Genomic DNA, 144,179 nt, shown 5'->3' with positions numbered 1-144,179 from the left:
AAATTTCAGTAGTAGAAATTTAAATCACAACCCTGGCTTCCCCTTGCTGCAAAGTATCAGCATCTGTCAGAATTCTGAAAATGTTTGTGTTAATATTTTCTTGCTCCTCTCTCAGCATATCTTAAACAAGTATAGCACCAATAGTGAGAAAGGAAAAGAAGGCATATTTTGAAAAACACCAAAGGAGTGATTGTGAGAGAGAAGCAGTTCTTACATTGCATTATGTAAGGCAGTAAGTACCACATTGCTACAGCCTACCATATTACACAAGAAAATTTACAGTAGAGACACAGACTTACTGTTTCTGAAGATTATATAAGTCCTCAGACTCTTTTTTATGTATCGTGATAATACTCAAAACAAGCTCAAGAAAATAGGAATGGCAGAGGTTTTCATGTTCTAAGGCCACATCCATCAAACTCCATCAGACTCCAATGTAACAATTCTGTCTTTAGTGGCTTTTCGTTTGCTCATTCATTTATGTTGTAAATAATTCTTGATTGCAGAATATGTATTAGGACTACACTACATGTGAGAAATTTGATCCAGAGTTCCTACTGTTAAAGAGCTTATAGAGAGATAGAGGAGATATTTTTTTTCGTCAAATAGTCATATGTACAAGCACAACCTGAACAAATGCTAATCTAGACTTAAAGAAATGGGATAATAACATGAGGAAGAGTTCCTTGAAGAAATAAGAGTGGAGGTATAATCTAAAGATGGTAAGAGTTAAGGAGGAATGGGACAGTGACTAGCTGTCCAGAAAGAAGAAATAATGTGTGCAATGGCCCTTTGGTAAAGAGGAAGCATGCCACATGCAACATAAGGAAGCTGGGACATATAGAGGAAGAGATGGTCCAAATGAAGCCTGAGAGTTAAACAAGAACCGTGCATATCAGTGAAATCACTGTGGTGTGTAGGATGACTAGAGAAGGGCAAGACTAGAGTGGAACTAGGAGAGGGACAGTAGAGGTTGAGCAGAGGTAAGGGGTACGTAAGAGGCAAAACTGCCTGTATTTGGTGGATGGGGAAAAGGGACGAACCATGGTTCTAGGTATAAGTATTTAGATGCTCGGAAGATGCTGAAGTATAGCGTAGTGTAAACATCCAATTTAGGAAGTTGCAATGATGACTTCCATTCTGGAAATGTGTGAGAAATGGTTAACAGGCTTTATAATGACTCTAAACATCTGGAGAGACCATACTATAAATATACATTGGAGAATTTTAACATGTAAGTGGTGTTTGAAAGATGGAAGAATGAGTGAGATTTTCTAGTGAGAGTATGTCCAATACTAATAGTAGTGGGCCAAGGGCATAATCCTGATGAATACCAACATTTAAAGAGCAGGAAGAGAAACAAGAACACACAAGGAGACATGAACAGTCTGATTTATAAGAGAAGAACGGGTGAAGGAGGGTGGTGATGAAAGTCATGGAGGTGAGGTAACAACACTGTTAAATGCAGCAGAGCTGTACTTTAAGATTAGTGAATTAGGGAATTGGCATTTAGGAGATCAGTAATATCTGGATTGAAAGAAGTTGGGTGATGAAGGCACAAGAAGTCAGATCACACTAGACTGGGAAGCGAATGGAAGCTGAGAGGTAGAAAAGACTGGAGATGTGAAAGATCAGAGGGTGTGTGATGCAGGATCAAGGGAGGATTTGATAATGATGTATTTACACGTTGAGAAGGGGCCAGTGGAAATAAAAAGTATGAAGTTATAGGAAGGAGGGGTGATAACAGGACCTAGAGGAACCCCATCAGACTGATTTCAAGCAGGATTGGGGACATCTATTCTTTGGGGGTTGAGGAAAGTAGTTAGACACACAGATTATAGATAGTTTACTTATCCCTTTTCACTACGGGTTTCTTCCATTCTGCAGGGTTTTCTGCAAGGGAGGACATGTAGATTTAATAATATACTATAATAAAACTATAATACAAGACTAGAGGGAAGAATGAATGGCAACGTGGTATCATTGAAAGAATGTAGTTGTGGTATACATAGTTCACATCTAGGATTCACTATTTTTTATCATTGTAACCATAAAAACACACATGCACACACACATATTTTTAACATTGTAGAGCCTTTACATCCTGTGTTGTTATCCCATGGGATAATGATGCCGTCCTCACAATTTTGTATCTTGGGTTAATCAAGATAGCATATATGTTCATTATCTCAGACAATATCCAATCAGGAAACCAGAAGCCATTCTGAATACTTCAAACACAAATACTTTAAAACAGGAAATGGGTTACACAGGTGATAGGATAATTGAGAAGCCCAAAGGGATAATGAGGCAACATAGAGATTAGACATAGGTGCTAGGCATCACCACCCTTATTCCTGGAAGCGCGAAAGGAGTAAGTGGCTTTACTGAAGCTTTCATTCAAGGGCAACATGAAAAAAAGGTGGAACCAGGGAAGATCTGCTCAGCAGTAGCTGGGTCTCTGACAGAGAATGGCTCATGAAACCAGGAGTCACAGAGGAGACTCAGATGCTGCCAGGAATGCCAAGGAAAGGAGACTAGTCTCCCCACAATGCCTCCCATTGGTCAAACCTACAGGAAAGTAAGAGGAAAATGTCTTGGAAATGTAGTCCCACATGAAACAACACAGCAGAATAAAGGCAGAGAAAGGATCAGAGCCAGGCAAATGGCAAATCACAGGCATGTGAATTGATCTAACAACATATCTGCCACAGAGTAAACACTTAATAAATGTGACATTCCTCAGTTACGTCAATCTGTTTTAATGAATGCAGATGGCACCAGTTAGTTGAAAAGCAAGATAAAATGAAAAGTCAAAGATTTATGTTAGAGTGGCTGCTCATAAAGATTGAGCTGACCCTTGGTCCTACTTATACAACATAGCTAAGTTAGCCTCTGGTTATTGAAATATTTTCAAGACTTACTCCATCATAGAGTGGTAAATATATTGTGGTGAAACTTTTTGAGGACTTGAGAAATATTTTAATCAGCTTCTAAATTTCACAAAAACCACTGGCACTGCCCAACTACTCATGTTTTGTAGCTAGGAAATGGACGCCTTGTATTGCACTCTTTAGCTCCAGTACCTCATAGCTACTAATATTATATCATCACTACCAGCGCAACAGGATGTACTGCTCAGAGGATCTTGTCTTTGAAGTAAAATGAAACCCTAAAGCTTTCATTTGGCTAATGAAAACCTCAGCCAGAAACTTTCCTCATTTCTGATCACATATGGAGTCTTCTAAGCTCATTTTGGCTTGGGACACCAGATGCTGGCCCTGCACGTGGCATTCTCATCCAAATTTGGAGCAGGTGCTAATTATCAGAAGAGGAAACAGATACTCAATCCCAGTAAAATTCCTCCCTTGGTTATATAAGGAGGGCAGTTCAGTGCTAAATTATAAAGGATCCCTATTAGCTTACTGCCCAAATTTTCAATGCATACACATTTTTGTTTTCTTCTTGGCCTATGACTTCTTGGGAACTTGGGTATAAACATTCAGATCTCACATAAAAAGGCTTTATATAAATATGAATATGATTTTCCCTAAATCTAAAGGTGGTTTTCGTTAAAAAGCAACATTAGACCCACCTTAATAGCCAGTATAGTATGGAAAAAGAATACTCCAAATAGATCTGAGAAAATGGGCACCAACACAGATGTTTCTGTGTGGGAGCCTCTGCCCTTCCTCCCTTTTCCAAATATACAGCACTGAGTGGTGGCTGTCAGGGTCAGGAGAGGAGGAAGTTCTCAGATGCCAGTGCAAAGCAATAATCTTCAAGTGGATGCCATGCCAACAGGGATATGGTGTTAGTTACAAGGAAGTCAGGAGGCCGACACTGAGTGTCAAGGAAAGTTAAAACTAAAATCAGTAAGAGGGGAAGGGTCACAGAAGGAAGCAAAGATGAGAGTCAGAAGGAAAACATTTGTAGACATTGCAAGAGCTAACAGGGGAAGGGGAGGGGAATTGGGAAGAACACATTTTTTTCTTCCCTTTCTCTTACACATGGCACGGTTTTGATATCCTCCCATTTTTCTCAAATATTCACAACTCCAGACTACTAATATGTGGAGATGAGTTACACTTTCTAAATTGAAGGTCACTAAGCAGATGTTACCACTCGCCTACTCCTTCAGTGCTGTGCCCTTGCTTCTGTCTAAAAGTTCAGCTGGTGTTTGGACCTCATGTGCCTGGAATGTTAGGGAACACACTCTGGCCACATCTTGCTGCATTACCCTGATATGATGCTATTTTTGATTATTTCATTTAATAGGATTTGTGTTTCCTTGCTTCTGATGGTATTTGGAGAGTGAATCCAAGAAATGTTCTGTTGTTTATTAAAAATCCTTTTTGTTGTCCTTACAAGCAGAGAAATGACTTACTTATACTCTTCATTTCATAGCACATTGTCAACATAAGCCCTCTCTCTTTTTTTATTATCTATTAGTTATTCTATTTTTTCCTCCATCACCTATTTCCACTTTTATCCAACTCCCTTCCCACAGGTACCCACACTAATGTGTTTGATTTGGGTCTTTCAACTTGAATGCATCTTTACAAAATAGTGTCATTTGGCCATTCAAAAATATAAATGGGCTGGGTGCAGTGGCTCATGCCTGTAATCCCAGAACTTTGGGAGGCCAAGGTGAGTGGATCACTTGAGGTCAGGAGTTCAAGACCAGCCTGTCCAACATGGTGAAACCCCATCTATACTAAACATACAAAAATTAGCTGGGTGTGGTGGCATGCGCTAGTAATCCCAGCTACTCGGAAGGCTGAGGCAGGAGAGTTGCTTGAACCTGGGAGGCAGAGGTTGCAGTGAGCTGAGATTATGTATACACACACACACATACATACATATATATATATATATATATAAAAATATAAATATACACAGATATATATCTATATATTATATATACATATATCTAATATGTATATCTAATATCATATATAATATATAGATGTCTATCTATATCTATATCTATCTATATAATATATACATATGGTATTGCTTTATAAACTTTATTCTGCTTCTTTTTTTTTCTATACTACATTTGTAAGTTCCATGCATTTTGCTATATGTATCTTTATGTATCTACAAAATTCATCTACCACATTTCATTTACCCCTTTAACCATTCTTGTATTGATAGATTTCAAGGCTGCATCAAACCTTCTTCTTCTGTAAAAACAGGCATGATGAACAATCTCACACATGTTCCCTTAGGGATCAATGTGAGAAATCCTCTGAGATACATCCCCAGGAGAAGGATGGATGAGATGCTGGCTATACTCACACATTATTCCTCTCAATATGGTAAAGCAAATATTTTACAATTATTTTAGCCATCTGGTTTCTATTTGACCTTCTAACTACACAAAAATCTCACATCAATTCTCCTTAGCTTCATCTCTTACTGTTCCAAAATTTCCTGTGTCAATTTGCTTCTTCCCACTTGTCATCTTTCGTAGAACCACATTATGACCTGCAGACATTTTGCTGCATCAAAAATAAGACTGGGTTTACTTTTAAAATAGTTGGGCTACCTTTATTAGAATTGATACAGATTGAGATACTGCAATATGATTTTTTAAAGTCATTACTTGATCATTAAACACTTGAATTTGCTTCATTTCAAATCATACTATCTGTTCCAGGTTAGATGTAGTTCATGCTGAGAAATGTGGGTAAAGAATTCAAGTCCATTTTAAAATTATCCAATTCTGCATGAAATCCTGCAATGATTCTTGTATCATGAACAGTTATAACCTCTTAGGCAGATCAGACAAAAGCTATGAAATTGATTCTTTCACAGAAGATTTTGGTAAGACACTTTATAAAACTTCCACAACTCTTTCCCTTTAATAGTCAAAATGTTGCCAAGTTTAATGGCAAGTATAAATCCTGATTTATGAATCCTGAGTAGAAAGACCCTGAACCATAGGCTAATCTTATTTTTTCTTCTCACCTCACTGATTGCTCCTTCTAAGTCACCTTTGCTTGCTTCACCTACTGGCCTCCTGGGACCTTCTCTTTTTTTACACCCTCATCTCCAGCTTAATGTGTCCTTCTTAGATAGAATTTCTCTACCCAACCAATATAAAGTAGTCATATAGCCTATCTCTCTTTCTTTCTCCCCCTTCTTCCCTACTCCCAGCCATATAGAACATATCATGACACCCAGTCCATAGAACACATGTTCCCAAAATCAAGGCCTTCATCTACCTTGTTGACCTCTGTGCCTCCTGTGTCTAAATCAAAATACTTACTGAGGGAATGACTAATGGTAAGGGATGTTTACTGTTATGTGCTCCAGGCAGGGTTTTCATAACTGGACCACAGAAAACATGGCACCTGAATCCCACCATCGACCATAACCCCATATTCTCACAATACTCTCAAAAGAAGAATTCTTGAAAATGTCAATGGCACAGGAATCATACAACCACTTTGTTGTCATCTGGACTTGTGTCCAAATCTGAATGCAAAGTTCTATCTTCAAGTCCAGAAGAGACTCTATTAAATCTTACCCTAAATCTTAGAGAGTTTTCATATTCTGGCTGGCTTTATAGAATCTTGGGACACTAAAATGAGACAGAATCAGTATTTAAGATGTAGGAGATAAAGAGGTAAAATGACCATGACTACCTCCTGTAATGCTGTAGCCTTACAAAGCAGTGAGAGAGAACAAGTCACATCCATGTGTGGTATTTCAGTGCACTTGGAACCCTCTCATGAATAACTATGGCCATACAGTCCTGGAATAAGACCAATCCACTTATTTTTTTATTCTTGTTGAAGAAGTATACATTAGCTCGTTTTCACACTTGCTATAAAGAACTACCTGTGACTGGGTAATTTATGAAGAAAAGAGGTTTAATTGACTCACAGTTCTTCAGGCCGTACAGTAAGCATGGTGGGGGAGGCCTCAGGAAACTTACAATCATGGTGAAAAGGTGAAAGGAAAGCAAGTCTCTTTTTCACATGGCAGAGTGGGAGAGAAAGAGAGCAAAGGGAGAAGTGCCACAGACTTTTAAACCATCAGACCTCAAGAAAACTCACTCACTAACACAAGAATAGCAAGAGGGGAACAACACACTCAAGAAAACTCACTCACTAACACAAGAATAGCAAGAGGGGAACATCACACACAGGGGCCTATCATGGGGAGGGGGGAGGGGGGAGGGATTGCATTGGGAGTTATACCTGATGTAAATGATGAGTTGATGGATGCAGCACACCAACATGGCACAAGTATACATATGTAACAAACCTGCATGTTATGCACATGTACCCTACAACTTAAAGTATAATAATAATAAATAAATTAAAAAAAAAAAAAAAAAAAAAAAAGAATAGCAAGGGCCAAATCTGCCCCATGATCCAATCGTCTCCCACCAAATCCCTCCCCCAACATTGGGAATTGCAATTCAAAATCAGATTTGGGTGGGGACACAGAGTCAAACCATATAATTCCCCCCGGCCACTCCCAAATCTTATTTCCTTCTTACATTTCAAAACACAATCATGCCTTCCCAACAGTCCCCCTCAGTCTTATCTTCCAGCATTAACTCAAAAGTGCAAGTCTAAAGTCTCATCTGATACAAGACAAGTCCCTTCCACTTATGAGCATGTAAAGTCAAAGACAATTTAGTTATTTCCAAGATACAATGGGGGTACAGGCATTGGGTAAATGCTGCCATTCCAAAAGGGAGAAATTGGCCAATACAAAGGAGCTACAGGCCCCATGCAAGTCTGAAACTCAGCAGGGTAGTCATTAAATTTCAAAGCTTCTGAATAATCTCCTTTGACTCCATGTCTCACATCCAGGGCACACTCCAAAGGCCTTGAACAGCTCCACCCCTGTGGATCTGAAGGGCACAGCACCCCCCCCACACACCAACCCACAGCTGCTTTCACAAGCTGGTGTTGAATGCCTGTGGCTTTTCCAAGTGCACAGTGCAAGCTTTCAGTGGGTCTACCATTCTGTGGTCTGGAAGATGGTGGCCATCTTCTCACAGATCCACTAGGCAGTGCCTTCATGGGGACACTGTGAGGTTTCTCCATCCCCACAATTCTCCTCTGTACTGCCCTAGTGGAGATTCTCCATGAGTGCTTCACTCCTGCAGTAGACTTCTGCCTGGACATCCAGGCATTTTCATACATCCTCTGAAATCTAGGCAGAGGCTTTCAAGCCTCAACTTTTGCCTTCTGGGCACACACATGCCCAACACCACATGGAAGTTGCCAGAGTTTGGGGCTTGCACCCTCTGAAGTAATGGCCCGAGCTATACCTTTCCCCCTTTTAGCTTTGCTGGAGCTGGAGTAACTGTTATGCAGGACTTCATATCCTGAGGCAGGATAGAGCAGCAGGACCCTGGATCTGGCCCATGAAATCATTTTTTCTTCTTTGGCTTCATGTCATAAAAGGGGCTGCCACACAAGTCTCTGAAATACCTTTGAGGCGTTTTTTCCCATTTCTTTGCTATTATCATTCAGCTCCTCTTTACTTATGCAAATATCTGCAGCCAGTTTGAATTTCTGCCCAGAAAATGGGTGTTTCTTTTCTACCAAATGGTAAGCGTGCAAATTTTCCAAACTTTTATGCTCTGCTTCCCTTTTAAAGTTCTAGATTCAGGTTATTTCTTTGTTTATGCAAATGAACATAGGCTTTTAGAAGCAGACAGGCCACATCTTGAATTCTTTGCTGCTTAGAGATTTCTTCTGCCAGATACCCTAAATCACCTCTCTGGAGTTAAAAGTTCCACAGATATCTAGAGCAGGGGCACAATGCTGCCAGTCTCTTTGCTAAAACATAGCAAGAGTAGCCTTTACTCTAGTTCCCAATAAGTTCTTCATCTCCATCTGAGACTACCACAGTGGCAACTTCATTGTCCACATCACTATCAGCATTTTGGTCACAGCCACTCAACAAGTCTCTAGGAAGTTCCAAACTTTCCCTCATCTTGCTGTCTTTTTCTGAGTCCTCCAAACTGTTCCAACGTCTGCCCATTACCAAAGCTGCTTCCACAATTTCAGGCATCTTTATAACAATACCCCATTTCTTTGGTACCAGTTTTCTATATTAGTTCATTCTCACATTGCTAGAAAGAACTATATAAGACTGGTTAATTTATGAAGAAAAGAGGTTTAATTGACTCACAGTTCCACAGGCTGTACAGGAAACATGGTTGGGGAGGCCTCAAGAAATTTACAATTGTGATGGAAGAGCAAAGGAGAAGTAAGCACCTTCTTCACATGGCGGGGCAGGAGAAAAAGAGAATGAAGGTGGAAGTGCTGCATACTTTTAAACCATCAGTTCTTGTGAGAACCCCCTCACTGTCATAAGAACAGCAAAGGGAACCTCCACCTCCGTGATCCAGTCACCTCTCGCCAGGCCCTACTGCAACATTGGGAAATACAATATGAAATTTATGTGGGGACACAGAGCCAAATCATATCAATGTACAAGCATGGAAGTGTAGAGCAGGTGACCGTATGGGCCTCCTTCCCATACTCTTCCACTTAATCCCCCCTACCTTTTACTGAATTCTGGTCACTGCCTGGACTCCAGCTGTCACTTTGAACTTTTGAGGAGGAAAGGGAGAGACATTTTTTTAAAAGCACTCTGCAGTACTCAAAGCACTTTGGTCATAAAATTATCTCTTTTGTGTTTTACTGGAGTTTTATCTCATGAGATAGACAAGGTAAATACTTATTCCCATCTTAAGAGTTAGGAAACTCTTGGTCCCAAACTCAGAAAGTTTTGCTACAGCCATTGGACAAATGCAGTAAAGTTCTGTGTCCTCTTCTTTTTTCCTAATCATACCTCACATAGAGCAAGTAGCTAGGTCTGGGCTTTGTATAAGTAAGGGTTTTATATTTGATGTATCAGTTTCTATGGTTGATTTTAGTAATTAGTTAGGGTTTAGTTATTTTGACTGTCAACAGACAGTTCTAAAAAGTGCAAAGGCACATTTGGTATCATTTCTATCACCTTTCTGCTTTATCACTGATGAGAGATAACTTAGAAGTTCCAGAAAAAAAAAGAAAAAAGAAAATTATACATTTCAGCTGGAGAATAGAGGAGAATGTGTACAATCTATATATGTTTACAATCTATATATGCATGGTTGACAATTTTAGACTTTCCATTTTCCTATATTCATGAAGAAAAGATGAAAGGTCATTCAGAAAACTAGTCTGCAATTTGCTCAGAAAAATCGCAGCTTCCTTAAAGTAACCAAAGCAACTCTCAATCTTCTAAGAGAAGGAATTCGGTGAGTACAGTTCTGCAGATGGAGGTTCTTAAAACAAAGAAATGTCTCCTTAGCATGTATCCTAAATAGCTTTTACTTAGATGTGCATTAAGTTGCTCACTTTTAATTGTAGTTTGCATTTATACTGGTCTATGCCACATTTCTCGGCTCAAGTTGAGGCTAAGGTAACAGGGAATGTGTTTTATTCCCAAAGGATATTACTGTGTGAGACACCCTATAAAAGTTGAATGTATTTAATACTTGCAGCAAGTCAACACTTTAATGATTAATATGGCTATTGACCACAGCCTTTTTATATACTATTTCTAGTCTGTGTTTGAAGATCTCAATAAATCATCTAGTTTCAGTGAATTTGGGGCCCTGCCTAAGAAATTTTGATCCAGTTTATTGAGCCACACACAACAGATTTGCCATAAATAATAATGTTTTATTCATGGCTTTCCCCATTCAACTTAATAAAACATAAAAACAAATGATGGAATAAACATGGAAGAGTAATAGTAAAAACTGAGTAAATTCTTCCTATCCTAGCTAAAACAGTAATACAGAGTTGCTATATTTCAAATGGGCTTATTGGTGTGAATGTGTGTGTATGCATGTGTGTGTACGTGTGTGTGTGGCATATAGTGTTTGTTTTCTCTGACACTCAACAGTTCAATCTTATTACGTATAGATAGATCTCATATATTGCTGTTTATATATCTTTAAGTCTTCTTTTACTGATCAATCTGCTTAATTTGTGATTTTATTGAAAGCAGTTAGCAAGTAAATACTTGATGGGGGCACTCACTTAATGGTTCTATAATATTGTAAACTACAGTTACTGTTCTACCTTCAACCAAGGATGCTTTTCGTTGTGTAGTTAGCATCCTTTTGGCTATACACAAAAATTAGAGAAAGACACAAATAAAATAGTTCATGGAGAGAAGCAGATGCATGAAATTAACCTTATTTCCACTGTTCTATTTACTATTACAATGTGAGAAAACTGCATATCAGAAAGAAGTGTCTTGGAAATAAAATCAAATATGATGTCTCTATTCTAAAGAAAGGGGGTGAAAGTTCTTTTCACCTGATTGTTTGCATTGGTGCAAAAGCTAAGCCCTGTAGACTAGCTGAGAAGGGAAACTCAATGTCTAATATTTTTTTCTTAATTTCAAGCTGTATTTCCTAAAATAAACGCATATCATATTTTATGGTACTTAGGAGAAGGCTAATATATGGAAAGATTCAACAATGTTTACTAAGTGTGGATGTGTGGCTTTATTATTATTTATTACTATTATTTATTATCAACTTGTGACTATCAGATTTCCTAAAAACAGCTTATCACCCACACTGTTTACCTGAAAAAGTATGATTGATCTTTGGTATTAGTTACAAAAGGAAGGGTCCTAGGATTGTTTAAATCGCTATTACTCAGTGAGAGGTCTCCAGTCTGGCTGGGTGTCTCTTCCATGTAGACCTCCCTTCCCTCTGCAAGTTCTCTATACATGCACACAGTGGGCACACAGTATACAATGCGTACTGCTCTAAGAGTTGTACTTGGCTTTTGGCCACCATAGGACTCAGGGAAACTGATCCACAGGAGAATCTCTCTCATCTGAAGCAAGGGTAGGACTTACATTTGCACACAATATCTCCTGGTCACTTCCTACAAGTAAAAATATTTGGGAAGGAAAATAAAAACCAACATCAACCCATTAAATCCTCCCACAGGTCTATGAAGTAGAAAGGATAGATTGCTATTACATTTCACAGATAAAACAAAACAAAACAAAACAAAACAAACAAACAAAAAACAAAAACAAAAAACAAACTGAGATTAAAAAAAGTTAAGTAATTATTCAAAGTCACCACATAATCAATTTATTAGTTAGGTTTCCTGCAGGATAGAGGTCGCACACACACAAACTGGGTAACTGGGGAGAGTTTGATAAAGGAGCTATTTAAAAAGTTGTGGGAAACGTTTAGGAAAAATAACAAGGAAGTGCACTATATATTGAGGCTCAGAACCATTTCTATCTCTCAACCTGAAAGGGTGAGAGTGAGAGAACAGTTCTTAAACCCCATGAGTGGGTCATCTAATAGGCCACATGGCCTTCAGTAAAAGGCCACAGCTAATTTATAGTTATCTGAACAGGAAGAAGGTAAAGGAACAAACACCCTGGCCCCACTTTCCTCATGCTCTTCAGTATCTGCTGCCTTCTATTGGCTAAAGTCTGAGGAAAATAAATGAGTCTAAAGATGCAGCCCATCTACATCAGTTTCCTGAGACACAGAGCACCTATTAGGGAGCAGAGCTGGAATTCAGCTCTTTCCATTATATGTTACTGTCTCAACACAAGTTCTAGTCTCTGTGGACCAGTTACAATTTTATAGTTCCCTTAAGGTGAGAAGACGTATCTATCACATTTAGTTCCCTCCTTAAACAAAGGATTATCAGTTGATTTTCAGGCTACAAATGAAAATAGCAATGATCACGATTAATATCTCTGAAGATAATAAAAATAGCTTTGCTTCTAGATGGACAAAAATAATTGTTTCTTCTTTCTGATAGGAAGTATATGGCAGAGACTGATTGCTCAGTGATTTATTTGGAAATTACTTACTAGGAACTTATTTTAGAACCAATGCTGCATTAGATCTTTCAGGGAATGCAATGTATAAACCCAGCCCTTGAGAAGCTTAAAGTTAAAATGATACATATTATTGTCATGAAAGCTAAAAAAGCAAATCTGATTTCTATTTGATTTGTATCTACAATAGTTGTATCAGGGTATGTTAAGTCTTGTGCTAAAAACAATTGTTCTGTGGCCTTGTAAACTTGGGGAAAATGGAAATTAAACAGTTTATATGCTGCAAGCCTTTTCAGGGCCTTAATTATGCTAATATACTTTGAAAGTCTTCAAAAGTATGTAGTATTTTAAAAATTTATTTCTCAGAACACTTTCTCTCCATATGTGATGTCTATGAAGACTAGATTCTCCTCGCCAAAAAAGTTTTTAATTTCTATGACCTCATGACAACTATTATTTTAAATTTTTGGTAGATCTTCTAGTCACAGAAACTTCTGATTTTAGCTTTAGGTTATGTGTCCTCTAGGTTCTCTATCAGGTCATTTTGAACAAAACATGAAAGCTTAAATACAACAGAAGAAGTGCCATTTAAAGCGAGAATTTTAACTTCGAAATGTACATAATCATCCTTTGACTTATGGCCTATAACCCTAAAGTTTTATTTCTCAAATTTCTTAAAGTAGAAAATATCTGTATATAATTTTAAGAGTTCAAGGAATCATGTTACTTTTATTATGTTCAACTTTATAAAAGCTAAGTGATTAGTAGTAAATGACTACAATCATTCTATAGTCATAAACATACAACTGCACAGACATGAATACACACACACACACATAATTTTTAGGATGTAGCCTGTTAATACTTTTCACTAGAATATGGATTTTTTTTTTCTTTTCCTCTTTTCTTGACTTTCCTCTGGTTTTGCTCTGCAGCTCCATGAGGCTGACGTAGCTCTAGGCTAAGCAGCCCTGAGTACAGGGCTCTAACAGCACATACATTGCCCCAAAGGTACAAACCCACATGGACAGCTTTACTAAAAGCTAATGGAAAGAGTCAAAATCTGTTACTGTGAGGCCTTAGCCATTCATTAACTGAAAGCAACATTGTTAAGGTCTTTTTAAAAATCAATGGATGTGAGATGGTGTGAGGTGCTGAAATAAGACTGGACTTGAGGAGAAAGACAGAGTGTAGTCTCAAATCTGCCCCAGATTAGTTGCACAGCTTTTGGGAAGTCACTTTACAAGGCTGGGCAGAGACAAGAGGGCATGCTGGGCAGCCCTTTCCAATTAATCCTCTAGAAATCTCTGGTTCCATTTATTTACAGGAGCAACTAAGTTCTGCTCAGGGGTAACTGAAGAGAGGGAGAATCACTGTTGTGACTGCCCAGTGTGCAGATCTGCCAGTCTTCTTTGAAATAAGGAGACTAGTCTCCGTAATGGAAAGTTTAGACGTCCTGAGTAGTTACTAACACCACTTGGTGGTCTTCATCTTTTCCTTTCCCCACTCCTAAGCATTACAGGCAATTTAGTGCTAATTTTTTTTATATCCCTACTACAACCCAAAGAAAAGTTTTCATAGAATTTTTTTCATTTGTTAAGATTTTCAATAATATTTTAGCGCCCACATAACTTCTTAGCATCTTTTATGGATTAATGCTTCCAGATAATTGGTTAGTTGGTGAGAATTTACTCAGTTTTTTCAAATTAAAGCCAATTTTCTTATTTTCCAGATACAAGAGTTAGATGAGATCAATAGTTACTAAATCTGAAAATCAGAATAATCTAAGGAGACATTTTTAAAAACGTAGGTGCTCTGTTTTCATTCTAGACAAACCAAATTAGATTTCAGAAGTATATCTATTCACATATATATATATATACACATAAATATATATATATATAAATATATAAAATTCATCCTTTAAATGACACTTCTGTTGTATTTAAGCTTTTATATTTTGTTCCAAAGGACCTTATAAAGACCCTGGAAAACACATAACCAAGTAATTTGTGATGGCTTCTTAGGTTAAAGACTGAGACCCGGAAGTGAATGACATCAAATTGACTAGATAGTGAATAAATGCATTATTATGTTGCACAAGGAGATTTTATTTCTCAACAGAAACTTCATTACTGCTTTAAGGAATTCAAAGCAGTCATCATTACCCTTCTTTTACATAGGAGGACTCAGAAAGCTAGAGAAGGTAAGGGACTTGTGAAAGGCCATTAGCATTGGATGAGGATACAGAGCTCCTGATTTCTAGTGCAATGATCTTTAAATTATAACAGTTCTTATCAGTGAAACAATGCGGAAGAAGGGGGCTTTAAATGTCAGTATCAACTCATTAATGCTTTTCCCTTCCCTCAATTCTAGGCCAAGAGAAAAAATGACTTCTTCTGGGTATGCTGTGGTTTTCTTCTTTAAATGAGCCCATTAAAATTGTCCTCTCCTCTATCTGCCTAACTAGTCTCTCTCTTGGTTCTCAGTTGATGAAATAACATGCACTACTTAAGATTGATATTTCCTTTCTAACTATGCCTTGAAGGAGCGGATTAACTTTCTCAGCTTTTTCCCTAGCAGTAAACTCTAATTGGCTGACAGCTTGCTCAGACAAACACACAGCCCCTGAGGGCTTTTATGGTAAAAGAAAAGAAAACATGGTCACAGATCCGCCCTTTCTCAATACATTTCTCCCACAAACTATAAAAATAGGACTGCCTCAAGAAACTGAAACAAAGATGTTTGCTACTGGCCAATAAAAGTTGAAAATGACCCAATATCATTTCTTTTTCTTGGAATGTTCTTTCTATTGTCTCATATAAGAATATATTTTCAACTTTGTAAATTCCAATGTATGACCATATATATAATGCCCTGATGAATTACCCCAGCCAGAAACCTACAACTGTCTCAAAACTAACTTCTCATATCCTTCTTACGGGTTTGCCTTTATCTTGCCAGTGTCTGCTGGAGACATTGCTAATCCTTTCTCAACTTCCACTATATTCCACTTATACCATGTAGGAACAATGGATTTTGACAAGAATTGACCCAATCCACTAATGCAGTCTCATGTGCATGGATGTTGATTGGTTCAGATAACTCAAGCCTGAACAGCTGTGGCATGACTTTCCCTAGTATAGAAGAATAGGATAGGGTGGTTCAATCAGCCTAAAGTCCAATACTTTGTCCAGGAATTTGGCACTGGGAAATGCTATCTTTCTGAATAGTGTGGATTTCAGAAGCCTAAACTGCTGTAGCCATTTTACTATCACAAGTAAAGCCATCCTGCAGATTAAGCAAGCAGAATGGAAAGGGCAGAAACAAAAAATTACATGGACATAGTGCCAGAGTTATTTCTTACTACAGTTTTTACTATGATAAAATGTATCGAAAATACCATTCAGATCTGGGATTTGTCATTTCTATTCTCTATTAAGCCAAGTCTCAAAAAGGATTTTAAGACTGATTACTAAGGAGATAGATGAAGAGGATGTTATAGGTTTCAGCAAGGTTTTTAGCAAAGTCTCTCATAAAACCTATACATCCTGTGGAAAAAGATAGTTTGAGGGAATATCATTGAAATGCAGAGATCTCCAGTCCTGTGTCACAGGACTCTGGGATATCCAAAATTATTGTGACTGGTTGGAGTCAAAAAAGAGAAAACATGATTAGCAAATTTGCAGATTTAGTAGACTACATATTATGTTTGGTGATTAAATCATAATTTATAAATATCTCTATAGTCTAGAATGAATAAAAAAGGTAAATTTGAACCCACATATAGTAAAGTTTTGCATTTTAATGGTGTTTAAATAAGGATGGATGGGCATAGTAAACAATAATTCAATGAAAAATTCCTGTGGGTTCAGTTGACTACAAACTTCATACGAACCCATAGCATGACATATCTATTTAAAAAGCTAAGACAATTTTAAAGCTGTATTTAACAGTAGTATAATGTCTACTCCAAGAAAATAAAGGCCAATTGTGCTTTTCTAGGGCTTAGTTAATATTTGGAGTTGCATATTCCATTTTGACATTTTATCAGTTAGGTCACTTAAGAAATAGTTACACATTGGAATTGCCAGAATTGTGAAGTGTCACATTAAAACTATTTAAAGTGACCAGCAGTTTTTAGTCTGGAAAAGTGAAGATTGGTGGATGCCAAAACAGCAATCTTCACACATTTATTCATTAATTCAATAAACAAATAGGTTTTCAACAGTTACAAAATGACTAAAAATGTGAGAGGTACTGGAGATACAAACATGGACAAAAACTGAAGATACAGTTTAGTGAAGGACAAAGACACAAGAATGAGAAATTATAATACAGTGAGATGTCTACACTACCATAAAAGCATCAGTAATGGAGCCACTAAACTAGGGGCACTGGCCCCTAATTTGAGTCTGGAAGAAGGAATAAGAGGTTCCCTAGGCAGAGAGAAAAGTATTTTAAGAGGATAAATAGCAAGTTTAAGGCAAAAAGATAAAAACCCCACATAGCCCTTTATGACCGGACCATTGAGAAAACTTGAGAGAAGAAGAAGAGGGAACTTGAAAGAGAAGTAGAGACCACATTATTTAATTGAGATAATTTGATTGGGATGTATAAAATGGATCAGAATCCTAGGAGGATTTATTAGAGAGAATAAATGATTAAGAAGAAACAATTCAACTTTGAAAATAAGAAAAATGAGGAAGATATAACTCCATTAATAAAAATGTCATGATATTTTGGAAAGAATAGCCACACTAACAGAACAAAAAGAAGTCCCAGAAACATATTCAAGCATATATAAAAAGATGGTATATGAAAAAAGAAAAATTCCAAGTGTGGGATAAAACAGTAATTCAATAAATGAACAAAAGTTTCTGAGATAATTGGTTAAATGTTTGGGAAAAATTAAGTTAGGACTCAATGTTACATGTCCAAATAAATTCCAAATAATTCGACAATTTGAATATAAAAACATGAAATCTTAAAATAACTAAAAATATATATAAATAACTACTTCAGAGTAAGAAAGGTTTTTCTGAGCATAAACCCAAAAGAACAAAAAAAAAACAGAGCGTAAAGGTTTATTTATTTGTGTATGTTTGGTTTATTACAAAGAAGGAGGAGGAGAAGTAGTAGAAGAATAAGAGGAAAATAAAAATAATCAGTAAGTGATATATGTTCTGCTTTCCATGCCACTACATTCATCTGCACTCAAATCCCTTTTTTTTCATTTCTTAATAAAGTAAATTGCATCTTCATCCACCTAGTTACTCAAATCAAATACATACAAATTATCCTTGACTCTCCCCTTTTCCGTTTTTCCGTATACAAACTGTCAACAAATATTGTCCACTTTACCAGTGAAAATAGATTCCAAGTCCATTTCCATTCCTTCATTGGCCTCCATATCTCTATTTCTTCCCATTTATCTTGCCATCACCCTGATGCAAATGACCATCTCTCAGATTCCTGTATTGCTTCCTGAATAATTTTCCTGTTATCAATAGTTGGTGCTTTAAGATCCATTCTCCAGTAGCAACCAGAGTGGTTAAAATGCTACAGTCATGTTCATCATTCACTTACCTAATATTTATTGAGAACCTGTTATGTGCCAGGATTACACTGGGAGTTGCCGAAGAAGTCAATAAAACAACTAAAATTTATGCCTTCGTGGAACTGACGTTCTAGTAGGAGCAGAAGGTGAAGTAAGGCAATGAAAACATTAGTCAAGTCATATTTTGGAAGCTAAGAACTATGGAACAATATAAAACAGGAAAGGAGTGTAGGGACTATCTGGCTAGTCGTCTTCTGCAGATGTATGCTTGGTGCACTGCATAGAAGCATGGCAGAAGTGATGAAAGGGGTTGAAATCCCACGAAGGTAATTTTTCTGATTCTTCTGTCCAGATGGGGCTCCTTTTTCAAACACATCTGCCCATAGTGAATATCTTTTTCTGATTTACTGAAAAGTACAGTTCATGGGCCATATAGATGTGTTTTTTGTTTGTTTGTTTGTTTTGTTTTGTTTTTGCGACGGAGTCTCACTCTGTCACCCAGGCTGGTGTGCAGTGGTGAGATCTCGGCTCACTGCAACCTCCGACTCCCGGGTCCAAGTGATTCTCCTGCCTCAACCTCCTGAGTAACTGGGACTACAGGTGCATGCCACAACACCTGGCTAATTTTTGGTATTTTTAGTAGAGATGGGGTTTCACCATGTTAGTCAGAATGGTCTCAATCTCCTGACCTCATGATCCACCCACCTTGGCCTCCCAAAGTGCTGGGATTACAGGTGTGAGCCACCACACCCGGCCAATGGTTTTGTTTTAAGAGGATCACTGGATGATATGTTAAGAACAGAGTGCAAGGATGGAAGAAGGGGTGTAATTTATGAGATTATTATAAAATTTCAGATGAAAAGCTATGATTACTTGAACAGGACTACAGTGGTAGAATCTACAAGAAGTGGTCAGATTCTGGATATATTTTGAAGACGGAGGAAATAGAAAATTTGCTGTTGGATTGCATATGGAAAATTCCAAATCTAATCACCTTCTTTTTGCCAGTAGAGTCATATTGAATTTGAGCTTTCCAACTCTTTAGACATAATCTCCATTCATTCTTCAAGATGCTCACAAAACTTCAAATACATAGCCTTTCTTTTTTGTCCTTATAGCATCCAAGCCCATTCTCAATCCAAGGCCTTGGAACTGGCTCATTTGCTGTTCTCTACAACAAACCCCTCTTCTCCCAGATCTTTCTATGGCTTACTCATTCTCATTAGTCAAGGAGTCCAAATGTCACCTTGCACAGGGATGCCATCTCTGACCATTCTGTGTAAAATATCACTTGCAGACATTTACCACACATTTTACTGATTCATTATGTATACATAATTTATCACTGTAACTAATAAGTAATTACTTATTTATGTATTCTCAATTTTATTACAATGTGAGACCCATAGAATTAGAAACATTATCTTGACCTAAAATAGTGTCCAAGTAACAGTGGATGTTCAATAAACATTTGTTGCTTTAATTGGATTACCCCAGAGCATTCAGACATTTACTTTAGAACTCCCATTGTCTTTAATATGTTCGATTACTACTCCCAAATCAAAATTCTCCCCTTTTTGAAAGAACTTTAATGCTAGTAAAGGGGGTTTACATTGCACAAAGTTATAGAGAAGATGAAAGTTTCTTAGCTTCCCATACCCCATTCCCTCTAGAGGTGCCTAGGGTATATAAGTGGGGATAATGGTAGCTATTCATTTTCAGTTTTCAAATGCTGCACTCTTTACAATTAGTGTGGAAATTATCTTATATTGATAATGCTCAGTAATGTCAGAGATTATAAAAAATTAGGAAGATGAAGATAAAACAAACTTACATTAATCAGAGGTGATCATTCAGAATGAAGTATGTTAGTTCTAAATCAATAATATAATATTTTGCTATCACATACGGAACATCAATTATGTACATGAAGTGTACATAATTGTCTATTTATAAGTCCTGCCTAGGGGTAGTTTAATTCTATTGCCAAGCTGCTAGAAATTCAATTGATGCAGTGCAAATTAATGGTCAATGCTAGTAATACAAAGTTTATGAGATTTAGATCCAAAACAGAGGCTGTTACAAATAACATTTCAATTATTAGTTCTCCTGGTGGTCTTTAATAAAATAGATAAAATAGTTGTCATTCTAAAGCCCTGGTTAGGTTCAAATTCTCTTAATTTGCCTGTATCAAAGATGTTGCAGAAATTTATAGTATACTTCTTTATGTGAATATCTCAGTTATTTCAAATTCTTTTGTGTGCTAATTGATACGTAGGAAAGCAATTTCAAATAATAAGCCATTCTTCAGATAACCACAGTAAAGTAAAATCACAGTTTGAGTTTATTTCTTTCTACTCTGTTCCCAAAGCAACATAGTCACATCGAGATTCCTAAAATCTTTACCTTAGAAAACGACGCCTGAGCCAACAGTGGCTAGAAATACAGGGTCAAACTGTTTTTTAGTAAACTCAGAAAAAAAAGCCACTCAAAATACAGAGTCAAGGTGAACTTTGAAAGATTTCATTTGAATTCCTACAAATACTTAGCAAAGTCTGTATGAGTGAGCAAGGAGATAATGACATATAATCAACTGTGAAAGCTGAGAAAGATGGGAAACTGTGACAGAGAGAAACGGACTCATTCTGCAATCATCTAAATGTGGCCTTCCTTTCTGGGTGTTTCCATCCCACTATCCCAGTCTCTAACCCATATGTTACTGCAAGCGTCTTCTACCTTCTCTCTGCTACTCTTACCTTCTTAAAATCCATTCTCCTTCCTTAGGCCAAAAAAATCTGTTACGTTGAATCACATGAAATTGCCATCTAGACACCATCTTCTAAAAGAAACTTGTCTTAAAACCAAGGTTTGACTATCCTGGGCTTCCTTCTATATTAGCAGTCACCATATTCTGTTGGAATGACGTATTCACATCCCTCTTTCTCTCTCTCTCACCAAACTCAAGGGCAGGAGCTAGTTCAAGGGCAGGAGCTGTCCTATTCACGTAGTATCCCAATGCCTAGCAGAATGCCTGGACTAGAATGAGTACTCAAAAACATCAGGTATGTTGAATTGATGTAGAATAAGTTTTAATTTTTAGAATTTATTATTTTTGTTTTGTTTTTCAAAATTTCCCAACAATGAGCATAGACATGGAGCTTGGGATTAGAATGCCCTCCAAATTTATATACACTTCTGGGAGAACGTTTTAAATATGACAGTCTTTTTAGCATAGAGTGGTCTAGTTCTACAAACTTTATTAAATATGTGTATTTTAGTATTTTTAAAATACATTGGGCCAGGCGCAGTGGCTCATGCCTATAAGCCCAGCACTTTGGGAAGCCAAGGCAGGCAGATGGTTTGAGCCCAGGAATTTGAGACCAGCCTCAACAAGATGGGGAAACCCCAACTCTACAAAAAAATAGAAAAATAGTCAGGCATGGTGGCATCTGCCTGTGGTCCCAGCTACTTGGGAGGCTGAGGTGGGAGGATCACCTGAGTGTGATCCCGGAAAGTAGAGGCTGCAGTGAGCTGTTTTCATGCCGCTACACTCCAGCCTGGGCGACAGAATGAGGCACTGTCTTAAAAAAAAATGAGTTCAAAACTTTGTAAGATCTCACAACTGTCACTGCTTGTTCTTATTCATTTCCAAAGTAGCTTCAGTATAGGATGTTTGCGTTTCATTTTCATTTTTATCATTACCCGAAGAGAATAGGGACTTTGTTAAAACTTATGACAATGAAAATACATATTATGAAAGGTCTTTTATTCTTAAAATCTAAAGACAGATAGAAGACTTAAAAGATAGGCTTTTGTGTTTACTTACACTGTGATAATTGTGTGATTAAGACTGGGGCTCGAGCAGGATAAGAACGTCTTGAAAAGGAGGATCTTATTTTTCATAGACTACCATCCAACTCTAGTCTGGGTGACTTCTCTTCTATTGCACACCTTCAGTTTCCCATTGAGTGTGGTATAATATCAGCTCCACTTTTCATAGAGGACTACATGATTTTTGTGAGTCCCTAGAGCCAGCTATTGACTTGTAAGTCTCCATAAAGGTCTACAAAGCATCAGCTACTCTTGAACAAAAAGCATTGTACATCCAGTGTCCCTGGAGAATGACTGCATAAACAAACCTCTCCTGGAGATCAGCATGCAATTGAAATACAATTTGCACCTGGTGGCAAAAGTTGCGAAAAGTCAGTACTTGATGAGGGAGAACTTTTTAAAATCCTTGAAACAGCAGAGTGGCTCAAGGCTATTTGTTGTATTTGCAATAAAAGTGTAATCCAGTGTAATATGCAGGTAGTTACCAACTAGAGAAAACCAGCTGTGATGCTATTGAACAACATCCCTCTCTCCCACCAAATGAGCTGTTAAGAGAATACATAGAAGTGGTAAAGGACTAATAAGAATTTTGGGAAAAAAATACTTCAGGAAAGGTTACACATTAGAGTTATACTAGAAGCTGTAACGATTACAGAAATCTTGGTGGTTCTACAGTGTACATTTCAGATACTTAATTCTAGGTTTGGGAGATGCCTGAAGAGGAAAAGCTGTGTGCTGAAACAAACTTTGGTGGAGAAACACTAAGCCATACAAAACTTATTTATTTAAAAAAATTGGAAGCAAGCATGTTTGTTAAAAATACTGCATTTTGTGTTTTTATAAACCTTATGTTACTACCATCTGTAACACACTTTTCTGGAATCTAGCTGGTTTAATTTGGAGCTGATGTTAGTTCACTACATGAATTTTCACAGAGAACACTCTCTTATTTGTAGTTATGGTTTCTGGCTAATATATTATTATTCCATACAGAATAATAGAAAATATATATTGTTCCTTAAAATCTCCAGCACTTTCAGAAGTAGGGTTTGTTCAATGGGAGTCTAAAAGGATTGGAAACGATTAGATAGCTGAAAGAATAAAGAAAACCTACAGTCTTAAATTCATGTTAAATTTTTAACATTTATTTAAGAGACAGTGATTCAAAATGTTTTTAAAAATTTTTCTGCTTCCTCTGATGCTTATAATTTCTGTTTCTGAAATCTCAAGGCAATGAAGACACTTTTATTTTATCATTGAGAATACACAGCAGAGTCCTTTTAACCAGTTAAATTGGAAATTGTTTTTCTCTTAGCTAATTGATTACCGGCTAATATCTTCTTTAAATTTGACTTCTTTTTAAAAATTGTGTAAGATTTATTAAAATAAAAATTCAATATAGAACTTCTGGAATTGGGACATTATCTGATCCAGAAAATAACCAAAGAAGGTTCAAGATGTAGAACTCTAATAATTTAAGTATGGTTTCTCTGACAAAGGTAGAACAGTAGGGAAGTAGAGTTGATTTGGATATATAGATAATAAGTTCAACGTGGACATATTGAGTTTGAGATTTGGGTGGGATTTTCAAGTGTAAATATCTCAAAGGTATTTGAAACATGAACCTAGAAATGAGCCTAGAAAGCAGAAGTGACAATCTTAGTTCTACTTATTAGTATAAACATAAAAGTCAGAACCCTGAGGAGAAAAGAGCTCTCCTCTTTTCTGGATAGAGAAGGTATGTGACATACACCTCTGTGTTGGGTAGAGATGTATGTGAAGGAAAGAAAAGCAAGATATTATGGCTGAATCTTACAGAATGTGCACAATCAAAAGATACTAAGAGGAAATAAAAGTATAAGAAATTTTAGAGAGAGTAAAACTGGTGGCTGCTCTGAAAACCATTGATAAAAATATTTCAAGGAAAGGACAGCCATTACCAGCATCTAAAGGAGAAATCAGTGGAATGAAGGGAGAAAACAATTAGAGTAAATTAGAAGTTGTTAATAATAATCAAGAATCTTTCAGTAAAATAGTGGGCGTTTTCCTTTCTTTCAAACAAAAACGACTGAGTAGATATTATGAATTTGTTAACAGCAGATGTCTTCTGTAGAAAATACAGAGAGGAAAAAAATGTCACTTGCTATAATTTCTGCCTTTTCTTGTTAGAAAAAATGTATTTTTTGATATTTATTGGTAAATCACTTGTAACATAAGTCTCATCTTGACTGGTTTTACTTTAAAAGACAAGCATAACTATCTGGTTCAAATGTTATTTGAAACTAAGATACAACTTTTAAAACATTTTTAATTCAAACAAATGAAAGTAAGTGATAAAATTGGCAACACTAGTACATAGACATAACTTTATGAGCTGAATTTGTCCAGTCTTTGAGAGGAGTAATTTAATTTAATATTTTGTGTGAAAAAGTAATGAACACGTTGTTGAATTTATATTTTTAAAAAAGTAAAGAATTCATGGCTTCAGATAATATGACTAAACTTTTTAAAATGAGACCAAGTGATGACATTGGATAGAAGAAATATATTTTCTTCTAAAAATGTCAATTTTCCATTAGCTTCTTTTCATGTCATATTGGCTTTTATATCATTGTTAATCATTTTTAACTCATGAAAAGTACCTGGTGCTAACGTTTTAAAAACTCTAGCTTTAAAAAGAAATAAGACATCTTAACATTAGTTCTGATTTCTTGAGACTAAAAGATGCAGTAGAAATGATTTTTTTCACATCTCCCTTGCATACATTTTTCCAAAGAAACTGTAAGTAATCCATATTTCAGTTAGTGCTTTATAATGTAGTTTAGTATGTATGTCTTATTCTAATATTTTAACTTTTGAAAGCCCTGAGCTTGTTCTTCCTGTATAATGTTCTGCAAAAGTATCAATAATTTTCAAAGAACTACTCAGAAATTGGATTTTATGTTAATTGATGCATACTTCAATCATTCCACTTGACTACAGGCCCCTTGAGAAATGCTGTATCTTTCATTTATATATGCTCAAAGGCATACCCAATGCTTGGGTGGAATATAATAAGGGATCAATTAATAGTTGCTGAGCAAATCAATGGATCACACACACACACACATATATGGGAAGTGTTTGTGAGTGTGTATATATAGATATCCTATGAATATTTCTATGGCTATAACTCAGTGTTACATGAGGATTTTTATTAAATGTTAATTCAATTTAATTAAACAATCTAATTAAAAAGTATCACATAACACCACTTTCCCTTCTTAACTCTCAAACCAAATCCCCCTACTTTTACCCCACAACACAATATACTTTCTTCATTTAATTTTCAATCCTTATTGTGCTTATTCGATATTCCAGTTAGTTTATTTAATTCAACATATCTGGAGTAATTTGTAAATATTGACTATAATCTTTATTGAACTCTGAAGATATTCCAACACCCAAATACAGTGAAGCATGAATAAGGGATTAGCCAGAGAAACTTAGGTTGGGATCGCTGATCTGCTAGAAAGTAGGTTTTACCCCCTTGATCCTCAGTCTCTTCAACTGCATACATGAGATTATATGTGTTCTTCTCAAACTCCATTATTATATCAAGATTGAAGATAATAAGGGTAAAATTATCAGTAGAGACTTTGCTATAAGCTTAAGAAAAACTGAATTTAACTACACCCTATCTCTCTATATTTTACAAGCCCGACTTTTACTTTGTTCTTTAAGTGGAAAAGTTTTGGATGCAATATCTTCTGAAATATTCTTAATAATTTAGCCAGCATGTATTTGATAAATGACTTATGTTTCTAATACTAATTATGGCCAGAGGCAATGTTATGGATGATTGTTTCAGATTTGAAAACAAATCATATAATATGTAACCTCCAAATAGGTTTATCTTTTCAAAAAGAATAAATGACTTTTAAAGTTCTATTGGTTTGCTTGTCTTGGAATGCATAGATTTATATTTGTTCTTGTCTTTCTAAATAGAGGTCTTATAATACAAGTTAGCATCATGTTCAGAAAGAATTGTAAGTATCATATGGCTGTCTAGCGCTTTCAACTTTCTTAAATACGCTTTCACGCTTATTAACTCATTTCATTTTCCCAAAAAGGAGCGAGAAGTAAATAGAACAAATATTACTTTTGTTGTTTGTGTGATGGGGAGAAGTAAACATACTGCATATGAATAATTGCTCAGAGCAAAGCAGGAAGTGGGGCATCTTTTGATCTGCAGACCTTCAGTCTTGGATCCTCAGCACTACTTCCAGCTGAAATTAGCCTGGGTTTTAGAATCAGTTTTCTTACAGAAGTGGTGCAGTTGAAGTTTACAGAGAAAATAACGTAAGAGTTGAAGAACATGAGACCTTGGGGGAATTTCCACAAACAAGGGAAGTCCAATAGTTATCAAGGAGGCACCAAAGGTTATTATGCCAGGAACCATGATATATGAAGCTACTCATTTTTATACATACACAAGAAAAGTCTGGGAATTTTCTTGGTGACAATATTGGTGGACTAGATATTTGTATGTGACTAATCTGTCTTCAAATAGTGGTTTCACCATAAGAGATGTACTTTCTCTTTTGAATAGCTATAAATATACTATTATCCTTATATTAAAGGATACATTATTGTGCACTTCAAAATATGTTAAAAGGATAGATCTTATGTTAAGTGTTCTTATTGCCTCTGTCCCCAACACAAAATACAAACAAAAAACAAGAGGACAGTTTTGGATGTGGTGAATATATTTAGTACCTTCATTGTGGTACATGGCTCTAAGCTCATCAAAATATTGCATTAAATATGTGCAATTTGTCGTGTATAAATGATGCTTTACTAAAACTTTAAAAAGAACATTACTGTCGTAAAATTTTTCAGAAGAAAATATCAAGCATGTTTATCCAGAGTATTCTCTGCTTTGCTCTACTAAAAGAATACAACCAGCTTAACCAAAGTTGACAGCAGCACAGTGGGTCTTGGCTATCCAAAGGTTTAGAGCTGGCTATTGAATCAGTTTCTGGAGGTTGCTTATGTAAAGCTCATTGCAACAGCAGCCCATGAACTTTACACCTCATTGTGCAAAAGTCTATTTGGAAATGTTAAGCCTTTGGCAAGGACATAGGATCTATAAATCATCCTTGCATGGCTTAGAAATTCTTGTACATGAACAGAACCAATAACAACACTGTGTGCCATAGTTTCAGCATCAAGACTGCATTCCATTAAAGGGAATTGCCATGTCCAGATCCTGCAGGGACCAATATTTAAGTCTCTATCAAATAAAATAGAATGTTGACAGTTTCAGCAATTTTACTATGAAAATATCTGGGATGAAGAATGAGCAATTAACATCATCAAAATTAGAAAAGAGATTTTGACCTAGTAATATTTTCCTTTTTCATCACTGTGATCAACGGAATTGGCTTTTCAATGTTTATAAATGTCTATGTTACATGTTGTGACAAATATCTACCTTTCATATATCACCATCTGGAGGGGTGAAAAAAAACCATGGACTTTGGCACATATACTGGCGTTTTGATCGTGGCTTTATGTCACCATTTATTCAGGACAGACTTGCTGAGCACTTACTATTAGTCAGGCACTGTTCCAGCTATCAAAATTACAAGGATGAGCACTGAGACACTGTTTAGTGAGGAAGATATACATTAAACAAAATAATTCCACAAATAATTTATAATTTAAATATGAGTAATGATTTCAAGGACGAGCAACTATAAAGAGACCTAAGATAGACACAATTCTGGGGGATGGAGGCAAGGGTTGCCTGACAAATTTCAGAATGTCCAGTAACACCTGAAATCACAATTGTTAACAAATGATTTTTAGTGTAAATATGTTCAGAATACTGCATGGGAAATGCTTTTACTAAATAAAATATATATACACACACACATATATACACGCACACATATATATATGCACACACATACACATTTATACATATAAGTGAAAATATATTTATTCTTTTTCCCTAAATGTACCAGTGCCAGGTAGGGAGTGCTGATCTTTAGTCCCAAGGGGTGTCAGGAAAGGCCTCCCTGAGGAAGAAACATTTAAACCGACACGCCCTAAGGCATGAATGGCAAGTAGAACATAAAGAAGGAAGAGAAAATAATATTCCAAATATATGAAGTTTTGGATTGAAAAATTGTAAATATACAGAATGACTCATTGTTTTTCAGAGGCAGAGAGAAGACTGGGCATGGACGCTTAGTGTGTTAAAGGGCAAAGCCAGTAGAAAGTGGACTGCTAAGGCCCGCACCGCTCCGTCATCCGGGGCTTTTCATACCTTACGCTGACCCACCTGACTTCTCTGATCCTCAGTTTCCACATATGGATGCTAAGACAATACATTCCTCCAAGGCAGATTTGGAAAATTAACTTGAGAAATGTAAGCGTAAGACTGGGTATAGAACCCTAGCTGACTCTTTTCTCTTTCTTGCTGTAACTCACCTGACTACCTTTGGAGGTTTTTGTATGGTTTTGTGAGAGATATTTTCCACTCACTTTAATTTTTCCCCAACTTAAGGAGTGACATTTAAAGATATCCTCTCCTTTGTATTTTAGTTGCATGGTGTGTTACTGTATTAAATCTAAACTTAAGAATAATTTTGCCAGTGGGCATCTACATATCTTGGAAGTGATTATTTCTCCGTTCTCCACTTTCTTTCAAGAAAATATCGCATTCACTGATAATGCAAGACCCAAATAGCTTTCTCCTCTTTTTCTATCATACTGAGACTTTTAAATCCGTTCTTTTGCAAGGGTTATTTGGGAGACCACCTTGAAATGCTTTCTATGGTTTTAAGCTAGAACGGGATCATACTGGGAGGAAAATCGCCTTTCCTGATAGCCTGGCTTCCTCCCCTCAACTGCTGGCCACCCCAGAGACAACTTCTGTCTAGTGCTCTGACATGCTGATATTGAGTGAGTAAGTCGGCCTGGGAGTGGCAGCACCGGGCCAGAACTCTCAGTGATGAATGTCAGCACAGCGGCCACAGTCTTTCTGCCAGACAGGAGGCTAACAGGCAAACGGCAGGGAGTTCACAAGCTTGGAGGGGCTTGTTAGACAGAGTTCAAAATTCTGGTGAACATCTCTCTGCCACTCCACAGAACAGCTGCAGCCTCAACAGTGGGAGTCTTCGCACTGATTTTTCAAAAAGCTCCCCCTCAAGAATGTAGTGTCATAGTACACTGTTAAATGTCCTAAATTATAGTATATTGTTATCCATCACACTCTTCCCTCACCATTTGTTGCAAAGTTGCTAATTTGGCTAGAGATGATTTCACTTATCAGAATGAACTTTCTCTCATTTTCTTCTTTCTGAGAATTTGTCAGCTTTCTGCTTGCAGAACTTCTGTGTGAAACTCAAACACAGTCCTTGCTTTAGCCCAACTTAGGTATTAGTCACTTTAAATTATTTCATACGGAGAAGTAAGTGATGTCTTGAGAAAACAGATTCTAAAAATGTAGTTTATATGCAAGCGATCTATTTATAAAAATATTTCATCCATTGAATATTAAGATTTTCTTATTCAACTGTTAAATTTTGAGAATCTCACAGTGTCTGTTGCAGGCACTGGTGCTAAAACAGTGAACAAGACAAATTCCTTGCCTTTCTATAGCTTGCATTCTACTAGAGACAAACCTTAAGTCTGCAAATAAACAAGACAAATAATTTCAGGTAGTCATAGATGCTATAAATTAAAATAAAAGCAAAATATATGCTATGGTGTGAATGTGTCTCCCAAAATTCATGTGTTGGAAACTTGATCCCCAATGAGACAGTGTTAGGAGGTGGGGCCTGTTGGGAGGTGTTTGGGTCATGGGGGCTCTGCCCTAATGAATAGATTAATGTCATCATAGAAAGAGCTTGAGAGAGTGGGTTTGTACTCTTGCCCTTCTGCTACTCACCATGCGACGACATTGCAAGGATGTCTTTGCCAGATGCTGGCACCTTAATCGTGGACTTTCCAGGCTCCAGAATGGTAAGAAAATAAATGTCCATTTATTATAAATTACCTAGTCCCAGGTATTCTGTTATAGCAGCATAAACCAGACTGAGGCAATAAGGAAACCCTGTTGGGGAAGTGGAGAGGGCAGTGTTTCTGATAGGGTAGTCAGGGAGAGGGGCCAAGGGTTCAACACTGGGACTGAGCTCTGAAGGCAAGGATATGCCAGTGGCACCTCCAAGTTTGGGATGTTTGAAAGATTAACATGAGGAATGTACATATAAGAATGGGCGCAGGCTGCGCCTGGTGGCTCACGGCTGTAATCCCAGCACTTTGGGAGGCCGAGGCGCATGGATCACTTGAGGTCAGGAGTTTAAGACCAGCCTGGCCAACATAGTGAAACCCTTTCTCTACCAAAAATACAAAAAATTAGCCAGGTGTTGTGGTGCACACCTGTAATCTCAGGTACTCAGGAGGCTGAGGTGTGAGAATTGCTTGAACCCAGGGAACGGAGGTTGCAGTGAGCTGAAATCATGCCACTGCACTCCAACCTGGGCAACAGAGAGAGTTCTGTAAAAAAAAAAAAAAAACCAAACAAAAAAAAGTGGGTGCAGAGCTGACACCAAAGAAACATTTGTTGATTTTTTTTTCTCATAATGTTCATGCTAGTTATGTAAGAGTGAAGAGGATTCTAGGCACAAAGACAGCAGATATAAGCTTTTAAGCAGTGGTACAATTTGGGTTCTCCGGGAACCAGTCGCTGAGAAAGAAGTTAGTGTGCAAAAATTGCATTAGTGAGTACTATTAAGAAGCCTGTAGAAGAGAGGAGAGGGATGCAGGTGTGAGCAGAGGGAGAAGTCAGGCCATGATGAAGCCTCAATGGGAAATTCAGCTGCCCTACCTGAAGGGAGATCTAAAGGTGCAATGAACCTTCAGAGCTGTTGTGCATTAGGGGACGAGGGCTAGGCCTTTATTTCCTCCTGTAGGTCAGTCATTTGATGCAGGTAACCCAATAAAGAGAATGTGACCCTTTTGGACAAGGCAGCTCTCTTCAGCCTAGGGAATTCACTAAGAGCCGAGCACAGGGAAATAATTCTCCATGGACCTCTCACCTTTCTGGATGAGCAGAGTACAACACAGAGTCTACTCAGAGGTTTAAGCAATTAAATATCATTTTGGGAACTTCGAGATTATTTTTGATCAGACATTCAAATTTGACTTATGCTAACTAAGATTTTGTTTCCTTCCTTGGTTATAATAATGGGAAGATTTTGAGGTGCCAAATGTGAACCATGTATAAATGCAGTATTAATTCAACCAAACAAATATTTTTTGAAATGTTTGTATGTGTTTTTCTCAAAGAGCTTAAAAACCACTAGAAGAAGTAGATACAGAGCCAACTCGCTATGATCTATAATACAAGATCAAGTTAAGGCAAGATGAAGTAGTAAATAACAACAAAATATTTCAAAATTCAAAGTGTAGAATATATCTTTAAATGAAAGATAGTGTAATTAAATAGAGAAAATGTTAAAATGTGGAAGACATCCTTTAAGTAGAATCTTGATGCATTGGAATGGGGGAAATCTTTTAAGCTGAGTCCAACAGGTGAGCCAGCCTGAAGGCGTAGAATGATTGATGGTCAGTAGGCTGGATGGCTGGAGAGAAAGGCTGTGGAGGGATATATTGAGAGGCAGGATGGAAAAGATAATTAATACTTGGAATGTTGCAGGTGTTGAATCCCCTACTAAAAAATTCAGACTTGATTTTTTTAGAGTAGTGTCTCAAAATGTGGCTCATGGGATGCCTGCATTAAGACCGTGTGGGATGCTTGTTAAAAATTCAGATTCCCATACTCCATCCTACACTTTCTGAATCAGAATTTCTGGGGCTAGTTCCCTAAAGTCTGTAGTTTTTACAAGCTTCCTACTACAACTAGAAAATCTCTGCTCTGTACAATGAGAAACTATGGAAAACTCAGTTCTCTGCCTCTCTCTCTATAGCATTTGCATGGGATTCCAGGAATTAGGGCCCCAAAGTGTTTCATTTGAAACAATAAGTTAGCAATTTAATATGCTCATCTTCCATTTGCCCATTTCCACTGATGTATAACATTCCAATACTTTTCTCTCCTTTCCAAAAAATTACTTACTTTTATGAGACGCTCAGAAATTGTTGTCAGTCCTGTAGTTACTATTCTCTAGTCTTAGTGGAGCACTTTCCAGTCTTCCAATCATAAGAATTATTTTACAGTAGAATAAAAGAGGCATCCTCGGGGCCCTTGGAGACTGTTTTCTGAGTTGCAGTCATAGCAGGGAGTTGATTTTTTTGTTTATGATCTGTAAATTTCCTCCCAAATGTCTGATAGGTTTCAGCTCCCTTAGCATCCGGTCTAATCTTGTATTTTTCACTTACAAGTCTGCCCAACAATTTAAAATTTTTTCCAAGGAACTGTTTTTCCTTGTTTCCCTCATAAGTACTTGTTTTTCACCTGCTTCATTTCATAAATCTCTTGTTAATATTTTCTTTTATCTTGGTCTTCTTTTCTTTAGGATAAGAAGGACTGTGCATGCTAACAGAGAAGTGATGCATTTTATAAAGCATATCAGATTCCTCACCATCCTCATTTATTAACAGTAGAATTATCATAGTAGTAAAGCGTATAGTATAAATAACAGTGCCTCTCTTTCCTCCATTTTCCTCTCCCAAGTCATATCTATTTTTACATCTATTCTCATATTTTGTTTCCTCAGATTTCCTCTATGGGAGGAGAATAAGTTAATACTCTTCTTTAGCAAAAACATCAAACATGGATACTAATGTGATTAAGGAATTTTCCCCATGCAATAAGGGATTGGGTGAAAAAAAGAAGTCACACTTTCTCTGGCTGTTAAGGTATGGGGAGATCAAAATTAACAAGTGATTCTTTACAGCCTGTCTGTGATCTGCTCAAGGAAGTTCCACCTGTGGCACCTCCAAGATGCAAAATCAAGAAAAGGGAGGCCAGAAGTGGGAATAAAAGATTCTAAATATGGATAAAAACTGTGAGAGGAATTTTATCAGAATTTGTTTTGGAAATTTACAGTAGAGAAGAAACTGATCTTCTATAACTGTGTTGGATATGGATGGAGAGAAACATTAGTATTTTAAAAGTATGGTTATGGGCTAGCTTTCCCCTTTGTAGTGTGTCAAATACCATTAAAACACTTTGAAAAAAAGTGGTTAATGGAGCTGAATGTATTTGATAGTAATTCTGCTCTGAGGCTGGATCACATGGATTTCTGAATTCATAGTTGTTCCAAGCGAAGTCAACAAGCCAGTTGTAAGTGAACAGTCTTCACTTGTTACGAAGTGAAGGGAATGTCCGCATTAATGTCCCTAGAAGAGGGAGAGAATTGGTTCATCACTGATACATGAGGAATGAGTTTTCCCAAAAAAAACTGCCGTAGTGTAGGCCCAGACTACAATGCAACAACTGAAGCCACCTGGGCAAGCCAGTTGTACTGGAGGCAGTGAGGATGAGACCCAATGGCTAGAGGTAGGGGTGCAGTCATCAACAGTACTAACAGTAGCAGTATGGACTGTCTGCCTGAAATATGAGACGTCTCCTAGATATAGAAGAATAAGGGAGTGCTGTGGCAAGCTGGTGAGAAGTGACCGGGTCAGGATTCTAGCTGTTATATTGTTGGAAAGTTAACCGTAGAGTCGTTGGTTCTGTTGCCACAGTGGATACTCATTACAAGCCCTCAGTTGTAGTTTCCCAGGTGTTATCTATGATATAACATGATGGCTATCATATAATTTATGATATACATGATATAACAATCTATACTGCCAAATAAAACAAACTTCTGTGTTTTTCTGGCACCTTTCTGGCAGCATTATTTCTCTGTCCCCTTCAATAGTCGAATTTCTAGGAAGTAGTCTCTATGGTGTTGACTTGGCTTCTTCAACTTCCTTGATTCATCTCTTCCCCTCATCTATACCCAAACTCCCCAGCAAGTGCTGGCGTTTTTGTCACCAGGCACCATGTGAAATATGTTCACCTCTTTTTGTCTGTACCACAGTTTTCTCTGACATGGTCTACTGCAGAGATTCAGATTGCTTTTTTGGTAAACAATTTATGTGCCCACATAGGGCGATTACAGGGAGAAAACTAGTAGTGGCTGGAGAATGTAAGTGCCAGTTCCCTTGACGGTTGTGTATGTCATTGGAAAATCATGAAAATGTAATTCTAGCTTTATATGTCAGTCTTACAAGCTTCAGTAATATGGACCTGTCTTTGAGAGGTTTACCCATTCGTAGTATACTGAAGAGGAATAAAAAGACTTCTAAGTCTGAAGGATTGAGGAGGTGACCTAGGCATATGGTGATGTCACTGAGACACTATCAATGGGATAATTTGTGGGCAACTACTCAGTCTTACTCAGGGCAATGCTGTCTATTTGTTTTCTGTTTTAAGTTTTACAGTTACAACTGTCTCTTCATCCTTTATTTTACTTATTTGACCAGGTAATTTTGCATCACTTAATTGCTTCCCTGTATTTACTTCAAAGAACTTCTGAAAATCACTTCCTTCTTTACAAAGATAATTGGTTGAATTTCAATAATAGTAAGATGTTATTACACAGGATCTGTGTTATATTTAATAGTTTTGAATTTGCCCATATCTGATTTAGTGATGCTGATAATTGACTGAGTTCCAGTGAAAACCATATCTTTATCTGAACTTAATATTCCTTAATATTGTGAAGGAACCAATCATTTGTAATGGCTATTACTCCTATCAAGTCTCTACAGATTTTCAAATCGATATGGAGATGTTCATCAACCATCAACACAATCTCATTATCCTTATATTACTTTATAGTAGTTTTTCTGCCTTTATTTTTATTTTATTTGAATTTGCCTTCCTTAATCTGGTTACTTCATATGATATACTAAGAATTTCTTAAAACCATTCTGATTTTATTTAGTCACTGCATTTTGAAAACATGTTGGTATTTGTTGTATCCAATGAAAAAATGCTGCTTTTCTTACATTACACAACTACATCTGTGGATTTCTTAGCATTTCTTTCAAATGTTTTTTTAATGTAGTATTGTACAGCAAAATAAAAATAAAAAAAACTTGATGACTTGCCCCAGTTTAGTTTTAACCATTTCACTTATTCTTGATGTACAACATAATGTATGTGACTGAACATTTTTTTTTCTGTGTTGTTCTACAGTATTGGTTTATTTAGATGTTTGACAAAACTCCTAATTAAACTAAATTGAATTAACATAGTTTAAAATTAGTTTAACTCATTGAATTTATTGTGTATATGTATCTTATATGATATGGAGTAAAGCCATGGTATGGCTTTCTAATAGAGCCATTGCACTAAGGAAACATAGCTTAAGAGAGAATTCTGGGCATGTGCAATCATTAACTTTTGAATTTCTTTCCCTCTTAGAATATTTTAAAAGAATTAATTATCTCAATAATGTCAACCATCTAAACTGACTGTAAGATTTATATTATCTAGCCTATTTACATATGGAAACCTTCTATATATAAATGCTATTCTTCTGCTATCACCTCTTATATTACTGAAGTAATACTATAATAGTACCTTTGATTTATGCAGCACAGTATCTCTAAGGAGTTAGAACTACTTTATATTATCTTATTAATTCTTTTAACATTGCTATGAAGTATGGAATGAAATGAGTGGCATTTATCGTCATCTTCATTTTATAGTTAAAGAAGCCAGATGAAAGAGGTGACTTAGCTTTCCTCAAATTAAAATTTTCACTGGTTGGAAGACAAAGAAAAGAACATTGAGCACCAAATTTCTGAATCTTTAACCAGCTTGTGAGTTACAGCTATGTGAAAGTCACTAGATGTTGTTCTAAGTGTGTAAATGTAATAAAAATAATATATTTTATATCATATAGGAAGTATGTGTGTATATATTTCATTTTATTCTATTCTAAACATCACAAAAGCGATCATGTCCAGGAAGCTTTTTATCACTGTTATGAATAACCAGGATTTTATATAAATGTGTATGTGTGTGTGTGTGTGTGTGTGTGTGTGTGTAATTCCCTCACTTAACATCTTTAAGTTTTTGAAAACTCTGTCCCTCAATAAAAGGCCACTAAAATTTTTTTTTAATTAAAAAAAATTCTGTAGAGATGAGGTCTCACTATCTTCACCAGGTTGGTCTCCAACTCCTGGCCTCAAGTGATTCTCCCCCCTCACCCTCCCAAAGTTCTGGGTTTGCAGGCATAAGCCAGAGTCCTGCCCACCAGTACATTCTTTAAAAATTACTCATTTAATGAGGAAAATTATGGTGTATTCACCATACACCATAATTAGGCACAAAATACCCAATTTTTACAGATAGAAAACATGTCAATTGAACAATTAAAACAAATAATAACAAAATTTGAAAGTACATTCCTTCCATTCATACAACATAGTGATGGTTAATTATATTTTTTCTTTTTTCAGCAGTATCTTCAGCCACAATTATTTCAACTTTATGGGGCCCATAGTTATGTGCTTCAAAATAAAATCGTAGCACAGATAAATATTTTTAGGTGAAACTAAAAATAAGACTGTGTATGATAAAACTTTGAAACATTAAAACAGCACACACACAGTAACTAACCATAAAATAGACTAGGCAATATAATATGAGTTCATCCAAAGATAATACATTATTCAAATATATTTTCCTTTAACTGAAAATTGCTCTTTCTGGTAAATTGGTGAATGTGTCTTTGACCTCAAATGTCAAGTCATCAGTTTTTATAACATGTTTATTCTGTGTGTATGTGTGTAAAAAGTTATAGCATCCAAAATGGGTAATTTGAAAGGCCATTATATTGAAGTTATCACTTGAATGGTCATTTTGTGAGGTTACATCATATCTGGACCAGTGGCGACTGTTATTTTAATAAACTCAGAAATCAAATTCTTCTTAGTTGATTAAGGTGGAATTCTAGGAGAAGAAAAAAAGCTGTATTCTGTGGCATGAATCCTGGCTGTATTTTTTAGAAGAAGCAGGGAAGACTTAAAATGCAAAAGGTCCCATGTATAAGTAGAAAGCGATTCAGCTAGGATGGTCCTAGTTGGAAAGGCAAACCGTTGAACACAGTTTGATTGTAAGTGTTCATTTATTCTGCTAAGTTATTAAAAGTCATCATTCTAAGCTAGAAATAATCAGCTTTGATTGACCCAATTTCCAAAGTTGAAAACTGATATTCTCAGTAAATAAATGTGTTCTCCAAATTTATGGAAGAGAATATGATCCACAAATCCAATCATTTTTCAATGTAAGAAAGGGCTTCTAGGCCAGGTGTGGTGACTCTTGCCTATAATCTCAGCACTTTGGGAGGCCGAGGCGGGCAGATCCCAAGGTCAGAAGATCAAGACCATCCTGGCTAACATGTTGAAACCTCGTCTTTACTAAAACTATAAAAAAATTAGCCGGGCGTGGTGTCACGCGCCTGTAATCTCAGCTACTCGGGAGGCTCAGTCAGGGGAATCACTTGAACCCAGGAGGCGGAGTTTGCAGTGAATCGAGATTGCACCACTGCACTACAGCCTGGCGACAGAGTGAGACCCTGTCTCAAAAAACAAACAAACGAAACTGAAAGGGCTTCTGGTTTTCCTTAGCAGGTAGGAATTAAATGTTCTGTATATATGTTAAGTCTGTTCCAGGGTATAGTTTAAATCCATTGTTTCTTTGTTGACTTCTGTCTTGATGAACTGTCTAGTGCTGTCAGTAGAGTATTGAAGTTCCCCACTATCATTGTGCTGCTATCTCATTTCTTAGGTGTATTAGTAATTGTTTTATAAATTTGGGAGCTCCAGTGTTAGGTACATTCATGTTTAGGATTGTGATATTTTCCTGTTGGACAAGACCTTTTACCATTATGTAATGTCCTCTTTGTCTCTTTTAATTGTTGTTGCTTTAATGTTTGGTTTGTCTGATATAAGAATAGTTACTCCTGCTCACTTTTGGTGTCCATTTGCATGAAATGCATTTTTTAAAGAACTAAAAGTAGAACTATCATTTGATCCAGCACTCCCACTACTGGGTATCTACCCAGAGGAAAAGAAATCGTTATACGAAAAAGATACTCGCATAAGCATGTTTATAGTAGCACAATTCACAATTGCAAAATCGTGGAACCAACCCAAATACCCATCAATTGAGTGGATAAAGAAACTGTGATATATAGGTATCATATATATATATATCATATATTTGTATATAATATATATATCACATTAACAGCATTTGCAGCACCCTGGATAAGATTGGAGACTATTATTCTAAGTGAAGTAACTCAGGAATGGACAACCAAACATTCCATGTTCTCACTGATATGTGGGAGCTAAGCTATGAGGACTCAAAGGCATAAGAATGCTACAGTGGACACTGGGGACTTGGGGGCAAGAGTGGGAGGGGGGTGAGAGATAAAAGACTACAAGTATGGTGCAGTGTATACTGCTTGGGTGATGGGTACACCAGAATCTCACAAATCACCACTAAAGAACTGACTCATGTAACCAAATACCTTCTGTACCCCAATAACTTCTGGAAATTTTTTTTAAATTTAGTTACTCAACTGCCCCACAATTTTTGTTTAGAGTAATTGTGAGGTGAAATTACCTACTGCTGGAAAGCTTTGCATGGGTACAGATATTCACATTAATTGGAGGACTCCAAGATATTTTTATTTCTGAATTCATCTACAGGATAAACATGGGCCTTAACTAGACACATTACATTTTTATTTTATTTAAATAGAAGTCAACAAACTTTCTTCCAAATTGCCAGGCAATCTGAACCAATTGAAGATAAGTACAATTTTTATCTTTAAAATATGTTATGGCCTTCTTGTGTTTTAGCTTCATCTTACTTTAACTATAAAACAGCATTTATATACAGATGGTTTTTTTTCTGAAAAAATGCAAAGATTCTACTATAAATGCCTCTCAATTAACAGTAAGTTTAATTATATGAAATTATTAGAACTTTTATGTTTATATTAAATGTATTAAATTTTGACTTTATAATAAACATTAATATTCAATATATAGTCCAAATAATAAAGAGATTAATTTCTTTCTTTTTCAGAGAAGTTTAATTATGCATTTCTTTTATTTTTTTTCTTCAACTTTTATTTTAAGTTCCAGGGTACATGTGTAAGATGTGCAGGTCTGTTACATAGGTAAACATGTGCCATGGTGGTTTGCAGCACAGATCAACCCATCACCTAGGTATTAAGTCTAGCATTCATTAGCTATTCTTCCTGATGCCCTTTGCCCCCCACCCCACCTCCTCTGACAGATCCCAGTGTGTGTTTTTGTTCTCCGTGTGTCCATGTGTTTTCATTGTTCAGCCCCCACTTACAAGGGAGAGCATGCAGTGTTTGGTTTTCTGTCCCTGTGCTACATTGCTGAGGATAACGGCTTCCAGTTCCTTCCATGTCCCTGCAAAGGACATGATCTCATTCCCTTTTATGGCTGTATAGTATTTCATGGTGTATATGTGCCACATTTTGTTTATCCATTCTACCATTGATTGGCATTTGGGTTGATTCTATGTATTTATTGTTGTGAATAGTGCTTTGATAAACATACACGTGCATGTATCTTTATAATAATGATTTATAGTCCCTTTGGATATATACCCAGTAATGAGATTGCTGGAATATCAATGAAATATTAAATTATATTTCTGCTTCTAGATCTTTGAGGAATTGCCATATTATCTGCCACAATGGTTGAGCTGATTTACACTTCCACCAACAGTGTAAAAGTGTTCCTTTTTCTGTGCAACCTTGCCAACCAACCTCTGTTGTTTATTCACTTTTTAATAAGTGTCATTCTGACTGGTGTGAAACGGTATCTCATTGTCGTTTTTCGTTTTGATGTGCATTTATTTAATGATCAGTAATGCTGAGCTTTTTTCATATGTTTGTTGGCAACATGAATGTCTTCTTTAAAGAAGTATCTGTTCATGCCCTCTGCCCACTTTTTAAAAGGTTGTTTTTTACATCTAAATTTGTTTAAGTTTTTTGTAGACTCTAGATATTAGACCTTTTTCAGATGGATAGGTTGCAAAAATTTTCTCCCGTTCTGTAGGTTGTCCATTCACTCTGGTGAGTTTCTTTTTCTCTGCAAAGCTCTTTAGTTTAATTAAATCCCATCTGTCAATTGTTGCTTTTGTTGCAATTGATTTTGGCATGTCTGTCATGAAAGCTTTGCCTTTGCCTATGTCCTGAATGGAATTGCCTAGATTTTCTTCTAGGGTTTTTACAGTTTTGGGTTTTGCATTTAAGTCTTTAATTAATCTTGAGTTAATTTTTTGTATATGCCGTAAGTAAGGGGTCCAGTTTCAATTTTCCGCATATGGCTAGCCAGTTTTTCCAGCACTATTTATGAAACAGGGAATCTTTTCCCCATTGCTTGCTTTTGTCAGGTTTCTTGCAGATCTGATGGTTGTAGGTGTGCGGTCTTATTTTTGAAATCTCTATTCTTTTACATTGGTTTTTGTGTTTGTTTTTGTACCAGTACTATGCTCTTTTGATTACTGTAGTCTTGTAGTATAGTTTGAAGTCATATAACCTGATGTCTCCAGTTTTCCTCCTTTTACTTAGGATTGACTTGGCTATTTGGACTCTTACTTGGTTCCATATAAATTTTAAAATAGTTTTTTCCATCTGTGAAGAACGTCAATGAAGTTTAATGGAAATAGCATTGAATCTACAAATTACTTTTGGTGGTATGGCTATTTCCATGATATTGATTCATCCTATAAATGAGCATGAAATGTTGTTCCATTTGTCTGTGTCTTCTCTGATTTCCTTGAGCAGTGGTTTGTAGTTCTCCTTGAAGAGGTCCTGCACTTCCCTTATGAGCTGTATTCCTAGGTGTTTTTTTTCCTGTTTGTAGCAACTGTGAATGGGAATTCATTCATGATTTGACTCGCTGCTTGTCTGTTGCTGGTGTATAGGAATGCTCATGGCTTTTGCACATTGATTTTGTATCCTGACAGTTTGCTGAAGTTGTTTGCCAGCTGAAGAAGCTTTTGGGGTGAGATGATGGGGTTTTCTAGATAAAGGGTCATGTCATCTGCCAAAAAAAAGACAATTTGATTTCCTCTCTTCCTATTTGAATGTACTTTATTTCTTTCTCTTGACTGATTGCCCTGGCCAGAATTTCCAATACTACTTTGAGTAGGAGCGGTGAGAGAGGGCATCCTTGTCTTGTGCCCATTTTGAAGGGGAATGCTTCCAAGGGGAGTACTATTTTGCCCATTCAGTATGATATCGGTTGTGAGTTACTCATGTATGGCTCTTATTATTTTGCAGTATGTTCCTTCAATACCTAGTTTATTGAGAGTTTTTAACATGAGGGGATGTTGAATTTTACCAAAGGCCTTTTCTGTGGCTGTTGAGATCATCTTGTGGTTTTTGTCTTTAGTACTGTTTATGTGATGGATTACATTTATTGATTTACATATGTTGAATCAACCTGGCATCCTAGGGATGAGGCCAACTTGATGGTGGATAAACTTTTTGATGTGCTGCTGGATTTGTTTTGCCAATATTTTATTGAGGATTTTTGCATCAATGTTCATCAGGGATATTGGCCTGAAGTTTTCTTTGTTGTACGTCTGCCAGGTTTGGGTAGCATGATAATGGTGGCCTCATAGAATGAGTTAGGGAGGGAGTCCCTCCTTTTCACTTGTTTGGAATAGTTTCAATAGAAATGGTACAAGTTCTTCTTTGCACTTCTGGTAGAATTCAGCTGTAAATCCATCTGGCCCTGGGGCTTTTTTGGTTGGTAGGCTGTTTATTACTGCCTCAACTTCATAACTCATTTTTGGTCTATTTAGGGATTTAATTTCTTCCTTGTTCGGTCTTGAGAGGCTATATGCATTCAGGGATTTATCAAGTTTTTCTAGATTTTCTAGTTTATGTGCCTGTAGGTGTTTATAGTACTTTCTAATGGTTGGTTGTATTTCTGTAGGCTCAGTGGTGATATTTCCTTTATCATTTCTGATTGTGTCTCTTTGACTCTTCCCTCTTTTCTTCATTATTAGTCTAGCTAGAGGTCTATATATTTTATTAATTTTTTTCAATAAAACAGCTCCTGGACTCATTGATTTTTTTAAGGGTTTTTTATGTCTCTATCTTCTTTACTGCCACTCTGATCCTAGTTATTGCTTGTCTTCTGCTAGCTTTGTTTGCTTGCTCTTGGTTCTCTAGTTCTTTTAGTTGTGATGTTATGTTGTTGATTTGAGATCTTTGTAATTTTTTGATGTGGGCATTTCGTGCTATAAATTTCCTTCTTAACACTGCCTTATCTGTATCCCAGAGATTCTGCTATGGTGTCTCTTTGTTCTCATTAGTCTCAAAGAACTTCTTGATTTCTGCATTGATTTTGGTATTCATCCAGTAGTCATTCAGGAGCAGGTTGTTCAGTTTCCATGTAGTTGTGTGGATTTGAGTGAGTTTTTAAGTCTTGAGTTCTAATTTGATTGCACCGTGGTCTGAGAGATTGTTTGTTATAATTTCAGTTCTTTTGTATTTGCTAAGGAATGTCTTACTTCTGAATATGTGATCAATTTTAGAATAAGTGCTCTGTGGTCATGAGAAGAATGTATACTTTATTGTTTTTGGGTGGAGAGTTTTGCAGATGTATCTCTCAGGTTCACTTAATCCAGAGCTGAGTTCAGGTCCTGAATATCTTTGTTAATTTTCTGTCTTGATGATCTGTCTAATATTGTCAATAGGGTGTTAAAATCTCCTAGTATTATTATGTGAAAACCTAAGTCTCTTTGTAGGTCTCTAAAAACTTGCTTTATGGATCTGGGTGCTCCTGTGTTTGGTGCATATATATTTAGGATAGTTAGCTCTTCTTGTCGAATTGAACTCTTTACCATTATGTAATGCCCTTCTTTATCTTTTTTTTTTTTTTTTTTTTTGCTTTTTGTTGGTTTAAAGTCTGTTTCATCGAAAATTAGGATTGCAAACCCTGTGTTTATTTTGTTTTCCATTTGCCTGGTAAATATTCCTCCATCTCTTTATTTTGAGCCTGTATGTGTCTTTGCATGTGAAATGGGTCTCTTGAAGATAGCATATCAATGGGTCTTGATTCTATCCATCTTGCCATTCTGTGTCTTTTAATTGGGGCATTTAGCCCATTTACATTTAAGGTTAATATTGTTATTGGAATTTATTCTGTCATCATGATGCTACCTCGTTATTTTGCAGACTTGTTTGCATGGTTGCTTCACAGTGTCATTAGTCAGTGTATTTTTATAGTGACTGGTAACGGTTTTTCCTTTCTGTATTTAGTGCTTCCTTCGGGGGCTCTTGCAAGGCAAGCCTGGTGGTGATGAATTACCTCAGGATTTGCTTGTCTGAAAAGGATCTTACTTCTCCTTTACTTATGAAGCTTAGTTTGGCCAGATATGAAATTCTGGGATAGAAATTATTTCCTTTAAGAATGTTAAATATTGATCCCCCATTTCTTCTGGCTTGTCAGGTTTCCACTGAGAGGCCCACTGTCAATCTGATGGACTTCTGTTTGTAGGCGAGCTGGCCTTTCTCTCTCTCTGCCTGCCCTTTACATATATTTTTTTTTCATTTCAACCTTGGAGAATCTGATGATTATGTGTCTTGGAGTTGATCTTCTCATGGAGTATATTATTGGGGTTTTCTGAATTTCCTGAGTTTGAATGTTGACCTGTCTTGCTAGGTTAGGGAAGTTCTCCTAGATGATATCCTGAAGTACGTTTTCAAACTTGATTCCATTTCCCTGGTCTCTTTCAGGTACTCCAATCATAGGTTCAGTCTTTTTACATAATCCCATATTTCTTGGAGGTTTTATTTGTTTCTTTTCATTATTTTTCCTCAATTCTTGTTTGCCTATCATATTTCAGAAAGATAGCCTTCAAGTTCTGATATTCTTTCCTCTGTTTGCTCTATTCTGCTATTGATCCTTGTGATTGCATTGTGAAATATCTTGTGTTTTGTTTTTCAGGTACATTAGATCAATTATGCTCCTCTCTAAACTGGCTATTCTAGTTATCAGCTCCTTTATTGTTTTATCATGATTCTTAGCTTCTTTGCATTGGGTTAAAACCTGTTCCTTTAACTCAGTGATGTTCTTTATCACCCACCTTCTGAAGCCTAGTCATTTCAGCCATCTCAGCCTCAGACCAGTTCTGTGCTCTTACTGGAGAGGTGTTGTGGTAATTTGGAGGAGAAGAGGCATTCTGGCTTTTTGAGTTTTCATCGTTTTTGCATTGATTCTTTCTCCTCTTTGTGGGCTTATCTACCTTCAATCTTTTAAGTTGCTGACCTTTGAATGGGGTTTTTGTGGGGTCTTTTTTTTTGTTGATATTTTTGTTGTTGCTTTCTCTTTGTTTGTTTTTCTTTTTAATAGTCAGGCCACTTTTCTATACGGCTGCTGCAGTTTTTTCCCTTACCTAGAGGTATCACCAATGAAGGCTCCGAAACAGAAAAGATGTCAGCCTGCCCTTTCCTCTGGGAGCTCTGTCCTGGTGGGGGGAGGGGGAACACTCACCTGATGCTGACCCAAATACTCCTGTAGGAGGTGTCTGGAGACTTCTGTTGACAGGTCTCATCCAGTCAGGAGGAATGGGATCAGGTACCACTGGGTGGCCATTGGCACAGCCAGTGCACTGCAATGGGGGGAAAATCCCATGTCCAGACCACCCAGACTCTCTAGAACCAGAAGGTTGAGAGACTAATTTCTTAATATGATATTGAGTAGTAGCTATGAACATGGTCTCAGACTTAGGTTCTAGTCTGCATCCACTTTTTAACCGGATAGATCTTGGGCATGTATCTTAACTATGCTTCATATTTCTCATTTGTGAAATGGAAATTATAGTGGTAACTAGAGTCAGGTATTGCATAATGACATTCTGAGTAAGAATGGGCCATATACACTGTGGTGGTCCCATAAGATTATATTTTTACTGTACCTCTTCTGTGTTTAGATATAGTTAGATAAACAAATATTAAACACTGTGTTACAATTGCCTATAATATTCAGTATAGTAACATGCTTATAAGTTTGTCACCTAGGAGCAATAAGCTATACATATAACCTAGGTGTGTAGTAGGCTATATTGTTGTGGCGTTCTGACTCTCACAGTTTGGTGGGCAGGAGTGTTATAGCTCTTTTACTCTTGCTGTCCATGGCTCAGTGAGCAGGAATGTTACAGCTCTTTTGCTCCCACAATTCAACGAGTTACGAGTTCTCGTCCCATAGCCAAGAGTAATAAGGTACATGGACACGGGGGCGGGTGGTGGGGTGGGCAAGGCAGAGTAGAATTTGTTGAATGAAAGAAAAGCTCTCAACGGCAAGAGGGGACCCCAAAGAGGGTAGCCGTATATGAGGCTGAATCCAGGGTTTTATGAACTTAGAATGGGGGGAATGCATGCTGATTGGTTTATGGGTGGGCTTGGGAAAGGAACCATTTGATTGGTTAAAAAGCATCATTCAGAAAGAACCAATAGAGAGAGAGTAGGTAAGATGGAAATAGAAGTTCTCATTCTGGTCTGTGAATTCTACCTGGAACTGTTGCTTGGTTTTCAGGCTTTAGACTGTTCTTTCTTGAAGGTTGAGTTTCAACCGGGACCCCATCCCTGTCTGCCTTGTCTGTTTCCTGTTGCTATCAATATCATCTAGGTTTGTGTATGTATACTGTATGATGTTCACACAAAGACACAATTACCTAAAAGTGCATTTCTCAGAATGTGTCTTCATTGTTAAGCGATGCATAACTGCATATTTAAAAGTTCTGTCAGAATTAAATGAACTAGTCAATGTAAACTTATTATCAAAGTTTTTGGCATATAGTAAAAGTTCAATACATTTTAACTATTACTATTATAGCATAGATGAATTTCTTTCTACAATTCAACTGTGGAATACTCTTTTTTTCAGTTTTCCTAGATTAACTTAATTTTAAACTCTGTGACCTGATTTCACTTCAGTGAAATTTAACTTCAAGTGGAAAATTTTACTTCATCTAACTGTGGGGTTTCTCTCTATCTCTGAGTTTTGCTATGATGCCAAGATCCCAGAATTTTTGGTAGTATCAAAAATGACATGGAGAAGATTATCTGGTTACCCATGATCTGTCCAGGTCAGTTAACAAGGAGGCACCCGTTGTCCCATCCTGTAGTGTCCCTTAATATCCTTTGCTGTATTGTGACCTGTTTCAGGCAGAAGAATCTTTGGCAAGTCTTGGATTTCCAGGCCTCATTCACTCCCTGATGAACACTAGGGCAAATGTTTATTCCAAGCTCTGGATACCACCTCTAACCTGTGACCCCATAGCCCTCTCTCCCTCCTTCTTCAATCTTGGAAACTTCCTAAATCAAACAAAGAAACAAGAACCTGTTAACAGCTTTGAACGAAGAAACGGGAAAAAAAATTTAAGGGAGAAAGCGTAGATTTGATATTTTTAGAAAGTCTTTCAATAATATTTAAGATGTACTTAATATATTCTAAAGATATTTAAAATATACTTTAGAGAAACTGTACCTTTGACCACGCCCTCACCTACTTAGCACCCCTGGTTTTTCTTTATAGTCATATCCTTAGTGATATATTTTCCCATGGCATGTAAAAGATATTGAAAACTCATCCATGAGGGAATATTATGTGACTCTTCTGTTATTGTTCTTGCCTTAGCTCTTATTGTATTCTTTCTCCCATTCCACCCACCTCATATTGAAGAGGAGTTAGGTGGAATCACCATTTTTACAAATAAACATTAAATTCTGTACTTTCTCATTTCCTTCTTTTTCATGGCAGAGTCCCAACAGTACCCATGTGAAACAGGCAGACCTCATATCAGGTGCAGAAAACAAGAGAGGGCGGTGCTTGTTGTAAGAAAAAAAATACTGGTTACACTACCCGACAAGATATCTTTAAATAAGTGCATTTAAATAAATGGCCTTATTTAATTTGAATATTAAATGACATTGGGATACATTGATGATTGCTATCTGTTAAAACTAAGTTCCAGAATATACTTCAAATTTTCCAAATTTGAGAAAAATTGCCAACATAGGGTTGTAGTATATTAGCTCTCAAAAAAGCATACCTTTATTCCACCATGGGAAGAAGCATAAAGGACCCAGAAAAAGAATTCAGATATTATACTGTTAAAGTTAAGAAAGGGTAAAATTTCATATTAATGTGTCCTTCTGGTTATTTGAAGAATTTTACCTTTGAGGTGACTATATTAATAATAAAAGTTTGCTTTATGTTTATTTATATGGGGCTCAAAATTTGGAAATTTATTTTGTTACTTTTATCATTTGATCTTTAGAACAACTCTATGAGATAAGCAGAGAAAGTATTACAATTATTTATTTCCAGATGAGAAAATCTAGGCTTAGAGAAGCTTGATCAGAGAAGAGATGCTCAAGGTTATATATAGAGATTTTAAGTGCTGGGCCCAGCACCTCAAATCTGGCCTTTTGATTCAAACCCAGTACTCATTTCATTTATAATCTGAGGACAGGTTATAAATCTGAGGTGGCAAATAGCATCCACTTTGCATGCCAACCCTGATAAATTGGAAAGTGTGCTTGAGATGAGTCCTGAAGGACATACAGGACATAGTCAGGTGCACCTGGGGCATTTCAGGTGAAGATGACTATATAGATACAGGCGCAGAGATAGAAGACTACATATGACATTTAAGGATCTCCAAGTATTTCTCTTTAAACTAAAAATGCCTCTTATTTTAATATTGTTTTCTTTGCCTTCTGACTCTTCAATGGAAAATCCTCCTTGATTATGCCAAGCTCCTTTGAGCCTCACCATGGCTCACTACAGCTGGGTCTCCACAGTCATGTCAGGCCTCTGGATCATTTATTCAGAGTTACTGCCAGGTTAACCCGATGGCAGTTAATTGATGTGTCTTTCTAGAAATTTGTTCTGGATAATTAGAGAAAGACTTCGTCACGCTCAGTGTCTGACTATGAAATATTTTCTGATTCTATACCAATATTATGAACAAAATAAACAATCTACCTTGGTAATGAGGTTCAAAATGTTGTTATTTAATTAAAAGATTTGGGAGATTTAAAAAAGCATTTTCACTTAGTAATTTATGATAGTTGTGGCTCTGATGAAAATTAACATAATAATAATAATTATTACAGCCAAAATTATTTTGCCTTTGCTATGTTTCATAAACTGTCTTAATCACTTTACAAGAACTACTATATTACTTGTAATCCTTACAATAACATACTTATCTCCATTTTATAAATGAGGTAAATGAAGCCTAGAGATGTGAGTAACTTGAGATAAAGTCACAGAATCATTAAGAGATGGAACAGGTTTGCAAACTCGTCTTTTTGTTCCCAGTTATGAGTGCTTTAACTATCACCCTTTTTTAAAATCATAGATGCTCAATTTTGCAGGTAAAATGACGAGAGCAGAGAGAAAAAAGAAAATCACCTTAAAATATATAAATATTTGAAAAAATAGAAAGTCTTTGCTCAATATGCATGTATGATGCATATTACTTATTATCACATGTAAACATGTCAATTTGGTTTAATTATATTCAGACTATTTTTTTCATCGTATCTTCCAGCAACCTTGCTTTTACTAATCCCACTTTATATTCTGACTCAAGAGTTTTTCTGAAATTCTGCTCCCAAATCAGTTTTTTAGGCCTTATTTGCCATAAGGACACTCTGAACCTGACTTGATTTTTGCTAAAAACAAAACAAAAAAACCACAAACAAACAAACAAACAGACAAACAAAAAAACCACTGGACTCCAGAATCATATATACTCAGACTCCCTTTGGCTTTTTCTAATGCTTGATGTTGTTTTCATACCAATATCTATTGACTGGTTTTTCTACTAACAGCTAATTTCCTTGGATTTCCAGAATATTGCATAAAAGAACATTACCAGTATGGCAAGTTTTCTGGTCAGCATTCAGACTTGTTCCTCCTGTGAATATCTTCCACTGCATGTGAGGTTAGCCTGAGTCAGGAAGATGTATCCAAGAGCTATAGTGATTCAGAATCACTGGCAAATCCACTTCTGCTAAGACAGAAAGCAAGAGTCCCAATGGATGATTACCAGATGGTTATTTTGTCTATGTTCTAATCTTGATGAGCAGAAAGTTGCTCAAGATAATAGAATCATTTGCCTCATATTCCTTGTTATGGAATAAACCTATTGATTGCTTTGGAATATTAGATATGATATAAGTGAAGTGCTTACCAGAGTACCTGTCACAAAGTATATGTGATAAAAAAAAATTCACTCCATTATCCTTCATTATTTCTTTAATAAGACCACGTGAATCATTACTTTCCTTTTTGGGAAACTCATGCACTGTCTTTCATGTAAAGATTATTAAAAATACCTGTTTAGCTCTGCTCTTTTGGCCTATCTAAATGGTTCAGTCTTGAGTTCTATCAATTTCAACATTATCATGCAATTTTAAGAAACCATACTTTGGAGTGCTTCATGAAAATAGGTTATTATAAGGTAGATGTACACCATAGGTAGTGATGTTAACTGCCTCTTGACCTGAGAACTCCTTTGTACCTTAATTTTAAGAGTAGAGTCATGAACACTAAGAAAGGCATCGATAATGGGAATAAAAATGCATTATTTCCGAATTCCTACCTTTTGGTCTAGGGCATGTCCAACAAGCCACTTTCCAAGTGTTTATTAAATCAAGCAAGACAGTGTTTTTCACATGTCTTAATGCTTCTAGAATCAAATCAATTCAAAATAGGCCAGGAAGGGAAGTGTGTAAATCACAATTTACATTGAGAAATTGATTCCTTTCCCCAAATGAAACCGTGCTCCCTGTCAGAGTGCAGGAACATCAAAGCAACTATGAACAACGAAAATAAAATAGGGGTTTTGAAATGGAAACTGAACTTTTAATGCTTTGCTTATAGTGTACAGGATGTTATTTCAGGGTAAAAACAGTCTTCTTTTAAAATTTTTTCACTTTGGAATAAATTAATGATTTTATTAATGTTCATTGTTCTTTAGAATGACAACATTTATATTTTCTTACTGTGTAATCTTTCATAGATTTTTAAGTCTGTTAAAGGAAAATCAAGAAGTTTTTGGGTTTCATTTTGTTGTTTGGTTTGGATATTTTACAATAAAAATGCCTAACTAATCTTATGGGGATACAGACTCACGGATTTTAGCCAAGCCGAAGGCTTTGTTATGAAGTTTTTGGCTCAGAATAGTCAAGTGTGGTCTTTACAGGCTTATGCCTTTTTGATTTGACCCTCTGATGTATAACTTATAAATAAGTTGTGTAATCTAAATTCCAAATGAAGACTGGGATAATTATATCCAGTCATCTTTCTTATTCCTAAATTGCAGCTTAAGTATGAGAGTTCAAGAAAAATTATGTTATATACTATGACATTTTATGTGATGAAAAATGATTCAAGTACTTTATACTGAAAAAATTAGTTTCCATGTTTTCTTTTGGTGAAATGAATCTTCTATCAGGTGTGACCACAATGGTAAAAGTAAGACACTGCACTTTAAAGGTCATATTACTAATTTGGGCACAATTACTTGTTAATCTGCATTAGTAAATAAAAAATCCAGTTTTTAGTTGAATAGGTTTTGGACAATAAAATGGACATGTAATATAAAACTTTATATGCTGTATTAAGTTGGTGTGTCTAGGTGTGAGTATAAACAAGCAAACAGAATGCTTCAAGAGTTAAAGTGGCATTTGAAAATATTATAAGAGGGCTTACAGGAATTATGGGAAATCATAATGCAATTATACCTTCACATAATAGAGGTTTCCAAAGAAGAAAAGGGAAAAGGGCCAAGAAGGACTGGTTGAAAATTTCCCTAATCTGTGGATAGATGCCAACAACCAGGTAGAAGGATAATATAACTCTCTAGTAAAGTTGAAACCAAAGAGGAATCCATGAAGACACATAATAATCAAGCTAACATAATCAAAAACAAAGAAAAAATTTGGACAGCATCACAAGATAAGAAACACATCACATACAAAGGTGTACCAATGCAATTGTCAATGGATTTCTCAGCAGAAACCCTACAGGCCAGGAGAGAGGGATGATATATTCAAAGTGCTCACAAAAAAATCTTGCTAAGCAATAATAGTTTTCCCAGCAAAACTGTCTTTCTGAAATCAGGTAGAAATGAAAGCTTTCTCAGACAAACAAAAGCTAAGGGAGTTCATCACTGCTATACTTGCTTTATAGAAATTGCTATTGGGAGTTCTTTAAGCTGAAACAAAAATATAATAATAACATGGAACTACAAAAGTACAAAACTGAAGGTATAAAAAAACAGGGCTATATTCAGAATACTCTAGCGTTAAAATAATGATATGTAAGGCAATTTTATCCCCAGTATGAGGGTCAAAAGACAAAACTATGTGATTAGCTATAGATATTATAGCTAATAAGAACAAGAATAATATCTACAGCTGTAATTAATTGTCAAGAAATACACACCGAAAAATGACAAATTCTAAGGTCAAAAACATAAAATGTCGAAAGAGGAATAAAAGTGTAGAGTTGCTGTATGAAAAGTTAAGTTATTATTAGCTTGAAATAGTGTAAGAAATTCTACATAAGCCTTATGGTATCCACTAAGAAAAATCCTTAGTAGAAGTACAAAGCAAAAATGAAGGGATTCAAAGCATATAACTACACCGAAACATCAAACCACAAAGGAAGACAGCAAACAAGAGAGAAAGATATGAAGTAGCTACAAAAAAAAAAGAAAAAGAAAAAGAAACAAACAAAAAACAGAAAACAACTAACAAACTGGTAGTAGTAAGTCCTTACCTATCAATAATTACTTTCTATGTAAACAAATTAAATTATTTAATAAAACATCATAGAGTGACTAAAGGGATAAAAAAAATAAGACCCACTATATGCAGCCTAGAAGAGACTTGCCTCAGCTTGAAAGACACATAGACTAAAAGGAAAGGGATGGAAAAAGCTATTCTAAACAAATAAAAAGTGAAAGAGAGCAGAGGCAGCTATATTTATATCAGACAAAAATAGACTTTAAGTCAAGAACTATAAAAAATGACAAAGAAAGACATTATATCATTATAAAGGGATCAGTTCTTCAAAAAGATATGACAATTGTAAATATGTATGTACCCAACATCAGAGCACCTACGTATATAAAATCAAATATTAAAGAATCTGAAGGGAGAAGAGGACTGCTCTATAGTAGGTGTCTTTCAACAATAAACAGATGACTGAGACAAAATATTAATATGAAAACATTGGACTTGAACAACACCCTAGACCAAATGTACCTGACATTTACAGAACATTCCATTCAGCAGCAACAAAATACACATTCTTCTCAAGCACACACAGATAATCCTTCAGGATAAATCACATGTTAGGGCAGAAAACAAGACTCAGCAAATTTAAGAAGATTGAAGTTATATCAAGTATCTTTTCCAACCACGATAGCATGAAACAAGAAACTGACAACAGAGGAATTAAAGAAAATTCACAAATATATAAAAATCAAACAACATGCTCCTAAATGAACAGTGGGTCAATAAATTAATACAGATATTTTAAAATATCCGAGACAAACAAAAATGGAAACAGAACATATCCAAACTTACAGGATGCAACAAAAGCAATTCTAAGAACAAAAGTTATAGCAATAAATGCCTACATCAAAAAAGAAGAAGTATCTCAAATAAACAACCTAATATCGTATCTCAAATAACTGGAAAAAAAGAAACTAAGCCCAAAGTTAACAGGAGGAAGAAAATAAAGACCAGAGCAGAAACAAATGAATTAGAAACTAGAAAAACAATACAATGAAACAAAAACAACAAAAAAAACTAGAGTTGTTTTTTTTTAAAGTTAAATAAAACTGGCAAACCTTTAGCTAGACTAAGAAAAACCTCAGTAAATAAGATCAGAAATAAAACAGGAGACATTACAACTGATACCACAGGAATGCAAAGAACCATAAGAGCCTACCATGAACAACTATTTGCCAACAAATTGAATAACTTAGAAGAAATGGATACATTCCCAGACAAATGCAACCTACCAAAACTGAATCATGAAGAAATAGAATATCTGAGCGAAAGAATAATGAATAAGAAGATTGAATCTGTGATAAAATCTCTCCCATTAAAGAAAAGCCCAGAACCCAATGGCTTCACAGCTGAATTCTATCAAACATCTTTAAGAACTAATATCTATCCTTTTCAAACTCTTCCAAAAAAAAAAAAAAAAAAAAAAAGGAAAGAAATATTTCCAAACTCTTTTTACAAGGCCAGAATTACCCTGATATCAAAACCGGACAAGGACATTACAAGAAAAGAAAATTGCAGTCTGATATTTTTGATGAACATAGATGCAAAAATCTTCAACAAAATACAAAAAAAAAAAAATTCTACAACACATTAAAAGGATCATTCACCATGATCAAGTACAATTTATCCCTGAGATACAAGTATGGCTCAAAATATGCAAATCAATACGTGTAATACAGTACATTAGCAGAACAAATGACAATAATGTGCCCATATGATCATCTCATTTGATGCAGAAAAAGCATTTGACAAAATTAAACATCTTTTCATGATAGAAACTCTCACCAAATTAGGTATAGAAGGAATGTATCTCAACACAATAAAGGACATCTATGAGAAGCCCACAGCTAATATTACACTCAATGGTGAAAAGTTGAGACTTCCTTTAAGATCTGGAAAACAAGGAGGATGCCCACTGCTACATTTCTATTCAACATACTATTGGAAGTCCTTCTCAGACCAAGTAGGCCACAGAAAGCCATAAAATGCATTTAAATAGGAAAGAAGGAAGTGAAATTGTCACTGTTTGCTAATGATATGATCTTATATTTAGAAAACCCTACAAACTCCACCAAAAACTTGTAAGTGCTAATAAATGAATACAATAAAGTTGCGGGTTAATAAATCAACACACAAAAATCAGTACTGATTCTATACACTAACAACAAACTATCTGAAAAAGAAATCATCCAACTTACAAGGGATGTGAAGGACCTCTTCAAGGAGAACTACACACCACTGCTCAATGAAATAAAAGAGGACAAACACAAATAGAAGAACATTCCATGCTCATGGATAGGAAGAATCAATATGGTGAAAATGGCCATATTACCCAAGATAATTTACAGATTCAATGCCATTCCCATCAAGCTACCAATGACTTTCTTCACAGAATTGGAAAAAACTACTTCAAAGTTTATTTGGAACCAAAAAAGAGCCCACATTGCCAAGACAATCCTAAGCCAAAAGAACGAAGCTGGAGGCATCATGCTACCTGACTTCAAACTATACTACAAGGCTACAGTAACCAAAATACCATGGCACTGGTACCAAAACAGAGATATAGACCAATGTAACAGAGCAGAGCCCTCAGAAACAATACCACACACAGGCCGGGTACGGTGGCTCAAGCCTGTAATCCCAGCACTTTGGGAGGCCGAGGTGGGTGGATCACGAGGTCATGAGATCGAGACCATCCTGGCTAACATGGTGAAACCCCGTCTCTACTAAAAATACAAAAAAAAGACTAGCCGGGCGTGGTGGCGGCGCCTGTAGTCCCAGCTACTCGGAGGCTGAGGCGGGAGAATGGCGTGAACCCGGGAGGTGGAGCTTGCAGTGAGCCGAGATGGGGCCACTGCACTCCAGCCTGGGCCACACAGCGAGACTCCGTCTCAAAAAAAAAAAAAAAAAAAAAAAGAAACAATACCACACATCTACAACAATCTGATCTTTGACAAACCTGACAAAGACAAGAAATGGGGAAAGGATTCCCTATTTAATAAATGGTGCTGGGAAAACTGGCTAATCATATGTAGAAAGCTGAAACTGGATCCCGTCCTTACACCTTATACAAAAATTAATTCAAGATGGATTAAAGATTTAAATGTTAGACCTAAAACCATAAAAACCCTAGAAGAAAACCTAGGCAATACCATTCAGGACATAGGCATGCGCAAGAACTTCATGTCTAAAACACCAAAGCAATGGCAACGAAAGCCAAAATTGACAAATGGGATCTAATTAAACTAAAGAGCTTCTGCATGGCAAAAGAAACTACCATCAGAGTGAACAGGCAACCTACAGAATGGGAAAAAAATTTTTGCAATCTACTCATCTGACAAAGGGCTAATATCCAGAACCTACAAAGAACTCAAACAAATTTACAAGAAAAAAACAAACAGTCCCATCAAAAAGTGGATGAAGGATATGAACAGACACTTCTCAAAAGAAGACATTTATGCAGCCAACAGACACATGAAAAAATGCTCAACATCACTGGTCATCAGAGAAATGCAAATCAAAACCACAATGAAATACTATCTCCAACACCAGTTAGAATGGCAATCATTAAAAAATCAGGAAAAAACAGGTGCTGGAGAGGATGTGGAGAAATAGGAACACCTTTTACACTGTTGGTGGGACTGTAAACTAGTTCAACCATTGTGGAAGACAGTGTGGCAATTCCTCAAGGATCTAGAACTAGAAATACCATTTGACTGAGCCGTCCCATTACTGGGTATTTACCCAAAGGATTATAAATCATGCTGCTATAAAGACATGTGCACACGTATGTTTATTGCAGTACTATTCACAATAGCAAAGACTTGGAACCAATCCAAATGTCCATCAATGATAGACTGGATTAAGAAAATGTGGCACATATACACCATCAAATACTATGCAGCCATAAAAAAAGGATGAGTTCATGTCCTTTGTAGGGACATGGATGAAGCTGGAAACCATCATTCTGAGCAAAGGACAGAAAACCAAACACCTCATGTTCTGACTCATAGGTGGGAATTGAATAATGAGAACACTTGGACACAGGAAGGGGAACACGACACACTGGGACCAGTAGTGGGGTTGGGAGAGGGGTGAGGGGTAGCATTAGGAGATATACCTAATGTAAATGATGAATTAATGGGTTCAGCACACCAACACGGCCCATGTATACATATGTAACAAACCTGCACATTGTGCACATGTACCTTAGAACTTAAAGTATAATACAAAAAAATTTAAAAAATTTAAAAAAAAAGAAATCGAAAGCACAATTCCATTTATAATAATGACAAAAATAAAATACTTAGGAATAAATTTAAACAGGAAAGTGAAGGAAGTGTACACTGAAAACTGTGAAACATTGATGAACAAAATTGAACAAAACACAAATAAAGCAGAAGAAACCCCATGTTCATGGATTAGAATAATTCATTTTGTTGGAAAAATTAATAATATCAATCTTTCATACTATCCAAATCCACACTGCCATACAAATTCATAGTAATCCGTACTTCTCAAAGCAATCTACAGACTCAGTGCAATCTCTATCAAAATATCAATGTTATCCAATGTCATAGTAATAGAAAAAATAATACTAAAATTCATATGAAACCACAAAAAATCCTAAATAGCTAAGGCAATTATGAACAAAAAGAACAAAGCTGGAGGTATCAAACTGTCTGATTTTAAAGTATATTACAAAGCAATAATAACTAAAACAGTGTGGTATTAGCCAAATGAAAAGACACATTGACCAATGAAACAGAATAGAGGGCCAAGAAGTCAACATATATATAGTCAGCTGATTTTTCACAAAGGCGCTAAGAGTACACAATAAAAAAAGGACAGTCTCCTCAATAAATGGTGTTGGGAAAAGCAGACTTCCAAGTGCAGTAAAAGTAAATTGGATTGTTATTGCATGCCATATAAAAATCAACTCAAAATGGATTAAAGAATTGAACATAAAACCAGATACTCTGAGACTAAAAGAAGAAAACCTAGAAAAAAACTATATAGCATTGATCTGGACAATTATCTTTTGTATTTAACCACAAAAATACAGGCAATGAAAGCGAATAGACAAATGTAATTTGAGCAAATTAAAAAGTTTCTGCACAGCAAAGAAACCAATTAATGTTGTGCAGAAACAACCTACAAAGTGAGAGACAATATTTGCAAGTCACACATCCAATAAGGAGTTAGTATCTAAAATATGTAAGGAGCTTAAACAATGGCAAGAAAACAACCCAGTTAAAAATGGGAAAGGGGCCTGAACATACATTTCTCAAAAGAAGACATATAAATGTCAAATAGATATATGTAAAAAATGTTCAACATCACTAATCATTAGGAATATGCAAATTAAAATCATAATGAGATATCATCTCACACCTGTCAGAATGTTTTTTTTATAAACAAGATGAAAGGTAAGTGTTGGTGAGGATGCAGAGTAAAGGGAACCGTTATATGGTGTTGGTGGAAATGTAAATTAGTACAGCCATTGTGAACAGTATGGAAGTTCCCCAATAAACTAAAAATAGAATTACTGTATGACCCAGCAATTCCACTTCTGGGTATTTACCAAAAAGATTTAAACTCAGGCTGTCAAAAGATGACTGCATTCCCTTGTTCACTGCAGCAGTTTTCACAAGAGCCAAATTATCGAATCAACCTAAGTGTCCAAAAACAGATAAATGCGTAAAGAAAATGTGATACGTCTACACAATGGAATCCTTAAAGAGAATGAAATTATGTCAGGTGCAACAACGTAGGTGAAATTGGAGAACATTATGCTAATTGCAATAAATCAGGCATGGAAAGATAGATACATGTTCTCACATATATGTGGAACCTAAACCAGTTGAACTTATAGAAGCAAAAAGTAGAATCATGGTTACAGAGGGTGAAGAGGTAGGGGAAATAAAAAAATGATGGTCAAAGGGCACAAAATTTCAAACATGAGAAATAACATTTTTTTTCCACCAAGATGGAGTCTCACTTTGTCACCCAGGCTGGAGGGCGGTGGCGTAACCTCGGCTCACTGCAACCTCCATCTCCTGGGTTCAAGGAATTCTTATATCTCAGCCTCCTGTGTAGCTGGGATTACAGGCACATGCCACTATACATTTCAAAATTGCTAAGAGAGTAAATTTTAAATATTCTCGCTATGAAGTATGTTAAGTATTTGAAGCAATGGATATGTTAACCTAGCATGATTTAATTACTCTACCTTGTGTTCATAAATTATAACATCACTTCATATCCTATATATTTATACAATTATGGACAGTATACAATAAAAAGATGCAAACATATATTCATTGAACATTGAAAAAGGTACTATATCATAAAAGAATACTGTTTTCTCATGATAATCCAGGTAGGTATGTGTTATTTTGTTTTGTTTTAGTGTGTTCATTGAAAGTACTTCAGTTGTCAAGAACTTTCACGTGTGAGTCTGCATACCGTTTAGAGTATTTTCCATTTTTCTCCCAGATATGCTGTCTATGCTGTTCTGTGCCCAGTGAAACTACCTGTGTGGTGTGCATCCGTGAACTCTCTTACCCTCTGGTTTCCTGGTTGGTTAAGCAAATGAGGAGCATCAGAAAGAGAGAGGGAGTAGAGCGAGTTTCTCTGGCTTCCTCATGACGGCTTTGCCAAGGGCAGTATCAGCTCCAGCCAGGCAGTCCTCTTCTCATAGCGCTCTCTCTCCATTTCCATTATTGTAGTGTCTTTTTCTTTTTCTTTCTTTTTTTTTTTTTTTTTTTTTACTGGAGAACTATAAATACTTAGACTATCCACTGTTACTAGACCCAGGTATTGCAGTATCTTTTGTGCTTCCCTTACATCTTATTCAAATCTTTATAAATGGTCCCTTTACTAAACTATTCATAAATTATGCAACTTGAGTGTACCACATATTTTCTGTCAGAACTGGGCTGATTCACATTCTTCTTCACAAGATAATAGAAGAAACTCATGCGTCTTCTAATTGCAAGTGTTCTTAGGTCCAGTACAGTGAAACAGAACACTCACACAAGTCAGGCAAAGCAAATTTACTCCTCACAAATAGGCAGAGGATAAACAGAAGCCTAGAAGCCACGGCAAGCAAGTCCCTCCATGTTTAGGAAAGCTGCTGAGGGAGTATGGAGTCTTGTCTGGCCATACCCCGTATTGCACTGATGCTGAGAGACCCCGGAAGTGCTCCACTCTGGATTTTATAGCCTGGGCATAACTTTAATTGCTAGGCACAAGTGTTGCAGAACATACTGTTCTAGAAGAAATGAGAATATAGTCTGGGATGTTCTGGATATATCCTCCTTATCTTAGGGTATTGCATTCTCAATGCATTCTGCTTGAGAACTGAAAGCAAGAAGGGGACGATCTGGGTTGGTCAAACTCATCTAGGGACATTCCCTCCTACACTAATCCATCTCCATAAACCTGGCAGCTCTTTGACTCCAGGAAACTAATGAACATTCATTTTAGGATTCTCTTCCTCATCTCAATGACCACACTCCTCTTTGGCATTGATGTTCTCTCCTAGAAGTTTTAGTTTCATGGATATTGGTTTGCTTTAATTCTTTATCGATGAATTGAGATCCAGCATAAATACATCCTCTTCCATAAAGTCTTATTCACAGTTCTGCCACCTTGTGCTCCTAGTCAGAATCAGGTCTTCGTCTTGGCATTGTATTGGTTCTTTGTTTAAAACACCACTAAGGAGCAATCTCGTCCATTAGCATAGCAGAGTCATGTTTTTAAATGTAGGTTTCTTGAAACCAAGGACTTTCAACAACCAAGGGGCTCCGCTAAATACATTGGAAGGAGGATGTGAAAAAAAGAATGCAAGTTAGTAATCAGATTCAGTTTCTATCAACTTGCTCTAAAAAGAAGGCTGCCAGTAGAACTTAGGTTCTTTGATAATAATTTTCTCCAAACACGAGTATAAAACATTACTATATCACTCCTCTGGCCAGCAAACAAAACTCATAAACAACCTTTGATGTCTTTCCTTGTTTTCAAACTAAAATTTAAACTCCTGAGTATCATATGGAAGCACTCAAAGAATGGGACTCCAGGCAATGTAGGTTTAGTTTTCATTCTGCCATATGACTACTTCTAACACTGCACCTCACTGGATTGCTCAGCACTACATTTCATGCCCTATGCCTCTGAGGTTGCATGCTTTTCTTTTTCTTATCTTTTCCTTTACCATCATTTCTATCTGTTAGAGGAAGGGTGTTCCTGTCAGGAGCCAGACCAAATGCCACTGTTCCCACCAAATCTTTCCAACTCTAATGAATGGCAATATGTTACCGTAGTTTGCCTTTTACCAGCACCCATGGTGTGCTGTACATCTTTCCCATTAGATTCTAACCTCTTAGGTGAAGGAATCAAGTTTATTAATACTTGTAGCCTGATGGTGTCTAGTAGAGGGCCTCTTTTGTACATGTATTTTGAACTCAGTAAGTATGTCTAAAGTGAAATGACTTACTGATGCTGTAACTAAACTAGAGCCACCATTCTTCAGATGATAGCAGCAAATTAGCTGCACAGCATGAGGAGTAATATAAAGTTAGTTAAATTTGCAAGTTTTAGCCTTATTAGCCTTTATTTAAATTAAAAACTGCATTATTTCAGTTTCCGCCTCTGGCACAAGACTATGTTTGGCTTCCATTTCTTCTCTTTCCACATAGAATTACTCTCAAAAGCTGCAAAAGACAAGTTATACAAGATTATCATCTTTTTTACTTCTTTTGAATTTGCCTTGCACCTTTGAAAATGTGTCTTTCAAAACTTATTGGCCTGCTTTTAAAAATAATTATATAATTAAGTAAAATATGAAAAAATACATACTTGACTAAGATGCAAATATCCATGATTTATAAAATAAAGAATCAGCTTTGGTCCAATTATTAAACCTTAAAAGTATTAAAGGGGCTTTTTTTAAACATCTAAGGATGTTCTTTTTTTTTTTTTTCAAAAATAAATCTCCAAAGCTACCTATGGATTTATTGAAATATTTATGATGAAACGAATCCAGAAGCTTTATGTTGGTGGCATCAGAAAGAGGCTGAGTGATAGGCATGATCTGATTCTTAGGGTGAATTATTAAAAATATATTCTTCTTTTCAGATCAAGAATTGAAAGATCAAGCAGCACAGTTCAAAAGTTGAAAGAGATTAGATAAAAGATGAGTTGTGCAGAAGAACCCAAGGAAGAGATGAAACAACTGGTGAGTTGGTCACTAAATTTCATTGCACCATGTGTGAGTGAGAGAGAACTTATATTTCTAAAAAGAGACTATTCCTGATTGATTAGTGGCAAATATTAAGTTTATATTTGTCCTGTATAAATAAAATATTCTCTTAATACTGCTATTTCTAATAAAAAAGTATATATAATTTTTGAACATTTATCAAAGGCCTCATGTATTATTTTATTTAATCCACATAAGATCCCCTTGAGGAAGACACTGTTATTTCTCCTATCGTACAAAAGAGAAAATAGAAGGAGAAAAATTTCATAATTTGCCTAAAGTCAAACAGAGAGTAAGTGGCAGAGAAAGGATTCAATTGTAGATATGTCTGTCTTTGAGGTCTTAATTATTCTATATCCTGGCTCCCTTATTTCACACATAATATGTAAATGAAAATTAAAACCTGGCCCAGAGTACTCTGATAAGAATTTAAATGTACCCCTAGGTTTTGAATCCATGTATCACATGCCCTATAGTTGTGATATTCTCTGATTATTCACTAACGCATTCCATAAATATTGTTAGGTAACTGTCACAAATCATGTGAACCCAAGCAACTGGAAATATAACACTGAAAAAATTATAGTCTTCCACTCAAGCAGTTCTTCATTTAGGAAGGGATATAGGTAAGTTAATACGTGGTTGTGACATTGCAGATAAATGACAGTATAAAGATAAGTACAGGAAACCCAAAGGGGCCACCCATCCCAGACTTGTCTCTGTATGTGTTTGTAGAGGGGCATCAGATAAAACTTCGTGAGGGAATGTCATCCAAGTTGAGATCAGAAGGATAAGAGTTGAAAGTTAGCTGAGTAAAGGGAAAGAGATCCAAGCAGAAAGATGAGCCATCACAGAGGCATGGAGTTGAGAAAGGATTAAGCATTCAGATAACAGCACTACAGAGTGGCCTGGCATATAACTCGCAAAGACAGAGAGGGTAGAAAGTGGCCTTCCATGTCACTCAGTTCACACCATTGATCCCAAGTATGGAAGATGCTGCCTCTGAAACCAAAAGATATCTGCCTGGATATTTCATTTTGCTTTTAGTGATAGGAAGGGCCACATATCCCAAACTACTGCAGACCACTGAATCTTTATAATTTTCACTGGGCTCCTTATTAAATAGAGTTTATTTCTCAGGATATATATACTATGAGTCCTATTAAGACCTCCAGTATACTTACTAATTCTTGCTTAGCTTAACTACTTAATTGATGTCAATGGTAAAGTGAACCACTGTGGCATTCTGTGAAAAGTAGAGATAGTCAGATCCCTTCAAACTATATTATGACAGAGGTTGGGTGTGGTGGCTCATGCCTGTAATCCAAGAACTTTGGGAGGCCAAGGCAGGTGGATCACTTGAGGTCAGGAGTTAGAGATCAGCCTAGCAAACATGGCAAAACCATGTCTCTACTAAAAATACAAAAATTAGCCAGGCATGGTAGCCCCGCCTGTAATCCCTGCTTCTTAGGATGCAGAGGTGGGAGGATCAGTTGAGCCCAGGAGGCAGAGGTTGCAGTGAGCTGAAGTTGCACCACTGTACTCAGCCTGGATGACAGAGTGAGATCCTGAAAAAAGAAGAAAAAGAAAGAAAAGAAAGAAAGAGAGAAAGAGAGAGAGAAAGAAAGAAAGAGAACGAGTAAGAGAAAGAGAGAAAAAGAAAGAGAAAGAAAGAAAGAAAGAAAAGAAAGAAAGAAAGAAAGAAAGAAAGAAAGAAAGAAAGAAAGAAAAGAAAGAAAGAAAGAAAGAAAGAAAGAAAGAAAGAAAGAAAGAAAGAAAGAAAGAAAGAAAGAAAGAAAGAAAGAAAGAGAGAAAGAAAGAAAGATTCCATAGAAATGTATCTACCACTGAGGCAAAGTACTTTGAGAAAACAAAGAGGATGGAGGAATAGGGATTTCCTCTACATTTTTCAGGCCAGAGCAGTCTTTTTTTCCCAGTTAATTTGGCCAGAGAAACAGGCTGGTGAACATGACAAAACCCCATCTCTGCTGAAAATACAAAAATTATCCAGGTGTGGTGGCATGGGTGTGTAGTCCCAGCTACTCGGGAGGCTGAGGCAGGATAATTGCATGAACCTGGGGTGGAGGTTGCAGTGAGCCGAGATGGTGCCACTGAACTCCACCCTGGGTAACAGAGTGAGACTCTGTCTCAAAAGAAAAAAACAAACAGCCAGCCCCCCTCAAAAAAAAATACCAAAACTATATTATGACAGAACAAGGGAAAGTAACAAGTCCAGGGTTAGACCATAAATGTATATTGTTGCAGTATTGGGGGCTACATGAATGCAAACTGGTCACATACTATAAAAACTAAGGCTATTCTAATCTAGTCTAGCAAAGATACTAACACAGCAGCTGCAAGTGGGGCTATTACTTGATTGAATTTGTGTTAATATATTGTCATTCTCTAGGATTCATCTGGGTTTTGTGTGGTTATTGTGATGAATTAAATGGGATATGATTGGGACTACCATCTCTGAAACCTGTAGGTTCTAAGGATCACACTAAACTCTGATATTTTCTCCAGAATGCTATCTTGTTTTTAACTTCTATTTTGGCTTAGGAGGGGATGGAGGCAGTTTTAGAGGCTTCCCTGGGTCCTCTCTACTATGGTATAATTAATTCACAGTCCAAAGAATCCATGTAAGTATTCTGCCTTCTGCAAAATGTTTCTATTCCACTTCTAACTTGAATGTTTGGAAACTGACCACTAGGTTTGTCTGTGGAAAATGTGGACCTACTGCCAAGTGGTCCTGGGCTAAGTATCTATTTATTACCAGGCTCCCATACCCATATGCCTGCATCCTAACAAAGGGAATAATCTGGATCACCGAGGATCATTGTCAACTAGAACCTTGCGTCTAACAGTCTCTAAATACCTGTATATCTCCATTTTCACAGTATATGGTTACTTAAGGAAGTCATCCCAGTAGCTTTGGAGAAGTTCTGGTGAACTTTCACCATTTTCATAATGTTGCAGGGTACTTCCACCTGGGAAACCAGCCTGTCCTCTTAATGGGTGCTGGATTTGAATACCGGCAAATCCAGAAACTAGGCAAAAGATCATGACTTTTTATTATAGCAGCTTCCCTCAGCCTTATAAGCATGCAATCTTGACTTCTTTTAATTATTTAGATTGAGAACACCCTTGTTAGTTGCTCATCTTCATTGCCCTTGCATATACTATGTTTTGTAATCATCTCCATAGTTTTCTGTAAGTCAGCGCTGCCTCCTACCTACCGTCACTTCAATTTGCTGCTCATTAAGATAACTGTACGCATTGCTCTGATAGTTAAACATTTCCATCTACCTCTATTATCATTATTATTTTAGTCCTATGATCTCCATTATTATCATGAAGCCCTATTCAGTATAACATATTCTATGGTCAGTTCTGGTCTAGACAGCTATCACTGAGATTCCTGGAATATTCCTTATGGTTTTGATAAATGGAGTGTCTTTGGAGACTCTCTGTGGAATGTAATTGGCAAGTAGTATTTCCATCCTTAAGAGTATAACTCCTACCATATGCATTCTTCTGACCTTTTGGCCACTTCTTCCACCACCTTTCATGCTAATTCCTGCATTTCTATTTTTTGGTTTTTTGTTTTGTTTTGTTTTTGTTTTTGTTTTTGTTTTGAGATGGAGTATTTCTCTGTTGCCAAGGTTGGAGTGTAATGATGTGATCTCAGCTCACTGCAACCTCCGACTCCTGGGTTCAATCAATTCTCCTGTCTCAGCCTCCCAAGTAGCTGGGATTACAGGTGCCCACCACCATGTTTGGCTAACTTTTGTACTTTTTAGTAGAGATGGGGTTTCGTGATGTTTGCCAGGCTAGTCTTGAACTCCTGACCTCAGATGATCTGCTCACCTCAGCCTCCCAAAGTGTTGAGATTACAGGTGTGAACCATTGTGCCTGGCTTGATAAACTCTCTCTTATTCAACTTTATGGTCTACTACCTACTCTCTGGACACCATACATACTTCTCTGGCTTCTATGGACATATGTTGGCTAAGTTCTGTAGTTTCCTTGGGGTATAGGTTCTTTGTTTCCTCTATAGCTGCAGCATACCCTCAGCTAAGTTATATTGTACCTTCACCTTATTTATTGGTCTGGTGACCAGGAGGGGTGCATTGTCTTGCAAGACAGAAGTCTTTGACGTGTCTTCAAATGATGATTAGTGCTACCCCTTAGCAGGAAAAAAATAGGCCATTTCTGGAGGCCTGGGTAGTTCAGCAGAACCTAGAGATTAAAATTCTGCGTGAATAGATCCAGATGTTTCCATCTCAAAAGGTTAGGTTCCACTCCTCAATCAGGGCCCTGATCTTGTCATAATAGAATTGCTAGAATTGAAATTCAACCTTTCCTAAAGTTTAACTACCCTTATAACTAAGCTCTGGGCCAAATCCTTAGCAGTTTTATTCCTCTATGTGCAGGAGAGGAGATTCTTTTTATATGCTACTTATGACAATGCCTGGGGAGGTACTCAGCTGTAAGCCATCAGCAGTAAGTACTCCTAGCTACTAACTAGCAGAATAAATGCCTATGTTCAGAAAACAACAACCTCAGTGACTGGTCATATCATCCACCAGAAAAGAAGGGACTGCTTCTTCTTCCTCTTCTTCTTCTTCTTCTTTTTTTTTTTTAAGATAGTGGATGTTTTATCATTTTAATTATTGATAAAAATGGCCAAAATTGAAATTACAAAGAGCAAAAGAAAAATTATACAATGGAGTTTTATGAAGGACAAAATACATGAGATCAAAAGCCAATGCAGCAGCATTGGCCTTGGATTGCAGAAGGGCACCTACTCTGTTGAAACCAGAGGGAAAGAGGAAAGATGAGTGTAATGGAGGAAGGTTTCTAGGTTTGTTGGCAAGCAGTGGACTGATTGTTATCTGATGGAAATGAAGTAGGAGGCAGAATTGTGTTTTAAGAAAGAAAGAGTCATTGGCCAGTAGTATTTTTTAGGAGAACAGAGAAATGTTGCAAAGCTTTCATTAATGAAAAAAATTTTGTTTTCCTCTTTTTAAGTTCAGGGGTACATGTGCAGGTTTGTTATACAGGTAAATTGTGTCATGGGTGTTTTTTTTTAATTGTACAGATTATTTCATCACCCAGGTATTAAGCCTAGTACCCTTTAGTTATTTTCCTGATCTTCTCCCTCCTCCCGCTCTCTACCCTCCTCTAGGCTTCATTGTGTGTTGTTCCTCTCTATGTGTCCTTGTGTTCTCATCAATTAGCTCTCACTTATAAGTGAGAACATGTGATATTTGGCTAATGAAAAGAATTTCATTGTGCCCCTACTGTGCGCTTTTATATAAAGTAGGAAAATGAACTATCCAGAGAAGCATGGTAAAAATGACAGGCATTGTTGAGGTCTCAGATGAAGTTGGTGGTCAAGAATGTTTTGTACAGTCTCCCCTGCTTTGTGACTTAAGCCTTCAGTAGTACTCAGCTGAGTCAGAACAGCACAGAAAGAATGCATACCTGACCTAATGTAGAGTGAAATTTTGTCATATGGGCTTAACAAAAGCGGAGGTGAGTGGGATACTGGTGGAGTGTTATACATGGAATTAGAAGAAAACAGGACAAAATCAGAAGATACTAATAAATGGACATGTAACAGACAATCACAATTATATGTTACAATGGCTGCATTAAAAAGAGTTGAACATGCAATCTGAAAATACAAATTGTTTTAGAAAAGTGATTGGGCACAGGAGTGAATTAGATCATAAGATCTAAGGTGGCCCTTAGAGTAGATGGTGGAGGTGAGATCAAGAGAAGTCATTGCAGATGACGAAGTCAGTGAACCCACTGCCAAATAGTGAAATCAGCAGTTTTTCTATTCTCGTCATGATTGGCCTTTCAGTCGTATTCAATACCATTAATATCTTGTTCCTGAAATAATCGTACCTTAATTTCTGTGCCATTGCACATAACTGGCTTCCCTCTTACCTCTCCATTCTCTTCTTCTCTCCTGCCTTTGTTAGTTCTTCTTTAACTTCTTTAATGTCTTTTCATGCAGTCCTGTTCTCACTCTAAATTTCTTCCTAGGGTGATTCCATTTAAACATATGGATTCAAGTACTTCTGTGTACTGATGATCCTCAAATTTACTTCTCTTGTCAAGGCATTTCCTTTCAGCTCCAGACTCACATGTGGTCATCCACATCTATATACGGCTTTGTCTCATCTTCTCATCAACATCTTCAAAACTGAATTTTTGATCTTTCCCATGAACTTGGTCCTCTTCCAGACTTATCCATCTAATTAGGTCATTCATATCTACAATTGGATGTTTCATTTTTATCCATACCTGTAAATTTCAAGATAGGAATGCAGCATATTCAGTTACCTTTCTCAATTCTTCTCTTCTCCTTGTATCCATTCCCTGTGACTTGTGACTGCATTTTCCCCACTGGAGACAGAGTGTACTTCTCTACTTCTTGACTTAGGGCTCAGCATGTGACTTGCTTTGACCAAAGAGATTTTATCTGATGTGTTGCAAGCAGAGGTATGAAATGTGTTGTCACGGCTGGGTTTGCCCTTTTACTCTCTGCCATCATTACTAGAAGAACAAATCCTGCTGGCTTGAGGAAATCGAGATGCACATAGAATAAACCTCTCCCAGTAGCCAGAAGTACCTGTAGCCTAAAGGAAAGCCATCCTGCCAACTCTTAGACTGCAGTGTGAGAATAACTGTCTCAAGTCACTGAGCTTTAGGGTGGTATGTTGCTCAGTAATAGCCTGTAGCAGTAGCCAACTGATATAGTGAGTATATTAGGGATTTTGGTGCAGGGCAAAAAAGACCAGTTTGAAATGACACCCTCAATGATTTGATATACCATCAGACCTCTGTTAGGTGTTATGTAACCCCTATTTCTTTCCTGACCACTGGCCTACTAGTCCCTGGGTTGGAAAACAGATACAGATTTTAATTGAAGCCATGGGAGCAGATATGATTATTACCAAAGAGTGAGAAATGAAAGACATATGAAGTAAATTTCAAGCAGCACTCATATCTAAATTTAGGTAGAGTAGGAGAAACTATTAAAGGCAGGAAAAGACAATAACCAGAGAGAAGGAAAACTGGGATTTTGATTCTTCGTAGAAGACGGTCAAATAGTAAAATGGAAAAAAGGACACAGAGTTTTTTTTTTTTCCATAACCAAGTATTACAATTATATTCTAGGACATAACCAACATTAGCAAAAGAAAGTTTGTCTTTTTGCTGTATCACTATGAATTATCTGGGTGAGCTAGTGCCTTTTAGGAAATTATAGGATATGAAGAACTAAATATTTATTCTCCAAAATGGATGCAGGACCTTGTGGGGAGTGAGGGTAAAGTTGTTGAAAAAGTCAGATGGAACTAAGGCAAAGGAGAACTGTGTATGAGACTAGAGGGAACAATGACTCCAGCAGGCCTGTCCGTGGGGCACACTGAATGGTGAAGCAGCAGCATGGCACAGCAAGAAGGCCGGGCCCTCAGCTTGGATTTCTCTCCTGGTTCTACCACCTACAAGCTATGTGACCTTGATTCACCTTATTAACTTATGACATGGAAGCACCAACCTTATATGACTGTTTTGAATATTATGTGAGTTAATTCAAATAAAGTGTCTAGAACTGAGCCTGTCATATAATGAGTGCTTGAGTTGTTAGCCATATTATTGTGGACCTGTTCGATGTGTCAGAATCTGGTGACTTTTAGCCAATAACTGTTTGCTTTTTTTCCTGAATGCAGAGTTAAGTTTCATTTCTCAGATCGTCTTATAGTTAGATATGGCCATATGTGTAGTTCTTGCCAAAGGAATGTAAATAAATGATGGTTTCAACGTAAAATGAGGATTCTAAGGTTTGCCTACTCCATGCTGATGACAATGAGACCTAAGGGGGCAGTGAAGTCTCCTACATGAGGTAAGAAGCCTGAATCTCTAAATCACCATGTGTTGAAGAGACACCAGATATCCAGAAATATCTACATGTACAGGCATGTACAGGCATACCTCATTTTACTGCACTTTGCTTTATTACACTTTGCAGATATTGCATTTCCTTCCTTCCTTCCTTCCTTCCTTCCTTCCTTCCTTCCCTCCCTCCCTCCCTCCCTCCCTCCCTCCCTCCCTCCCTCCCCCTTCCTTCCTTCCTTCCTTCCTTCCTTCCTTCCTTCCTTCCTTCCTTCCTTCCTTCCTTCCTTCCTTTCTTTCTTTTTGATGGAGTCTTACTCTGTCTCCCAGGCTGGAGTGCAATGGCACAATCTCGGCTCACTGAAACCTTTGCCTCATAGGTTCAAGAGATTCTCCTGCCTCAGCCTCCCAAGTAGCTAGGATTACAGGCATCCACTACCACACCCAGCTAATTTTTGTATGTTTAGTAGAGGTAGGGTTTCACCATGTTGGTCAGGCTCATCTTGAACTCCTGATCTCTGGTGATCCACCCACCTCGGCCTCCCAAAGTGCTGGGATTACAGGTGTGAGTGACCACGCCCGGCCCAGATACTGCATTTTCAGCAAATTATAAAGATTCATGGCAAGCTCACATCAAGCAAGTCTATTGGTACCATTTTTTCCAATAGCTTGGGCTCATTTCATATCTCTGTGTCAAAATTGGGTAGTTCTAGAAATATTACAAACTTGATTATTATTATATCTGTCATAGTTATCTGTGATTAATAATAATTTATCTTACTATTGTAATTGTTTTAGGCAGCAAAAACGGTGCCCATATAAGATCACTAACTTAATTCATAAATACTATGTGTTCTGACTACTCTACTCACTGGTTGTTCCTTGGTCTCTCTCTCTCTTTCTTCTTGGGCCTCTCTGTTTTTTGAGACACAATATTGAAATTAGACATATTAATATCCCTCAATGGCCTCTATATGTTCAAGTGAAAGGAAATGTCACACATCTCTCGCTTTAAAGCAAAAGCTAGAAATGACTAAGCTTAGTGAGGAAAGCATGTCAAAAGCCAAGCTAGGCCAAAAGCTTGACAGTTAGCCAAGGTGTGAAAAGTTCTTGAAGAAATGAAAAATGCTACTCTAGTGGACACATGAATGATAAGAAACTGAAACAGTCCTATATCTGATATGAAGAAAGGTTTAGTGGTCTGGTTAGAAGATCAAAGCAGCCACAACATTCCCTTAATCCAAAGCCTAATCCAGTTCAAGGCCCTAACTTTCTTGAATTCTATGAAAACTGAGAGAGGAGAGGAAGCTACAGAAGAAAAGTTGGAAACTTGCAGAGATTTGTTCATGAGGTTTAAAGAAAGAAGCTGTCTTCATAACATAAAAGTGCAAGGTGAAGCAGCAAGTGCTGGTGGAGAAGCTGCAGCAAGTTATCCAGAAGATCTAAGATAATTAATGGGATGGCTACACTAAACAACACATTTTTCATGTAGATGAAACAGCCTTATTTTGAAAGAAGATGCCATCTAGGACTTTCCTAGCTAGAGAGGATGTCAGTGCCTAGCTTCAAAGCTCCAGAGACAGGCTGACTCGCTTGTTAGGGGCTAATGAAGCTGGTGACTATAAGTTGAAGCCAATGCTCAACTTAAAAGGGTCCCCCAAACCCAAGAGTCCTTAAGAATTATGCTAAATCTACTCTGCCTATTATATCTGACCCATTATATCTTTTCGGGACTATCTCTTTTGAGGAATATTCTCACCTAAAGAAATGCAATGGGTAAAAATAACAAAAAAACCTTACATCACATTCTACATTCTGATATCTATGTATTTCCTTGATAGTATGAGCCTAAAAAGCACTGGCATAATTCTAAACAATTCATACATCATTTGTCACATAAACAAATAGAACATTGCTCTTTAATTTGTTAATATAACTATGGTAAAAGCATTGCATATTATGCACCCATATCAAAAATTTATAATGCACGGAAACATGCAAACTTTAGTAAAGAAAACTCCAATGTTTTCTCAAATTTAACTGAGCAAAATATCTTCTTTGTAAAGCTTCTGTAAACATTTTTGAAGACATAGTTTTGCTGACTTCAATTTGAATGATGTTGGCAGAATATCCATTTTCAAAAACTCTAGGTGAGAGGGTGAATTGGCAAATACTTTTTGGAGGGCAAATTGGTGCGATGTCCATAAAAACCTCTAAATCAATAAGTCCACCTCTTGGAATTCCTCTTAAGAATTAAACCCCATAGGAACATGAGTGCAAAGGCTATCAGTATTATTGTATTAATAGCAGCACAAAAAACTAAAAATCACCTAAATTTATTTTAATAGGGGTTTGGTAAAAGAGGTTAGGTTATATTCATACTCTGTATATATTAGTTATTAGTAAATAATAAGCTATACATCAAAGAGAGTGCAAGCTTCAAATGGGCATGCATTTTTGTTTGCTAATGTATCTGTCTCCAGAAAATAGAAAAAGGTTCTGGCACATTATAGCTGCTTAGGAAATGTTTGGTGAATAAATGAAAATGCATTGTGATAAAAAGGCATCTGAGACATATTAAGTAAAAAAAAGTAATTTTTAGAATAATTCATATTCAAATTCATGGGCAAGTTCCAATTCATATTCAAAGAACTAAACATAGAGATAAAGAACCAGATGATACCCTTTACACTGCAACCAGAGGTTACCTCTGAGGTTTGGAATAGGAGTGGTGGGAATTAAGGGGAGAGCTTTGGTGGTACTTCCTGTACTTAGTTAGCTATTGATTGCCTCTTTTAAAACAAATATATATTCATATATTATTTAAAATATCATCATGGGTCTTTTGAAAATAATTTGAAATGATAATATAGGGTATTTATATTTTGAACAGGAAATAGTAATGTTAGCTAAAAACTTGCTGAGTGCTGATCATGCACTAGGCACTGTTTAGATACTTTACAAGTATTAACTCACCTATTCCTGACTCATTTAATCTTACGAGGGAAGTACTGGAACTATTACCATTGTACAGGCAAGGACACTAAAGATAAGGCACTCGTCTGCAGCCACATAGCTATCAAATGGGGAATTTAGGCTAGAAACCCTAGAAATTAGGCTTCAGAATGTACTATATCAATCATCCCATTGAAGCTGTGTTTGAATATTAGGTTGGTGCAAAAGTAATTGCGAGTTTTGCCATTATTGGCAAAAACCTCTGTGCTAACCTAGTAAAATCAATATTCTGAGTCAATGAGGAGCTGTTTGGAATAATGAGAAAGAAGAGAAGTACAATAAGTCTATGAAGGTTGGTAGCAAATCTCAAAATCAAATGCTGAAGTATTTGGATTGTTTTGATACTTAGCAGAGCAATAGGATCATGAGCTCCTTTAAGCTTGTTGATGTTTTTTGCAAGGAGAATAGAATAATTAGAAGACAGTAAATAAAATTGTTTCCCCACCCATACATCTTAGCTAATGTATTGGTAGGGGAAATGGATAGTGGTAAAGTATTCCAAAATCCATTATTGGAAACAAAGGGAGCAATATTTGGCAATGGTGGTCATAGTGCTGGTGAATAGAAACATCAAAACTAACTGAATTGTGTATTTTAATAGTATTAATGGTAATGGTAACAATAGAGATATTTTCAGGAAAGATTATTTCCTTAGTAAAGCTAAAGTCATCAGGTGGTCTAGCCAGGTCTGAATCACAGTCCCTGGCATCAGACATATGTGAACACCTCTGAAGCATTGTTCATTTCTTTGGCTGGGAATTCCCTTCACCTTCTTGAAATGGCAGATTCCTACTCATTTTTCAAGGTCACACTTGGAGTTATCTCTTCTATAGAATCTCCCTTGAGTATCCTCCAAGGAAAAGATAAAATATTCCCTCTTCTGTGTTTCCTTGCTCCTTTAGTCATCTTTGTACTATCACACTTGTTAGGTTGTCTTCTTGTCAGCTATCCACATAGGTATCACCCTGGATAGACTCCATGTGTTCTTTGAAATCTAGGGTCTTATTTTATTGTATCCTTGTTTGCCAAAAAAAACGTGTTCAGCAGATTAGGTACTTAAGAAATAGTAATTGAATAAATGCATGTATTTTAATTTATTTACTTAAGTATAACCCCACCTTATTAAAATAATTAAGATGTCCTAGAAAGTTAATTATGAGATAAGAAACATTCTAGCTTAAGTTTATTGAATATTTTATGACGGGCATTCTGTTAAATTACACACACACAAACACACACACAGTATCTCATTTCACCATTGGCCCATATAACTTCACCATTTCACAGCTGAATAAACTAAGGCTGAGAGAGGTTAACTTGGCCAAATAAGCAATAACTCTCAAAGTTTGGCTTCAACCTCCGGTTTGTTTGACTCCAAAGCTTACGATTTCATTAGGCGAAAATTAGAAGCCGTGAGAAAGATAAGCAAAGGCAACTTAAGTGTAAGAATAAAAAGTCTGCTGATTAGAGAAATGTGATCTCTACCACTTGTCTAGCAAAACAGCATGATGACTCTGGCACACACAATGTGCTAGTTCAAACCTCCATGCCAATCTTTCTAAATAAACCAGGGAATAAACCAACAATGATTGGCTGTAGCAACACTATCTTCTTCCCTGTATTTTAGTAACACTGACTCGTTACACTCCGTCTGTTCAGTTCACAATTTTGTTTCTTGTTCTATCCAGAAACTTGCCTTTGTTTTGTCAAAAGGTAGAAATAGTGCTAAAATAACTTCGGACATCTTATTTCCAGGTTGCAAAAGTAGAGACTCTAGCTGTAATGCATCAGGAAAAATAATATACTGTGGCTATTAACCATTAACTTTCAGTCGAGATACACATTCTAGCAGTCAGTCATCTGAAGCTGATAAATTCCAGACAACTTGCTTTGCATAAATTTTCAATGATTCTGTAGGATAAAATACTCCGAAGAAGAGTTGACTGATACAAATTATTTTTAAAGACCAGGGACAGCCAAGACCAGATTGTCTTACCTACTAATATTTTATATTTAGATAGATAATCTATCTGAATAATGAACAGGATGAAGAAAAATTCTCTAGAACTTAAAGTCTTTAATCATCTTATAACATATTGTAAGTTATTCAGGGAAGTATTTATGAGATGACTATTATTAATTTGCTTAGTTGATGACTGAAGTAGCATGGATCCTGCATGATAGAAAGTTTTACTTTAATTACCACAAGGTTAGCTGGAGATGCATCAAGCAATTTGAGGAGGCTCCTCCCCAAATTGGTTGGGAACAGGATTCATCATTCTCTTGTTTACATAAGAATTGATTGTGAATGGCTGATGTTGCATCTGCCTCTCACAAGATGTACTTTTAAAAAATACAAAAACTAGGTAATCTGCTTACTGGATAAGATAGTGGCCAACCTAATGCAACAGTAAAAATGGGTCCTGATCATTCTGTCAAGCATTAAATATTTTGCAGGTCTTTCTGCTGTGTTGCAAAAAAAAAAAAAAAAAAAAAGGAAGTTGGGTCTTATATTAAATTTTGCCCTGGGGCATTATTACTTTGAAAGTAATCCAAATATTTTGTTTATATTGGAAGGGTTCAGTGAGACATAGTTAACTGTGAATAGAATTCAAAACAATAACTCTGGAAAAGAACTATTCCCTTTGGTCAGAGGCTATTGTGTCAGCCGTTGTGCCGAGTCAATCAAAAAGAAGAAAGAGAGAGAACGCCAACTGTGAGAATGGAGCTGTCAAGCTGATTGACTAGATAGCAATATAAAATTTGAAATGTTCTATGTGATAAGGTAAACACGCAATTTTTATCTGAGCATTGGCAAAAGCTAAATGCAACAACTTGAAAATCTCATGGAAGTGTCATTAAGAAATATAGAGAAACAAAATTATTTCTGTATACAATTGAAAACAACAAAATTCACCTATTTAATGTCATTGTTTGATACCGTAGGGAGCTTTGAAGAAAAGTATTAAGACCAAATTTCAGAACTGAATGCATGTTTATAGTGGCTTTTTCTCTTTTCTACCACTTAGATAAACAAGTGCCTTGTCAAATCCACAAGGTTTGCTTTAGTAGTCAGTTACATTTATGTCAAGTATGTGACTTTTAGGAAAAACATTTTAATAGTGGAGCATTAGAGAACTCTTTTATTCCTGTTGATTTGAGTAATAAGACTGAAAACAATAGAAAATGTAACTTATTTCATTTGTGTTTTATTGCAAATTGCTGTTGAATTTCTTGTGCACTGGCATCAGCTGACTTTTCTGACGTTGTTAAGAAATAAAGCATGAGACATCACGCTGTCAGTAATAGGGCTGCCCTGGGCAGTCATTCACCACAAAACTCCTTGGATTGTTACTTTACTATAACTTGTGTCTCTTCTTTTTTTTTTTTCTGTCCCCCTTGCTGGAGTGCAGTGGCCGGATCTCAGCTCACTGCAAGCTCCGCCTCCCGGGTTCAGGCCATTCTCCTGCCTCAGCCTCCCGAGTAGCTGGGACTACAGGCGCCCGCCACCTCGCCCGGCTAGTTTTTTTGTATTTTTTAGTAGAGACGGGGTTTCGCTGTGCTAGCCAGGATGGTCTCGATCTCCTGACCTCGTGATCCACCCGTCTCGGCCTCCCAAAGTGCTGGGATTACAGGCTTGAGCCACCGCGCCCGGCCTTGTGTCTCTTCTTTTTCTTCACTTCAGATCTTAACTTGCCATCCATTTTCTATTTTTTTTTTTATTTGGCCTATATAGTTTTTGATTAACTTATGCTTTGCAAATTTAATTAAAATGGTCCATCTCATCACATTATTCATCATTTTTTCTGTTTCTTGATAGCTTTCATCATTAAGTCAAAAAATGTTTTCCTTCTCTTATTCAACCTTCTTGTTTAATCATTTTAATCACATATAAAATAATCTTCATTTGGCTTGTTCTGTTCTTCTGGTTCACTGACTGTCTCCCTTATTTTGAACTCTTTATATAAATTTGCAGTTTTGGTTTCAAGTTCACTGCCACATGTAGAAAATACATCTTTTGCCCCTCATTTTTATTTCATCTCTTTCTTTAAAATGCCACCTGAAAACACATTTTGCTCTATTTCCAGTTTTACAAGTTTCTGTCTATATTTCAGTATGTTTATAAAAACATTTTAAAGAGCATTTATATCTCCCCATTTTTCATTTTGTGGTTCAGTATATCATTTACTTTTTAAAGTATTTCTCAAGAAAATGTGCTTGTTATTGTCGCATCATTATCCCAATTGATGTCTGTGTGACCATTGAACACGTCAATCTAGTGTTCAACAGTCAATCATATTAGAAAGAAGCTAAAAAAATAAATCTGTAAAATTTATATTCACTGTTGAAAGAATTGTAACTGAACATTTGAAAAGATTTCTTTGGTTGAAAAAAGTTAGGAAATAATATGCTAGCATTTCAAATGCATTTTTTATTCATCTGTGAAATACTATGTTTTCTCAAATTCATTACTTGTATTTATTTTCTTGGAGAACAGTGAGTTCTAAACTGACAATTATTTTAATATCCTGTGAAAACTTATTTGTTGCAACTAGCAATCTTTATTTTAACCCACTGAGCACTGTACTTTATTAAATATATATTATTTATATATAATTACATTATTTATATATATGACTATATATAATGATTAAATACTATATAAACTTATTTCAGTGGTTATTCATCCAATAAAAACTACAGTACTATTTCAAACCTTGTCTGAAAATTGTAGTCTTTATTGGATGAATAAAGGTTAACTTGCAAGAACTGGATTTCGTATAGAAAGCCCTGCCAGCTACACTGTTCTTTGGATGCAGTGTGGTGTCTTGAAAGTCCTGGGAACCAGAAAAAGCCTGTCTCTGTTAGTGAGCTTTGTAATATTGAACAAAATATTTGTTCTTTCTGGTCTCCATTGCTTATTTTATAAAATGAGAAGATATGATTAAATTACCTTCAAAGCTCTTAATAGCTCTAAAACTTTGATGATCTTACAACTTTACACCCATTTTTAGAGAATCTTGATGAGGCAACATTATCTTTGGGGAAATCTTAAATATATGTATATGAAAACATGCACAAGGAATTTATGGTAAATAGGAATATAGTGTAAACAAGTAGTTTTATGAAGTGTAGGATGCCATGACTTTTTCAGTTAGTATTTTATATTAGATTGATAAATACAGTTATTTTATTCTGTGGTTTTTATGCAACAATCCATGATTCTTTAAACTTTGTAAAGACTTCAAAGTTTATAGTATAAAACTGTGATTACCCAAATAGCATCACCAAATCACTGTCTCTGTCTTTGCTCTGAAAACTCGCGTTGGCTGCTCTTGATTAGAAATGGAGATAAAATTAATTGCCTGATTTTTGATAGGGATTTTCAAAAGCTTAGCAGATTTTATTAGCTAATCCAAACAATCTCTGTGCAAGACAATTTGCTGCTTCTTTTCTCCTTCTCCCTGCCCCCTTCACTCTTTATAGTCTGGATCTGGAACAGCGGATTGACAGGTGAACACTGGGGCCAGAGAAACTGGTGCCTTTCCTTTCACAGAGTCCTTGTTCTTCTTAGCTTGGCTTATATCCTAATAACAAGGAAAAAGTCAGCATTTCACATCCCAAGGGCATGAACTTCCTGCCCTGCTTTGACTCAGGCAAAGAACATCTCCAGGCCCAGTGTCCTCTGGTGGGTAGAAGTATCCTTGCAATTTTTATCACATGGCCTGCCCTGCAGCTTCTTCTCCAGTACCATTCCATGATTACTAAATGCACAGATGTAAAAGAAACCTGCCAATGCCTTGAAGTGAAATCTCAGAACATCATAACATATCACGCTGAAAGCAATGTAATAAAAACAGGTATTCAGGTCTGAGGAAATAAGAGAAATCGAACACCTCAAAGACTAGGACAAGGATCTTTAGTTCAACGCCTCAGCAGTCAGCTTTGGCATATGTGAGAATGTAAAAGAGGGTGGTACACCTTTTGCTTTGAATGTTTCACCAATTGATTCCCCTGGCTGCCTTCCCAGAATCTATGAGTATCATAGTCCCTTAATGAAGGCTTCATCGCATTCTTTTGAACTGATTCCTGCCAAAATCAAAGAAGCACAGCAGAAACAAAAACACTGCTGTGATGTTAGAAATCACGATTGTTAACTTTGAAAAGAAATCTTGGTATGCAGGTTAGAACAATATCCAAGTGGTTCAAGTAGTAGACTGATGAATTCACCGGAAAACTCTCTAAAAAATGAAGTGGGTGGGAAAGAATAATACTCTTTGTCTGGGTACCTACTTAGAAAAGTAAAGGAGAATTTAAATATCATGATACCACGGTAAATATTTTTAAGCATTTGCTTCTTGCAGTAAACTTTGTATAAGAATTGGAATAAAAGATGTAAAATAAGGAGTTAGCAATTTTTAGAGTAATCTTTTAACTAAAGTTGAAATACATGAAACACATAAAGAAAAAAATGTAGTGGTTCTAGCAAGGTTGTGCTATTTCTTGAAAAATATATAAATGCAACAATCTTATTTTTAAATTTATAACATCTGTTATCAATACTCTGTTTAATATATATGAAAATACTGAACTCCCGGCCGGGCGCGGTGGCTCAAGCCTGTAATCCCAGCACTTTGGGAGGCCGAGGCGGGTGGATCACGAGGTCAGGATATCGAGACTATCCTGGCTAACATGGTGAAACCCCGTCTCTACTAAAAATACAAAAAACTAGCCGGGCGTGGTGGCGGGCGCCTGTAGTCTCAGCTACTTGGGAGGCTGAGGCGGGAGAATGGCGTGAACCCGGGAGGCGGAGCTTGCAGTGAGCCGAGATCACGCCACTGCACTCCAGCCTGGGAGACACAGCGAGACTCCGTCTCAAAAAAAAAAAAGAAAAAGAAAATACTGAACTAAACATAATGTTTCTGGATTTGAAGGAACCTTAAGGAGCTATTAATAGCACCTTAGAATATGTTCTTGTTCTAGATTTCTCCCTTTGAAGCTAATTACTGATATAAGTAATAGCTGTCTTTCTCATTTTTAAGACTTCCTTCAATTTATTTTAGTATATATAACTAAATTATATTATATGCATCATTTAATGATAAAGCCACTATATCTGATGCTATTGTATGGATTACATCTGGTGAAAATTCTCATTTTATATTAATTACCAAATTCACCAATTAGCTGCAGATTTCTAGTTCTGCTGTGGGGTGAGTCAGATAAGTGCTCTGTGCCACATTTATGTGCTATAGCAGGTCACCAAAATAACTTTATAATGATCTCCGTGTAATGCCAACATGATCCCAAATAATGCTTAATATATATACCTTTAGGGTGAATGTATGAGCAGATGGTTACTCCTCTGCCCTATGCTCTGAATACAACTGCCTTTCTTTAGAAAATATATTCAGTGAGACTTTGCACCATTTAGTGTATCACTCTAATCATATACTCCTTGTTATGATCTATTAACTGTTCACATTCTTCACACTAGCCTTGTGCCCCTTAATGATAAGGACCATGCCTCTCTCTCATTCTTTTATTTCCAGTCCCATTACCAACCCTGACACATTACAGACTCTCAATAAATGCTTTTTAATACATGAATAAATGAGTGAATGCATGCATGGATGCTTAGAATGACCCAGGCCAAACATGCAAATGGAAAATTTGTTTTAGTAGGCTGCTTCTTTTGCTTTCCTTTACACCTGTGTTTATATTAAAATTCACATCATCATAAAACCAGGGTGCGAATCACAACACTCAGCAAGATTACAGAGATGGATCTATTTTTAAAATAAAGGAGAAAAACAGGATGGAAAAGCTTTCGTAGGTACGGGTAGCACTATTTAGAAAAGAAAATAACTTTGCTATTATTGCAGACTTATTAATGTTTGCAGTTTTCCTGATTATTCTAATGCAAACCAAATGGCATTTAATTTGGGAGAAATTGCTCTGGACGTGCAATCTAAAGAGGCGAGAAATGAAATAGACTTTCTTTATGCAGTGTTTGGGATGTGGTTAAATTATTTTAGGATGTTCAACAATATAGTGTAAATTCAAATCCTGTGGGCAAAGCTAAACAAGCAATGCTAGGCAGCTTAGCCACTTAATCTTTTGGTGTTCAGTCTGTTGGGTCTGTGCTGTGAAATGGCTCCTGTGGCTTTCATGTGGAAAATGAGAATGTTCTGTAACGGCTGATGTGGGAATAAAGAAGTAAATACAAGGAAACTCTTACAAGCTTTTAATATTAACTGCACTAAGTAAGTGTAACTAACTGCATTAAGTTATTGATTTATCAGGGCTTGACCAAATACTATTTCCCTTTATCCTTTTTGGGGACAAGGACAAAAAGTACAAAAAAAAATTCAATGAGCCAGTTGTTAACTGATGAACGTACTGATTATTCATCTAGCTATCGTAGGAGAATGTCCATGGGGCCATTTACGATGGCTGGAAAACTGACTGAGTTTTGATCCTGATTGATCCTTATTGATCCTGATCATTTAATGATTGAAGTACCGATAAATACAACTTTTCTAGAAATTTTGTAGCACTCTATCTCCTCAATAAATGAAATTCGATAGGATCATTTGGACTGAAACCACAAATTTCAAGGAGTTGCCTCATTACTTTTTATTTTCCCCTTTAAAATATTACTAAGTTTCTTTAACCCTGGTTTATAATGATGGAAAAGAAACACAGTCTGTTTTCCATGGCTAAAGGAAATAAACTATTAACTGGTAAATAAACAGTAGATTGGTGTTTAGGGATGGATTTTAACACGATATATTTAGGACATGCAAAGGACACTTAGATTTCAGTCACATTTGGGTAGGTTCCAGACCCTATTAAAACTGACAATGAGAGTAACTTTATTTACGTAGAAGCATGAAGGTCTTCTTGGGGTCTTGTCTGTAACTGCCATACTCAAAGGAGCTGCAGTATCCACTCTCTCAAGTTGGTGATTAGACTTTTAGACCATTTCAAAGGATGCAGAGGGGGTTTCTCTCTAAGTTTCTAGGGCTTTTAAGCACAAATCCCAATTGTGAACTTCAACGCACTTGAATCCTGATTACCTTTTCAGTCCCTAATTACCCAGGAATCAGGTTATTGGCAGGAACTGTTAAAAACAACAAAAACAGAAAACAGTGTATATTGTTTGCTGTCTGAAGAATGAATTGACCTTCAGTTTGTGAACATCGCATAAATTATTTGGTGTGTCAGAAACATCCCTAGCCTTACGCCCCCCAAATAACAAGCAAAACAAAACACACACAAAACAGGTTTATCTCTCCAACTTGCTGTCCTCTTGAGACCTAGACATGTTTAGGCTGAGAAAGTCAAGTCTTCTGACCATCAGATATTTAAGTTACTCGTGATGCATATTTGTGAATCAGGTCTTTGAATGGCTTTTTTTCTAGTATCTCATTGCTAGTACAATCCGTTAAAACAGAATTCCCCGCCATATCATTGTTTTTTTCTATGAACCATACTAAGAGAATTTCCACAACTGGATTTTCTTGATGACAGGGACTATATCTTATAATTTTCCACATCTTAAAGTTTTGTATATCCTTTCTAAAATATAGTAGAAGGTCAATAATAACTTACTAGCTGATATAAAATAAATGTACGTTTGAGTATTTTTAATCCACAGCTCTGATTATCTTCTTAAAGACAAAGCAAAATGTTAGGTTTTGAGATTATATTTTAGAAGTCATAACCAGGGATAGAATTTTCTCTCTCAGAGGGAGGTTTATAAAACAACACAAAAAAAGACTTCTTTTTGTCATTTTATTATTATGGAATATTCATATTTTCATCTCAAAATACACGTTTTCACACTCATAAAAAAATTGCATTTTGGCCCGGAGCGGTGGCTCATGCCTGTAATCCCAGCACTTTGGGAGGCCGAGACGGGCGGATCACGAGGTCAGGAGATCGAGACCACCCTGGCTAAAAGGGTGAAACCCCGTCTCTACTAAAAATACAAAAAAATTAGCCAGCGTGGTGGCGGGCACCTGTAGTCCCAGCTACTCAGGAAGCTGAGGCAGGAGAATGACGTGAACCCGGGAGACAGAGCTTGCAGTGAGCCGAGATCGCGCCACTGCACTCCAGCCTGGGTGACAGCACCAGATTCCGTCTCAAAAAAACAAACAAAACAAAACAACAACAAAAAACTTGCCTTTTGTCAGCCTTAATACATTTGCACTGTAATTTTTTCTATGACTGTATTGCTGTTTGCAATGTTTCCAAGGCTTTGGCCCACTTAAATAGAGAGGTTTTGGATATAAGTTGTAAAGGTCTAATGGATTGTAGACTGCAGAAATGTATTGAAGAAATGTTGAGAGAATATTAGATGGAAATATTGAATGTCCAGTTAATCACTTTAAAGAATAATATTTCAAAATTACATTGAGAAGATCACCTCCAGCCATTTACCTAAGGTATCATTAATATTCTCAATAACAGCAATGAATACAGCATTTTTTTTTGTTTCTCTACTCTTTCTCAGTAGCATACAAATATAATATTGTAATTTGCAACTAAAAAAGAGTGACTATTTTCATTCTACTTACCCTTCCAATTGCTACCTATTTTGTATTGCTCCCAATTTCTTTTGTTTGCAAAATTCCCGGAAAAAAATATGTGTACTGGCTGAAAAATTTCTCTCCTCCCATTCTCTCTTGAGCCCATGCCATTCAGACTTTGGCCTCTCCTAGTACAAAGAAACTGCTCATGCCAAAGCCAACATTGACCTCCATAATATTAAATCCAATCGTCATTTCTGAATCAGGTGATCTCTGTCTCCTGATAAACTTTCATTACTTGGCTTCTGGGGAACCATGCCCTCTAGGTTTCTACTTCTCTGTCTGATTCATCTTAGTCTGAGTTGCAGATTCTTCCCATATCCCCAAGCTCTTAAAGCTTCATCTTTGGAGAGCATCTCTTTTTCATCAACACTTACATCTTTATTGAACTCATTAGGTGTTATGGGATTAAATACTATCTATACACCCATGACTCCCAAATATTTAACTCTAGACTCAACCTCTTCCATGAACTCCACACACATGTATTTAATTACCTACTTGGAACCTTCTCACCTCTACCCAGCACCTCAAACTTGGCGTATTCTACCCAATTTTCTACCCACACATCTCTTTTAGCAGACGTCATCATCCTAGTTAATATCTATTTTAGTAGCTTGAGCCAAAACCCATTAATTTACTCCACACTTACCTCATGGTCTTACACTATACATCCAAAATTTCAGCAAACTCTGCTGGCACAATGCTCAGAAATATCAAGAATCCAACCTTTACCACCACCTCAGCTATTATCATCCTGGTTCAGACTGCCATGATCATCTCGCCTGGATTACTGTGCTAGCCTGTTCACCCATCTTCCTACTTGTGCCTTTGCCTATTATTTTAGGCTGGATTCCCTCTCAGGAACATCTTGAATGAAAATTTTAGTACCTGTTTGGGAGATGATACTGTTAGGAGGTAGTACTAGGAAACCCCACAAAGGAGTGCAGAAATGAGAAAGAGAAAAAAAACAAAATGAATGAATGGTTATTATTGAACACAGTAGGCAACTGAGGTTTGATCTCTCTGGTGAACTCTAGGAGACATACAGCCTGTCCTATTGGGTATTCTGGGGCACAGGGATCACTTGACATTTCCCTCCAGTCCCATATGGACTGGATGGGCTCCAAGGGTCAAAGGAAATCCTTAAGCGAAGTCAGAGGCAGCATCTTCCGCATAATTTGTGGGGCCAAGTGTCAAATGAAAATGGGAGGCCCCTTGTTAAAAATGATTAAGGATTTCAGGAAGGTGACAGCAATGCATGAAACCAAGGCCCTTCTGAGCATGAGACCCTATGCAACTGTATAGGTTGCACATCTGTAAAGTCACAGGAACTGGCATTAGGGATGTGTTGAGACAGAGTGCACAGGAATGATGAATACCTCAGTGATGTGAGTGGGCTACCATCAGAGTCTCCTACAATCCACCCAAATGCACTCAACTACAACTCTGATTATCTCTTTTAATTGGATGTCCAGAAAGGGAATTACCAGATAAAAGCCTATAAATGTGTTTATGTCTCTGGAAATCAATTGCCAAATTCTATATAGGAAAATTACATGAATATTCCTGACAGTAGCTCTGTTCACTGTATCTTTACTAAGGTGAGTATAATTTTTCTTTATTTATATAAATTTGAAGGTGTCAAAAATGGCATTTCAAAGTTGTTTCTACCGTGCATTGTTTTTGCTAAAGATAATATGGAGAATATTTGCATATATTTTCGGTCATTTGTATTTTGTATCTAAAATTCATGTGAAAATGCAAAGGAGCCACAAAAGCTAAAATAATTTTGACAAAAAAAAACACTTTGTACTTACACTACCTGATTTTAAAACTTACTATAAAGCTACAGGAATCAAGACACTGTGGTGTTGGCATAAATTTGGCATCAATGAAAAGGATGAGAGTTCAGAAATAGATGCACACGAATATGATCAATACATTTTGGGCAAAAAGTGTGAAGGAAATACAATGGAAAAAAGATGGTCTTTTCAACATATGGCAATGGCACAATTGCATATCCATATGTAAAACAACAAAAACAAAACTTCGCCCTTAGCTTAGACCATATAGAAAATGTGGTGGCCGGGCGCGGTGGCTCAAGCCTGTAATCCCAGCACTTTGGGAGGCCGAGACGGGTGGATCACGAGGTCAGGAGATCGAGACCATCCTGGCTAACCCGGTGAAACCTCATCTCTACTTAAAAAAATACAAAAAACTAGCCGGGCGAGGTGGCGGGCGCCTGTAGTCCCAGCTACTCGGGAGGCTGAGGCAGGAGAATGGCGTGAACCCGGAAGGCGGAGCTTGCAGTGAGCTGAGATCCGGCCATTGCACTCCAGCCTGGGCGACAGAGCGAGACTCCGTTTCAAAAAAAAAAAAAAAAAAAAAAAAAAGAAAATGTGGTATCTATCTATCTATCTATCTATCTATCTATCTATCTATCTGTCTATCTATTTATCTATCTATCGATACAGCCTGTTTACCCATCTGCCTATTTGTACCTTTGCCTACTGTTTTAGGTTGGATTCTCTCTCAGGCTCTCAAGAACAAACGTTGAATGAAAATTTTAGTACCTGTTTGGGAGGTGATACTATTGGGAGGTGGTACTAGGAAACACCCCACAGAGGAGTGCAGAAATGAGAAAGAGAAAAAATTATATATCCATATATATATACGTGCACACACACACACACGCGCACACACACACACTAGGGAATACTATGCAGCCATAAAAAAGAATGAGATCATGTATCTGCAGGTACATGAATGCAGCTGGAGGCTATCATCCTTAGCAAGCTAACATAAGAATAGAAAACTAAATACCACATGTTCTCACTTATAAATGGGACCTAAATGATAAGAACTTATGACCACAAAGAAGAAAACAACAGACACTGGGATCCACTAGAGGGGGAGAAGGGGAGGAGGGAGAGAAGCAGAAAAGACAACTATTGGGTATTGAAGTTAATAGCTGGGTGATGAAATAATATGTACAACACACCCCCATGACACATATTTACCTATGTAACAAACCTTCATATGTACCCCCAAACAGAAAATAAAAGTTTTTTAAAAAAAAATTAACTCAAAATGAGTCACAGAATTAAAATAAGACTGAAAAGTATAAAACATCCAGCTGAAAACAGAAAAATTTTAGAGACAACAAAGATTTCTGAATAGAACATAGCACAAATTATTAAAGAATAAGTTGAACTTCATAAAAATTAATATGATAACTTTTCACCTTCAAAAGTCACTGCCAAACAAATGAAAAGACAAGCTGCAGACTGGGATAAAATATCTGCAAAAGGCATACCTGATAAAGGGCTTCTTTTAGATATAAACATTTTATAACACAATTAATAAAAAGACGATCTAACAAAAATCGGCAACATATTTGAGAAGACATTTATCAAAGATGTATGGATTGCAAATAAACAAAAGAAATGGCCCTCAATATCACTGGTCATTAAACAAACACAAAATCACAATGAGATACCACTACACATCTACTGTTACGTCTCCAGTTAGAGAAACGAACAAAGTCATGTGTTGGCAGAATGTGGTACAAATGGAACTCTCATGTATTACTGTTGGAAATGTAAAATGCAACAGCCACTTTAGAAAACATTGTCGTAGTTTCTTATAGAGTTAAACATACAATTATCATGTGACCCAAAAATTTCATCCTTAGATAATTTATTCAAGACAAATATTAATAAAAACATACCCCCATACATGGACTTGAACTTGAATGCTCACAGCAGTTTTAAGCCAAAAAGCTGAAAACAATCTAAATGTCCATCAGTTTCTAAATGACTAAGCAGATTGTAGCATATCCACAGAAATGTTACTCGTCAAGAAGAGTACTGATGAGGCCACAATATATATACATCTCAAGTAGTATGCTTAATGAAAAATATATACTGTATCATATTAAATACATAGCAAATTATCTTAGCATCATTATCTTTCCCATTGATTTATGATGATTTGATACTCTATTACATTGTGTGCGTGTGTGTCTATTTCAAGACTCATTTTTCATTTTATCTGTCAGTTTACATGCCAGTAACCCTTCTTAATGTATAGTTTTGTATGATATTTAATACCTTTCACGTCAAATTCTCTCATGAAATTCTTCTTTTACAAGATTTCCCAAGTCACTTTTTTTTTGAAGCGGGGTTTTGCTCTATCGCCCAGGCTGGAGTGCAATGGTGTGATCTTAGCTCACTGCAGCCTTGAGCTCGTGGGCTCAAGTGATAGTCCTGCCTTGGCTTCTCAAAACATTGGGATTACAGTCATGAGCTGTTGCACCCAACCCCAAGTGAGTTTTAATAGCTTTGGCTTTCAGATGATGTTTAAGATAATTTTACCAAGTTAATAGAAAAAAGCTGACAACAATAAATTACCAAACTACCTCCAAATGATTTCTCAATAAAAATTGTGATAAATTGCGGATTACTTTAGAATAATTAAGATTTTCAAATCGGTAAGTCCTTCAATTATGATATATAATATATTTCTTGATTTAACTAACTACAGTAAATCCTCCCTTAGCTGTGGGTAGATACGTTCCAAGTCCCCCAACGGATGTCTGAAACCAAGGATGCTACCAAACCCAATTGCCATCCATTGGAACAGACTTCTGTTCATGTCTTCCACACACAAATTTACTGTCTTTTTCATCTTAACTAAATGCCCACCAAGCACTGCGGCCTTAACTTTTTCAGTGTGAGGTACGTCAGCAAAACTAGCATGCATTTCTTTTTGCTTCTTTGCAATTTCACAGATAGAAGATTCATTTTTACTCTAGATCTTAGTAACCTCCGCATATAATTTTTGAATTTATTTAGTCAAGAAATTTGACCTTTTCATTTGATGCCTTCTCTTTAGCATAATTGCTAGTATCACCACTCTTGTGCTTTGAGGCCATTCATAAGTAAAATAAGGGTGACATGAACACAAGCAACCACAACAGTCAATCTGAGTCCACACATGGCAGCTAAATGACTAATGGGCAGGGAGTGTTTACAGCATAGATAACCGGTGGAAGAGAAGATTCACGTCCCAGGAAAGATGGAGTGGGAAGGTGTGAGATTTCATCATGCTACTCAGAACAGTGTGCACCTTAAAGCTTATCAATTATTTCTGGAATATTTTATTTAAAATTTTTAGATCACAGTTCACCATGGTTAACTAAAACCATGGAAAGTGACACCATGAATAAGGGGGACTACTGTATATTTTCAGGCTTAGGTAACTTGTTAATTCCTATCTATGTATACAGATTTATATGCATATACATTTCAAATGTATTTATGTAGTGTGCACAAACACCTGTATGTATGCTACAGATTTTAAATTGATATTATCCATATACATTGTATAAGTTTTGTTGCGTTTTCCACATTACATTTTCCAAATGGTTATTGAAATATATAGGAATTCTTTTTTGTCTATTCATTTTTGTTCTAGTAAATTCAGTATATTTTCTAAGTAGTTCTAAATAATGTATCTGTTATTTCTGTTGCTATATGTTATTTTATCTTAAAAAGTAACAATTTTGGCTGGTCACAATGGCTCACGCCTGTAATCCCAGCACTTTGGGAGGCCTAGGCAGGCAGATCAGGTCGGAAGTTCCAGACCAGCCTGACCAACATGGAGAAATCTCATCTCTACTAAAAGTACAAAATTAGTTGGGCATTGTGGTGCATGCCTGTAATCCCAGCTACTCGGGAGGCTGAGGCAGGAGAATCACTTGCATCTGGGAGGTGGAGGTTGCTTTGAGCCAAGATGGCACCATTGTACTACAGCCTGGGCAGCAAGAGCGAAACTCCACCTCAAAAAAAAAAAAAAAAAAAAAGAAGAAGAAGAAGAAGTAACAATTTTTACTTTTTCCTTTCTAATCATCATAAGTCTTATTTCTGTTACCAACCTCGCTGCAGTGAATAGAGCATTCAGAACATCAGTCTTACTCCTGATTTTAATAGAATTCCTGGAAAAATTTGCCATTAGTAAGAGGTTAGGGAAGATGTTAAAGAAGAATCCTTATTGAAGCAAGTCTAGGGATGGGGGTTAGCTTTTATCTAATATCATTTTAGCATTGAACTAGGAGTTTGTCCAGATCACAGCATGGACAAGAATTATACCAGAAACACGGATGAGGCTGCTTACACGTTAGCATCCTATTGAAGAAGAAAACAAGCAGTGCAAATAATGCACATAATATTAAGGGTATGTGAAAGCGGCAGCTCCTTGATGCCTTCCCACTTAATCAGAGTGAGAAGATGGCTATCCTGAAGGAGTCTAGGACTAGAAGTTCCCAGTTTGGGCGTGAGGTGAAGCTGGAACAGGGAGAAAGGGGACATGTAAGCACTCAAAGTCCATTCTATTACCACATGAAAGCATTATGCACTGCCGTGATATATTTTCAAATTCTATTTCTTCATATATCATTGTTCTTACTTGAGTGTTCAGTATAGTATATCTGGACACAGCCTAACACAAGAAACTATTAAAGTTCCCATATTTTATTTATTCAAATATATACAATGTATTATAGTAATGTATTGCCTTAAAGCTAAGTGAGCTTTTCATTCTTTATAGAGTTTTTACGTGGTTAGGGTAGATATTGTTTAATTTATAATCCAAATATTTTATAAAATATTTTGACAACAAAAGCAGATTTCTCAAGTTTTACATATTTGTGTTAAAATTTTGGCAGCAATTGGCATTAGGGTTTTTAGAGCTTCTGAAATAAACTTGAATTTTTTCATCATAGTTGATGCTCTGGAATAGATGGTAGGATAAGGGAAATACCTATATCTTAGAAAAACTGTGACAGTATAAACCTAAATATTTTTTGATGATGTTTGATTTTCAGTCTCCTCCATGATAATTCATCAGTATAGTTTGCTTTTCTTGAATAAATATTTATTTCCTAGAAAATTACTCTGTTTATTGAAAATTTCAAATATTTAACACATATTTTCAAAAAGTAAACGTACAATTTAAAACAAAAACTCCATCTTTGTTGCTATAGTTTCTTCTTTATAATTTACTGGGTCATGTTTTATTTTTCTAATTCATTAATTTGTCTTTATATTTGGTATTATTTTTCCTTGCAATTGCTTTTGTTGCTGTTCTGGCTTTCAATTCACATCTTTAATTGAACTTTAAATATTGATTTTAATTACCTTGGCTAACTTTTATCAAAATGTTTTACTCTCATTAATTCCTATATAGCTTGTATTTATATCTTTAACGTTTAATTTTTTTGTCAAATTTTATGAGAACATTGTTTAACCTCTATTTTATTTATTTACTTATGCTTCAATTTCTGCTTTTATTAACAGACATTATAACATGGAATCTTTATATTTCTATCTGGTAGAATTTTCCTTCTTGTTTAGTCCATGACTGATTATTAAAAATAATCCAATTAATTAAAAATAATTATTATTATTAAAAATATATTGAAATTAAGATATAATCCCTATATTCCTTAAAGTTGAAAAAACCCATCAATTAAAGTGTTGATCAAACTGCCTTTCTGCCAAAAATTCTATCTTTTAAATATTAATTATTATCTTTGTTTACCTTTATTTGCCTAATATCATCCATATCTTGTCTGCTGCCATGGTAACTATAAATCTGTTGATTATCAATTATAAACAGGAGTTGTCCATGCATTTAAGTTTGGACCTTTAGGGGAATCTGTATGCAAAGAGATAATGTATTAGATATTTCCCTATCATTTTATCATTTAAATAATATAGGGCACAGAAATAAACAAAAGCACCAAAAGTCAAAATTATCTGTAATTACCTTTAGTTTGCCTACAACATCTGTATTCAGAGTGCAGATATAGGGCACTATGTATGATTTAATGTGAAAGGCAACATCTTGGAGTTTTAGAAATTCCTGTAAAAATTTAAAAAAAAAAATCTTCATGATACCCTGCAAACAAATAGTAAAACAGAAATGATATATTAGATGAAAGATATATATCGTCCTTCTTTTAGAGGGTCAGTTCAGTTTCACAGAAATGCGGAAAGTTGACAGGATCAACAAAGTGTTTTTCTTTTCATGTTAAGTCATCTCATTTGCCAAATAGATCCCATTAATTAAGTAGAGCAACCACAAGGAGAATAAAACAGTTAAAGAAAAATAAAGCACTTTTTAAAAAGTTGTCATGGACAAGCAGCTATTTTTAGTGACTGGTTATATAGTCACAGCTACTACTTAGTCCAGTGATGAGACAGTGAAAACCCAAATTTAGAACGTTTACACTGTAGCTCAGTGATGAGACAGTACCTGTCCAACATAATTTTCATATCTTCGTACCCAGACAGGAGTTTTCTTTTCTTTTCTTTTCTTTTTTTTGGTTTTTATACTACAGAACAATGGTGAAACTGTTATAAAAAGCTCCTGCTGCTACTTCTGAGCTAGCTGTGCTACAGTAAAAAAAAAATAAAAAATAAAAATAAAAAACAAAAACCACAACTCGCTTTAGAACTGAAAGACAGGTTTGAGATTTAGTTCTGACACTACTAACAGTTTGACATTGAGAAAGCCATTTAACCTCTAAGTTTCTGTTATATTACTTGTAATATGAGAAACTTTAGGAAAGAGACAGAAACATATTTAAAGAGACCCTCCTCTTTTCTAGACTCAGTATCAGGAGATTCTTAAACACTCTCTTATGTAATCTACACAGTAATTAAAGTGTTATGTGTGATTAGTGGCAATTTATAGATTTTGAAATTAATATTCCATAAGTTTAGAACTAAGCTATTGGTCACACAACTACTAAATATTTTGGATCTAAACTGTGGTCTGACTCTGAAAACATGTGGACATACTGTGTTAGGGCATGAGGAACCAAAAGGAAACTCTAGAAATAGCAGAAATGAAGAAATCACTGTTTGGCTTTAGTAGCTGACTAAACATTGTGGATAAAATCAGTAAACTTGAAGATAGGTCAAGAGAAAAATTCCACACTGAAAGAGAAAGGGATGATGATGATAATAACGTAACAATAATATCAACAAGAAACTAGTGTATGAAATATGTGGGAAGTATAAAATAATCAAAAGTACTTGCATTTGGATTCCCAGAAGGCTGGAAGAGAGAGAGACAAGGGGGCAGAAGAAATATTTGAAGACATAACAGGCAATAACTTACAGAACCTAACGAAAACTTCAGCTCACAAACCCCAGAATTTCACGGAGTCCCAAGAGTGATAAATACCAAGAAGCAACATTAGCTAGAAAACAATAAAATGACATTTAAAAAGTGTTGGTAGAAATTAAAAAAAAAACAAACTGTTAAATATTCTATATATAGTGAAAATATCCTTTTGTATTAAAAATATATATTTATATTTTTAATATTTAAAAAATCATTTTTAAAGTGTTAAAGCAAAACAAAGCTAATTGCAAACAGAAAAAAAAATGGAATAAAATTGTTTCTACTTGACCTGTACTTTAAAAGATATTAAAAGACAATTCTTCAGATGAAAGAAAAACATTACCATATGAAACTTTGACTCTTCAAGGCAAGAATGAAGAACAGCAGAAAGGGTGAGTATTTGGGCAAATATTGAAGGCATTTCATAGTAGATCTATTTACATAATAAGATATATTATGATGCTATAGTAGATCTATTGATGCCTCCACTCCCCCAGTTTAATTCTTTGTTTGTGTTTGTATATTAATGGCCCCCAATTAATCACGCCTCCCAGTATTAATGCTCATGAGAAGTCTCTTCTCAGATTCACTCAGTGTTACCATGTGACTTTCTTTGGCCAGTTAACATACATGACATAAGCAGACACTCAAAAAGAGCTGGCATATAAAGGCTAGTCCTGGAATTCTTCGTGGAGTCCAGCTCCATGTTGTTATAATGAGGTTACCTTGAGACAGACCTCGGAGGAGGAGAGGCCTTTTTGAGCATTCCAGCTCCAGCCAAGCTCTCAACTGAATTCAGCCATTTGACCCAAACTAACATCACAGAGAGTAGAATTGCTTAATTGAGCACTGTCCAACTCCTGACCAACAAGATGTAAAAAATCAATAAATCATCATTGTTTTCAGCTACTAACATTTTTTTCTGGAGCAGATACATAGCTATAGAAATTGAATTGTGTGATAAGATTCTTATCTTGCTCATGAAGTAGGATATATTAGTTAAGGTAGACTGTGATAACTTAAAGGTGAACATTTTAATTTTTAAGTAACTATTAAAACTTCGTAGTAAATGTAGCCCAAAAAAATCAATAGAAGAAATAGAATACTGAATAATTTCCAATTAATTCTAAAGACATCAGGAAAGGATGAATGGATAAAGAATAAATGGTATAAAAAGGAAAAGAGAATGCCTGCCAAGATGGCAAGTTTAAATACAAAATATCAACTAATATAATAAAAATAAATTACCTAAACCCTCAATTGAAGGCAGAGAATGTCAGATTGAAAAACAGAACAGGACTTTTCTAAATTTTGTTTATAAGAAACAGATGTAGATGGTATTAAGAGATACATAATTTAAACATGTCAGATACAGCTAATGCAGTCATTTGTTGGAAATTTGTAGCCTGAAATGCCTGTTAGAAAAGATACGCTAACAATTAATATGCTAAGCGTCTAACTTAAGAAATTTGAAAAAAAGAAAGGAAGAAGTCTAGAAAATGTGGGAGGAAGAAAATAATAAAATAGAAAACAAAAATGCATTCAAGAGGATATAAAATGTAGTTCTTGGAACAACTAGAAAAAGCTACAAATCTCTGCAAGATTGATTAAAAAGAAAGTGATAGAAGACAAAAATAACCTATATAAGGAATGAAAAGGACACAAATTAAGATAAGGCAAACAGTTTCAATAAGGGAGAAACACTGTGAACAACTTACGGAATTTTATTTGACAATCAGGTCAAATAAAAATTTTATAACACATTATATATTACTAATCTAATTTAATAATATAGAAAATCTTGATGAACGTGTAACCATTACATAAATTGAACCATTTGTTAAAACCTATCTTCTAAAATAAAACAAATCTCTCAGAGATATAAACCTATAGTAACAATTAAGGCAGTGTGACACTGGCACAGGGATAGAGAAGGAAACCTACAAAACAAAATATAGACTCCTGAAACTGACCCCTTAATAAAGCAATACTGAAAGTGACTAGAATCAATGACTGCCCAGTATACACTTTGGAAAGACCAAGTTTTAAATCAGACAAGACGGGTTGGAGTTCGCTTAGGTTCACTTTTTTTCTAGTTTCTTCAGTTATAAAATTGGAAAACAAAACCAAAGAAAAGAAAAACGATGTGCAGTCTTTTTATATGTATTGAATAAAAGGATTTGAGAAAAAAATTGATACTTAACACATTCTCAAGTAAGTAATGTCACTGTTCTCTTCAACTGAGATCCCCACACATTAAAGGAAAGGATGCTGGATTAAAGAGAAGGTAAGTAAGAAAAATGAGACAATTCACATTTATTATTGTGTTCTTCCTTTATCTGTGCATTACTTTCTTTGTGTTTTTGACGGTTTCACTGATTTATAAAAGTTAAAATTAGCAAAGCGAAACCTAGATTTGATCAGTAAGAATATAACTAGTTTTCTCTCTTTTAAATTTTCCTCTCCCTCATCCCTCCCTTCCTTCCTTCCTTCCTTTGAAAATGATTGCTACAGTTTTCATGAAAAACACGTAGTGAGTCATGATATGAAAGCATGCCTTAGGCAAGGGACAGAGGGACTTTGAGAAGTCTCAGAGTCATTGTACAATCCAAGAAGCTGTTTTATTGCCCACTGTTTGCGTGTTAAAATATTCCCAGTTGAGAGCTGGGATAATAACTCCCAATGATAATTTTTATTAATTAATTTTTTGTTAGAATTTAAAAAAAATTATGTCTTTTGTTTTAAAAGCCTCAGGACATAAACGGATTGTAAACAAATCATTAATTAAACATTCTAAACAACCAACAGCAACATTAGTAAAATGATGAGGGGAAATTAAGCTTTTAGGAAAACACTGTACCCAGTAGACAAACTATCTTGTTCATTAAGATCAAGATCAAAAATTGTCAGCTTGCTTAAAATTCAATACTGGACACCTATAAGTGTGTCAGAGAAGCCTATGCAATAATGTTAGATTTCTGAGCTATTCAGCAATTCTTGAGGTTCTGAGAATGCCAAATGCTCACGTGCTACTATTTTGACAGAGTTATAGAGACCCTGAATTAACCTTATAAAGAGATTCCTGTTTTTTCGTGACAGGGATAGATTTGACACCTTGTGGCTTACCATTATCTGCCTTGAGAGTGTTCCAGCTCTGTGAACTTTTTCTAACAAGCTGAAGCAGGGAGTTTTCCGAATACATCCAAGTTATATGCAGTAATATTTCTTTTGTGAATAATAGATATGACATTTCCACCAGGCAATTTAATATGCCATGGTGAGATTAATGAGCAAACATCTAATAAGTTTGTTATTATTATATTCCTCTTTGCATTAACAAAATAGAACAATAGTTTAACAATGTGTTGCCACAATCTTTTTCACATTAATACATCTTCTCATTTCCATTTCTACTCAGTGTCCTGTCTCAACTCTCACCTAATACGTTGAGAATAAAGAAGAAAGAAAAAAAGGAATTAGCAGGTATTTTGTACTTAACATATACCAGGAAAAATGCTCTTTTCCTCTTTACTATCTTATTCCATACTTAAAATAGTTTTATGTGATAGTCCACATACTCTTCTTCATACGAATAAATAAAAAGTAAAACTCAGAAAGGTTATGCCACCCTCCAATGTCACACAGCAAATAAACTGCACAGTGGAGATTCGAGTCCCAGATCGTGAGACTGCAAAAGCTAGGCAGAATATTCAACCAGCACTCATTTTGCATTTCCCAGTCATTGTGTGATATCTTATAATGTCTCAAGCAATTAAATCCTATGGATCCTCATTCTAACCTTGAATATCAGAAAACTTTAAGCCAAGAATAATAAATAATTCACACTTCTTCTAGGTCAAGCCAGATTTATTCCCTAGTAGTAAAGCTTTGAGCCTGATAGTATAAGTAGCGTCTTAATTTAAAGATGAGGGTAAAGAGGTATAAAAAGGGTAAAAAACTTACACAAGGTTACATAGATGGTCAATGTTAGAACTAGACTGGATCTTCTAATGGTTATGTTGTATACTGCCTTCACGACATAAAGCAGCAGAGGTAGTTTTAAAAGTGACTAAGAACTTTAATTTTCATTTCTGTTCACATTATTCCAATTATATTTTTTCTGATAAGATACATAGTATGTTGACATCTAGGCTGGGAGTCACTGAGTTACCGCAGCCTAATCTTTGCACAGAGGATGAGAACGCATGGTATATTTTTCTATACTTAAGATCATGTTTGAAGCTAAAAGGAACTTGCAAATTCAAGTAGGTTAGCTAAAAGAAAAAATAGTACATAAAAAATAACTTAAACTCTCCTGATGCCAGAAATACAGTTTTATATTTTAGTTTTTGAAATTGTTTTTGGAATATCATTACCCAAATATATTACCAAGCAAATGAAAGTAGTTTTAATCTCTCCTATAATGAAGCAAATACTTAAACATTATTTTAAAAGTTATTTTTGATCAAACTAATACTTCACGCATTATAAATTAAAAAGGATTATGACTTATCCAGTAGCCCTAATAGCTAATAATAAATATGTTTTTTTCTCTTTTTTTGATGTACAATTTATAATGGTGAAATTATAATGAATTTGTTTGTCTCATGCTTCTTTCAGTTAATGTTCTAACACAGGAATTTCTCTGTTTTGTTATCCATTGCTGCATAGTAGATTACCTCAAAACCCAGTGGCTTAAAACAATAAAAAATTGCTCAAAATTTCTGTGAATCAGGAATCCTTAGTTTACCTGAGTGGTTCTGGCTCAGGGTCTCTCATGAGGTCACATTCAAGGTGTCAGCCAGGACCACAGTCATTTGGCAACTTCACTGAGACAAGAATCTGCTTTCAAGATGGCTCACTGACAAAGCTGTTGGCAGGAAGCCTCAGTTCCTCACTGGCTATTGGTGAGAGTCTCCACTTCCTCCCTATGTGGATCTCTCTGTAGGACTACTCAGATGTCCCCACGGTGGCATGGCAGCTGGCTTTCCTCAGAGTGTATTTAAAGGGTACTGAGATGGAAATAATAGTGTCTTTTATGACCTAATCTCAGAAGTCACATGTCATCATTTCTGTTCTACCCTTTCAGTTACATAAGTTGAACCTATTCACCATGGGAGAGGCCCACACGAGTGTGAATATCAGAACACAGGAGTCACTGTGGCTTACCTCGGCTACCACATTATTATTAACAATTTAGAAATACTTTAATATACTGGTATAAAGAACTGCTTCTGTTTTCCAGGAAATAGCTTTTATAGCCCTGGAGTTGAAAAAAATGATTGGTAAATATATGCTATTCACAGGTCAAGGAACACTCGGATCTTGACAGTAGATCCCACATGACCTCTGAGAGTCCTTCTCCTGTAATACCTCTGAGATTGTCATTTCACATAACTGGCATCACTACCTGCTATATTTATTCCCCATTATTTTCTGGGACCACCGCATTATCCTTCAGTGTATTGCCCCCAAGAGATCATCAAAGAGGAGATGAGGTGGGATCCATGTCCTTCGAGTCTATTGGGTCTCAACTCATCTCTGGTGACTGCTTAGAAAACAACAGAAGAAAATAAAAAAGAAACTTTGCCTCATGCCTCCCTCTTCTCTTCATCCTATCCCCCTCAAAACAAGAGAAACACATTCAAGAAGAGGAAGGCTGTGTGTGAAAGTAAACCAACATCTGTATGTGGGAGTCATTCGGAAGTGCTCAGTGAAAATGATATCCAAATATTAGGTATTAATAACATTGGCGCTCATTCTAGGAAAGAAGAACACATTCTCATTCTGTTGTTTTAAAATCCTTGATTATTACATCTTGGAAAGTGAGGATATAGGAGGACCAGAGAGAGTTTATAAACATGGCAATAAGGAAATAGACCCCCTTAGTCAAAGTCAGTTAGGAAACAGTATGCATTACATTGATAATTATAACTGTTCGATTAAAACTGTGGACTTGTTAAAGGTATCCAGTTGGAGGCAAGGTTCTATTAAGGGGCAGTATATGGACAGAGTCCTGACTCTTAGGGCCTAGGCCTTGGTCATTAAACCTTTGAGTTCCTAAATCATCATTCTAATGATAAATTGATTGTGTTACATATTCAAAACTGCTTTCTTCTTTTTTAACAGAATGGTAACACATGCATGTCCACACTCAGTAAGCTCCAGAAATGGTTTTCACTCTAGAAATCCAAGTGAGGTTAGCAGACACATAGCAATTGGGAAACTAAAGGCAAATCATGAAACACTGAGATCAATTTCATATTTATTAAATTTTCTGCCTGTGATTTTATTTCATTTTTTTTGCAGTTTTTCAGCGTCAAACATAAAATGACATTTTCCTGAAACAAATAAAACAATAATCAGTTGTGATCATTAATATAATTCTAACTGTATGCTAGTCACTGCTCTAATTGCTTTACAGATATTATCTCACTGAATCTGCCCAAAGCCCTAAGATTTTTAACCTGGTTTTCTAGATGAAGAAACTGAGACACATACCCATTAAGTTGCCCAAGAGTCACATAGTTGCTAAGCAGAGGAACTAAAATCTGAAAGATGGGAAAGTCTGGGTTCAGAGGTCATAACCTCAAACTCCCCTGTATGCTGCCTCCCAATTACAGAGAAAGTGAGACAAATCAAATCTGTGGAGTTCTTCGAACCTAATTCATTTGATGATAGGCAAACTGTTCACAGTGCTCAAATATTAATTGCCTTACTCTACCATATGTGGAGCATCAGAAAGTTTTCAGAAAAAAATTCGGTATTTTAGGCAAATAGTGATGCATAGGTATGTGATGTAATTCTATTAGAGACCAACATCTGTAATGTGGGTACTCTGCTGTCCTCCTGGTCATGCACATAACAGCAGCACAGGATTGACTTTCATGTGAAAGAGGTCTTAAACCAAAAATAGGTCATTATTTTTCTGTTATATCTTTTTGCGAGAGGTCACTAATTGGAGGATGAATGCCTTTTTGTTTCTGTCTCAGCAGCCTAAGGAAATTTCAGGACTAGACAGTACTTGGATTTGTCTTCCCTCAGACTGAACTTGCAAATGAGGGCAAATATACAAATCATTACATTTAAGAGAAGACAGATCTCTTATCAGTGTCAGAAAAAAATGGAAACTAAAAGCTCATAAAAATGCTAATGATTGTATCTTTCCCAAATGCTCTGGTTTAATACAAAGTTTCTTTTTGATAATACCACTATATAATGCTCTCCTCCCTCTCGCCTGTTAATCTCCATTTCTCAGTGTGAACTTGGAACAAATAACATAAGTCTATAAAAAGATACTCTGAATTATCTTCCAAATATAATACTTAGATAATAATGTGATTGTTGGGAAAAGTAGCATACTTTGCTTGTTAGCAGTGGACTCAGATGTGGATGCTCCTCTGTCCTAGCTCTTCTCTCACCCCGTTACTGCTCTCCAGCAGCAGTGTCTGGGAGCCCGTTGGGCATGTGCTGCACCATGGAGGCCACTCTCTATGCACCCCCATTAGCTTCCGTCCTTCATTTTCAGTAAAGTTCTTTGCCATCATTCCTTTAAAAACCAAACAGAGAGAATTGTTGTTTCTAATTGTGTGGCTATTGTCACCCCTGTAGTTATAAGCCTGGGTTTGCTTAAGTAAATAAATGGGGCCTGATGCACTGAGGCTACCATATTCATTGAGAAGATTTCCATTGAAATCTATGACCTCATCATTTACATACAAGCTAGTTCTGCCTCTTGCTTGAGTAAAATCCATTGACTAAAGTTGAAAAATATAATGGAAAGTAATCAAAGACACAAAACGAATTATGAAGCAATGGTAAGCCATGAGGTAATTTTTTACTGATTCTTAGCAATAAGCCTTTTCCCTAGATAACTGGTATTGTCTTGTTACATGAGATAGAGAAATTCAGTAATCCACAATTAGCCTATTTTTTAGCATAACCTCCCATGAGTGACATCCAATAACCACAATGACCTGATCTATTTCTAAGCCAGTTGGTAAAATGAAGTACCTGCTTACAAATAATGAAAAGCTCCTATTTAAAGTTGTTTGATCTGCTTTTATCCCAGAATTTAAAAAATTTTAAACAATCTGTCAACTACATTTTAAAAAGCTAAGAAAAAATTATGACAGAACAATAATTATACAGCAAATTATAAGATATTTAATTTTAAAGTTGGATGTAGAATTCTATTATATTCGAACTTCATATTTTTGCTTTTGTTAAATTTTTGTTTTGAAAATGGACTTACTGCAAAATAGCATAGCAATTAACAAATACTGTATCTGGTTTTGTTATTGCTCCAAAAGATCATTTATGACCTTAATAAAGAAGCAGTTTTACATAAATATATAATTCTCATTTTGAAGACTCTTTTTTGTTGTTGTTGTTCTGTTTCTAAAATCAGAAAAACAGTGTAGATCAGACAAAAGTGATTGGCTTGTCCTAGTTAAGACTGGCCTAAATGAAATTTAGTTGGTGATTTAAATTTCCAAGTATTAAGACAAACTCAATCAGCTTCTAAAGTAAAACCTAGTAGAAACACAGCTTCTGTAACTAGAATTTGGTGGTTGGAATATTAAATATTGTTTTATATAGTCAACACTTGTCATTCTATACACTGTCAGATTCTATTTGTTTTTTGACTGGGTTTGTTACTTCTTTCTTGTCTTTATGCTGCTGGGTCATATTTTCCCCCATTTTACACGTTTTTTTCTTAATTTCCTAAAGACTTTCTTCACTTCCTTTCTGCAGTTACACAAAGCAGAGTTTGTTTGCTTGCTCTGTGACTGACTCAGTCTAATATATTGGAAAAACAGCTGTATACACTAAAAATAGAGATACTACAGGATTTTTTGTTGTTGTTGCTGTTGTTTTCTGAACACTATTATTATGAGCTAAGAATGCATTTGTAATGAACTCACAAAATGACAAACTACCAATTGCATTTAGCAAGTGTCTTGTGTTTTTAGAAGTGTGATAGAAGATCATAATGTGATGAACAAGAAATACTATAACAGAGTATCTAACTTGAGATCAGGATGAGATGACATCAGCTTGTGGGTGCTTAGGTCATTCTGTGGAAGGTAGTGGTACCCAGGTTTCATAATGGTTTCCAGTGATCTGGGAATCCTGGTGTTCACACATTGTGTAGTTCCCTCCCACACTGTACCAGGGCTAGCCTGTGTGATCAGAACAATATGGTGGAAGTACTTCCGAGATGGGGTCATAAAAAACAACTCAGCTTCCGTTTCAATCCCTGTCTCTCTCTCAAATCAACTCCTTTGGAGAAAGCCAGTGGCCATGTGATGAGCAGTGTTATGCAGAGGCCCACAAGTGGGGAACTGAGGCCAGGCCTAATGGTCACGTGTGAGAGAATATGAAAGCAGCTCCTTCAGCCCAAGCAAACTTTCAGATGACTGCAGTTCCCGCCAACTTTTGAATACAATTTCATGAGAGATCCTGAGTCAGACTCTCCCTACTTGTACATTCCTGGACTCCTAAACCTAATTAACTGTGTGAACTAATAAATGTTTGCTATTTTAAGCTGTTAAATTTGTGGGTAATTTGTTACAAAGCAATAGATAGCTAATATCTTGCATTAGCTGTCTAATACAAGGACTATTGCTAGGGGCTTAGGAAAAGGGTTTAGTTCTCAAGGAGTGGGCAGGACAGTGTTGTAGGTCACCAACCAAGTGAGCTGCCCCAAGGGCAATAATCAGTGAAAAAGAGATGCAAAGTCACAGATTTGACTTCATAACCTACAATGGAACCAACATATAACACTTGCTAAGTTAGTTTCAGTAAACATATTAATAACTCCTTTAGGTTAACTCAAAACAGTTTAACAAGAAAGGTTTATTTTCTCATTTTTATATACAAAGAAGGGCAAATCTCAGATTCTCAGTAATTTTGAGGTCGTACAAATGTCAAGTGGCAGAGCTAAGAGTTCAAACTCAGTTTTGTTCGACATTAAAGACCACATTCTGTTTGTTTGTTTGTTTCTTTTACACAGACCCTTGGTCTTTTGCCCCAGCTGGAGAACAGCGACATTATCATGGCTCACTTTAACCTTGAACTCCTGGGCTAAAGCCATCCTCCCACTTCAGCTTCCTGAGTAGCCAGGACTGCAGGTGCATACCACCATACCTGGTTAATTTATTTTCATTCTTTAAAGAAATGGAATCTCACTATGTTGCCCAGGCTAGTCTTGAACTCCTGACCTCAAGTGATCCTTTTACCACAGCCTCCAAAGTATTGGGATTACAGGTATAAGCCACCATGCCTGGCCAAAGATCACATTCTTAAACTGCTATATTTTGTGGCCTCTGATAATTTTTAGTACTTCCTGAGCCATAATGTATCCCCATTACTATGCCATCTCTCTTTCTACAGTGAAACAAACAAATAAACAAAAACTTCTCTAATCCTAAAACTACCTGCAATGTAGGTATTACTTCTGTAAATAAATAAATGGAAAGGGCCTTTTTAAAAGTGCAAATATTAACATAGGAAATGGAATGATTTTAAAAATTCATTTCATTCCTCAGAGTCTCCTGTAAGAATACCTCTGAGCTACACACTTATTTTGTTATATCTCCAAATTAAAAACTCTCATGCCACTATTAACAGATTTATCAGAAGGATTATTTCCTCTTCTATTTTTTTTTTTTTTTTTTTGAGATGGAGTTTTTCTCTTGTTTCCCAGTCTGGAGTGCAATGGTGTGATCTCGGCTCACTGAAACCTCCGCCTCCCAGGTTCAGGGATTCTCCTGCCTCTACCTCCAGAGTAGCTGGGTTTACAGGCACGTGCCACCATGCCGGACTAATTTTGTATTTTTAGTAGAGACAGGATTTCGCCGTGTTTGTCAGGCTGGTCTCAAACTCTTGACTTCACGTGATCCACCAGCCTCGACTTCCCAAAGTGCTAGGATTACAGACATGAGCCACCAAGCCCGGCCTTTTCTAAATCATTCACTCTGTTCCTCCTTTCCCTTAGCTTGATATGGAAACACGGCCTGTGTGCCTTCTTTGTAAACATAAATTTGAGAGAAATGGAAAGCAAACTTTTAGATATATCTGAGACTATTTAGGTAGAAAGCTCTAAGGAAGCCATGCCTGGCATCAAATTACAGTATCTGGGCCCTGTTCTTAACATGAGAAAATTAATTATTAGCATTGAAATGTACAATAAAAATAAGAGAAAATCTTACACATGAATCCAATTGATGATTGCTAATGACATTTTATTTTATGACACACTTGCTGTTCAGGTGTGACTGTTTAGTCCTGGAACTTAGAGAGACACAGCCTTTTTATAAGGAAGGTCATCTTAAGGGGCAAAGATGAAGCATGTCTTCTAGCCCATCAAACGCTTTTGAAAACTTCACCTCCATTAAAAACAGACATTTGGCAGGGACCTACAAATGTTTAAGTTAAAAGAGATGTGAAGTGAAAAAGATGTCCCTGTATTGTATTAACTTTATTAAGGACTGCATCAGATTCCTCTCAGTGTAGACATATTACTTTGTGATGCAACACACATACACACACACACACACACTCACACGCACACACACATTTCTTATTCCTCTTCTTTTTTCCCTCTTAACTTTAGAAGGAATTGGCTCTTTTCCCCCAAACTACACAAAGAAGAGACCCTCACAGATTATCAACACCTGGAATAGATTTTCTCTTGGCTGTGGTCAAATAGGCATCATTACTCTGACTTGGGAAATAGATCAGACTCTTGTCTTGCTTGACTTAAACATTTACTTGGTATTAACCTAGTTTCCTTAATTTCAGTGTTTAAGAATTAGATACTCTGAGTATTGAGATCATTTTTCCTCTAAAGTAAGAGTGACCTTCTATTTTCAAAATGTTCTTCCTTTCAATAGCAGGTAATGGATCCATGCAGCCTGAAACTCCCAATAACTTCAGCGGCATATGTGATAGAAGCAAAAGTAAATGGTTTGAGAAAGCCTAACAGTAATATTTCCACATCCAGGCTTTACTATTATCAGTGTTAACTGTGATTTACGTTTCAGTTTAATTTCCTAAGTTAAAACGTTCTTGGCCACTGTCCAGTGAGTCTAGCCATCTTACTCCTGATTCTGGTCCCAAGCTCACCCAAAAAATATTTTCAATAACCCAACAGCTATTTACAGTTTGCTTAACCATTAGTACTACTGAAGTTACCAAAATGTAAAGTTGGTTGGAAACTTAATACACATCCTGGATATCTCAGGGTAACATACTTGGGCTGCCTCAGGGTAAGAAAACATGCCCTGATTGAGGAAATGGAAAATTAGTCCAAGAAGTGATAGGACCATCAAGGAGGATGTAACTTCTTCCAAAAACATGTTAAGAGACAAGCAGAAATGGTGATGGTAGCAGCCATTGATGTTGATGGCAATGCTGTCAAAAAGTTACTATTAATGACTCAGGTATAAGTTAATCTTTGATCGCTCAGCTCTCCAAATTTTTTATACCCCTCTCTCTACTCAGAAAGAGAATTGCTCATAAATACTTCAAAGTAACACTTACCAACATCCTCTGATAAAACTCTACAACCTAGAACTGCTAATTCAAAAAGTTTCCAGGTTTTACAGCAGTCCTATAACTGACCTGCTTGGGAACTGGATTCACTCTTTCTCAAATTGGCCGAACTGTTGAGATAGGACTTAAAGTTAGCGTCATCCATAACACCTTTTTGAAATTTTAAATTTGTCTAATTCTGTCATCTGTTGACATGTTTTACACTTTTTACACTGTTTATTCATGTCATAATATAATTTGTGTGTGTCTGAATCCACTTCAGTAAATTATAAGCGTCTTTGTGTGTTACTCATCTTTCTATTCTGCATTGTAATCAACAGAGCATTTTATCCTGAAAATATGATAGAGCCCTAAACATGATAGCAGATGTAATCAGCTTTATAATTGTAAACCAGGAATGATAATTATATTTGTACTGCATCAATGTAAACATTGTATGTTTTCAATCACAATAAAAAACTAAAATACAAAACATCTAGGAAAACTAGAGAGCATTCTTATAGATGCAACATATTGTGCCCCAAAGATCTCTGCTGTTTTAGTTACATTAAGTATATTATTTATACACAAAGATGATGCTGATGTGATAGATAGATAGTAGATCGATGACACTTAACAGTACTTAATATGTGTCAAGTTCCATTGTGAGCGCTTTACAAATATTAATTCTCCTGACAACTCTATGAAAAAGGTACTATGATTATATCCACTTAATAACTGAGGACACGGAAGCACAAAGTAACTTTCCAAGGTCATGTAAGTTGTAAATGGAGGACACCAGGTTTCATCCCAGTGCCCGTTACTTGAATCACTATGACATACTGATGGAAAATAAAATAGACATAGAGTACCAGTATCCTCTCTCCTGCTCATCAGTGTTTTAGTTTTTAATTTGGAAGCCGGTCATTATCATTCATCTGTATGAAAAATGCTCATAAGGTAAAATAGAATCAGAACAGGAAAAATATCACTTACCATTTTTTTCCTCTACATAAAAAAACATACATATATTCAAAATTGTCTTAATTCTGTGTGGTTATAGGAAACCATTCTGGAGTAGGGTCAAAGGGTAAGGGCAGTTGGAAAAAATAATTTCTTTTGGTAGAAGACTGACCGAAAGACTTTGCCACCCCCTGTGCAATATTTTTTTTAACCTATAATTCTTTCTCCGCTAGCACCTTAAAATATATCTCTGGTTATTCCTTTAACGCTATAAAATCTAGTGTTTGGAATATACATCTTAAGGAAGTAACAAACATCATTTTAAACAATGAAGCCCGAGTAGAATGAATGCCCATTTGGGTGAGCCAATTTTTTCACACATTTCTGTAGTTCTTCCCGGGTAGGTGGCGGGAAGGGAGAGTCACTATTAATGAACTAATAACAAGCAAATAAATCCTCAGGTAGTTAACTTGGTCTAGTCACGACTAACCCTTAGTAGATACAGATCTGGCTCGTGATTCAAGCTAACTAGATTCTATCGATTTTACTTTTGGCGTCCTCATTGTTTGGAAGGCACAAAAGTTAATTAAGCATTTAGCTCCATTTGCTTGGCTATGTGTGTGTTTATTATGCTCCAGTTGGATAGCACGTTGTTTAGTGAATGCTTTCTTTGCATCCCTAAATCAATGCTTCTGTTAGACAAAATCCAATGATGTACCAGCCGTTGTTAATGCACTGAAAGGTCATATAAGTATTGCATGAAGTATGGTCCGGGAGAAAGCTGATCCCATCTTCAGGATGTCACATTAGGAGGGGAACTTGTAAGAGCATATCTCCATTTTATACAGCATCTGGCATATACCCCAAGTGACCACAGGATGCCATATTTATAGGAAGGATACTGCTGTATTATCAAGATATTTAATAACTCCATCTAGAATTTAGGCAGGAAATATCTTCTAATGCAGGAAAAACAAAGGGAGACATTTAAAACTAATTTTCAAACAATTAAATTACATCAAAACACAATATTTAGACCCACCATTTTAAAAGTAAAATTATTAACTTCTTATTCACGCAGTGTTTTAGGCACTGGGGATGGAATAGTAAACAATGATTATTAAAAATAAATTCTGCCCACCTAACCAGTTTTAAAAGCAATCTAGAATGCACACTGTAAGTATCTAATAATGCTTCCTATTTTTTATATATTTAATAGATTAAATGTGTTTTAAAGGAATAGATATTTTATAGGGCTTGTACTAGGTCTGCTACAAACCTTATTTTATTGTTTTATATACCATTTGTTATGAGTGCTGTTATCTTTATTTTTCAGGCAAGAGAACTGGTATCAGTAAGGTTAGGAACCTTTCCACAAGATTGTTGAGACCGGTACTTGAACATCACAAACCTTAAATGCTACATTTATTTTCGTTGTTTACACACGGCAATTGTATTTCTGCCTAAACATTCCTTTGAATCAAGGCCAAAGTAAAATTTGTTTATTTTTATTACATTTTTTCAGGAGTGTTTTTCTAAATAAACTCTACGCTCAACATTGCCAACCAAAGTTATGGCTTAAAATTTTGCACTAGAATTTCTTAACCTTCTTTAGCATCACAAATTTGCCTATCACATTTCATTTTCAAAGGGAGATTTCCATTATCATGCAGAACCTCAAAGCACTAGAGAATAGATTTTGGGCTATAATGAATAGGAATTTGGTCATTATTATTTTGCCATTTAGAAGTCAGACGTTATATTTCTATTTGTTTAATACTGCATATGTAAATTGCACCATTTCCTGTCATGAGGAAAAAAGAACTGAATTGATTCCTTTGAATTTAGCCCATCGTTTTTAGTTTTCTAGGTCCAAAGCTTAGCCTAATAAAGTAGTAATTAACTTTTAAATCAACCTCCTTTATAGAGTCCAAAAGGCAGTCATCAAATTCTATTGATTTTTTTCCTGTATCATTGTTCCAGGGCTTTATTTTCAATAAAACTTTTTGGATTCGGAAGGGTGCCAGAATTCCCTTTCTTCTGTATCAGACCTTATTTTTTTCTCCAGATGATGTTCAGGAGAATGATAATAATAACTGGCCTCAGTTTCTGAGGACTTGCCAACATTTTTTTGAAGGAATGTGGTAGTCTGGAGTTGCAATCATTTCCACATGTCTTAGCTCTAAAACTGAAGGGAGTAAGTGCCAATCCCAATAGCCTTATCTTAATATTCAGTGAGCCCGGGAGGTTGCAGAAAAATTTGCTTTAGATGCAGGCACTATTGTACATCCCAGCAATTTCTCAACCCCTTCGTCACACTCACTCAGAGGTATTGTACTGAGCTAGCCAGAACAGTTGTTTTATGCTCTATACTGAGCTGACTCAAAGAAAGCTGTCTTTAACATTAGAACAATCAAAGTCCAATTTACAGTTTTTTGACTCTCAGTTTAGTGGTAGATAATATTTAGCTGCTATAACCATATCATTAATTCTTACAAAGTTTACTCTGTAGGATTCAGTTCTAATAGTTAGAAAAATAAAAATGAATAGCAGTATCTATTCACTTAATCGACAGATGCACTCCCATGCACCGTCCTGACCTGGCTTCTATAATAACTTTTATAGTATATTTGTTTACCTCCCGTGTTCTGACAGCATAGAATATAGTCATCATTCAATTTTCCCTTTTGAGGATGCACATAAGAAAGAGAAAACAACATGAAATAAAATCACATACTTTACAAGGCAAATTTTGCACAGTGCCTAGTAAATTTTGTTGAGGTCACATTCTGCACTTCTATTAATAATAATAAGATTTGTGATTCTAACTGAGCACTCATAAACTTAATCTTTCATCTCAGTTCTTAAAAAATCTTGGTGTGTCAAAGTTGGCAAACTCTAGCTTTACTAAAATGTACTGTCTTATATTCTTTGCTGTTTCCTTTCATAGTGATATTACATGCACTGCCAGCACTTACTGCATTGCAAAGTGCTCATCTTTCTATGCACAAGGTTACAAAAAGAATTTATTTTGCAGAATATGTTATAAACACATTTGATAGTTTATATCTGATTTAAATTAGTACCTTTATATAATTATTGGAACCTAGGATCCATAATTCTCACTTCACCATATGGAATAAACACATGCCTTTAATGTTATAGACTTGATCAAGGTAGTGTTGCTTGAAATAAATACCCATGAAAGCTGTTCTGAAGAAGTGAACATCACTGAACATATAGCAAACATTTTAAGTTCATCTCTAGAGTTGTGTGTCTTTCAAGTTCAAAGAAGAAAAGAAACTTATTTGTCCTAAACTGGAAGTATACCTGAAGTGCTATTCTCTGCCATGGGGAAAAGAGGAAACCACCGTAGATTTTGGGAATTGAGTGTGGTTTGTACTCTTCTGGAAGGGGATTCTAGACTTGCTCCTAATATTGATCATTACCACCAGATACCGACCGACTCTCCTCTTTTGCCCTGGGTCAAAGCTCTTTGAAAAGCTCTTAATTTGGAAAGATGCAAGTGATGATGTTATCTATATTTTGAAAGCTTTTTGTGGCAGAAGAGGAAATGTTAAAGACGATGAGAGAAGGATTACTTAGGCAGTCTGGGATGGAAATTTTCAGGAGTGTGGCAGTGGCTGTGAGAATGGAAAAGAGTGTAAAGGTATAAAGAGATGTAGAATTTGTAGAAGCCAGAAAAGTAGACAAAGTTTAAACATCTTAGAGATCAAAGGATGTATGCTTGCTGGTATCCAAGGAGGTTTCATAGCCCATGTATTTGAGCTAACTCTGGTCTAGCCTTATGACTTGAAGGTTCTGGGATCTCACATTATTAAGTTCATAAGACCATGATATTAATACAAGGAAAGATTTAATTATTTTGCTTGAGAACTCTATCACAGAAAGCAGATCACCCAATCATATTAATCTGCTCATTTTCTTCACAGGGACTCATTTGACAAAATACTAAGAAAACAGCCTATAAATAATTATTTCTTTCCTGTCCTTCTTCCTTGCTTCCTTTCTTCCTTCATTTCTTCCCTCTGTCCTCCTTCCTTCCTTCTCATCCTCATTCATCTCTCTCTCTCTTTCTTTTCTAATGAAAACTAATCATTATGATGATTGAAATGGGAATCTATCTCCCCTATAAATTTTTCAATAAGCCAAACCAATAAAGTTTGAGGTTTTTTTTTTTTTTTTTTTTTCTTTCAGCTCAATGAATTTGTAAGAAAATTCAGATGACTGGATTGGCTATATGCAACGACAAAAATTTCAGTTTTAAAAATGTGTTATTTGTCTGCATTGACATTCCTTACAGCTGATGAAATTTCAGGAGCTTTTAATGAATTAAAACCACATTGCCCTGAAGAAGCCAGCAAAGTTACTGACTGGTTCAAAAATAATTGTGTACTGTAGGATGAGGAGACACTTACACAATGGTGTTGCTCTTCAATCACCAGTATTATTTCTGCCAAATCTATAGTCTGTATATAAGAGCACGTGGAATGGATTTCTGTGTACCCAAAACAACATAAAAGTGTGGCACAGAAGACAGGAAAATGTAACAGAGAATGCTTGGGTTGGCATATATCGAATCAAACAAGGATTTCAAAACAAGTGGTGCCATGTAGAAAATGAATGTAAACATATTCTCTGAGGAGAACCATACTCTTAAAGAAAAAAAGCAGCTCTTCATTGCAATACAAGATATCAAAATATGGTTAATAATCATGAAAGTCAGCCAACTCTGGACTACCTCTGTGCAATTGCCCACAAACTATCCTTGTAATACACTTTTCTATAGGTCAGATTTTTCTTTCAGTTTTTAGGAGGGGGGTTTGGTTTTTGTTTTGATTTTTCCATTTTAGAAGTTTTTCCACTATTTTGAATTGTCAGCATTATTTTTTACAATTTTCTGTGCTATGAATTTCATCTTGCATCATTACCAATACTGAAGGTATAAACCATGTAAGACTTATAGAGATTTCTGATTCATTTTATGAATTTTTTGCATATTTGACTCCACGAAAGTACGTTACCACCACATTGGCTATGTGTATAAACATTGTGCACGTACATAAAAACATTAAAACTTCTTCAGTAAATGAAAGATGTCCTTTTTTAACATTTACATTTGGCTTATTGAACAAATGTATATGTGCTGGTGAACGATCACAGTTTTTGACCGATCTCATCAAACGAGTTACATTGTCCACTATGATATTTTAGTGACTGCAGTAATAAAGCTGGGTGGACTCAACTATAAACCATAATGATATAAATTTACACAATTCTTTTTTGACCTATTTCTTTATGACTACTACTGGCCTGTTCATAACTGTTATACCCATGTGACTGCCATTAGTATATCTGAGTATTTATGTTTCCAAAAATATCTATGTTGTTATTGCTTATTTATTTGTATAAAGTGGCCTATGAAGTGTTCTGTCATATTTTTATGTGTTTCCAAATAAATTCCCTTTAAAAATGTAAATAAATATCTCTTAAATACTGTTTAAAATTATTTTTTCCAGAATTGTATTTTTGAGATCATGCTGGTTTGGGATTTCAATATTCAGAAATTTAAAATTATGGTGTTTGGCATGTATTTTTCATGATTATAATTATCTCCCAACTCACAGTGATCTATCACAAGCAGTGCTAATCCACAAATAGATTTTGTTTTATTTGCATAGTGTTTAAAATTTTGCATTTGAATTTCCTTAGATAAGGCATGTACTGAGAAGGTTGACACAGTCCCTCTTACTTTATGTTATTATATACAAGGTTTATTTCATTACTTTTTATTTCCTGCCTGGCTCCTGAAAACATTGAGGTTTGTGATCATGGGAACAAGAGGACAAGGAAAACACAATTCCTTGAATGACACCACAGTTCAGTAGAGAAACAAAATTTGAAGAAAGTAATTTGGATCCTAACAGGAAAACCAGATAGATATTTTCTAGCAGATCCAAATGAATAGACAAAGATGCTGAAAAGCATGTAGTGCAGCAGAAAAGTGAATAAAATGAAGAGTAAATATAAGACACTGAGAAAGCTGTTGGGAGGATATTGGTGAAACTTAAGGAAGAAATTTCAGATGTTGAAGGAAGGAGGCAGATTTTGAGGGATAAAGAGTGGGTACAATGAGGTAAATAGAAAGAGTGAGTATAGATAGACAACTTCAAGAATACTCAGGCAGACATATGCAGAGCTTTTCAATCACACTGAAATTTACAACTATCTACTCAGCACTTTTATGTAAAGTATTTCACTCAAAATATCTCTCATCTCAGCTAATTGAAATTTCATCTTTCCATTTGCACAGACCAGACTCCTTGGATTCATACTTGGCTCCTTCCAGCACAATATCTTCAGTATCCAACCACTTCTTACTACTTCTTCTCCTATTGGCATAGTTGAGCAATTGTCGTCTTTTACTTGGTACTAAAAACAACTCGCTAAGTTGTGTCTCTACCTCTTTCCTTCTTTTCTTTCCTCTGTACATTTACAACAAAACAGCCAAAAAGATTATTTTAAATGCAAAGTTAGATCAGGTTATTCCTCTCATGACAATTCTTCTAATGGCTTAAATTTCACTCCAAGTCAAAGTCAGAGTCTTTACAATGGGTTACAAAGCCATGATCTAGCCTCTTATCCCTTGACCACATCTTCCACTACTCTCCTAGGACCCAGATTTCTTTTCTTTTATTTTTTTACTTTTATCTTACCCTACTTGGAAAGGGTGAGATAATAACTGGGGAGATAAAAATTTTGGAGGAGTGAAACGCACAGATGTTGAAGTTATCAAGAATAATGCAGATAGTAATAACGAAGAAGCAGGTGTTCTGTCAAGTACTAGAGTCTCCAGAGAGCAGGGGCAGCAAACAGGATGTTGATAGGCAATAGCAATAAAAAATGAGCAAGTTTGATTGATCTTTGGCTGATGTATTGGATGGGTTCCTGAAACACAGACTTCGGAATGGATATTTCTGTGCAGGAAATCTACAGAAGTGTGCACTTAAGATGAGCATCTGTGAACAAGAAAAGGAAATAGGATTGGGCAGAGGGAGGGATGGAATAACAATCCACAGAAGGTCTCTACCTGACCCAATCCACCAGGAAACTCTGATACTGAAGTGGCCCCTCAGAGTTTTTTCACTTTGAGGAAAGGGAATTGGTCCTCTCTGTCCATCATCATTGGTTGTGGTACGGGAAAGGGCATAGTTTTGAATGTTCTTTGACTGAAAGCAATGCTTAGAGAGGGATTCAGCTGAAAGTCATCACCTATCACTAATCCTGGCAACTCGGAAATTGATTTCTCCCTGGAATCTAGGTGATTCATCCAACATCCATTACAACTTGCGGAAAAAAATGCTTTTTTTTTTTTTTTTTTCCAGATGGGGGCTTAGTCTATTGCCCAGGCTGGAGTGTAGTGGCATGATCATAGCTCACTCCAGTACTGCAGCCTCCAACTCTCAGGTTCAAGCAATCCTCCTGGCTTCAGCTAATTAAAAAAAATTATTTATAGAGTCTTGCTATGTTGTCCAGGCTGGTCTCAAACTCCTAGTGTCAAGCAGTTCTCCAGTCTCAGTCCCTAAATAGCTGGGATTATGGTTGTGACTCACTGTACCCACTTGTTTTTTGTTTTTTTTTTTTTAAGGAAAAGGAACAATTATGGTAATAAGTCATTTGGAGAAATGAGGACACTAATCTGCCTTACAAGACATGGAGTAATGCATTAAGAGATTAAAAAACAACAACAACCACCACAAAACCTTCAACGTGACCCGTGTGGGAATCAGGGTCCTCCAAGGACAGCCAGCTATGATTTATTTTTTAAAATGCATAGAACATTTGAAAATAATTTGAGAAAATGCTAGAGTTTTATGAAGAAGACCTTAATTTATAGAAGGTGGAAATGTGGATTCAAATTATTATATAGTCAGTGAAATATGTGGGCATAGTCCTGTACAATCACCACATATTAGCTGTGATTTTGGGCCATACACTTAACCTACTTGAACCTCAGAATATTCATTGTAAAGTTGGGTTAAAGAGAGCTGCCTGATAGTTTTCTGATTGTGTGTTTTTGTTTACTTTTTAATGTCTTTCTTTTTCTTATTTCTTTTCTTTTATTTTTCCCTTACCGTATGGGAAGATCTAAGAGCAGTATCAATAACAGAAATATTGTTAGTATTGATATATAATAGCTGTGACTTTCTTTGATACTTAAGTAGTTCTCATAAATTATTTATCATTCATCTATAATCTCATTTTCAATTTCTCTAATCCTGATACTGTATGTCATATTTTTTGCATTGTGATATTTGCTTTATATATCATATTTTTCCCAATATATTACAAGCTCTTAGAAAACAGGAACTTTTACTTTTTGGGGCTTCTTTATTACCTAATCCGTGCTAATGCTTTCAATCAATTGTTTTACTAATAGCAATTATTTTACTACCCCTGGGGAAAACTTGGGAAAATTACCTTTTACATTCTCAATTTCCCCCATTTAATGATACCTATTGTGCAGAGTTTCTGTAAAATAATTTTAAATGTCTTGCACGGTATCAGGTACATACTAAGTATTATGTGTTTGTTCTCATCTCTTCTATATTCTATTCAATAAATAATTGTTAAGAGTGGAAATGACTATTGCTTAATGTCTAATTAGCATCTGAGAGAGCACAGACAATGGGTAAAGAGGATATGCCAAAAGGAGTCTAAAGGAAAAAGCTGCTATAACATGTCCCCATTTTATTAGATAGAAAGGAGCACATGATAGCGAGACATAGTTAGTTTTTGTTTCATGTGATATTTTTCATTATTCCCCAAATCACCATATTTACTATATCCTTAGATGTTTTCCCTAATTGAACAATCATTTTACATAGAGGAGTATAACTGAAGAAAGCTGCTCTATTGTAGGACAATCATCCAAAGTTTTGTCTCAGTAATAGCTTCCTCTTCACCTGTTCCAAGTCACGAAAGCTGTGACAGGTCACTTCGACCCAAGCTTTTTGCCTTTGGAACCAAGTGGTGAGAGCGATCCTGTTCCTTCAGTGGGAGAAAGCGAGCATCGCCTGCTGGTGAGGTGGGTGAGCAGCTCTGGTGCTCTAAAGCACACAAGTTCTCTCCAGACAGCAGCTAAAGCAGACTAAAGTGAGAAATCCATTATAATAACCTGCTTTCTGAGGAAAGGGGATTACAGGTAATTTTCTTTTATTCCCTAGTAACAGGGTTTTAATACAGTGCTGAGACAGTAGTTGAAAATCAAATACCTCATTGAATTCAGGTGAAAAACAGACGAATTGTCTCATTCCTTTCTCAAGGCTTTGAAAATGTGGAAGTTAGAGATTTTTTTTTTCTGAGTAAATTTTGAACATCAGGTTTGCTTCCATATCTAGAAAGCACATTTTCCTCCTAGGTCTGATTGAATATTTAATTGTAAGTTCTACGACATTCATGTTAATAGGGTTTTGGTAATAGAATGCTTGGAAATGACCCATACCCTGGGAAACACACATGCCAGTGAGCGTACACCTTGCAGTCACAAATTTATCATGTCTACCAGTGAATTCCTTTTTCTGAGATTAGGCTGAAAAAATTCAGGGAAACTAGCAGAGACGTGATTTTTGTACTTTTGCCCCTTTCCTGTGCTGGTTTGCCTGCTGATTGGTGACTGTACCTACAATAAAAAAAAGTATAGTCTTTCAGACAGTTCTCTCCTTGTTGGCTTGTGGTCAATATAGAAAACGTTTGTTTCTAGAATAATGATTATGCAGGCTGTGCTGTTGGCTCTCACAGATGAATAGCCTAAATTTCCTGAAATTCTCTTTATGTTTATATATGGCAACCCCTTGAAACTCATTCAGTAAAGATGGGATGGTGTACTAGAAATATTGCTGGACCAAGAGACATATCCAACTTTTCCATAAGCAAAGAAAATCACATATCCTTTCTGAGTCCTAACATTTTCATTTTAAAAATTGGAGAACTTAGTTTAGATAACTATGATGGTCCAGACTGATTCTACAATTCGGTTACACACACAAACACACATTCTCACACTCACCTTCACTACCAGACAATAGCTCCCGCAGAGTATGGTTTGTAAGTTCCCAGCACATAGAAGATAATCAATAAATATTTGTTGAGTAACTGAAAGGAATGTGGACCTGCGTATTTTGTTAAATGGCAGACTTTACTAGATACTAAAAGCAACTCATTTTTTCCAAGTGTTATTTGTAGGCTTTGGTGTTTTGTGCATAATTTCAGATCTATTGCAAGGTGGAATGTTGATATATTAAACCCTGAAAATGGGTTTCTAATGTAAAAACCAATTGACCAAATAGAGTGGTGTTAGCAGCATCTCCTCTAATGGCACATTTATAATGAATAGCAGATTTGCACCATGCTGTGATTAAAGAGAGGTGAATAACCTTCTATTTTATCCCCTTCTGAGGACTTGTGCTCGATGTTAAATTATTTTGAAGCCCAGCTTTGTGTTACTTCTGAGTTTGCTGAGCGAGTAGAAACCTAAAATTATGTGGTTTTCAAAAGAATTTACTCATCTCATCTTTCCTAACAATGTCAATGCACAGTGTTTTATTGGGGGATCCCATAATGTAAATATGGAAAATAAATCAAATTTTTAAAAGAAAATAGCATAAACTCAAGGATAAATAGAAATATTCTCATAGATAAGAAAAATTAATCAAGGCAAATAATATCATCTACTTGTAGAGGACAATTAACATCTAACACTGCAGAAGTGAAAATTCTGATCACACTGTAGAACCGGGGAGAAAATGGTAACATCATAGTTGGTCAAAAAAGCACGTGGTATTTTGCAGGAATATGTCTTTGTTACTGGTGAAACTTAAATTAACTGGGTAAAGGCTTCTGAGTACAGAATTTCTCTCTACAAGTTTTGAAGGGACAAAAATGAGGAGAAATGCCCATATCTCAAATGTATGGGCAGACTATTTCTGCTTGTGAATTCCAGCATAAATCAAAAAGCCAATAGAAACTGATTGAAGTGGAACTAAAGCCAGATGGTGACACAGAGGAGGGAAGGGTCCTCAGCTGGCACTCTCTACTACCCAACCATGCCATGACGACAACACAGGGAGTTGTTGGAAAAAGAAATACTGTTTTTCTCCCTGTCAAATGCAATTTCAATCATGGCTGACTTAAGGCATATTACAGTATAGTGGAATTTCCAATGTGTTATTTATATGTATTTGTAAATTACATTCATTTCCTTATAATACATAAAGGTAGTATTAAAATGTCACTAAAGTTGTCTCTTATATAATATATATTATTACTAATATTTACCCTCCTCATTTTCCTTAATCATCAGAGACAGAACAACAACTGGGGATTGTCTTCAATCTGCTAAATATGATACCAAATACAAATGCACAATCTTCAGAATTATTTCATCAGTTTCTAAAACAATAATATAAACATGAGTTATCATCTGTCACAATAGCTTTAAGTGATGAAACCCTTGCAATTGATCAAAATCAAACTATTCAACAAAATTATAATAAAGAAGAGTATATGATAAAAAGATCCCTATGCATCCTGAATATTTCACAGCTATAATGAAATTTTCCTGGGAGTAATATAGTATATTTCATGATGCCACTGAGGTTCTCAAATATCTCTATCCCTGGGGCTAGAAATTAGGCCTAAAACTAGTAGAACTGTTGAAGTTTCAGTGGCAGAAATTCACTAGCAACACAGATATAAAGCCTATGGACATATTTATCTTCTTAGAAATAGTTAATAATGTCCCAAGTAGGTGGTCTTTAATCAATGATGCCTTCTTTATGCAAAAAAGAAAACAAATACAAGTACATATAGGATAGAGGAGGTAGGGAGTCAATGAAGAGTTAAAGTTTAAGTGCATCCATTACTTTTCCTTTACTGCTTAAATGACAGATCCTTGTGTTATTTTTTGGTGAAACATCTACCCACTGAGGAGAGTTGGGTAGCAATATGAACACATCAATGTTTCCGTTGTTCAAACTAGCAACTGAAGTATCTTCAATATTTGAAATACAGAATACAAAGCTGAACATTTGCCAGGCTCTTCTTGATTGCAAGGAATAAAGTCAATGGCTAAATCTTCCACCAATAAATTGCAAAAATACCCCGGGGAGTAACAGTGTCATGAACGAACCACACTTCCATGCCTCTCAATAAATCAACTAGGTTTTGTCATGACTGAAATGCATTTCTAGAACTAGAACGAGTATTCAGGACACTATACAGGACTCAACAAAGTTACCTTGTTGGTAACCTCTCTGCCATCTTCAGTTATTCTCTACAATAGTTTCATTATGTGTTGCAAGAATATTTTTTTTCTATGATTCTTGATTAAACTATATTCTGTTGGAATTTGGTTATTAGTGCATTTACCGATATTTATTGAGTACTCTTTTCTATGAACTGATGATTCTTAAAAGGAAAACAGACATAGCCCCTACCCTTATGAAGCTCAGAGTCCAATGGGAAAGAAAAGTATTAAATAAAATTCACAGTTAAGATAATGCTATAAGTCAATTCATAATTGCAAAAATATGAAAACAGACTAAATGCTCATCCACCAATGAGTGGATAAAGAAAATATGGTAGATATACATCATGGAATACAACTTGGCTATAAAAAAGAAAGAAATAATGACATTCGCAGCAACCTAGATGGAGTAGGAGACCATTATTTTATGTGAGGTAACTCAGAAATAGAAAACCAAATAGCGTATGTCCTCACTTATAAATGGACCAAAGCTATGAAGATGAAAAGGCATAAGAATGATATAGTGGACTTTGGGCACTCAAGGGGAATGGTGGGAGGGGGTGAAGGATAAAAGACTACACATTGGGTACAATGTACACTACTCAGGTGACAGTGCACCAAAATCTCAGAAATTAACACTAAAGAACTTATCCATGTAACCAAAAACCACCTGTCCCCCAAAAACTATTAAAATAAAATAAGTGCATGAAAAAAGATAATGCTACAAGAGAACAGTATAGACAGTTACAAGAGCAAGTAAAAGGTGTTTTTACCTTGTGTTTCCTACTTAATTCTACTTATTTATGCTTCCTACTATCTCATGGCTCCTGCTTACACTCATCTCTTAGTGGGCCCTACTTTAGATTCTATCTATTAACCATGACTCATTATTCTGTCACAGAGGAATTGATTGATTGATTTGGTCACTATCAACTTAGAGCATCTGCTTTGGGAAGAGTAAATATTGCCAGGACGTCTAAAGAGTCACTGAAAAAATATAAGATTACTGGCTCTGCAAAACTCACTCATTCATTTGTGTTTAGGGTAAAGGGGACGTATATTTAAAATGTGGGTATCTATAAAGAACTCCCTGGAAGGAGTGTAGGTGCAGCAGGGATTTTGAGTCTTCCATTTGAAACACATAGGTATCTCACATGACTTAACCAATACTGGCATACAAACATCTTGTTCATCTTATAATAGTTTCCTATCTTGAGAAAATTCCCTTATAGACTGCAAGAGTCCGTTTAGTACACGAAAATCACACCTATCGTTTGAACAGGAAAATGTGATATTAAGAAGTATTAAATTGGTAAAAGAGGATTCAGCTCTAAAAACGGATGGAGAACTCTAAAGGTTATAGGCATAACAGAGTTAGAAAACATCACTATCTTTAGAGCTGAGGGAAGGAACCCAAAGAAAGATCAAACATGCTAGTGAGCTCCTCCCACCTTCCATCCCAGAGCTGAGCTTCAGACTCTGGCAGAGATGTGACTGAGGTCCCCTTGGGTGGCAGAGAAGTTCACTGAGATGCCATAGTAAACCACCCCTGAAATACAGGTAAAACTCACTAGGAATCCATTTTATGGGGGTAGCCATGAAAGTCACTGAGAAATTGTTTGCTCTGATGTGAGGAAACAGCCTGCTGTAATGCTGTAGTGCCGGGAAGTTCCACAAGAAGCAGCTAGAGGATGATGGTGAAACTCACTAGGAAGCCTAACCGGGGTGTCCCTCTAGAATGTTTAGTATCACGGTGCAGCTGACAAATAAAAAAGGGTGGCAGGATCCAGTTCTAGCATCATAAAGCATGGAAAAAAGGGTAGATTTGAAATTGAGAGATATTTAAATTGATAATGGGCATATACTCATATTTAGATTTGAAATTTTAACTTTTTTGTTACCATGGTTTTCAATGATCGTGATGACTTTGGTGATTCTCTGATGAAAATCAGTCCTTATTATATTTATGCTTACATCTAGAAGGCGTTTATATCAAAATTATTTACTTAAACTAATAATATCTGATACAACTATGTTTTCTGAGAAAACATAATGATAAATTCAACTATTTTATAACATGCTTGTTCATATATGACTTTATTAGATGTATACATCTTAGGAAAAATTTATTAGTTCAATTTAATTGAACAGTTATTCACTGCCTATTATGTACAAATCTCTTTAAAAAGATGCAAAGATTTACAAATGATACTGTCCTCCTGATTGTATAAGATAAATTCATACAAAAATAGCTATCACAATAAGTCTCATGAGATCTGATGGGTTTATCACGAGTTTCTGATTTTGCTTCTTCCTCATTTTTCTCTTGCTGTCACCATGTGAGAAGTGCCTTTTGCCTCCTGCCATGATTCTGAGGCCTCCCCTGCCATGTGGAACTGTAAGTCCAATTAAACCTCTTTTTGTTCCCAGTTTTGGCTATGTCTTTATCAGCAGCATGAAAACAAACTAACACAAATCATTTGACACACATTGTTTGGTCGCTGACCATGAGCATGCAACTGAGTATAGTAACAAAATATAAAGGCATTAGGGAGTTCCCCTCGAGGTCTCAGAGATTGTTTATAAAATTTGGGATCCGAATTATGCTTTGAAGTGTGAAATTATTCTTCAATAGCTAAATTTGAAAGATAGAAAATGAGCAGGCAAAGTAGAGATAGCCACTTGAGCAAAGTAGAGTGTATAAATTGTCTCATTTATTATATTCAAATCATAATTGAGCTTTGATATCTGCTTCCATATTTATTAAAAATTGGGACAAACCCTTGCTATATTGCCCAGGCTGGGGTGCAGGGGCTATTCACAGGCACATAGCTCACTGCAACCTCAAACTCCTGGCCTCAAGGGATCCTCCTGCTTCAGCTTCCTGAGTAGCTGGGACTCCAGGTACATGCCACTGTGTCCTGCTGTATCTTTTATCTGATATTAATAGGTTCCCTTCCCTCTTCTCTCTACCTTACAGTTTTCATACACACTATAGGTAAATTAATCTTTGCACAACAAAGTTTGGATTGTATCTTTATCGCTCTCCATCTCAATTCCTTCAAATCCCTGCATGCTGAAAAGAATAAACGCTGCCTGGTTTTCAAGGCCCTCCGAGGTGAAGCCTCAAACTCATTTTTCAACTTGTTCTTCCACAGCTCTCCAACGCTCAACTCGACTAATTTACCTTAAGTGTCATTGTTCAAATGCACTTTAGCTGGAATACTCCTTGCAACTCTATCCAAACCCATCCTAAAAGTTAAGATTTCCATAACAATAGCCTTTATTTCCCAGTGGGTGAAGCTTCTCTTCTGCACCCCGATGTGAGTAGAACGGTTTCCAAGATCAATGATGGGCCTGACTTGTTATTACACCTCAAAGATAGCAGTGAGGGTTATGAAAAAGCTGCAGGACTACCAAATATGAGATGACTGACATCAAAGTACCTATCACTAGAAAGGATCAAATGCTATTATCAGGAGAATACAATACCTACTCAGAAAGAAGATGGATCCCAAACCCCCAAATCAAACAGACCAAAAATAAATAAAATATTTTTTCTTGGATAAGAGAAATAGCCTGTGCATTCTAATATTCTTCTCAGACTTGTTCTAGAAATAAATGGCTATCCACTTCATGTCAACTTCCAAGGTCAGCAACATGCCCCACCATATCCTGGGTTTTCTTATAAAACTTCAGTAGGGAGAGAGAAAGCCAGAAGCAGATTTACTATCTATCTGGAGTTGTCTGATTATTTATACTTCTTCATTCTTCCAGGGCTTCAGTGAATAGTAAATTTGCAGTTGGCATCTATCATTGCGCTCCTGGTTCTATAAATCGAAAACCAAAAGATATCATACTTTTAGTTGTTTAATGATCAAATGTTGGCAGTCCTGGGGTGTTTAAGAAGGATTTTTGCTATCCAAGTTTTTTATTTTCCATTTGAAAATCTTATTATGAATGTGGAAATACAAGTTAGATTCCAGATGTGTGTGCAAACAGCATTGGAATAGAATAAAATAGTATGAAAGACCATGATCCCTCTCTAATTTCACAATTATTTCTTTAGAGTTGCCTGTCAATCTTGACACATCACTGAAATTTAGCGTTGAAGGAAGCTAGACTCCTTGTGCTGGAAACCACTTCTTTTGAAATACACACTTCTGTGGCATAGCAGATATCATGGCTCTGTGGTTTCTGAAGACTTCTTGTGGATGAGGCACACTATATACTTTTCACTTTCTTTTCTTTCTAGAGAGTTGGATTTATTAAAATGTAGCTGATTTTTTCTTACAATGTGTCAAACTGGCATTTTATTGATGTAGGTAGTGGTGTAATACTGTAATACTTTTAATATAATTTTATATTATAGCAGGATTTGGAAAGAGTCACTAGCTTCACTTAGTCTTCTTCCTCTCTCCTCTTTCTCCTTCTTCTTCTCATATCTTCTTAAATAAACAATTTAACATAGATTCACTTCCTTTGATACATAATAAACAAAATTTACCTATCAAATAAAATTTCTGAACCTTTTGCTGAATAATCCCTGTGTCTTTTAAATTCAAGTTGCAGAAACCCTAACAAGTCATTTGAAACAAAATAGAACAACTTCCCAAATCATAAGCAAATGAAAAGATAGTGTGTTTATTTTTATTCTTGTGGGATAACCATTCTCATCTTTAGTTTTACTGATTAGGATTTATCAAAGCCTAAGAACATTGTAGTATGTAAATTATACATTAATGTCAATTACAGTGAATAATCCTTTCCTTGATTATTGGAAATATTTATTTTTCTAAACTTACCAGAATCTTAAACCTGTCCATGTTAAAAGGCAGTCATTAAATTATTTAAGCTCAAGTGAGAACGCTTTAGGTTTACAGTGTCATGGAAAGTTTTCAACATCAACTCTACACTACCAAAGAATGGAATGTTTCAAAGTACTAACAGTTAACTGCTTAACAATCAACTTAAAAGATCTGGCTTTAAAAGTACATGCACAGACATTTATTGTCTACAAGACTGGCATCACACAAGTGAGACTGGCTTTTTATACTTTTGCTTTTCACTCAGGGCACCTTTGACTAGGAAGACCATTTATCACGGTCACCATTGTCTGGCACTTTAGAGATCTCACTACCAACAGGAGCAGCAGGAGACTCCGGTTTAGAAGAAGAAACGGTTCCAAAACCATTTTTAAAGAATCTGAACCATTTAAAATTCTTTGTATTTTGACTTGTTCTATATTAGTAACAATGTCAGTAGCACTATTGTCAATGTGCTCTGAATACATACTTATTAAGGGGCAGCCAAGACATTAGAAGCTGTGTGACTCTTAAGGTTGGCCTCCTTTTTATTCTTTTGCCAAAGGGCTCTGACTGAAAGGCAAGGGGATGGCTTTAGTTGTGCTGGTCTCCATAGCCTCTAAAATCGATGGGCTAGCCGAGTCCAGGGAAAGAGCTGGGGAAAACAGTCTTGTACCAGTAAAGGTACTTGGTCTCTCCATAACCCTGCAATTAACACACCTTAAGTTTCAGCAGGAAATTTTAATAAATGATAACTTTTCAAGGGCATTTTAAATCACACAATTTATTTCTAAAGATGAATCAATATAGTTGTCAGGACAAAACTACTCTCCAGCCAAAATATTGGCATGTCTTTCACAGGTTTTGGTAGCTGTTTTTCTGATACTCATTCATCTCTCTGATAAATTAGGCTGAGAATAAAGGATGAGGCTATTATATCATGATGCCTTATTGCTTGAATTCCACAGGAGGATTTTTTTCCTCTTAGTAAACAGAGCAATGAGCATAATTAGATGATTTATTCAAAATTCTCAGATTGGAAAATCAACCCTGAGATGCTCCGAGGTCTAAGAGATACAGACTGGATTGGGGGTCGGAAGGCCTCGTCCTCTTCCCAGTGTTGTCTGACCTGCCACAAAAGCTGAGAGAGTTGGATTGCTTCACCTGCAGGACCAAGATTGGAAGTTTTTAAAATCTGTGTCTGCTGTATTATTGCTCAGCCTCTTGCTTTTCTTTGGTTCTGCATACATCAAACTTAACATTGGGTAAAGGAGATTGGTAACATATTCCATCCTTCTTTTAGCAAACACACCACTGAGAGTAACTGCACTTGACACACAACCTTGTGGAAGGAGTCATCTTATGAGAGCTGTGTCTCTCTGTTATATACCCTTGCTAGAACTTGTACTTCTCATTTAAAGCACTTCCCACAAGTGTACTTTAAATAAAAGCATGCACGGTTATCTATTTAGAGTCTGTTTTCCCCACCAGACTCTGCATTCCAAGATGCAAGGAATTATATCAGTCTTACTCTCCACTGTGCCTAGCACATTGTCAAATGTATCACATGAAGATTTATTAAGTAATTGTTCTATTAATAAATAATAAATTTCAACTAAAATACTTCAGAATCCCAATGGCCCTAACTTTGGTACTTTGAAAAAGCAGGAAAATACAAATGGAGAAGGAGAAGGAAATACTGGACATTCTTTTTTTTAATTCACCAGAAAAGTCCCACATTAAGTTAATACTAAAGTCATTTTATAAACTTCTGTTTGTAACTAATCAAAGTATTCAGATATTTTTGATAATGATACTAACTTCTATTTTAAGATAATCTAATTCTTAATGCTGTGTTTATATGCGATAGCATTCTACAAACCAACCCTTTTACCGTCATCAAGAAAGAGATGCATGGGTAAGGAATGACTTATACTGATAAACAAGGCACTTTTTAGAAAACTAGAACACTTGAGACAGAGCAATATGGATTCAAGTCCTGACTAACTCATTTTAACTCATTTTAGGTAAGTTACTTAAATTTTTATACTCATACGATGTGGATAATAGAGTTGATCAATAGGATTATTGTAAGGTTAAGGATAACTTTAGATAATATATGCAAAACATCTATTATGATGCCTGGTGCATAGCAAGCACCTCATGTATATTAATGAAAATTTTTATCATTATTATAATAGTACTTTTAAATCATAATTTGAGTATCTCAAGTCCACAAAAATAGGTTCTCCATTGAGTCATCTAGAACTTATTTTCTGTGAACAACAAAGTTTACGTAATCTCAATGCCCTCTTTGAAGTTTCCTTCCATCTGTTCCTGAATCGAGGCTATTTCTGAAGATCACCGCTTCCCCTCCTCTCACATGGAAAACCTGGCTTCCACACACCACACATCATGAAACCTGGAGGTGCCCTCCTTGATTTTCAGTGCAGCTGTCAGCAGATTTTCTCACTTCCTGTCAATCACCACAGTGCCAAAGAGGTGCCTGCCATCAAACTATACTACCCATGACCCCTCCTTGTGCACTACCTCACCATTACTCTCCTCATCATTGAGTGTTCTGGAAATTGACCCACTGTTTTCCCTGTGAAGACTCTTGGCATCATTCTTGGCAATTTTTAGAACCACATGGATGGTTTGTCTAATGCTGACTTCAGTTCTTTGACCATAGCATCAATCTTGTCCTCTACCCCTCTTCAGATATTCAGTCCTGTGGACAGGACTTACCTTTTGCCATCACCAATAACTGCTTCTCTTCCAAATGCCCAAATTCAAGGATTCTATATTTTGACTATCATCTTATATTTTTCCCAGCTTACTTTCTGTAACTGTAGTAATTCTTCAGCCACTCATGAGCTCCAATCTATTGGATCCCTCCACTTTCTCACTCTAATTTCTGTCCAAATCTTTATCGTTCCTACTTATTAGGTTTGCTCCCATGGTCCTTCATTGAAATCATTAAAATGCTTCTCTTGCAGACATTTTTATGACTCTAGTACACTTTTCCACTCTTTGCTCATATCGGATGGTCACAATAATAAAACATTTTTGTTTTAATCTGAAAATAGCAGTGAAAAGAGAATTATACTTTGCTATCACTAAATCTGTTACTCGTCTTAATGTAACCTTAATCACTAAATCTGTTACTCGTCTTAATGTAACCATATTCTTTATATTATTTTCCCTCTCCCAGTAAATAATTACTGTTCTGTAGAAAGCTAACTCCCTCAACTTGGTCTCCAACCCCTTATCTCTTACTTAAAGATTTTGCCCTTGCAATTAGTTCTTCTATCCCCTTTGCCATCAATTCGTGCCCCCTACCCTCCACTATTGGATCATTTCCAATAGAATAAAAATGTAACAGATTAATTAAAAAATCCCCCCTACCTCCAGCTCCTGTCACTCTTCTCAGTAGCCTTTTGCAACAAAGCTCCTTGAGTGATTGGTTTATGCTCACTATATGTTCACTTTTTAATTCCCTCATTAATGTCTTATCAGAATTTTGTCACCACCATACTATTGTAGCTGTTCTTTAAAAAGTCATCAGCACATCTGTATTGTGCAAAATACAAGATCCATTCTATATCTTCATCACGTTCAAACCCTCAACAGTGATGGACACAAATGATTACTCTTTTGTTCTTGACTAGTTATTCCCTATTAACTTGACTCCTAAGACACCAACTTCTTTTGTTTTCCTTCTACTTCATTGACTTTACAAAATCTTTCCTCCCTACCTCTCCTTTTTCTCCCTTGAAATATCGTCAGCCCAAGGTTCTTTCTCTTCTCTGTTTATGAATGCATCTGAAGGCAATCTCATCAGCTTCTGTGACTTTAAACATAGTATAATTTTATCCCAACTCTCAAACTTTTATCACCATACTTGAATTTAATATGTAATTTTTTTTCTCAATATATATAAACAAAATTCTGATTACTACTAACTATCAGGCCCAAATCTGACCCTCCTAGTTCCTCCATAGCTCAATTAACAGCACAGCCACACATTCGTTGCTCAGGCAAAATCGTTAATCTGTTTCTTTATCTCTCACTTTCCTCAATATCCCCTTTTCATTCAACCAGCAAGTTTCATGGGCCTTATTAGCTAAATACATCAAAATTTGATCTTCGTCTCGCCATCTATACTGCCAAAGGCCTAGCACAAGCAACAGTTTTCTCTGGCCTGAGATGATTATTAATCTGATATATTAGATAATTACTAGACAGATATATTGGTTTTCTAATTGTTCTCTCTAGCTCATTTATAACTCCCGTAGTATATTTTCCACAAAGCTGTTAAAGATATATTTAAAAAGAAAAAATATATGATGATAGTATTCACCAAGATTTAATCACTGTCACTCACTATCAAGCCAAAACCCTATGAAGGCTCCTTTTCACATTGTGAATAACATAAGAAGTCTTCAATCTTCATTGTAAAAGCCTTACACTTAATGGTTCTCAATGCTTTTTCATTCACTCATTCACTCCACCCTAACCACTTGAGTACTGTTGATACTTCTCGATGAAGCAAAGTCATCCTTACCCCAATCTTGACAGTGGTTGCTCTGACCAATGGGAAATGCCCTTTGTTAGATCCTCATGTTATTTGCTCCTTCCTATCTTCTCAGTCACTGTTCAAATGTCATCTCCCTAGGAAGGAATTTCATGATGAGTTTATTGAACATATCTCCTCTCATCATGAACAACGCCTTTATTATCTGCTTTCTCAACATTGTCAAATTATATATGCATAGACATCCACATGCACCACATATACAGGTTTGTTTATTGATTTCTTCCAATAGATTTTTTTTTAACTTTGTTGAGAGGGGGTCCCACTATATTTCCTAGGCTGGTCTTGAACTCCTGGGGTCAAGTGATCCTCTTGCTTTGGAGTTGCAAAGTGCTGAGATTATATGCATGAACCACTGTACCAGGCCCCCCCCCCCCACCAAATTTAGGATTCATAAAGGAGGTTAATTTTGTCCAATGCTGTAATTTTATGGCACAGAACAGTGCTTGCCCAAAACAAAAATTAGGATGCAAAGTAAAAATTGTGAATAAATATATGGAGAAACTATCTCATTCTCATTTAAGGTATTTTGTTTTTTGTTTAGTTTGGAGAGGTTTGGGAATATAATCTTATCTCATCAGCATGCTGTGCTCCTTGCCATGGCAACCCCAGAAATATCTGCTTTTAAATATGGTCTTAAGAGCTTCATAATAACTGACTTTTTTCACACCCAAGGAAGCTAAAAATATGCTGTATCAGGGAGGCAGTAACAATAACAAAGGAATAATTTGAGTTCAACAATTCCATTTTGTATTCAATTCTATTGCCTTTGTCTAGTCTCGTTGGATTGGTACGAGGGCAGCTCTTAGGAGTTGAATCACTGCCTAATTTGCCTGAGCCCCAACTTTACTTGGAAAAAGCTTCTTGGCCAATTAAAAACTCAATAAATATTAATCCCCTACTCTATGTTAAATACTTCTGCAGACATTGAAGAAACTCCAGTGGACAAGATGAACTCCAGTATTTCTGGTCTTCATTCAGTCAACAGTTTATTGGGGAAGACATTCATTATCAAGAAATTGTAGGTGTGATGGGCATTACGAAGGGAAATTGCAAGGCACCATATCCTAGTGGTTCTGTCTGCCTAGGGATAGTCTTTCTTCATTCCTTGAGGGTTTGAGTGTCTTTGGCTTTACTGCTGCTGCCAACATGCTTCCTCAGACTCCCAGCAACATGAATTCCTGTCTTTTCCTCCTGTGTCTTAAGAGTTCCCTATTGATAAAGAAGTTATGTTCACTCTGCACCAATTATATTCCAAGAGCCCTAGCCATTGCAGATCTGAAAAGTAGTCAGATAAAAAAGTTTCATTATGATTTTAGCATCCTAGGAATTTTCCACTAACCTGATATTAAGTCTACCTTGGAACCAGAGGTAATTTATTATTAGTAGTAGTAGTAGAATTAGTATTTATCATTGAAATGCTTACCACCCAATAGTGCCCAGAAAATAAAAGCATCCTATTTTTACGATCAGGTCTTGCTAATAAGACTCAGAAAGCAATGCTCTACTGAACTAGCTGTCTCCAACTCCAGTCACTAGCCTAGGGTTAATCACTGTTAAATTGTATGCGATTCAATATGAAATCTCCCACAAATTATGGAATGTGACTTGTTGATAAATTTTACAAAGTTTACAGAAAAATATAGAAATTACAAACTATTTCATTGAGAGTATTTACCTTTTTTGGGTTGGAGAAAAAGATGTGAGGAATGATATTAAAATGAGCTTGACATGCTGTGAACATGCGACTTGTTGTGAATATGTGGTCAGGTAATATAGCAGAATGGCAATGAAGCAGGAACAAGATAGTCTGTTTTATCGTTTGGACATTTTAAAGTAATGCTGTTTTAATATTTGATAGATATGGAATTCTGAACTTGAAATAAAAGAGAAAATTATATTTGCTTCTTGTCTTTTACTTTTAGATACTTTTTCAAGGCCTTCATGACTTGTAATTTCTCAAGGTTAACATATTCAAGCTAAGATTCCTACCATGCATTTGATTTATTAAAGCACGTGTGGCTCCTTACTGAGTGGAATTGCTGAACCTCTTCTAGTGTACATTTTTAAAGTAAGTGTGGTGAAGCAAAGCAAAAATTGTGTCTCTTTTGTGAATGTGAGTGCCAGCTCTTCTGGCAGAACACTTAATTTCCAAGACAAATGTGCAATTGACACTGGATGGAGCACATTTAAGCTTTTAACCCTCCGACAAAATAACTGAACCACATTGTGATTTTAACTTTTTTCTGTATCTGCTTTAAGCCAAGGCATTGTGATCCGCTGGCAATAAATACACTTCAGAATTTCACAGGTCAAAACAGGATTGATAATGAGTGCTTTGCTATTAATGAATTAGACCAATTATGGAAACTATATGATACAAACCCAGCTAAAAAAGTAATGCGTTATTTAAAAGCTTAGTTTATGATCACTTAATGTACTTACTATAAACCTTTTTAAATTAGTAATTTGATTAAAAAATTGAGAAAGATTAAAAAACGTGAGACTGATAGAATACATTTGGTCTATACAAATTAACCAACTATCTGGCCATATTTAGATTTTTCTTTGTTTTCTTTCTTTTTTTTTTTTTTTTGAGATGGACTCCAGCTCTGTTGCCCATGCCCAGGCTGGAGTGCAGTGGTGCAATATGGGCTCACTGCAAGCTCTGCCTCCCAGGTTCATGCCATTCTCTTACCTCAGCCTCCCAAGCAGCTGGGACTACAGGTGCCCGGCTAATTTTTTGTATTTTTAGTAGAAACAGGGTTTCACCATCTTAGCCAGGATGGTCTCGATCTCCTGACCTCATGATCCACCGGCCTCAGCCTCCCAAAGTGCATTACAGGCTTGAACCACTGCGCCCGGTCTATCTCCTAATATCAGTGTTTTAAAAACATGCATGTTTGTTATACATTTTCATGTGTTAAATTATGTTTCTGACTGCACATTATTTGTCAGAGTAACTAAACTTTGCAGAGACCCTCAGTCTTAAGTAATGGGATGTTTAAGATACTGACTTTTTATTACTTGTATCTAAAATATTATTTCCTATTTTCTGAGATTCTCAACTGTAAAGAAGTTGCTTGTTCTATGTTAACAAATAAATTTTTTATTTTTTATTTTCAAGAATACATAATTGTTGTACATATTTATAGGATGTGTGTGATATTTTGATACAAGCATACAATGTGTAATTATCAAATCTGGTTAATTGGGATTTCCATCTCCTCAAACACTTATCATTTATTTGCATGGGGAACATTCAAAATCTACTCTTCAAGCTATTTTAAAGTATACAATAAATTATTGTTAACTATAGTTGCCCTATATTGTTACCAAACACTAGATTTTTTTTTTTTTTTTTTTTTTTTTGGAGATGGCGTCTCACTCTGTCACCTAGGCTGTAGTGCAGTGGTGCGGTCTCGGTCTGCTGCAACCTCTACCTCCTGGGTTCAAGCTATTCTCCTGCCTCAGCCTCCTGAGTAGCTGGGATTACAGGCGCCTGCCATCACACCCAGCTAATTTTTGTATTTTTAGTAGAGATGGGGTTTCACCATATTGGCCAGGCTGTTCTCAAACTCCTGACCTCAGGTGATCCACCCACCTGGGCCTCCCAAAATGCTGGGTTACAGGCATAAGCCAAGTTTTATTTCTTCTATCTAACTGTAGTTTTGTACCAATTTCATTATCTCCCCTCCTCACTACACTATGGTAACAAATACTATAAGCACTATCAGAAATACAAAATTTTAGAAAAGAAATGTAATCAATTTATGACATATATTAAGATTCAGGTGTTAAACAAGTTTTGCACTTTGTTATATTTGTGTACTCGCATATTAATGTATAATTGCTTTCAATTATTGCTTTAACATGTTTGAAAGTTATCTCTTCTCAGAAGATCCTGCTTCTTGACACTAACTTATCTTTTTAAAAGTATTTCTATCATACGAGAGGTTGCAGAAAGCCTCCAAGTTGAATACTGTGCTGACACAAGACACAGTGCTTAAACTCCCTGAGGAATGAAAGGCTCACCTCTGATTTACTCTTTGTAATGAGGAGACTCTTCTTCAATGCTGTAACATCAGCAAGTTGGAGCTATTCAACTGCATAAAAATGCAGATCCATCTACTGGAATTCTTGGAAAAACCCTACTTTGAACTTTTCTTATTATCTGAATTGTTTTTATCCATTTAATTTTCTTGGCTGAATTGCTCCCCAGTTAATCTTCCTCAATCCAACCGTGCCATTCAGGTTGTTCATAAGCTGATGGTGAGTACTAATGTAACCACAGGAGGAGCTCTTCCTGAGCACTATGTAAAGAGAGGCCAGTGCATTGTAGCAGAGCAAGAGTTTAACGGACGGGAGGCTGGCCACAGCTCCAGGGACAGGTGTTTTTCAAAGGCAGTTTGGATGAAGGGGTGGGGTGGCTGGTAACACGTGCTTGCTGCTGATTGGTTGGGAAGAAGATGGACTCACACTGGGGGTTGAAGTTGTCCTCCTGGAGGCTGAAATCACTTCTGGGTGGGACCACAGGAGTGGGGTTGGCAGGTCCAGGTGGAGCCATGGGTGTAAGACATGAAAAAATCCTGAAAAGATATGTCAAAGGTCAATCTTAGGTTCTACAGTAGAGATGCTATTTGCAGAAGTAATTGGAGAAGCTGCATATCTTATGCCTCTGAAATAATGGCTGACGATGATTTATGTCTGAGCCTTAGAAACACTCAGTCTCCTCTCCTCCCTCGAGCCTGATGGCTTTACAAAAGTTGTTGAGTTTTGGTGTAAGGCCTATTATCATTTAAACTGTAGTCTAAATTTCATCCATAGATAGCCAGCTCAGCCGATTAGCCTAGGAATAATTAAAGGAAAGGAAAGTTGGGGGTGGCTTAGCTTACTGTTACAATTTTGTCATTGCTGTAATTTTTGGAAAGGTGGTTTCACTGTTACCGAAGCTCTTTTTTGTTTTTTTTTTTTGGCAGATTCTCCCTCTGTCATCCATGCTGTAGTGCAGTGGCACAATCTCGGCTCACAGCAATCTTCATCTCCTGGGTTCAAGCAATTAATCCTACTTCGGTACTCAAGCTTTTATTACGCATGTTCCATCAGGCAGGCTTTTGTCCATCTTCATTTTCTATAGTTTATAAGAAGAATAATGGCTTTTCATTTTATAGTATAAAATTGTATAATGTTGAAGGTTTTTTGAAAGCAGCCTCCATACGTATTATTGCTCTTAATTATTTTTGTTACCAAGAGAACAAAATGTGTATCTCTATATCAGGAAGTGACTTCAAATGTCTCTGTTTATGACAATCTGGCATTAAAAATATCCTGTCTCACCATTTTTTCTTCCACTCCCTCAAAATCATTTTTTTCTTAGACATAAATCATTATTAAAGGTCTCCATATGTTGTATAAAAGATTTCCAGGGGTATGTAGACTGTATTTGTGGCACTCTTTACAGAGGTGTTTGAACCAGAGCAACTCCATCTTGAATAGGAGCTGGGTAAAATGAGGCTGAGATCTACCGGGCTGCATTCACAGACAGTTAAAACATTCCATGTCACAGGATGAGAGAGGAGGTTGGCATAAGATACAGGTCATAAAGACCTCACTGATAAAACAGGTTGCAGTAAAGAAGTCGGCCAAAACCCACCAAAATCAAGATGGCGATGAGAGTGACCTCTGGTCGTCCTCACTGCTACACTCCCACCAGCACCGTGACAGTTTACAGATGCCAAGGCAACATCAGGAAGTTACCCTATATGGTCTAAAAAGGGGAGGCATGAATAATCCACCCCTCTGTTAGCATGCAATCAAGAAATAAGCATAAAAATGAGCTCATCTTACCCTTATCTTTTCTGTTACTTGGGGAGACCATCTTGCCCAAAGACCACAGGTTAAAACTACTAGTTGGAGGTTGGATTAACTATGATGGGGCCCAACTGGGGACAAGTTTTAGCCTTGCCAGTTTGATATTGGGTGCTAAGCATAGTGGCTAATGTCTATGTTTTGCCACACGTATTTTGCTCTGCCCAAAATGGAAAAAAAATACTTTTCCCTTTTGTTGCAACTTGGCCCCCAGGGCTATGGTGCAGCCAGCCAGGTCACTAGGGCCGGTCAGGGAAAGGAAACCCAGAAACCTGGCATGCTGGCAAAAGGGGAAGGATTTCTTACAAGCCAGGCTTCTGGCCTCTCTCTCTCTCTCTCTCTCTGAAAATCGATTGAATCAATGGCAAAAATCACTGTTTATCTCCTTTGTAAAGTTTTGATTAATGGAAGAAAGGATTTGTGAGGCTAGGCTTAAACTGTAGTGAATCTAGTGTGCTTTGTGCATCTTTCTGTATTGTTCTGTCATAAAGAGGACTACTTTAGGACAGATTGGGGCCTAGGACCCCTATACACCTGGTTTTCAAGATGGCCCAGCAAACTGGTCAATTACAAATTTTGCTGTAGGTCGCAGAAAAATCTGTATGAGGTTTTCTTCTTGTCTTTTATGTCCTTGGGAGCTTGACCTTGTAACCATGTGGCCGTGCTTTCTTTTTTCAGTGGTGACCTCGGTTTGAGGTTCAATTCCTGGCATAGGGGATGAGTCATTTATCTTCTTCTGTGTATTTGCATGTGCTGTGTGTGATATAAAAAAGTTTTAGTTGGTTTAAAAATAATAAGTGCATAAATCAAATATTTTGTTAAAAAAAAAGTGAAAAATGTACTGCCTTTTAGTTTAAGTGACTTTAGTAATCTTTGGGAAATAAAGACCGTTTTAAAGATTATTGGTAAAATATAAATATCTTCAAAAATGTAAACATTTGCTCTAAATTATACAAGTCAGATAATAAGTTTGCTAAATGCCTTAAGGTCATAAACTGCTTCCTTGACTTTTGAAAATTACTCAATTTACTTTGGAGAATTAAATTCTGTGTAAGGCCTGGGAGATGTGGACTTAGATGCTGGAAATAGGCAGACTTTATCTGCACTTCTGTCTGGATCATAGGCTTCATACCTAGCACATAATTACTTACCAAGGTTTTCACCAAAGTAAAAGCCACTAAGAGTTAACAGTGTAACATGTATTTGAGACTACTGAATAAACAGTTTTACAAGCAAGGTGTATATGAAAAGTGAAATGAGTTTTTCGTAAAAGATTATCAGAAGGCATGGGAATATGATTTTTTTTCTTTTTTTTGCCTAAAAGGTTAAATGATTATTTTAAGTTAGATAGGAAAAAATCTGAAGATTTAAGCAAAGTGTGGAAATTCTGTGAAAAATTGATTGTAAAAGAGATTCTGTGTGCGTACTTTGGCTAAAGTCAAAGGGGTATTTAGTTTTTCCATAAACAAAACATTGGAGTAAAAGCACAACAGGTTGTTTTTAAAGCCAAAACCTGCTTATAATCTGTTCTTTAACAAAAATTTGTAAAGGGTTATAAAAGATTTATAAAAACCTTACCTTATAGTCAAACTGATTAAAATTAAATACATTTGTCTATAAGGTTTTATTAAGAATTGGGTTTGATATCAATAATACATGAATGCAACAGTGACATTTGGTTTATTTGGTATAAAAGTCATATAGGAAGCATTATCAAATGTGAAATGGTGTTTAACTCTATTTGGGTTATATTCATATAAATTTGTTATTAGTGTGTGTTGCAAAATTGTATATTCCTATAATTCTAATATGCCTCAGTATATGTCATTGGTAATAATTACAATTGTTATATAAAATCATTGTATGCCACGAAGGTAACCAAATTTCTTTGTCAATTGTGTTTTTAACTGTGACTGTCCTAACATGTTTTGTCAACCATGGACGATTGTTGTCTTGTTTTGGTCCTCTTTAGAAGGTGGTTTATAATTAGCCATAGAACTCTAACAGGTGTTCTTAAATACAGGTTTCTGATAACTTTGAAGACTGTGACACTAGAAGAAACAGTTTTCAGAACTCTCATGGAGAACTGGAATGTTCATGAATATCAAACAGAATAGGAGTTAACTGCATGGACTGAACTACAGAAGCTATTCACAGCTTGGAGCAATTAAGTAAAGTATACTCCTATAAACAAAATTTGGAGCATATTTGTTTATCTCTACCTAATTTCTCCAGAATTTGGAAACTATTTGTAAGTATTCTTAATTTATGGCAATATAGTTATTTGTATAAGTGCAGTAAGAATCTGTTTTCCTTTGCAAGAAGACACAGTTGGAGAAACTGGTTATTTTACCAGTGCTTTCACTGGAATGGCATGTTTTCCTTTAAGGAATCAAATTTGACTTGTAAAGCCAATAAAAGACCTTTGGAGAACTGGCCTCATATCTTGCCTACACAGTCCCTGTACAGGGTTTCTGACCTGTGGTAAGTAAAGAATGTCACTTTCTAACAGGTCCAGAATCCCAAAGTTATCTTTGGATCTCAAGAAGAGAATAATTTACCCAACTCATAGGTATTTGAGGGTACAAGCCCATGTCACAGCTCAGCTCTAAAAAAGTCTTATCTAAGATTCCATCTATGGAACAGAGTTCCATCTAAACTAATTTAAAAAGAGCTTATGTGAAAAATAATTATTCTTGCTGCACTTTATATAAATAGTCAGGCCAAGGATAATAAAACAAATGAATCTTATCATGATTTGTCTGTATTAAAAATAGAAAACTGGAGAAAAATATTATGTTTCAAGAACTGTGGTACACTTGCTATTGAATTCTAGTTTATCAGTTGTTTTTAAATTTGTTTCTCTGAAATTTAGGCTAACCCTGCTTATTCCTGTAAACCAATCAGGATCTCTGATGGCTGCTCAGAAGAAACAAGAGAGTTGGGTAATGTAAAACTTTGAATCAGTATTCTAATTCTGGACATGTACTGGAATCATCTAATAATCCCATATTAGCTTGGTTCCAAGAGTTTTCCAGTTCATGGAAACTCTTTTAATTTAGTTTACTTGGGCTATGTTACTTATTTTGCTTTACTCTTGTGGAATATATTGCTGTTGTACTCTTTATGTAGGAATGAGGATAAGCTTACTCAATGTTTTCTTAAACATTTATTAATCTTCCAGATATCACTTTTTGTCAGAAATAAAGAGTTATGAATGGCCCTCACCATACTGATGCTTTCTGACTGAGTGCCTGTCTACCCTGAGTATGAGAGACCCTTATATTTAGACAGGAATATAATTGCCCCTATTCAGCCTGAAGAAGTTACAGAAGATAGATGTTCATCTCTCTGCAAGGGTTATCTTATAAAAGGGAGAGGGAAAGTGTCAGGGGCATTTGAATCAGAGCAACTCCATCTTGAATAGGAGCTGGGTAAAATGAGGCTGAGACCTACAGGGCTGCATTCACCAACAGTTAAAACATTGTAAGTCATAGGATGAGAGAGGAGGTCGGCACAAGATGCAGGTCATAAAGATCTTGCTGATAAAACAGGTTGCAGTAAAGAAACCAGCCAAAACCCACCAAAACCAAGATGACAATGAGAGTGACTTCTGGTTGTCCTCACTGCTACTCTCCCACCAGCACCAGGACAGTTTACAGGTGCCATGGCAACATCAGGAAGTTACCCTATATGGTCTAAAAAGTAGAGGCCTGAATATGGGATAGCCATATTCAGGCTACTATGGAGTAGCAGTACTATGGAGTAGTCATTCTTTTATTCCTTAACTTTCCTTATAAACTTGCTTTCACTTTATGGACTCACCCTGAATTCTTTCTTGCAGAAGATCTGAGAACCATCTCTTGGGGTCTGGATCTGGACCCCTTTCCTTTAACAGTCTCACCACTTACTGGTAAGTTTCTTACAAAATTGTTGTATTCTTGGTCTTATAAAGTGTTTGTTAATTTATAGAATAGACTTTACACATAAATGATGCAAGTACAATTAAACTGAGTGACAATAGTTGAAACTGTTAACTATACTTTTCTAGATAAACGTATCTCAGTAGTTATACTTTAAGAAGTTATAATTCTGTCTTTCTGTCACAAACAGCAATTTTTCAAAACCGCTTGAAGGAAGCCACATACTCACAACACACATTTACACTCAAAATTTGGGGATAATAATATATTTAATATCCCCCCATATGAAACCAAGTCTCTTTTTGAATAAATTGTAGTTTTTTGCTGTTGTTGTTTTGTTTTTGTTTTTGTTTTTTTTTAAGTTCAATACTCTTCTACAGGAACACTCAAGCTTAAGTTAACTGTGTTATAATTCTGACTACTTTTACTGCCGGCAGAGAATCTGTATGGGTCTGCAGCAACCTCAATTCTTGCCTTCCCAGAAGAAAGAATTCGACAGAGGGGCATAAGGCAGAAAGAGAGCCTGAGGCAAATTTTAGAGCAGAAGTGAGAGTTTATTAAAAAGTTTTAGAGCAGGAATGAAAGGAAGTAAAGTATACTTGGAAGAGGGCCAAGCAGGCGACTTGAGAGATCAAGTGTGCGGTTTGACCTTTTGAGTTGAGGTTTTATGTGTTGGCATATTTCTGGGGTCTTGTGTCCCTTCTTCTCAATTCTTCCCTTGGGGTGGGATGTTTGCACGTGCATTGGCCTGCTAGCGCTTGGGAGGTGAGCACGTACAGTGAATTTACTGGAGTTGTATGCATGCTCACTTAAGGCATTCTTCCCTTACCAGTCGAATGTTCCTAGAACATCATGTACCAGTTAAACTTTGCCATTTTGCCTCATAATGCACATGATTGAGTCCACTCACCCAACTCCTGAGATTTTATCAGGAAGCTACTGAACACCAGTCTCAGGTTTTTTTCTATCTATCAGGAGACTGCCTTTCCCTGGTGTCAGCTGTGAGCAATTACTATTTTAGAGAGACAGTTAACCATCTGATGGTCACTTGACATTCGCGGTGTGTGTGTGTGTGTGTGCACGTGAATACATGTGTGTATGCTGGGGGGGGCCTTCTCCTACCCGCTCATGTCTGACTAGCTACCTACTGTAACACTTCTTGTTTCTTTTCTAAAAGAAATAGCATCCAGAATTATAGTGATCACTACCAAAAAATCTAAATCTGAAGCTCTTGAATATTTATTCAGCCTGTTATCAATTATTAACAACAGAAGCTTATTACATTTAGTTATTTAGAGGTACATGTTGAGATTCAGTTTTCCCCTCAGATTTTCCCTTCTATGAATTCCATATTGATATTTTTCTATAGCCAGTAATGGTGGTGTATGCTGTACATTGTTCTTTTCAAGCAAAGTTTATGAGAATCATAACCTAAGTCGAAACTTTGGAGTTTTAAGCATTAACTTTTATTCACATTGAAGTGAAATTAGAATTTTTGTGAGTAAATTGTGCAGCCGTCCACTCTAGTTCCTCTGTGACCATGTGTGCAGGTTATCACAGAAGTCCTCAGATAAGGTCACTAGAGAGTGATGACTCTGCCTTCCCTCAGGTGATTTGTTACATGATGAACATGGTGTATATGAAGTTCAATTTTTGTCAGATTATGTAACCTTGAATTTACTGCTGCCTTCATCAAAACTTTGGTTATGCAATCAGTATTCCTGGAGGACTTAATAAAGTTTATTCACTTGAGGAGTTTTAAAAAAAATACATATGCCTAAGACTCACCTATAGAAATTCTGATTCTGTCATTTGGGGACAGGAATATGGCAGCTCTTTTCTTTCAAAACCCATGGTTGATTCTGAAAAATAATGAGGATTAGAAACTACTTTTATAAGTACTTTAAGTTACATCCCTGAATCATGTCAGAGAACCTCAAACTCCCAATTGTCAGAAAAAGGTGTAAATTTGATTTGAACATTTTTAGGAGACAAAACTCTGAGGCTGCACATATTAGAACAGTTTCATCCAACCTCCTGGAATCCATTGAGTCTATTTGTATTATGGGCTTGGGATGAGACCTGGAGCATCATGATGGTACAGAATGTACTGCACATTGAGGTACTTCATTACATGTGATCCTGTCTGGACAATGGGGCAGGAAAAGATTCCCAAACAATGCTAAGACCCTCTTCCTGATTCAGGGCCCAGCTCAACTCCACTGACACTCCTGTGAACTGCCCCCACAATCCCCACTTCCTCCGGGAGTCAGATCAGACTCTGGTTCCCACATCATTTTGTTTGAATCTCTATCAACAGCTTTTTTTATCCTGATGGGTTAGAGTTAGTCATGCGTTTCTTGGTCTTTCCCTGAGTTTTCCCTTTGAGCACAAGGACATGGTCTTTCCAGCACTTTTCCCATCAACATCATCCAACATGAGGCCTTTCAAAAAGGTGTGTTCAGTGAAGAGATGTTCCTAGATCCCAAAAATAAGCTGAAACCTAAGAACATAACTGATATTGCTTTGTTTGCAAGCTTAATATACAATCAGTTATAACAATTGCCTTCTTGAATTAGTTTTTTATTACTTGTCACAATGAATACTGAACCAAATTTTCACACACTTAGTGGCTAAAACAACACAAACTTATTATCTCACAGTTCTGCAGGTCAGAAATCCAGGTAGAATTCACTGGTTCCTCTACATACCACCTTCCAAAGCCAAAATCAAGGTGTCAGCTTACTCGTATTTTGGTGTGCTAGGAGAGGATCCACTTAGCTCATTTAAGTTGTTGGCTATGTTCAGTGTCTTGCAGTTGTAGGCCCCAGAGCCTGTTACTATGCTGGCTGTCACCTGGGAGCTTCTCTCAGCTACCAAAGACCACTTGCATTCTTTGTCTTATCTCCAACAGGCAAGCAGGAGTCCTTTTTAATGCATCCAGTACCTCTGATCTCCCTTTCTGATGTACGTCTCTTGTGTCTAGCTTGAAAAATATTCTCTCCTTTTAAGTGCTTATATGATGCTATTGGGCCCTGGTGATCCAAAATAATCTCCCCATTGTAATTATATCTGCAAAATCTGTTTTGGTATGGAACATAAAATATTCACAGGTTTTAGGGTTTTAGGGAATTGACATACTTGGGGATGGTTTTTCTACCTACTAGACTTTTGTATACCTATTGTCACTCTAATTTTCCCCTATCCATTTGCTGTTTACCACTGTAACTCATGAGGATTTCTGCCATCATGTATCACTTTTTCATAGAGCTAGTCTAATTGCATTAGTCAGGGTTCTCCAGGATGGGTGGATGGATGGATAGATAGATAGATAGATAGATAGACGGACAAGAGGTAATTCTTAGGGGAAGTGGCTCCCAGTATTATGTAGCCTGAGAAGTCAGTCTTATGATAGGCTCTGTGCAAGCTGGAGATCCTGGGTTGCAGGTAACCTGGCTCGGTCCAAGTCTGAAGGCATCAGAACCGGGAAAGCCTTTGTCCAAGGCTAAGTAAGGTCAGAGAGCCTCAGAGGCTGCTGGCACAAGCCTCAGAGTTAAAAGGCCAAAGAGCCTGGAGTTCTAACGTCCAAGGGCAGGGTAAGAAGGGTGTCCCCGCTCCAGAGCGATGAAATTCACCTTTTCTTTGCCTTTTTGTTCCACAGGGACCTCAGCCTACTGGATGGTTTCTGATCACCTTGAGGGTGAATCTACCCGACTCAGTCCACTGAGGCACACGCCAATCTCCTTGGAAACACCCTTGCAAATACATCCAGAAATAATGGTCTTCCATTTATCTAGGTTATTTCTTAATCCCGTCAAAATGACACCAAAAATTAACCAATACACTAATGCTTAATCAAAAGGCTGGTGAGATGCTACCTCTTTAGTTAGATTCTGGTAGATAGCTGGGAACTGTTGATACCACAGCCTATCTTCCCTCCCAAAGAAATACTGATACTTTGGAACTAGTTTTCTTCTTTCTTATTCTTATTCCAACTGAGCCTTACCACACCACGATCCAGAATATACTGGCTTCATATTTGATTACCTCTGAGCTCATAATATGTCTTCACTTTAGAAGCTGCAGAGAATATTTTTCTGAATTTATATACTCTTTCTTATTAACTTATAAGAATGAGCATGAGTCATTTAAAATGTGTGCTTCCCAATGGATTTAATCTATAATTTGTTCTTTAAATGCAGAAAAATAAATGGGATTTTGGAGATGTGTTCTCATGGAGTTTACCAAAAGAAAACAATGTACATTTAAAATGTAGCTTCAAGATTTGTTTCACTCTAAAAACAACCAACCCTGTCTTAAAATACAACAGCACTTTGTGTTAAAGGCTAAATTACTAAAACACATTTATTTAAAATAAAATCATAGCAGTCTCAAGAGCTGCATCTTATCACACTTATTTGTCACCAAAAAATAGTGTTGTGTACAGATGGCAGCAATGATGTAATGTAATGTATGTCAAGAATATTTGTTAAGATACCATTGGGGGCCAAGACTTTATAGCAACTGCAGTCCTTTCTTCGTGAGCTTGCTTTTAAAAAATGATTTCTCATCTATTCAGACAGGTTCTTTTTCTGAAAGTCTCCAAAGACTATTTCATTATCGTACCTTTTCAATGACTTTACATAAAGGAATACAAGATGTGAATCTGGCTTTTAATATGTACCATTTAAAGTAGTTATCAATGATACATTAGTCATTCCATCCAGTGCCCCTGTGAGGTGGGTGAGTGAATAATTACAGGTGACCTTCAGACAAGGGAGGATCTAATGTAGCCTTGAAGGCTTCTAAGTATGAAGTGTTTTCTTTGATGAGTGAGTAATCACTGAGTCATTAGCATGACATTTGGGAAGTCATTAGGGATTTGTAACTAAAACAAAGCTATTTTTCTTAGTCACGATAATGGGCTACTGTTCTTACCCATAATGCTGGATTTTAGCTTTTTCTTTTTTTATCTCAAGATTTATCACTTAATGGGTATATTTTCCTTCAGGAAAGGACACAAAGTTGGAGCTATCAGAAGCAAAAATATTTAACAAAAACAATTTTTTTTCAGCTGTAAAACAAAAGAAAAAGTCAAGAAAAAAATGGATTCCTATTTTCTCTTCCATGGCTAATTTGAAAAGCAATAGCAACAACAACAAAAAAGCCATTTCAAAGCAATTCTAAATGTTTAACTCTAGTTTATAAAAGTGACCTGTTCAATTACCTTGAATGAATCATTTATCCTGTTAGTTATAACATTAAATCTGTCAAACTATCTCAGCTTCTCCAGAGGCTGAGGTGGGAGGATCACTGGCACACAGGAGTTTGAGGCTTTAGTGATCTATGACGATGCCACTACACTCCAGTCTGGGTGACAGGGTAAGACCCTGTCTCAGAAAAAAAAAAAAAAAAAAAGACTATAAACAGTGTATGGAAAGACATTTGCCATCCATTTTTGTATCTCCCATACCCTGAATAGAATAGGTGCTTCATAAGTATTTATTGAATAATGATGCCAATTTCTTTTTGTATTCACTTTTATTTAATAACTTCTTTCTCTCTCTACCTCAAAGTTATAGGAAAGGAAGGGAAAAGAAGTGGGGAGTGGGTGAAGCATTCTCTGCTTTTGATACTTTTTCTGGTTGAGCCACATTCAAAACAAGAAACAATTTAAGCAGTAAGGGTTGAGTACTCATAATTAATACTTCTACCAACATTTATTTTTGTTTATCCAATGCACAAAAAGAATGATGAGAAATCATTTCTCTCTAGTTTAATGTTTTTTCCCATTTTTTATTTCTATATTTATTCTAACCTGTTAACCTTATTTCTTCTTCGCTGTGATGATCTCCCCCATTCCCTCTTCTGCAGCATTTTCTCTTCTTGTTATTCAATTAACAAGAGACCCTAGGATAACAATCTTTCATCTTTACAGACTAATTATTCTTTTTTCTTAGACATAATAAACTAGATAGGCATAAAAATATACATCAATCGAGTTGTGAAGGTTAAAAACGATTCACTTTTCTTACTTTTCATCTTTTCTTCATTTTCCTCATGCTTTTTTCTATTTATGTTTTCAATGCCCTTCTTCAATTTTATTTCTCTTTCTGTTCTTTAGAGATCATTAGCAGTGTATCACTTTTTACACTCAGTCTCCAAGGCAGAATCTACTTCATAGTTAGTCTGAATAGTTATATCAACCTGAACAGTCCTTGGCAGCAGTTTAGTTAGGTACTAGAAGCATATGGTAAGGATTTTGTTCAGTATATAGCAGAATCAATATGGTGTTGATTTAAATTTATTTATTGTAACAACACCTGAAAGCAAGCTTTCATTTAAATCTAGACACACTTTCCTTAATCAGATGGTCAATAATTGCAACAACTAAGAGAAATTGAATTGCTTTACTCAGAAATTGCATCATTTATTAAAGGAGGGGAGACAATATTACTGAAATAGTCTTTCAACTCTTTCAGAATTGGTTTGCACTGTATTAGGAACAAGTACAAAAGACTGATAAGAGGAGCCTTTATCATTTCATCTGGAAGATACTTATAAAGCCTATCAATCAACAAAAACTCATTCATACATCGATTCATTCATGCATTTACTCATTCAACAAACATTTATTGAGCTACTAGCATGTGTCAGGGCACTGTGCTAAGAACTAAGATACATTTTTGTCTTAGTTTGGGCAAAACCACCCAGTGAGTAAGTAGCAGAGATAAGATAAGAATACTGACTTCTTCTATGAGTCCTAAGTGAAAACTCTTGCAGTGGAAATTTCCAAACTTATTTACTGTGAAAGCAGGTGTACAAAATTGTCCAAGCTTAATATAAAATAAAATGGAGAGGTTTTTATAGTTAATTTATTATTTATATATTTTTTAAATGCACCATGTTTAGTTTCCATGGAATCTGTGAACCTGTGGGGAACATAGTGTATTTTTCTAAGGTCAGATGCTTAAGTGCTTTCAAACATCTGA

The 144,179-nt window shown here is 36.2% G+C and overlaps 2 long non-coding RNA genes across 5 annotated transcripts; one reads left to right on the top strand and one right to left on the bottom strand.

Annotated features, from left to right (window-relative positions):
• Positions 1 to 31,736: 31,736 nt before the first annotated feature.
• Positions 31,737 to 97,150, bottom strand: LOC105482728 (uncharacterized). Of its 4 annotated transcripts, XR_011619433.1 has the most exons (8): positions 96,914 to 97,150; positions 67,400 to 67,759; positions 58,741 to 59,987; positions 49,242 to 49,376; positions 46,425 to 46,668; positions 44,846 to 44,963; positions 32,391 to 33,616; positions 31,737 to 31,909 (listed from the first exon to the last, which is right to left on the bottom strand). It is a non-coding gene; the product is annotated as an uncharacterized lncRNA (long non-coding RNA). The 4 variants fall into 4 exon arrangements; XR_987818.2 differs by lacking the exon at positions 32,391 to 33,616; XR_011619437.1 differs by lacking the exon at positions 44,846 to 44,963.
• A 36,648-nt stretch (positions 97,151 to 133,798) lies between these two features.
• Positions 133,799 to 141,043, top strand: LOC105482729 (uncharacterized). The gene is made up of 5 exons (XR_011609175.1): positions 133,799 to 133,845; positions 135,288 to 135,515; positions 136,140 to 136,209; positions 137,109 to 137,177; positions 140,849 to 141,043. It is a non-coding gene; the product is annotated as an uncharacterized lncRNA (long non-coding RNA).
• The last annotated feature ends 3,136 nt before the right edge of the window (positions 141,044 to 144,179 follow it).

Source organism: Macaca nemestrina, chromosome 1 (genome assembly GCF_043159975.1).
Source record: "Macaca nemestrina isolate mMacNem1 chromosome 1, mMacNem.hap1, whole genome shotgun sequence".
In the NCBI taxonomy this organism is placed as follows: Eukaryota; Metazoa; Chordata; class Mammalia; order Primates; family Cercopithecidae; genus Macaca; species Macaca nemestrina.
This window is presented reverse-complemented; position numbering and strand designations above follow the sequence as displayed.